The sequence below is a fragment of the Budorcas taxicolor genome, chromosome 23 (genome assembly GCF_023091745.1).
Source record: "Budorcas taxicolor isolate Tak-1 chromosome 23, Takin1.1, whole genome shotgun sequence".
NCBI lineage: Eukaryota > Metazoa > Chordata > Mammalia > Artiodactyla > Bovidae > Budorcas > Budorcas taxicolor.
Genome location: NC_068932.1, coordinates 49915598 through 50053363, shown reverse-complemented (window position 1 = coordinate 50053363; position 137766 = coordinate 49915598). Strand labels below are relative to the sequence as shown.

The following is a 137766-nucleotide window of genomic DNA, read 5'->3' as shown; positions in this document are numbered from 1 at the left end:
ACGGTACCACACTGCTCTCATCCTTTTGCACTTTTTCTTTCAACCAACGTTACTTCCTCCAAGTTTATACACACTGGGCTTGTGCGTCTTCATTTGTTTGCACTGAATCCCCTATGTAGGAATACAGCACATCGCACACTCATCCCCACCCCACCCCTCAACATAGAGTAAACAGGCTGCTCTTCCAGAGAGTGCTACTGTGGACACCCTCGTGCATGTCTGAGGCCCACCTGCCCAGGCCTCTTCTAGCAGGGGTGGCAGGGGGTGACCTGGGGAGTGGAGCCCCCGACTCCCTGCTGAGAGGCTATGAATCGCTCTTGGAGCAGCACCTGGACCACGTAAGACGACCGCCCCCGGCGCCTCACCGAGCCGATGGCCACTCTGCGGGGCCGGCAGGAGAGCTTACCGTTGCCCTGCCTTGCGGTTCCCTGACACACACATGTGTTTCCCTGACACTTGAGCTTGTCTTTGATGAGCCAATTGCGGGCCAGGTCTGTGCACTGCGCTCATCTGACCCTTCGTCCACCCTCTGTCTCTCCCGCGTCGGTCACCCTTCATTGCTTGGAGGGAGCCCATTACACACTCTGGTCAGTATCCTTTGTTGATGGTGTAATGTAACCAATGTATCTGTTTTTTCCCAGGATGTTTTTGCTTCTTACTGAAGAAATGCTTTCCTAACGCATGAAGACGTCCTCCCAGGTTTCCTTCTGAACATCTCACCGACGCGCTTCTCGCGGGGAAGCCGGCTGGGCATCCGTCCTCTGCTGCTCGGCCAGGTTGGCCTGGTCCACCCTGGCCTCTCGTGTCCGCAGACTCTCAGCTGCCTGTCCCCTGGTGCTGGCCTCTTGGTTAATCGCTGCCCTGAAGCCCTTCTCCTCCGCCTTTTTGTTCTTCAAATTTTGCCTCTCTTGGCCATTTATTTCTCTTTGTTAATTTGTCCAGAGCAATGAAAACCTGGTTGGACTTTGGCTGAAATCACACTGAACTTATGGATTGGCCGAGAGAGAATTAACACCTCTTCGACACTGAATCTTCTTCTGCGTGGACATAGTACAGTTCTCCACTTACCTACGACTTGAAGAGATGTCTTTGTCGTGTCATTGTCTCTGAAAGGTTTTGCACAACTTTTGACACACTTACTCCTCATGCCAAGCATTGGAAATGCGTGCTACCCTCACGAGAGGCATTTGCGTGTATTACGTCCCTGCCCGTGGATCACCAGTGAGAAGGGGTGAATAGGAGCACTGTGGAATCCTTTACATCCGCCTTGTGCCAGCGACTCCCTGGAATTCCTTTAGCGTCCACGGGAGGGCGGTTCTGTCTCTTCCTTTCCGATCTTCGTACTTCCAAGCAACTCCTCCTATGTTCTTGTGCTGGGGGGATCCTCCACACGCTGCCGAGGGGGAGTAACGACATTAGCATCCTTCTCTTGTGTTCTTTCTTGAAGAGAAACGCTTGGTCTGTCATCGCAAACCACATTCGCCGCAGGATTCTGGAAGGTTCCCTTTATCAGGTGAAACAGGGCATCTGTACTCCAAATTTGCTAAGTGGCCGGGTTTTTAAATTTGCAGCTGGGAGCTGCACTTTATCAAACCCTTCTACTGGGTCTGTCAGAACAATCGCACTGCTTTCTCCCTGATCTTCCAGCTTCTGCCCACCCCCTCCAGGGTCACTTGCGGGGACCCACCTTCCCATTCCTCCTGACTGGGAGCTGGGGTCACATCATTCCAAGCCTCAAACTAGGGCGAGGCATGGACTGGGCTCTGCAGGGTCTCCTGAGATGTTTCCCCGCCGGAAGGAGCAGACTCACGAGGTCCGGGTCACCTCGCGGGGCCACTGGGTCCTTCAGTCCACGCTCAGGAAGGGTCTGAGCGTCGTGCGAGCCCAGTCCATCCAGCTGCGTTTTGCCTGCTCTCTGCTTTCCCACGAAGATGCAGCTCCCTGCGCTGGGAAAACACCCTTCTCCCCACCAGCAGCAGCTGCAGTCCGGGCTCCCAGTGGGGTGGGGGGCAGAGGCGGCAGCTGAAACTTCCTCTCCCGGCTCCCAGGTTGACTGACCACTCTCCCCTCCTTCTTTCTCTCCACCCTCCCCTGTAAAATGAGCCCGGAGAATTCCGGTTGCTACCACAACACATTCAAGGGCGTGGAGGAAGGAGATTCTCCCTCACTGGCCGCCTCGCCAGCAGCTCCATTTATCTCAAGCAGCAGCCCTGCCCCAACACACAAAGCTTTGAAAATGTCCGCTTCCCCATCCTCTCCGGCTCTGGGGTGAGGTCAGATTTCTCCCGGGAGCTGAGCCCTGTGGGTGAGCCTGGCAGGAGGGGCAGGTGGGTGGGCAGAGGTGGAGCCTGGGGACCCTAGCCTGGCCCCCTGCTCTGAGCCGCAGCTCCAAGAGCCCACTGCTGGCGGCCACCACGTCCACCCTGAGGCCGCTCCTGCAGCTCTCCGAAGCCTGGCAGCTCCATCCCTGAGGTTAGACGGCCTGAGGGGCTGCTCTCCAGGCTGGGAAGGGACAGACACAGAGGCCAGCGCCTCCGGCCCCCCTTCCCAGGATGGTTTGATCATCCATGTGTTGCCATGTACAACGCCGTCTTTATTTAGAAATACGTGGATGCTGGAGTTTTCAGAGTCCCTCCTGGTGTGCACGGGGGACCATTCACACTTTCATCCTCAGTGAACCTCCCTCCCTAGAAGGAGAGAGACTCAGTCGATCTCAGCTCACACTGGAGATGGGACACCCCCTTCCCCGGGCCCAGGGTGAGCCCGCACCCAGGCTACCACCTGGCCTGCTCCTGGAAACTGATCTCTGTGTCCCCCGGTCCTGGCGGCACCAGATGCTTCCAGAAGAAAGCTCTCGGGGAGGAAGGACTCTCCTCCTGCCCACAGGGAGGGTCAGCAAGACCGAAGTGTGTTGTGTGTTCTGTGTTCTCGCCTGGGCACCGCCACTTAACACCGCATGAGACAGAAGCTAAGGCCTTTTCATTGGCGGCTGAACAAGTCCTCAGGATCAGGCAGGAGAGAGCAGTCACCCAGGGGTGTGGACCTGAGCCGTTCCCACCCCAACAGCCCGGGGGGACAAGCTCCCCGAGACCGAGGACGCCGGCCTGTGAGTACGGAGCCGCAGAGGGAGCCCCTGAGCTGGCCGGGCAGCTGGTCGTGGCGGAATCCTGGCCAGAGCTCTGCTTCTGAGTGGGCCTCCCGTCAGGACCAATCGCAACCTCCCAGCAGCCCGCGTCCCGCCCCACTGCTTCTCATGCGATCCTGTTCCCCTTCCCACACTCGCATCCACAGGGCAGCCCGCGCGGCACGTGGTGGGCACGGTCTTGGAAGCACCTCCGTAGCTCTACCTGGTGGGTCCCGCATCTCCAAGCTTCAATTCCTGGGCGCGTGTGGGGCGCTCCCCCAGGAAACAGAGGGAACTCAGCCTCGCGCCCTCCGCACGCACCACACCTGGGGCACCGGCACACCTGTGCCCCCGTGCAGGTAACACAGCCATGCGCCTCAGCTAGTTCCAGAGTCCCTGTCAACCGGGACGCCAGAAATGAGCACCTGTGGGTCCAGTGGTTAAGACTCTCGCTCCCAGTGCAGGGGCCGCAGCTTCAGTCCTGGTTGGGGAGCGAAGATCCCACAGGCCACGCAGCCAAATTAAAAAGAGAGAGAGCAGGCGGGAGGGAGGGAGGCTCGGGGGGGAGACACGTGTGCACGTGCAGCTGACTCACACCTCTCTACAGAAACCAGCGCAACATCGTAAAGCAATTACCCTCCAATTAAAAACAGAACCAGCTTGCTCTCGTAATCTTATAATTTGGAAGTAAAACATGATTCTATATAAAATAATAATAAAAAGAGAGAAAGAAGCTAATTTCTCGGCCCCATGTTCCGTTTCCACCCACAGCTGCCGAGCAGGTCCCTCACCTGGGGGGCAGCCCTGCACCTGGAGTCACTCCCGGTCTGCAGCCAGGCAGCCCATGTCCCCCGCCTGCCACTCTCATGAGGGTCTGAAGCCCACACTCCCCATCAGGCAGCCCCGAGGCCCTGCGATCCAGGGAAGAGTGGGTGCGGCTTACATGCAGGGGTTTAGCATGTAGCTGGCTGAGCCCCTACCTGGCCTGCAAGTGGCTGGAGCGTGGTCCTGCTGCTGGGGCATCCCTGGGTGCCCCCCTCCCCATGCCTGTCTGCCAAGGACACAGCCCACTGTGCCCAGCGCTAATTGGCTCATTTAATCTGAAGCCACGGCAAAGAATAGGCGCATTCACTCTGGGCCAGTGAGGTGGACGTTGTCCCAGGCTGGGACTGGACAGATGCCCCTGTCATGGGGTTAAAAACACAGGACACAGCTGCCCTTGTTCCCGCCGTGGGTGCCCAGCCCCAGGCCCCAGAGCCGGCTACGCGGGGAAGAGGGCAGGGAGGACACACGAGCACCGAGGGGAGAGCAACCCCGGCAAACGCTGCAAAGACCCCAGGACTCCGCACGCACAGGGCGGGGGAGGGGCCCCGCAGCCACGCTGGTGCCCCAGGACGGCTGTTTCCCGGGCACCCCTGAACCCCTCTGGCAGGAAAGGGGTTCCTGCTCCACAGACTACATCCCAAATCAAGAGCCCCACATCCAGACCCTGAGAAGACGGTCACGAGACCGAAACCCAGTGCCGAGAAAATACAGGAGAGACTGATGCTCGAAGCACCGCTCAGTGCAGCTCTGCTCAGCTGCCCAGGGTGCCCGATTCTGCAACCCCATGAACCGCGGCACGCCAGGCCTCCCTGTCCATCGCCAGCTCCTGGAGTTCACTCAGACCCACGTCCACTGAGTCAGTGATGCCATCAGCCATCTCATCCTCTGTCGTCCCCTTCTCCTTCCGCCTTCAACCTTTCCCAGTGTCAGAGTCTTTTCAAATGAGTCAGTTCTTCACATCAGGTGGCCAAAGTATTGGAGTCTCAGCTTCAGCATCAGTCCTTCCAGTGAACAATCAGGACTGATTTCCTTTAGGATGGACTGGTTGGATCTCCTTGCAGTCCCCTCTCCGTAGATGCCAAAGAACACCACAGAAAACTGTACCGACCATCTCAATGCTAAGATCGTGTTCATCCCACTGAACCATCTGGTCACAGCTGCAGAGAGGCCCTTGGGTATAGAAGGGCTTCTGTCCCATCCTGCCATCACCTGTCTTCTCACCCACCCCCATCTCAGTCTGGGAAAACCTTCTGTCTGCGGGCAGCTCTGCTGAAGACCCACAGTTCAGCTCAGTGGCTCAGTCGTGTCCAACTCTTTGCAACCCCATGAATCGCAACACGCCAGGCCTCCCTGTCCATTACCAACTCCTGGAGTTCACTCAAACTCATGTCCATTGAGTCGGTGATGCCATCCAGCCATCTCATCCTCTGTCGTCCCCTTCTCCTCCTGCCCCCAATCCCTCCTAGCATCAGAGTCTTTTCCAATGAATCAACTCTTCACATGAGGTGGCCAAAGTATTGGAGTTTCAGCTTCAGGATCAGTCCTTCCAATGAACACCAAGGACTGATTTCATCTAGAATGGACTGGTTGGATCTCCTTGCAGTCCAAGGAACACTCAAGAGTCTTCTTCAACACCACAGTTCAAAAGCATCCAGTTTCACGCAAAGTTTGGTGGAGGTGGTGTCCCGAAGGAGGCATGGAAACAGGTCACTGGACAGTGCTCCTGCCTGTGGACCCCCTCCAGCAGCGCCCCCTCCACACCTGCCAAGCTCAACCGGTGTCTCCTCTTGGGTGGAAGCTCCATGAAACTGTGGTGCCCTCTTGGGTGCCCCCCACTAGCTCCTGGCTGCACATGGTCTGGGGGTCCTGGCTCAAGGGCCGAGGCCCAGGGGGGACACATGTTGCGTGGAGGGCCTTCCCCCAATTCAGAGCGTTTTCACCTACAGGAACTGCCATGCAGCAGAACCCTTGGAGTCAGCTGGTTTTGACCTGGAACATCCGCTCTCGCGTCGGCGAGCGATGGGGATCAGCCCGGGGGTCCGAGAGGGGGCTCTCGTCCAGCTGTGGGCATCGGCCATGAGGTCGGTCCTCCAGGAGACATGTGGCAGAGGAAGCGGGCAGGTCAGGAGTGGCTCCTGGGGTGAAGACCCACCAGCAGACTCTCATTTCTTTTGTTTTAATACATACATAGAATTGTATTGATTTATTTAATTAGACCATGCTGGGTCTTCCTGCTGTGCGGGGCTTTTCTCTAGTTGGGGTGAGCAGGGTTCCCTCCAGTTGGGGAGAGTGGGGGTTATCCTCCAGTCGGGGTGAATGGGGTTACCCTCCAGTTGGGGTGAGCAGGGTTCCCTGCAGCCGGGGTGAGTGAGGGTTACTCTCTAGTCGGGGTGAGCGGGGGTTACTCTCCAGTTGGGGTGAGTGGGGTTCCTTCCAGTCGGGGTGAGTGAGGGTTACTCTCCAGTTGGGGTGAGCGGGGTTACTCTCTACTCAGGGTGAGCAGGGGTTACTCTCTAGCCGGGGTGCGCGGGCTCCCCTGCAGCCGGGGTGAGCGGGCTTCCCTGCAGCCGGGGTGAGCGGGCTCCCCTTGCTGCGGCGCACGGGCCTCGGGCGCTCAGGCTTCAGTGGCTGCAGCTTGTGGGCTCAGTAGTGGCCGTTCCTGGGTTTTGGAGCCAAAGCTCAACGGTCGTGGTGCACGGGCTTAGCTGCCCCATGGCACACAGGATCTTCCCGGGCCAGAGATCGAACCTGTGTCTCCTGCATTAGCAGGCAGATTCTTTACCACTCAGCCCTCTGGGGAGCCCCAGACTTTAATTTCTGACTTTATCTGCTGCTTTTAAAAAAGAGTCCCTCTGTTCCTTCAAGGTGTTTTAAAAAGGCCCTCCTCTCTCTTACCACATGGAATGAGAGGGTGGGCAGACCTGGTGGGCAGAGAACCAGGAAGCAGCTTGTTTTCCCCTGCTGACCAGGGTCCCAAGTGCAGATGGAATCTTTTTAAAAAAAGAGAGAGAGACAGTGAAGCCGGAGCAGGCATTAATTAAAACTCAGGCGGCCGGTTCGCAGGGCTGGGACCCACCAGTGGTGCACCAGCTTGCTGACGGCAGGCGCGCTGACACGTCCTTCGGTCTCCTTCCAAACCTGACTTCATCACGGCCTGCGGGCTTCTTGGCAAAGCTTTGCTTTAATCTCTTCCCAAATGTTGCCAGGAAAAAAAAAAGATGTTGTTCTCTAATTGATTCACGCCGCTTCTCAAGCCAGCTGCTCTAAGCTGTGCTTCTCAAGACGAGTCGCGCATACGTGCGAGCGGCCGTGTGACCTCCGCACAGCGTCATGGGGACGTGCTCACCGGCACACCATTCCCGCTGGAGCAAGAACGTGCGCCTACCTCCAGGGAAGAGTCTGCCCTTCCCACCCGCCACTCTGGCTCCAGGAGGAAGAACGGACAAAGTAGATGGCCACGGTTCCAAGGAGTCTGCCTCAGGTGGCCCAAAGCAGCTGACGCCCTGCAACCCAGGCGGAGGGCTTGCCTGCCGTCCTCAGTGAAGGCGGGGGTCCAGGACTCTGGAGGGCCTGGTTTGGAGCCTGAGGGAGAGGGTGCTGTCCGTGGTGCTGAGCTCTTCCACCTCTTCCCAACCTCACTCCCTGACCACGCCCAGGGGCGAGCTGACCCCACCCGAGTGGATGCTGCAGTCAGCGCCGCTGGTCCCTGACTCACACCTGGCTTTGCACGTCGGCCCCAAAGTGGCTCTGTCTGGACTCGTCCATGCCCCACCTGCCCGCCCAGTCAGCCCTCCCACCCTGTGTCCGCCAGTGCCCTAAGCTCTGGCTGGGCCTCCTGGTTGGTCTGCGCATGTTGGATGAGAGGCAACAGGAACATTAGCCCAGGAGCTGCTCGCTGAGCTTGTCCACGTGGGAAGCTCCCTGCGGGCTCTCACAGAGCCACCCCCCTTTCTGAAGCTCTTGCTGGACAGCCCCTCCCGGGCACGCCCCTCACGTCACCTGGACTCTCCCCAGAAGCCCTGCTGGTCTCTCCAAGCCATGGCTGACGCAGCGCTGGCGCTGGGGTGAGGAGCTGTTTCAGGGCGCACACACCACACCCCTTCCAAGCTCACAGGGTGCGGGCTCCTGGTCCACCCAAGGTCGTTTCAAGCGTGGCCTTGAAGCTGTGATGACGCGACCTCAAGCTTGAGCCCCATTCCACAGCCAGCTCTCTGCTCAGGGCTCCAGCCTAGACAGAAGCCATCACCTCCAAACTCTGCGACACTGCACGGGGGCAAGAGAGGCTGTCTGAACCTTTTCCAGGTAACGGTGGGCTGGTCAGGTGAGAACTCACTCACTTCCCATCTAGAGGCAACAAAGACCCTGAGAGGCCAAATTCCAGGGCCCGTCTGGACAGAGAGACAACACATTATGGAAAGACCAAGGCAGCTTTCACCTACAGCTGACAGCTTCTGGAGGAGAGGGAGAATGGGCCTGCTCCAGGCCCGGGGGGTGGGGTCTCCCTGGATACCCTCCCAGGGCTAAGAGAGGCCCAAAGGGCTAACAGTCGGGGCAACCGTCGGGGGCCACTCAAGAACCGTGCTCACCCCCACTGCCCCCCCATCCCAGTCCACGGGGCTCAGACGGTCTGCCATGGACGGAGCAGCAGCTGCAGCAGACACCTAGCCCTGAGGACCCTGGACTGCAGAGGCCTCGCACAACACGTGACCAGCGGGCAAGGGCGTCCAGGCGGGCAAGCAGTCCCTCTGAGAAGGGCTTGCTGACCTGAGGCCTCAGGGACAGTGATGAACGTGCAGCTCACGACGCCAGGGAGGCCAGGGGCAGGTGAGCAAGAGCCAAGCTTGAAGACGGGCTAAAGGCCCACAGCACCTTCAGACGCAGAATTAACAGCTCTGATTCAGAGCACCTGCTCTTTCTGCATTTTAAATAGATTTCAATTTTTGGAGCAGCTTTGGGTTCACAGCACAACTGATCAGAGCAGAGTCCCCAGACACCCCGCCCCCACTAAAGTCTCATTCTTTTTTTTTTTTTTTGGCCCCATCACGCAGGATCTCAGTTCCCTGACCAGGGACTGAACCCAGCCCATGGCAGTGAGAGCGCGGAGTCCTAACCACTGGACCGCCAGGGAATTCCACGGTTCTATTTCTGCCTTTTTTTAAAGAAATAAGTTAGAACCTTGAAAACAACTGCATGGAGTATAAAACAATGACACATGAGGTCCCAACCCTGAATAGAGCAGACAGCACTCTCGAAACACAAGTAGAAAGCTGGACTTTAGACCCGACGGGGACCTGGTGGTGCAGGAATGAATGGGCGATGGAAGACGACCCAGAAGTGGGCACAGAGACGGCAGAACGCACAGAGGCGAGAGAGGCAGAGACAGGAGGAGAAGGTCTCTCGGGAGGAAAAGGGAGGGAAAATCTCGGACGCAGAACCTGTGCAGGTGTGACTGAGAAGGCTCTGAAATTGATGAAAGACAACAGTCCAAAGAGTCAACGTACGTCGAGATCTAGACACATCACGATGAAACTTGAGGAAAAAAGAAACCAAGAGAGAATAATAAAACCTGCCAGAGGAAAACAGCTTCTGTTCAAAGGAAGGACAGTTAGACAACTGACCAACTTCTCATCAGAACAGCAGAAGCCACAGAACAATGGAAGAATGGAGTAAATGTGCTTAAAAAAAAAAGCCTGCCAAACAGGAATTCTGTCCCCAGTATAAACATACTCATCCTCATTCTTCCTTTTCTTTAAAATTGTTTTGGCTGTGCTGCCCAGCATGTGGGCGTCAGCTCCCCAACAAGGGATCAAACCCGGGCCTCGTGCACTGGAATCACAGAGTCTTAAACGCTGGACTGCCAGGCGAGCCCTTTCACACTCACTCTTGAAAGAAAAACATTTTCATACCAAAAAAAAAAAAAAAAAGAGAGAGAGAGAAATTGAGAGTGATGACAACACTGAAGAAAGGAGAGTGAAGGATTAGCCCCAGGATGCCTGGTCCCAAATGGACCTTCGAGAGGCCAGGGGAACAGAAAGGCGGCAAAGTGCTAAACCCGAGGAGCTGCAGAAGCTAGCGATGACTCCCAGGGCTGCTACAAAGCAGACAGAGAAAAGCTAAGTGCCAGCTGGTGTACGGCAACACCAGTACAATATTGTAAAGTGATCAACCTCCAATTAAAATAAATGAATTTATATATTAAAAAAGCTAAATGCCAGACAGCAAAACATCAAAGCTGCTAGAGGGAGAGACTGAGGTGAACCAAGTATTCCAGGTCCGTGTGTGATCTGGGAGGAGGGTCTGGCTCACTGCAACCTTGGTAAGGTGACGGTGCTGCCAGACCTCCCCAGTGACTCAGCGGTAAAGAACCTGCCTCCCAGTGCAGGAGACCCGGGCTTGATCCCCGGGTTGGGAAGATCCCCTGGAGAAGGAAATGGCAATGCACTGCAGTATCCTTGCCTGGAGAATGCCATGAACAGAGGAGCCTGGTGGGCTGCAGTCCACGGGGTCACAGAGAGTCAGACATGACTGAGGATGCATGCACAGGAAAATAACAGAAATCAGAATATACCAGGTTTAAAGGGAAGACAGGGGGAAAACCCGGCCAGCGCAAACGAAGGCAAGAAAGGAGCAAAAGAGCTGCAAACAGAACACATAAAATCAAAGAGATTCCAGCGCAAATGCATCAATCGGGCTGTTAAGCGGAAGTGAAGAAACACACTTCTGAGCTGAGGCAAAGTGGCATCATTTTTGAAGCTCCCCGAATCTCCTCTCAACACAAAAGGTAGCGACCAGGAAAGCAGAAAATCAAACGTCTCCCCCGAAAAGACGGCGAAGCACTGCCTCTCCTACGATCACTACTATTGCCTCAACAAGGGCTTCCCTGGTGGCTCAGAGGGTAGAGCATCTGCCTGCCATCCGGGAGACCTGGGTGCGATCCGCGGGTCGGGAAGATGCCCTGGAGAAGGACGATGGCAACCCATTCCAGCATTCTTGTCTGGAAAATTCTATGGACAGAGGAGCCTGGTGGACTATAGTCCATAGGATCGCAAAGAGTTGGGCATGACTGAGCAGCCTCTCTTCACATTGCCTGAACAAGGTGCCTGAACATGCCCTGGTGTAGGACAGCCTTCTTACCTCCCTGGGGCCACGTGGTCAGGAACGTGGGCAAAGCTGAGTGGGGGTGGGGGTCATTCCTGCCCCTGGCAGTGTCAGGAGAGGCTGCACCCCCACCAACCGCCAGCTCCCACTGCCTAGGTTCTGAGGGGTCTGCTTTGGGCAGAGGATGAGAGTGCAGGGTCCCTCGGCCACTACCCGTGAGGTGGCTGTGCCTCAGGGTGGGCACCCCCCCGAGCGAGCCTGCCGAGAGGGCCCTGCAGGGGCTGCTGGCTCCCCAACACCCAGCCCAGCGCCTCGCAGGATCACCACGACACCCCACAGGGGCCCAGACTCAGCTTCAATCCGCCGCCCTTATCTCCAAACCACCGCCAACCCCCGCTAAGAAGCAGCACAGGAACCAGTGAGGGTGGGGTGGAGACAGGACTGGGGACTCGGAGACCACCAGCGAGGGTGAACCCCGAGACGGAGAGGGCCCCCCCCGGGGCGGAGGCTTGGAGGGACAGCCAGCCTGGACCAGAGGATAAACACGCTTGCAGCTCACACGAGAAAAGCAGCAACTACGGAGGACAGCCCTGCCTCACGCAGAGCTCAGCGGTGAACGGCAGAAAAGGGAAGGCACAGGCACCCGTGTGCCCAGGCGCCCAGGCGTGCCCGACTCTGCAACCCTGTGGACGACAGCACGCCAGGCTCCTCTGTCCACGGGGTTCTCCAGGCAAGAACACTGCAGTGGGGTGCCACGCCCTCCTCCAGGGGCTCTTCCCACCCAGGGATCGAACCCGCGTCTCCCGCATCCCCTGCACCGGCAGGCAGATTCTCTTACCACTGAGCCACCTGGGAAGCCTGTACATGCACCTTATATCATAGGCCAAAAGCTAATATATAAGGAACTTCAGAAAATTTAGAGGAAAAATCCAAACAGGCCCGGGGGGCAGGGGGAGGAAAAAATAGGCAAGAGCTTTGAATAAACTGCTCACATAAAATGAAAGGCAAATAGTCTTTAAATGCATGAAAAGATGCTCAACTTCTCTCATGGTGAGAGAAATGCAAATAAAATACACTGCATCACCGTTTCTCCCCTACCTGGCAAGCCCCCAGAAGTTTGACAACACTGTCTCTTTCGAGGCTGTGAGAACCAGACTGGTCGAATGCCACACAACAGTGGGACTCCTGGGGAGGGGGTTTTGGCAACAGACAGCCACAGTCATTTCACACAGTCATTTCACTTTTGGCCTGGAAATTCCACTTCTAAGAAGCTCGTTAAGATACCCTCAAAAATGTGGGAAAGCCATGTGCGCTCAGGGATAGTCACAGAAGAACTGTTTCTAGTGGCAAAACACGGGAAACAGCCCAGGTGTTCGGGGACTGAGAGCTCAGTGACGAGGCTAAGACCCAGCCCCCTGGGGAGGGCTGCACGGTGGAGAACAAGGATCAGGCAATCTCCACACCCAGTGACGCCGAGATCTGGCACAGACTGGGCACAGCAATAGCACAGCCGGGCACAGTGGGCTACTTCTCCCCTGAAACAGGACGGGGAGGCAGCAGTACACAGGCTCGGCTGCATGATGGCCAAGTGGAAACATTAAAGACGACTCTAAAGCACTCTCTCCCCTGGCACTCTGGTGGTTAAGAACCGGCCTGCCAATGTCAGGGGCATGAGTTTGGCCCCTGGCCTGGGAGGATGATGCCATGTGCTCCGGGTCAGTTAAGCCCGCGCATCTCAGTGAGTGAGCCGGAGCCGGAGAGCCTGCGCTCCCCAAGAGAAGCGACCGCGATGAGCAGCCCCGTCTGCCGTAACTAGAGAAAGCCTGCATGCGGTGGCAAAGGCCCAGTGCAGCCAAAAAGATGTTACCAGCAGAGGAGAGAGGTGGCCGAAAAGACAAGGTGGAGTTGGTCCGCTCGGAGCAGACTTCAGCTCAGAGCTCTATGTATTTAGCACAGAACTAAAACAAAATTAAATCAGCATGAAGGCAAAGTAAAGCCAGTCCTGAAAAGTGAAGGCAAAATGAAATGAATGAGCTTGGTGAATTACAGACAAAAAGACAAGCTAAGAAATCAGCCTTTTTTAAACCAACCAGAGTGTTTTAACACATTGATATTATTTTGAAACAAGGAGAACAAAGTGAAGAAGTAATCTTACGCAAGTCATTAGGAGCCAAGAATCTCAGCCGAAGAGAAAGGAGATGGAAAAATAAAGAAAGAATTATCTGCAGTTTTAAATTTGAATTAAAAATTTCAGTATAAAACCATGATACATTTTATCTTAAAATCATTTCTAGTCTTGTCCTCTGGCGATCTGGGAAGTCGAGACCAACGCAGAAGTCACGAGCTCCCCTGCACCCAGCTGCCTGGGGTCTTAGATTTCGCTGAAAAGACCAGGCGCGCCCAGAGAGAGTGGTGATTCCAGCCTCTGCAGCACACGGGCCAGGTGAGCCCCTCAGACCAGAGCTGGAGGAGACGGTCCAGGACCACAGGGGTCTGGTCAGAAGGGTGCAGAGAGAACATGCGGGAAAAGATGCTTGGACGTGGGGGCCGGCAAGTCTCTTAGAAAAGACACAAAGAGAAATAACCACACACACACATATACAACATACAGACACGCACGAAACCTGATCAATTACACTTTATCAAATGTAAAACTTCTGCTCACCAAAGGTCCACTTAGGAAAACCGGGAATTCCCTGGGCGTCCAGGGGTTAGGACTCCGTGCCTTCTCTGCTGAGGTGTGGATTCAACGCCTGTTGGGGAACTGAGACCCCACAAGCTGCCTGGCGCAGATGAAACAAAACACGGGAAAGAAGGGGGAGGCTGTGGCACAGAGCCAATACTGAGAGCGGAAATCCAGGGAAACTTTCCAGGCACGGAAACAGACCTGGAACCTAGGCATCCAGGCACGGAAACAGACCTGGAACCTAGGCATCCAGGCACGGAAACAGACCTGGAACCTAGGCATCCAGGCACGGAAACAGACCTGGAACCTAGGCATCCAGGCACGGAAACAGACCTGGAACCTAGGCATCCAGGCACGGAAACAGACCTGGAACCTAGGCATCCACCACGGAAACAGACCTGGAACCTAGGCATCCACCACGGAAACACACCTGGAACCTAGGCATCCAGGCACGGAAACAGACCTGGAACCTAGGCATCCAGGCACGGAAACAGACCTGGAACCTAGGCATCCAGGCACGGAAACAGACCTGGAACCTAGGTATCCACCATGGAAACAGACCTGGAACCTACACATCCAGGCATGGAAACAGACCTGGAACCTAGGCATCCAGGCACGGAAACAGACCTGGAACCTACCCATCTCAAAGTGGGTGGGATGTGCCTAGAAAGATAAACTCGGACCAGTCAGCTTTGAAACATTTCCAGCAAAACTGCTACACTTCAAAGCCAGAGACAAAATCCTCAAGGCCTCCAGGCAGAGAGCAGAGTTGGATGTGACCAGTGTCACGTAAAACCAACACAGAAACAAAGAAACAGTGGAAAACAGTTTTTGAAAAGTTAAAACGGCACACACACAAAACCTCAATGAAGGAAACTGTGAACCAAGGACTTTGGAACTAGCCAAGCCAAGAACATCTTGTCGTTCCAGGAAGCAAGAGAGAAATGAGAGGAAAATAAAATGTAACTTTAAAAAAAAGAAGAAAGAAAAAGATGGGGCTGTTGGGAGCCCAGCAGCAGCCTGAGGCTGCCCATGAAGCCAGGGCTGGACTGTCTGGATCCTAACCCACAGAGCAAAGCCTTCCCTGTGTGCCCACAGATAGGGACAGACAAATGGCGGGCTACAGGTAAACGGACGAGGCGAGGACAAGGCTTCCCCCCAGGAGAATCCCACCGGCAAGGAGAAAGGGAAGCAGGGCCTGCGGGCCCGGCAGCAAACAGCGCGGCCGCAGCTCAGACACAGGACCTCAGGTGCTGCGCTGGTGAGTCAGGACCCAGGGACCAGGGTTTGCACTTCTCAGAGCATATCCCCAACGTGTGCACCGACCAAGAAAGGAAACCAGCATGGCAGCTCAACACTGCTGTCAACGAGCCGAGAGGACACAGCGACCTCCAGACGCACCCGTGAAGCCAGGCGCGCGGGCACTGGAGGGCGGGGGGTGCAGTGGGAGGTGTCTGGCTAAAAATGCCCTTCACACTCCCATCCCCAGAAGGAGCAGGAAACTCACATCGAGGGGTACAGTGGCCCAGGGGGTGAAGAGTCTGCCTGCCGCGCAGGAGACCCCGGTTCAGTCCCGGGCTGGGAAGATCCGCTGGCGAAGGCAATGGCAACCCACTCCAGTGCTCTTGCCTGGAGAGTCCCATGGACGGAGGAGCCTGGCGGGCAACAGTCCGTGAGGGCGCAGAGTCAGACAGGACCGAGGAGCTTTCACTTTACCAAGTAACTAGTCGGCACACAGTTCATGAAAGTGCCAGCTTCATAAGAGACAAGGCAAGGCTCCGGAGGGTCACAGACTGCAGGAGACCCAGGTGACAGAATGGGGTTGGGGGCGGTCCTGTGTAGACCTCAGGACAGAAAAGGGGGGTCAGTGGGGAGCTGGGGCTGCGTGAGGAGGCCTGTCTCTCAGTGAACCGCACAGGAGTGCCAGTGACTGTCCCAGTTCTGAGCACAAACTACATGAAGATGTTAACATCAGGGGAACCTGAAGAACTGGGTGCTTTTGGGGCACTTTTCGGTAAGTCCAAAATTAGTTACATGTAAAACTTCAAAAAAGTATATCTGAAACACGTACACCAAAGGAGGCTCCTCAGAGAAGGGGTGAACTCTGCTCAGCTGCGTCTCCAAACCCTTGCAAGGTAGAGTCAGGCAGAAAGTTCCTCGACCTCACCCACCCCTAATCACCTCCCAAAGACCCCATCTCCACAGCTCATCACCTTAGGGCGCAAGGCTTCAAATATGAACTTGGGATGTAATTCAGTTCACAGCAGTACTGTGAGCGTGCGGGTGTTACCTGTGCAGGTGTTAACCGGGAGCAGTATTGATTATCTTGATCATCCTTATTTCTGATTTCAGAATTTCCTTTCTAATCAGGGAGGGGGCAGCCAAGGAGGGTCAAGCGCTCACCTGGCATGCCTGTGAAGACGTGGGAGGGGCCCATTGCACATGGGGAGACTTGCACAGAGGGTCCCCGAGATCCTGCAGGAGCTGAGGGGACCCAGTGCTCATCTGAGTCTCGGAGGAGGCCAGTAAGGGAGGCCCTGGCCTGTGGGGTCTTCGCTGGACGCTGCCATAGGGGACCTGGCCAGCCTGACTGCCCAGCACCACGGAGGGAGCGGGGGCCCCGGCAGCTTGCACGGAGCACACCCATGTGATGGCCTGAAGACGCCTATTCTGGGGGCCGGTGGGCCGGGAGGCTGGACCCCGTCACTGAGGTCAGCCACAGGCAGGTCACCCTCAACAGGAAATGCTGGCTGGGCCTTAAGGACAAGCCCTCACACCTTTGCCCTGGACTATGCCTGGGACAGCATGGTACTGGGGCTAAGTCCAGCTCACAGCTGACTGAGCCTTGATAGGAAGGGTCCAGGCCCCGGGCCCCGCCACGGGGCAGGGGCAGTGTGCAGGCCAGGCAGCTCTGCTGGGAGAGGGGATCTTCAGAGCCCCGGGCTGGGCAGGGCGGAGGGGAGGGCGCAGGCCGGGGGAGGGTGGAGGCCCAGGCGGAGGTCCTGTCTCTGGACTGTGCCTGAGAGGCGCGGGGCACGCTGCTCGTCTCTGACTTGGACAAGGGCCTCCCGTGCCCTGGGCTCAGGCCCCTTGCTTCCGGAAGGTTCACTGTGAGACAGTCCTGCATGTTCCACCTCCTGAGGACGTGCCCTGAGCCTGGCTCCCTGGCCGCACCGCCCCCCCCCCCCGCCTCCCCGGGCCTCTCCTGGGCCCTGCAGTGCCCTCCTCTCAGGGTGACACCTGTGCAGAGGAAGAGAAGCCGGGCGGCGCCTGGCGTGCAGCAGGGCTGGGCAGTGGGTGGCATCTTGAGCGTGGCGTCCCTATTTCTCACTTTTTCTCTCTTGTGATGGTTTTTATGGTTGTGCCATGTTCACAGTTGCCCAGACCTTGCAAGTATCATGAATGAAAACTTAGGGTTCCGAAATCCTAGACCCGGAGACTTGCTGATGGTGGTGCCACCAACTGCCTCCTGAAGGTGCACCAACCTTCTGGTGAGGTATTCTGGAGAAAGTGAAAGTGTTAGTTGCTCAGTCACATCTGACTCTTTGCGACCCCAGGGACCATATAGCCCGCCAGGCTCCTCTGTCCATGGGATTCTCCAGGCAAGAATGCTGGAGTGGGTTGCCATGCCCTCCTCCAGGGGATCTTCTCCTTCCTAGAGATGGAATCCAGGTCTCTCACCCTGTAGGCAGATTCTCCACCGTTTTAGCCACCCTGGAAACACTCTTTAATACAAGGGAGAAACATTGCTCCTAATACAAGACGGTCTATCTGCCATAACTGAGGGGGAAATACTGCAGGTATTAATAGTTGCCAAATCGAGTCTTAATTCAGGGACACAAATCAGCTTTCAAAGATGCGCAAAGGGCTAGGAGGGTCCCAGGGCCCTGTGTTTACTCCACTCTGAGCCGAGCAGACACCCTGCCAGGCACCTTTCCCTCCCCCTCCCCAGGTGGGCGGTGGTCCTCCACCCAGGTGGGCGGTGGTCCTCCCAGCCCCTGACAGCCCTGCTCCCTGGCGGCTGGAGGTCGAGTGGCACTTCCCATTGCCGCTGTCCTGCAGCTCAGAGCCAGGACCTGCGGCGTCACCCAGGCCCCGATACCTGCAGACAACCAGCGGCAGAGAAGCTCCCACGCGCTCAGGCAGCGCAGGAAGAGGAAGATGAATCAGAACCTAAGATGCGCAGCAGGAAGGAGCTGCTGAGAAGCGGATTCGCTTCTCCCAAGACGCAAGGTCAAAGGGAGGGGCAGGTTTTTCTAGGAAAACTGGAGGCCGGCGCCTCCTCTCTGGCTCCTGACAACCAATCAAACCCTTCATTCCGTAGCTGCCGATTCTGTGAGCATCCGACAGCTGCGTCGCCACCCCCGGAAACGGGAACGCAAGAGGTTAAAAACTGGACAGCAAAAAAAAAAAAAAAAAAAAAATCGCCGGGGCCGCGCCTTCCCGAGGCGGGCGACACAGGAACGGCGGAGTCGAGGCCCCCAGCGGCCACCTGCGCTCCCACCGGGGCCCCGAGGCCGCGGCGCACTGGGGCCTGTGCACCTGCCGCTGCGCGCCGCCGGCTCCCAGGAAACAAGCACAGCCCAGAGCGCTGGCCGAGGGCCCGCGGGGTCTCCTGGAGACGCAGAAAGGACCCCTGCCCCTAGCGAGGGCGCCTCGGGGGCGCAGGACCCCGGCCCGCGGGATGTCACTCCGCCACCCTGCCAACTTCGGGCCACCCCGGAGCCCCTCCGGGTCACCCCAAGGCCACCCCCGACCAATCCTGGGCCACCTTACGGCCACCTGCAGACCACTCCCATTTCAGCCCCGGTCCACCTCCGGGCCGTCTCCCGGCTGCGGGCGGGGACGAGCGTGCGCTGCCGGCCCGCCACCCCGCAGCCACCCTGCGGCGCACAGGGCCGGGGGCGGGCGGGGCTGCTCACCGAGGCTCCCCGCAGGCGGGCGGCTCCCGGGCTCCGGGCGGCGGCGTCCGACGGCCCGGCTCAGCCATTGCAGTGGCGCTGCGGCGGGCGGGGGGCGCGCGTCACCGCGGGCGGGCGCCCCAAACCCCGGCGCTCTCCGCCCTCCCCGCCCCGGCGCGCGGGCCCGCCACACCCCCGCCGCACCTCCTCGCCTCCTTTTCTGCCCCTCTGGGTCCTTTCAGGGGCAGGTCTGCGGTCTGTTAAAATCGGGAGACCTCGTGGCCGAAAATAACCCGGCTGCGGAGGGAGGGCTCCGTGCGGCCCGCACGCCGCAGCCGGGCGCGCGGGTTCTTGGGGACGGTCGGGGGAGATCGCTCACCAGCACTTCAGTCGGAGAGCAGCCGCACGTGTGTTTAACGGTTAACGCTCGGCAGCCCGTCTCCAAATGCTGCCCGTCTCCGCTCGGAGGAAGTGGTTTTTGGAGCCTCGCGGGGAGCAAATGAGCCCTGGCTCCGGGCTCGGATCCCCAAATCCACGGTTAGGACGCGCCTCCGGGGCCCCCTGGCGCCAGGACCCCCGCCGCCGCCGCTCCATCCTCCGGGAGCCCCTCTGCAGAGCGGGAAGCGGCCTCACCCTCACTTCTTGGAGTTGCTGGAGAAAGCACAGTTACCAAACGTGGCAGGAAGGAAGAGTGAATCGTGTTTACCGAAGCCTGTGTACAGGGGAAAGCTCCCCGGTGGGACGCGTTCCTTCCCCGGATGCCAGGACGTACAACCGGCTGATGCCACCGTCCGGAGCTCAGACGGCGAATGCGGGCCCTAAAGTGTGCAGGAGACGGGGCCTCTCCCTCGGTGTCCCGGCCGTGCTTTCTGGGCACAGGACGGCCGGTGCGGTTTATCGGCTGCCAGCTGAGAACACGTCTGAGAGACAGAAGCTTGGGCCCTCAGGTCCCCCGTCTGAATGACAGACACCGGGAAGGCCGGGGCCGCATGGGCGTCAGGCCCCTTGGTTCCTTGGTGAGAAGCGATCGTGGTGGGGGTGGGGGTGGGGGGGTAGGGTTAGTGTGAACTGAAGAGGGCACTCAGGAAGCCTCCCGACAGGAGGGAAATCCAGGCCCAGATAAGCGTCCCCTCGGGGAGCTCCCTGGAGAGGAAGTGGCGACGCACTCCAGTATTCTCTCCTGGAGAATCCCATGGACAGAGCAGCCTGGTGGGCTGCAGTCTGTGGGGTCACAGAGTCGGACACGACCGAGTGACTAACACACACGCACGCAGGTCCCACGGGGTGCAGCAGGCTGGAGCCCCAGGGTGGGACCCCACACCCCCCACCGCTCCGTGTTGGTCTCACCGTCCATAGACTGTGCGCTGGGTGGCAGCAGCAGCCAGACTGGCCTTGGCGGGGAGACCCAGGCTGGTGACCCGCAGACGGTCTGCATCTGCGCCTCCACTGGCGCTTGTCACGGGCTTTTTGTGCAAAGAGTGGGCTGGCTGGACAAGGCAGCCGGCCGACACGGGCAGAAAGGGCCATCGTCTCCCCCTGACTGTCCAGCACACCCTGTGCAGCAGGACATCCAGTGAGATGCGTGTGGGATGCCTGAAGTCCATCCATTCCCAGTACTTCTTCCCCAGACCTCCTTAACCCTGACCGCCCAAGCCCTTTCCTTCAGTCCCTGACCATCAGTGTAGACAAATGTCTCAGTCAACTCTCCCCACGCCCCCAAGGAAAAGCAGGGGACATAACCAAATCTACGGCTCGAAAGTGGCCCACTGGGTAGACCTCCCGTCCCTGCCGTCACTGGGGCCAGTCGAGCCCGGCTGGGAAGCCATCAGTCCTTTTCCGGCCGGTGCCGGCTCAGCGTGATTACAGCAGACTCTGTTTTCATTGGTCAGCAGGCTGATTTAGGGAAATCCCCATGAAACCAGGGGCTCAGTCGGTAAAGAGTCTGCCTGCAATGCAGGAGAACTGGGTTCGATCCCGGGTGGGGACTAGCCCCTGAAGAAGGGAAAGGCAACCCACTCCATGGAAAATCTTGCCTGGAAAATCCCATGGACAGAAGAGCCTGGCAGGATACAGTCCACAGGGTCCCCAGAGTCGGACATGGTTTAGCGACTAAACCACCACCACCACCAGCATAAAACCAGATGCAAGTGGAGGGCGGGGAGAGGGCGCCTCCACGGGAAGCCGCCCGCTCCTGCAGCTTACCTGGGCGTTACGTGAGCTTGAGGGCAAACTCAGGTTACTCTGCTGGGGCTACCGCCCACAGACAGGGTCTTAAACAACAGGAGTGTGTTTTCTCACAGTGCTGGAGCCTGGAAGCCCAAGGTCAAGATCCCCGCAGGGCTGGTTTCTGGCGGGGCCTCTCTGGTGAGGGTTAGTGTTGGCTAGGGTCAGCGTCCAGTGATTCCCTGAAGGTCTGACTGTCTTCCCCTCCCCCGGGCTCAGTGGGGGGACGTGGCTGCAGTCTTTCCAGAAAGGCTGAGAGGAAGGTTGCTGCTGTTTTTCTAACACCCTGGGGCTAGCACAGGATCCTTCCCCAGGAATGCCCAACTTTTCCTTAATTAGGACTCCGGGTCTTCGAGCTGATTCAGGTCTGATCCTGAGCGAGGGCCGTGACTTCTACACAGTGACTTAGGGGCTGGCTGTGCTCACTAAGAATCCAGTTCGCTGCTCCAGTTAAATGGATCGAGGTGGCCCTCAGTGGGTTTCCTGTCGACTTCAGCCCTGGGAACCATGTGTCGTTCGCTGCCCCCCGAGGCTGCTGTGGGTCACGTCTCTCTAATGACCACCCAGCTCTTCTGCTGGCCGAGGGAATGCAGCCCATTCTGCACTTGGCAGGGAAGAGCTGGCAGGGGTCCCCTGCACTGCAAGGTCCAAACCGTCCCCTGGCATCAGGAAGCCCCTGCCTCGCTGACCCGCAGAGAACAGCCCCTACCTGCCCCGCTTCCCCCAGGGTCAGGCGCTTGTCTCACCAATGTCTGCACGTGGTAAGTCCATCCAACACGCCCGGCTCCTAAAGGAACTGCTCTCATCTCAAGTTCATTCCACAGTGAGTTTGGATTTTGCTTAAACCAAAGGACCAGACACTGAGTCCCTCTCAGATTGCTCCGGCTAGCCCAGGGAATTCTGCTTATTCATGAGCAAGCAAATCCACATCGAGAAATCAAGCCCAATTTAGCAAACGTGTTTTTAAAAGGGCTGGAAGCTGAAAGTCTGCTGAAAAATGGCAGTTGTAGGGTAGATAAGGAGTTTCAATGTCTCTGCTCATGGATACTTAGTCATAACAAAGGGGAAAGAGAGCGCCTGTGTACAGGAGAGAAGCAGGCAGACACCAAATCAACCCGGAAATGCAAGTTACACCTGCAGACCCAGCGCCTCAGAACAGGAGAGCCGAGGAAAGCACAGCTCGCCCCCGCCGAGCGCTCGGCAGGTTCACACCCGAATCCAACTGTGGGCGAACGTCGACAAACCCACACTGGGGACGTCTCCGCAAACTAGCTGCTAGCCTCCAACGCAAGGCCGTGAAAGCCAGAAGCCGAGGGACTATGCCAAACAAAGGGGGCGGAAGAGCAGCGGCGGCCGCTCAGGGCCCGGGCCTGTTTCCCCCAGAAGAGCATGTTTAGGAGCGTGCGGACTTGGAATAGCGAGCAGCATGACCACGTGAAACCCCTGAGCTTGATAGCTACTCTGCAGTTAGGTGAGAGCCTGTCTTTGTTTTCAGGAAATACGCATTGGGGTGGAGGGCTGATGCTCAGAAATTACTCTCAGATGGTTCAGAACTAACATGTACATGCACAGACGCATGTGAATGGAGAGATAAAGCAAAGTGGTGAAATATCGGCCTGTGGGGAATCTGAGCAGCAACTTCTTTGTGACATTAGAGCAGTTTTCAGCAAGTCTGAAAGTATGTCAAATTTAAGAGATTTTTATGAATATGTTTTATAAAAACATGGAAAGCTGATTCACTTTTCTGTACACCTGAACTAACACAGCTTTGTAAGCCAACTATACTTCAATAAATTTTAAAAACGGCATAAATGGAAGTTTTTTTAAAGTTATATTGCTCCCACCATGACCTAATACCCTTATATTACATTTCCACACATACTCCCCACAATTCTGTCACAATACATTAGCAAATTCTGCAATTTCTTTAATGTGCAAATGTGACTCTTCTCAGGCTTGACTTTGTTTTTCAACTTATCTTGCTGAAATGCAATTGGCTTACAATACTGTGTTAGCTCCTGGTGCGCAGCAAAGTGATGGAGTGATGCACATTCCGTGCACTGGTTTGAGTCTGCTGACCGCAGACTCCACACCCGTCTCTCCCCCACTCCCTCCTTCCTGGCCACAAGTCTGTTCTCGAGCTCTCTGTGAGTCTGTCGCCACTTCATACATAAGCTCACTGGTTTAGATTCCGCGTATAAGTGATATCACAGAATGTTTGTTTCCTCTGTGACTTCCTTCGCTCAGTACGATCATCTCTAGTTTCATCCACATTGTTGCAGACGGCACTATTTCTTTGTTATGATTATTTTTGGCTGAGTATTAGTCCATGAGGCCTTCCCAGGGGGCACTAGTGGTAAAGAATCCACCTGCCAACACAGGAGACGTGAGACGCGGGTTGGATCCCTGGGCTGGGAGGACGCCCTGGAGAAGGGACGGCACCCGCTGCAGTGTTCTCGCCTGGAGGACCCCACGGACGGAGGAGCCTGGAGGGGCTTAGCCTGCACACACACGCACACTGCCCCACGGTACGCGCACCACGTCTTCATCCGCTCACCCGCCGCCGGCCGCTCAGGTCGTCTCCGAGTCTTGGCTATTGAGACTGGTGCCGCTGTGGATGTGAAGACACGCGTGTTGGAATCGCAGTGTTTCTCTGTGGCTGGCCTGAGACTCCGTGGCTGCACTGGGCTTTCTCTCGTGGTGAGCGGGGGCTACTCTCTGGGTGTGGGGTTCTCCCTGCAGTGAGAAAACTGACTCAGAAAAAAATGAATTTTTTAGAACATGAATGAAAAAAGTCTTCCCCCAAATAAAACCCTGAGCGCAGATGACTTTATTGGCAGTTTCCACCCAATGTGAAAGGAACAAAAGATAAGACCTTATACGAGCTCCTTCAGAGAACGGGGGAAAGGCTAGCAATCCCCACTCCTTTCACGGGAGCAGCAAAACCTGATGAGAACAGTGGGAGAGGTGCCCTGATGGTCCAGTGATCAAGACTGGGTGTCTTCACTGCCGTAGGCCTGGGTTCAATCCCCGGTTGGGGAACAAAGACCCCACACGCTGAGACGTGCATCAGAACAAAACAAAACAAGAGCAGCCAGAGGCAGGGAAGTCACAAGTCAGTGTCCCATTAGTAACCGAGTGAGTGTGAGTGGGGGACTGGATGCAGGGAACGCAGCTGGATAAAATCCAGCGCCGATTCATAATTTTAAAAATCTAAGCAAATTTGAATTTGAAGAGAATTTTTAAAGATGGTGAGGATTATATAAAAAAAAAAAAAAAGAAAGAAAAGCCAAAGCCACCCTTGAGGACCATCACAGTGGAGTGAGCATCACAATCAAATAAAGGACGAGAAATAAGTGTGCTCACAGCCAGAGAATCTATTCTACACTCTGCCTGGGCCCCAGACGCCATGGTCCTGGGTAATGATCGTCGTGTACACGAGTTTTAAAAGAAAGAAAAGCTCTTTCTTTTCTCCAACACCTTGTGTATACTCTGGCTTCTCTTCAGATCATATGAATCCTTCGCCTTTTACAGTGTATCACACAAAATTCAAAACTAAGCCAGATCAAACGTTGCTCAGGTGTATAAGGTGATGCAAGTGCAAAGCAAGTGAGGAGGTGCTTGTTATCAGAGTCAGGACAGCGGCCGCCTTTGGGGCAGGGGCCTGCAGAGGGCTTATGGGGAGGCATGTTCCCTTCCGGACTGGGGTCCTGAGCTCATGAGTGTTTATTTTATAATTATTCTTTACATGTCACACATACGACCTATAGATTTTCCCATTTTGCATGAAATACTCTGGTTTTTTAAAATGCCAGTGGAAAACCAGGGATCTCCCACACGAGCAAATAATCACCAGAGTGGAGGGAAGCATACAAATCACCCCTCTCCCTCCCTTTTTCCGACACTGAACTGAGTCCAGAGAGAGGGGGTGCCCTGCCTCCAGCCGTACCCCTGTGCCTTCCTGAGTCCCAGCCCAGAGTCCTTTCAACGCAGGAAGTACTGATGTGTTATTATGAAGACTCCCTGGCTGAAACCCAAGAGTTCAAATGCCAGCATCTTTAGACGGACAACCACGCTGTAGCAGTGGCACCTGGGGGCAGAGGCCCCTCTGCCTCCTGGGGGTCCCGGTGGGGCTGTGGGAGGCGGGCTCTGTGCCCGAGGCTGCTGGAGCACTTCGTCCCTGCAGGGCCCCGGCTGCGGGCCCTGGGCTTCGACAGCTGGCCCAGGCAGCCACTGCTGGTGGGTGGGAAGCTTTCAGGTGTGTTCCGATGGAAAAGCTAATGTGCTGGCCACGCGCTATCCAGCAAGACAGATCGTGGCTGAATCCAAGCACCCAGGACGAGGTCTGGCCCATCCTCTTGGCTCTGCGCTCCGTCCGGCGTCTGCCCACGTGCGGGCTCTTCCAGGTGGCAGGAGGTCGGGCACTGCAGTCCCTGGAGAACCGCCACCCCGGACCACTCCCCATGGGTCTGGGGCAACATCTGTGAGCTCAGCTGAGCCACTCAGAGACCAGAGAGTATTTCCAGAAGAAACCCAGGAGGGGCAAAGACAGCGGGGACCATCCACTGGGATGAGTTGGAAGGAGCCCCGTCTGCTCCAACACCACCCTTCAGTGGCTCTGGGCGATCCATTCTTCAGTGTAACTCATTGAAGCTGACTCAGACTCGGTGAGTCAGCCCCTTGGGGGTCCTGGGGGCCGCACCGCAGAGTCACACACTTGAGACCCCCTTTCTGAGCGAAAAGCACCAGGCTGTCTGGTTGTTCTGACACTGGGCAGGTGCTCGTGGAGGATGGACAAGGTACCAGATGCCATTTCAGCCTCTGTCCTCAGGGAGCTCATGTTCCAGGGGGGGGATCAGGGAGATGTTAAGTCATCAGCTGGTAAGGCTTTGGAGAGAGGTTCACGCAGGTAAAGCGAGTGAGGAGACCCAGCGATGGTGGTGGGGGGCGGGGGTGTGTGTGTTCCTGTTTCACTAAGGAGGTCGGCTGGCCTGACGAGGCCACATCTGAGTGAGCAGGAAGAAAGAGAGAGCAGGGCTGGGCTCTGGGGAGGGAGCATCCCAACAGCGGCAGGCAGTGCGGAGGCCTGAGCGCGGCCGCCATGTGCCGTGTGCCGGGAGCCGACCCGTGTGAGCACCACTGAGGCGCTGTGGGCCCGCCAAGAGCTCGAGCTCAGACCGAACACCCTGGGGCACCCCGGACGCCCGTCAGGGCTGGGACCAGGTGGGCAGCAGCCTCACAGAGCTGCCGCTCCAGGCTTCCGCTTCCTCACCCGGACGTGGGCCTGCTGTCTGCTGCTCGCCCCTCCCGTCAGCGGCAGGGGGCTGCCTGCCCTCTGCCTTCTGCAGGCCCCAGGCCACCAGCAGCGGCACCTTCCCCCACCCAGCACCTGCGGGCCCATCATTCAGCCTTTAGCCCGCTCGGTCTGTCACCGTGACTGTCCCCCGCTGCACAGTCCGTCCGTCCATCCCGGCCTGGACAGCTAGGGCTGAGCCGTGCAGACCTCAGACTTGGCCAGGCCCGCTCCCAGCTCCTCCCAGCCCGTCTCTGACGGTCTTTCCCGCAGCAGTGAACTCCCCTTGCTGTGCAGACAGCAAGCTTGTGGTCCCGGGAAATTCCCTTCTTTTCTCGTCCCTGCGTCGAATCCATCAAGGAATCCCGTTGGCTCTGTCTTAGAACCACTGTGCCTTCAGGCCTGACAGTTTCTACCCTTCCACCCAGCCCAGGGCCAGGCTGCCATCCTGGGCTCTTGCCGCCCCCTGAGGAGTGGTCCACTCCCACCCTTGCCCCTGGAGTATGTTCATGCCACGCCTCTGCCCAGTGGCTCCCTCTGGCCTCCGAAGCCCCCCTCCCACCCATTTGGTCCTGCCTCTGCCCAGCGCGCCCAGGCAGCTCCCCCGGGGCCTCTGCACCGACTGTCCCTTTTCCCGCCAGCGGCTGACTGACTCCCTCCCTTGCTTCCTCCTGGCCTCGGGGAACCCCCAGCCATGTCCTTGCCGCGCTGTGTCCGTCTCCACTGCACAGTCCAGCCCGAGACGTGCTGCGCTCACCTGAGCGTGCGTCTTCATGTCTCTCCCCACGAGGCACAGGCTGCCTTAGTCCTGCTCACGCTGTGTTCAGACCTAGGGCAGTGCCCGCCAGGGAGCAGGACAGACCCGCGCGAGGACCAGTGCAAACAGCGGGCACGCTTTTCCGCATCCTCTCCAGCCTTCCTGGTCCTTCAGCACCCTGTGCATCTTCCACAAATGCAGATCTGAGCACACCCATGCCCTAGGGCAGGCACCATAAGCACCTCCTGGACATCTTACTATGAAAATTCCCAAACACACAGGAAGGGTGAAAGAAGGGCCCGTAAGCCTGCACACGCTCACCGTCTGGAATCGCCTCCCCAGCGCACTCCAGGGCCCCGTCCCAGAGACAGCGTCCTCCGACACTGTTCACCATAGACTAGCTCAGCCTGGAGCGTCACATGGACAATCTTTCGTGTAAGGGTTCCGAAGGGCTGCACAGATCAACAGTCTGTTCCTAACACTGTATGGGATGCTTGTGTGAATTCACCACAGTTTGTTTCTCGTCTCCTGTGGAGGGCCAGCTGGGGTCCTCCCACCTGGGGTCTGTTATGAATAAACAAACCGCTGTCAACATCCTTGCACCGGCTCCCGGTCCGGGCGCTTGCCGGATTCTGCGTCTTGGACAGCAGGGGGCGTCCGTGAGCCAATGGATGGAAAACCGATTCTCCCCTAGAGGAGGAAGCACCCTTGGTACCACCATCCCTCAAAGGGGATCGCAGGCGGAAGTCAAACCCTAAACTTGTCAGACCTAAGTCATCAGAAGCCAGTTGTCTCACGGATGTCACGGGTGCCCCACGCGTGGAGGGGTCCTCATGGTCCAGCGAGGGAGGCCGCCTGGGAGGATGGGACCAGGATGGCACGCCCCAGGACCTGGCGCGGATGTGCCCACGGGTGTCCTCTCGCCAGGCCCAGGACGTACATCCTCCCCACGTGCTCTGCGGTGGGGATCCTCGGGGAGTCCCCAGGGGGCCCCGGGGCTCCCGCGGGCGCTCCGTGACCTCTGTATTTCTGGGTGAGCGTCTGTCGCTCCTGGGGCGTGTCCTGAGCTTGAAGGCCCTGGAGAAGTTCCATCTGGACGAGAGAAGTGAGGCTTGAAGGAGTGTGACGCAGAAAGGCTGTTTTATGAGAACTATTTTTGTCTCCTTCTGGCTGTCCTGGATCTTCACGGCTGCGTTCGGGGAAACGGGCTGACTGAAACTGCCCACCCTGGACAAGCATCACAGTGACTATTTGCATGAGTGATTTTATGACAGGAGGTCCTGGTAAGGAACACGGAACTAACAAGCCACCAAAACTGAAGAGCCCGGGAAAGGTCAAAAGGAGACGCTGCGTGTCCTACCACCTCCTAGAACCCTCCTCACTGGCGTCCACCTTGGCTGAGCGACGCATGCACCACCAGGACGGGCTCTGAGTCAGAATGACCGGCCAAACACAGCCCGGAAACTGACCCCATCACCATGAGCCCAAAGACTTCGAGCCACGCGGCGGAGCAGGCCTCCTGGGCTCCCTTCACCCTGCTGCTCTCTGCCCGGCGCCCCTTCCCAATAAAGGCTCCTGCTTTGTCAGCATGCGTGTCTCCTCAAACAACTCATTTCTGAGTGTTAGACAAGGGCCCACTCTCAGGCCCTGGATGGGGTCTCCCTCCCAGCAACAGCAGGATGCGGCTTTTCTGTAGCTGTGGCGAGCAGGGGCCACTCTAGCTTCAACAGTATGTGAACTGAGAACCTCCAGGTGGACAAGCACCAGCTCTCTGCCCACCCACCTTCTGCTTGGCAGGCTCCTGAGCCACGCTCCAGACTCGGCAGATAGCATCCCCCCAGCCGACCAGGCTGGAGAAGGCAATGGCACCCCACTCCAGTACTCTTGCCTGGAGAATCCCATGGACCGAGGAGCCTGGTGGGCTACAGTCCACGGGGTCGCTAAGAGTCGGACACGACTGAGCGACTTCACTTTCACTGTTCACTTTCATGCATTGGAGAAGGAAATGGCAACCCACTCCAGCATTCTTGCCTGGAGAATACTAGGGACAGAGGAGCCTGTTGTGTGCCATCTATGGGGTTGCACAGAGTCGGACACGACTTGATGAGACTTAGCAGCAGCCGACCTGGCACCGAGTCAGCCCTGTCCTCTGCTACTGGGGTTCGACATCTGCTCTGGAACGGGGACCTCATGGCCTTCCCTGCAGCCCTGCCGGGCCCCTTGGGGTGCCCCAGAGACAGCCCCAGGCCTCCCCACTGCCAGGGGCGCAGAGTCGGCTGGGCTGAGGAGGGCTCTGGCTGAGGGCTCTGGCTGGCTGGTGCACCCAGGGGCTCCCACGGGGGGTGGGGGCTGGGCCCTGCCCGCTGCTCCAGGACCGTCCAGCTCTGGCCCCCAGTCTCATGATGTGGCTCCACTGCCCCAGGCCGTGGTCCCAGGCCTTTCACACTGGTCCCCTTGGCTGCAGCGCTGCCCACACAGGCCCTGTCTTTTTAGGGATGACAGCGTGGTAAGACCAGGCCTTGAAGCAGGAAGGCCTGCTCTCAAACTCTGGCTCGTTCATAGGCCTCTCCGAGTCTCAGTCTCCTTGTAACACTGTGTCCCCCTTGGGCAGTGGCCAGTGGAGGGCATTACCCTGCAGACCTCTGCCTTCGAGGGAAGTCTAAGCATTTTTTATGCACACGACAGCCTTACCCTGGGGCTGCTCCCAGCCCAGTCTTTCGAGCATTTGAGAGCCGTCAGTCCAGCCCCTCACAGTGCCCCCGACCTACAGCCTCTCCCCCTGGGCCCCTGGCATGCTGCGGGCGTGGGAGGGTTTGGGGTCTCAGCGCCTGTTGGAGGCCACCCGCTGGGCCTGCGGGCAGGGGGGCGGGTGTGTGTGTGCGTGCATGCTTGTGTGTGCCCCCGCCCCGAGCTCAGGAGCAGCTGCGCCAGTGCTTCAGAAAAGAGGCAGACAACCCGCCCCGCCGAGCCCCCGGGACCTCGCGCCAGGCCTGGCGGGGACGTGGCTCCGCTCCAGGCACCCTCTCCTGTTTTGGATGTTTAATGCCAGGGCAGGCGGGGCCCCTAATCAAGGCGCAGCCTCTCCTTGGAAAGGATCCCATTCCTCAACCGCCTGGACGGGAGCTGGGACACGCCAGACCCTGTGAAGGCACGCTGTTTACAGCTCCTAGAGTGTCATCATGCCGGCTGTTCCTAAAAGCAGCTTGGCACGGCACGCAGACATCACGGGGACCTCGTGGAAAAGCCCAGGCTTTCCTGGAAGAGTATGGGAAGCAGAACAGCACAATCAGAGCCCAGCTCTGAGCCCCGGGCGGCATCTCCGTGAGGACGCCTGGCAGGAATCCTAGAAGGCGAAGGATAAGCCCTCCCCGAAGGTTCTGGCCCCCACGGTCAGGGTCAAGCATGTCCACCTGGCCGCCTCCCCTCTGGCAACACCCAGGGCCCTAGGGGAACCAGTGACTTGCGTATCCTTCCCTGGGGCAGCTCGCCCTGTCCTGGTGAAGCCACACGTGAGGCTTTTTCATCATTTCCAGGTATACACAGAAAGTCCTCCACTGGCTTTGGCCAGTTCAGTTCAGTTCAGTCACGCAGTAGTGTCCGATTCTTTGCGACCCTATGGACTGCAGCACGTCAGGCCTCCCTGTCCATCACCAACTCCTGGAGCTTGGTCAGACTCATGTCCATCGAGTCAGTGATGCCATCCAACCATCTCATCCTCTGTCATCCCCTTCTCTTGCCTCAAACTTTCCCAGCATAAGAGTCTTTTCCAATGAGTCAGTTCTTCACATCAGGTGGCCGAAGTATTGGAGTTTCAGCTTCAGCATCAGTCCTTCCAATGAATATTCAGGACTGATCTCCTTCAGAATGGACTGGTTTGACCTCCTTGCAGTGCAAGGGACTCTCAAGTCTTCTCCAACACCACAGTTCAAAAGCATTAATTCTTCTGTGCTCAGCTTTCTTTACAGTCCAGCTCTCACACCTATACATGACTTCTGGAAAAACCACAGCTTTGAGTAGATGACCTTTGTCGGCAAAGTAATGTCTCTGCTTTTTAATATGCTATCTAGGTCGGCCATAGCTTTTCTTCCAAGGAGTAAGCGTCTTTTCATTTCATGGCTGCAGTCACCATCTGTAGTGATTTTGGAGACCAAGAAAAGAAGTCTGTCACTGTTTCCACTGTTTCCCCATCTATTTGCCATGAAGTGATGAGACTGGATGCCATTGTCTTAGTTTTTTGAATGGTGAATTTTAAGCCAGCTTTTTCACTCTCCTCTTTCACTTTCATCACAAGGCTCTCTAGTTCCTCTTCACTTTCTGCCGTAAGGGTGGTGTCATCTGCATATCTGAGGTTGTTGATTTTATTTAGGTTTTCTCTTTAGGTCTTTTTAAAAACAATACAGTAACCATTTCTGATTCCATGAACTTTAGACGGCACCTTCTGGTGTCCACTGCCCTAGAAGGGAAAACAGAGCCTCAACACTTCCCGTTGCCCTTCTCCCAGCCCCCTGGTCTGCCATACTTGTCAGGGTGCCTGACTGGGGAGGCCTGCCCTGCCCACCTCCTCCTCTCTCCTTCATTTAGGCCAGCTTGAGAAGGGCTTTTGTTAACATCCTGAGCTGTGTTCTCAAGCTGGGGTGCAGCTGGGTACGTGTGAACACTTATCAGGGAGGGAGAGGCAGATAGTTTGAAGGAAATCAATTTCTTTCCAAAAATTGATCTGCCTTTGAACAGTTTCTGCTGACCCCCTTTGACCATCATCTCTTCCCACTCCAATCCATTAGATGCTGTGGGGTTTTGCCCTGAGCTGTGCAAACTTTCAGGAGCTCCCGAGGGACAATTTGAAATGTGTTCCTTTTTGCTGACAATGAGAATGTTTGTAGGAGCTGATGACTCCTTCAGCAAGTCAGAGAAATTCTAATTTTTTTAGTTCCAACAGACTTGAAGAGAGCTCAATCAGCATAATTTTTTGGTGAAAGATCAGCATGTGGCCTCTGGTACATAACTCACGGGCTCGAGAGAGCTGAGTGTCAGGACTGTTAACACTCGAACAAGCCCCAGCGCTTTCTGCTCTCACTTGTTTATTCATGTGACCAAGGCTTCTCAGGAGTTACAGCTGTAAAAAGGAAAATTCTAAATTGAATGCTGCTGTATCTGTCTCATTCTCAATAATTACTTACCAAGATTTGAGATTTGTTATTATGTTGAACTGTGAAATGCTGACCATCAGAATGACAAGCTTATCAAAAAGAAATTTTTAAAGAGCCTTAGGGTCCTAAGAAATATTTTTTATTACATTTAAATGTACGTCCATGGTCATCGGACAGAAAAATGATAGGGTGATCAATGAAAGACTTTCAAAAGTAAAACGGTATTCTGTGTGTGCTCAGCTGTGTCCAACTCTTTTTGACCCCATGGACTGTAGCCCGCCAGGCTCCTCTGTTTATGAGATTTCCCAGGCAAGGATATTGGAGTGGGTTGCCATCCCTTCTCCAAAGGATGTTCCTAACCCAGGGATGGAGCCCACACTTCCTGCGCTGGCAGGTGGGCTCCTTACCACAGAGCCACAGCGGAAGCAGAAAAGATTACGTTACGATAAACTTGTGAGGAGAAGCTGAAGTCCAAGAAGAAAAATGAAAGATACAAGATTTCCTGTTAAAGAAGGATAATTATCGATGCACATTTAAACTGAGTGATGAGAAAATCGAATTGTTTTGGTAGTTAGCAGCCACTGTATACCTTTAAAAGTGTGATGACTAATTTCCCGAGTGCTCCGGTGGCGAGGACTCTGAACTGCCGGTGCAGAGGGCCCTGGTTCGAGCCCTGACGAGGCAGCCGGATCCCATGTGCCATAACTAAGAGTTCACACGCTGCAAATAGAGCTCCTTCATGCTCCAACTAAGACCAAGTGCAGCCAAATAAATGTTTTTCAGAAAGTGTTATAACTTGACCTGCCTCTTGAGAAATCTGTATGCAGGTCAGGAAGCAACAGTTAGAATTGGACATGGAACAACAGACTGGTTCCAAATAGGGAAAGGAGTACATCAAGTCTGTATATTGTCACCCTGCTTATTTAACTTATATGCAGAGTACATCATGAGAAATGCTGGCCTGGATGAAGCACAAACTGGAATCAAGATTGCTGGGAGAAGTATCAATAACCTCACATATGCAGATGACACCACCCTTATGGCAGAAAGTGAAGAACTAAAGAGCCTCTTGATGAAAGAGGAGAGTGAAAAAGTTGGCTTAAAGCTCAATATTCAGAAAACTAAAATCATGGCATCCAGTCCATCACTTCATGGGAAATAGATGGGGAAACATTAAAAACAGTGTCAGACTTTATTTTTTTGGGCTCCAAAATCACTGCAGATGGTGACTGCAGCCATGAAATTAAAAGATGCTTCTTCCTTGGAAAGAAAGTTATGACCAACCTAGACAGCATATTAAAGAGCAGAGACATTACTTTGTCAACAAAGGTCCATCTAGTCAAAGCTATGGCTTTTTCATAGTCATGTATGGATGGATGTGAGAACTGGACTATAAAGAAAGCTGAGCGCTGAAGAATTGATGCTTTTGAACTGTGGTGTTGAAGAAGACTCTTGAGAGTCCCTTGGACTGCAAGGAGATCCAACCAGTCCATCCTAAAGGAAATCAGTCCTGAATAGTCACTGGAAGGACTGATGCCGAAGCTGAAACTCCAATACTCTGGCTACCTCATGTGAAGAACTGAATCACTGGAAAAGACCCTGATGCTGGGAAAGATTGAAGTCAGGAGGAGAAGGGAACTATAGAGGATGAGAAGGTTGGATGGCATCACTGACTCAACGGACATAAGTTTGAGTAAGCTCTGGGAGTTGGTGATGGACAGGGAGGCCTGGTGTTCATGGGGTCACAAAGAGTAGGACACGACTGAGTGACTGAACTGAATTGATAAAAAGTTTGATTAAAGATACAGTATGTCAGAAATAACATACTTCACAAGCATTTACATTTATGATGCAAAACTTAGATGTCCACTTGAAGTATGAAAGGAAGAATTTTTGAAAGTTTTTCAGGGACTATAGGAGTAAAAAGTTTGATGAGCACCTGCCTCAACAGCCAGACTGCTTTTTCAGGGCAGGGCAGCGAGAGCAGGACAGGGAAACATCTTCAGTCGCTGAGCCCGCTTTTCCATTCCCCACTTCTGTTTTTCTGGAGCCACCAGCTCTGACTTGGGGCTCCTTGGGCTTCCCCAGGGCAGACTGTAGTGTGCGGTGCCCAGTCGCTCAGTCGTGCCCCACTCTGTGCGGCCCCGTGGACCGCAGCCCGCCAGGCTCCTCTGTCCATGGGATTCTCCAGGCAGGCGTACTGGAGTGGGTTGCCATGCCCTCCTCCAGGGGCTCTTCCCGACCCAGGGATGGAACCCACATCTCTTAAGCCTGGAATGGCAGGCAGGTTCTTTGCCACTCCAGAAACTACCTCACCCCTAACTTTAACCCTCGCAAAGGCAGGTTACAAGGATCCTGTCAATCTCTAGGCCTCAGGCCTCCCCCTCCCTCTCATGGCAGCCTCCCAGTGACAGAACTCAGTGGGCATTGTGGAGGGCTCCACAATGGGAGGGAAAACCAGGTGCAATAAGAAACATTTTCATCTGAACACTTCCAGGTAACTGCCTATGAAGACTTCAGAGGGCTTAGAGAATCGAGATTTCAGTGAGCTCATCAGGCTGCGACAACACACACACTCTCTATCAGAGGCTTCCCTGGTGACTCAGCCAGTGAAAAATCGACCTGGAGTGCAGGAGACCCGCGTTCGATCCCTGGGTTGCGAAGATCCCCTGGAGGAGGAAACGGTAACCCAATCCGGTATTCTTACCTGGAGAGTCCCATGGACAGCGGAGCCTGGCGGACTACAGTCCACGGGGTCAGAGTGGGACACGACTGCGGGACTAAGCACACACCAGTAAGCAACCGAACAAAATATAAGACTGGTTCCAAATAGGAAAAGGAGTGCGTCACGGATGTGTACTGTCACCCTGCTTGCTTAACTTCTATGCAGAGCACATCATGAGAAACGCTGGGCTGGAAGAAGCATAAGCTGGAATCAAGATTGCCGGGAGAAATATCAATAACCTCAGATATGCAGATGACACCACCCTTATGGCAGAAAGTGAAGAGGAACTAAAAAGCTTAAGAGGAGAGTGAAAAAGTTGGCTTAAAACTCAACATTCAGAAAACGAAGATCATGGCATCCGGTCCCATCACTTCATGGGAAATAGATGGGGAAACAGTGGAAACAGTGTCAGACTTCATTTTTTTGGGCTCCAAAATCACTGCAGATGGTGACTGCAGCCATGAAATTAAAAGACGCTTACTCTTTGGAAGAAAAGTTATGACCAACCTAGATAGCATATTCAAAAGGAGAGCCGTTACTTTGCCAACAAAGGTCCGTCTAGTCAAGGCTACCAGTGGTCATGTAAGGATGTGAGAGTTGGACTGTGAAGAAAGCTGAGCGCCGAAGAATTGATGCTTTGGAACTGTGGTGTTGGAGAAGACTCTTGAGAGTCCCTTGGACTGCAAGGAGATCCAACCAGTCCATTCTGAAGATCAGCCCTGGGATTTCTTTGGAAGGAATGATGCTAAAGCTGAAACTCCAGTACTTTGGCCACCTCATGCGAAGAGTTGAATCATTGGAAAAGACTCATGCTGGGAGGATTGGGGGCAGGAGAAGGGGACGACAAAGGATGAGATGGCTAGATGGCATCACTGACTCGATGGGTGTGAGTCTGAGTGAGCGGAGTTGGTGAAGGGAGTGAAGGGAGTTGGTGATGGACAGGGAGGCCTGGTGTGCTGCGATTCATGGGGTCACAAAGAGTCAGACACGACTGAGCGACTGAACTGAATCACATTATAAAAATATATGAACAGGGATACATCTGAAAAAAGATGAGCAAGCCCTGTAAACTGAAGAAGGCTTGAGTCAGGAAACAAGGTGTTCAGGAACTGCAAGGCCCCACATGGGCAGCATACGAGGGCAGGCAGCTCCCTGGGGCGGAGGACCAGGCGGGGAGGGGCGCTGCGGGGGAGGCCGGAGGTCCGGGGGCTTTTTAATTTGTCCTCTGGCGGGCGCTGCTCGCTGCTACCCAGACCGTCCCCTCTAGCGCAGCGCAGCGCTGGGACAGGCTTTGGTGCATGCCCGGTGAGCAGCTAGGATTGAGGCTCCAGCTGAAAGAAGGCAGGCGCTTCCCCGTCCGGACAGGGAGCCGGGAAGACCAACGGCCCTTAGGCGCGTCCTCACCCCGAAGGGAGACCCCCGACGGAAAGCGGGCGCCCCACGTCTGCACAGACTCAGGGCGGGCCCCCGGAGCCGGGGCTGGGGGCTGTGACTGGTCACGCCCGGCTTCCGGGGGCCCGCCCTGAGGGACGGGGGCCCGCCCGGCACGGGGGCCGAAGGGTGGCCGCCGCCGAGGGCCGGCCCCTCCCGGCCTCGCACTGAGGGGCGGGGGCCACAGGCACCGGCGCGGCTCTGCCGGCAGCTTTACGGCCAGCCCGCCGGCCCCTCCCCGGCAACCGAGCCTCAGGCTGCATCGCCCGGCCGAGCCGCCCCGCCAGGCCCCGTCCGCCGCCGGCCTCAGTTTCCGGGCGGCTCCCGCACGTCCCGCGCGTACCTGCCGGACTCCCGCGCCGCTCCCCGACTGCGCACGCGCGGAGCCCTCCCCCGCGCGCCGGCTGCGCACGCGCGCTCCGCTCCTCGGGCGCCCCCGCCCCGCCCCGCCCCCGCCTCGCGCACGCGCCGCACGCGCCGCACGCGCCCCGCGCCCCGCGCACGCGCAGGCCCCGCCCCGCGGCCAAGGGGCGGCGCCGCTGCTTATCTGCGGCGCGTCGGCCGCCGGCGTCAGCCAGTCGGGGCCGCGGGCCGACGCCGCTTGGTCCGCCGCCTGGGGTGCTCCGGCCCCTGCGCGCCCGCAGACCCCGACCCGCCGGCCGCGGCGCCCTCGGCCCGCCGTCATGTCGCAGAGCGAGAGCCCCGGGCTGCAGGAGGAGAGCCTGCACGGTGAGCGGGGGCCCGGGCGAGGGGGCGGCCTGCGCAGAGGCCCCCCCCCCAGGCGGCCGGAGCCCGCGGGTGCCTGCTCTTCCGAGGCGCAGCCCGGTGCTGGCTTCGGTGCCGGTACCCGCCCGGGGAGACTGGGGAGGACGCGCTCTGGGGCTCGGGGCAGGGCGGCCTGAGGGGAAGCGGCGGGGGTCGCTCCTCCACGATCGCTCGTCCGGGGTCGCGGGTTGGCCTGCCGGGGAACACGGGGCAGCTGGCCGCACTGCAGACTCCCGAGCGGACACCCGCCCCCGGAACCGGACGGGGGGCGGCCTGGACCCCCTCCCCGGCCGCGGCTGGAGGAGGGCCCGAGCGCCGACCCTTCTCTGAAGCGAGAGTTGCGCGGGACGCGGGAGCGCGTAAATAAGGTTTGGAGAGGACCGTGGACACCGTAGAGAATTTTAAAGGTTCATTAAGATTTAAAAGTCATCACACTGCCTGAATTTGAGCCACTAATTGTCTGTATTCGTTGAAACAGCATTTTACTCGCCAAGAGTTGGCAAAATTCGTCGTATATTGTGAAACCGCAATCACAGCCTAAAAATCCTATCATCTTTTCTTAAAGTTCGACATGGGTTATTTTCTTTGAAATAGTTAAAGGGACTGAATCTTTGCCTTATAAAAGATCTACAGAGCGTTTGATGAACCGCCTTCAAATCAGTCCTGTTAGCAGACGCCTCTGCCCCTACCGTGCTGCGCTCCCTTAGTGGCCACATCGGTCCGAAGAGCCCGCAGTGTCCAGAGCGGCTTCGTCGCTAGTCCTTGGTTGGCAGACCCAACTGCTGAGTCATTGGCAACGCAGAGTGCCAGCTCATGGGTTAAAAGGGTCGCTCCTCGGTTTTGTGTCTTCTATAAAAAGACGGTTACACGGTGAGTGGAAACTGTCGAGGAGCCTTTGGGCCGCGGTCTGGGGTACGTGCAGCCGGGCACTCGCGCCTCTGGCCCGTGTGGGAGGGGTCACGTGGGCCCGGCCGCCCTGGGAAACCGAATCCGGGCTGGGATTGGTGGCTGGGCCGACACTTGCCCTGGGCTCAGTTTTGATTTGGTTACCTCTTGTTTACCTCGGAAAGAACTGGACGCAGTTGGGCGCTGAGGCCGAAGACAAAGGCCAGCGCTCTCCCCTCTGCTTGTCTGCGGCCAGATGCTTTCCGTGAGCCCTGCTGCCTCTGCCCCCGGGTCCGCTCTAGTTAAAGCTGGTGACGAGCAGCAGGATGTCCTAGGTGCCTCTCCTGTCTCAGATAAACACCCCCTCACGTGCCCCGGGGAAGGTGGAGTTCTGTGATGTAATCTCGCAGCATCGTGGGCGGGTGTGGGAGACTTAACTTCCCAGAGGTGCCCCCCAGTGCTGTGCTAGCAGGTGGCCCCCGCTTACCCCGAGATGGCCCCCACCTCTCACCTGCTGGTCTGTCTGCAGCCAGTCAGAGGGTTGTGTTGCTGCAGGCCCCCACCGTGGGTGAAGGCGCGGTGCACGAAGAGGCACAGAACATGCAGGTCTCGCGTCCTGCACTTGGAGAGGGACGGGGTTTCCGGCAGCGAGACCCGGGCCCACCCCGTGCGTGTCAGATGGCCACAGTGAGGCCGTGAGGCAAGGCAGAGCACACGGCAGGCAGGTGATAGCAGTTGGGGCTCTTCGGGTGCCAGGCTCCTCCGGCTTCGGTGGCAGAAGGCGGCAGACAGGCAGAGGGAAGGGGTGCCCACCAGTTCCTGCCCGGATGCCAAGCCTCTCGTTCCTGTACCGCCTCAAGAAACTTAAAAACCGGGATTTCTGAAGTCCCACCTCTCCTAGGGAAGAAGCCTTCCCATGCGGGTGGTCCTTGCCTCCAGGCGTAGCCCCTGCGCTGCCCCAGGGCTGCCCTCTGGGTTCCACCTGTCCCAAAGACCCCAGCATCTTGTAGGTCATGCCCCTGTAGTTTTCAACCCTGGCTGCCCACCGTCACCATTGTGGCTTTTTCAAAGTAAAGGTACCAGGGTTCTGTTGTAGCATTTCAAATCAGGATTTTCTGGCTGGTGGGTGAGACTGCTGGATAACAGGGAAAGCCCCAGAGGTGGTTGTCATAGCCGGGGTTGTGACCTGCTGCCCCAGACTGCGGTGTGGGGTGCTCTGCGGGGGGTGCTGGAGAGGGATGTTGTCCTGGGGCCAGGAGCAGGGAGTCTCAGTGCAGGCAGGGACTGTGAGAAGCTCTGTGCAAAATAGGATAGAAAGTGTGGGTGCTGTGTTGAGGTTAGTTGATAGGGTAAGGCTCCACAAGTTAAGAAAGACAATTGGCATTGTCTGTTTTCAGGCTAGGGTGAACTGGAAGCTTTAGTCAACCGTCCAGCCTGCCAAGCAGTGGCTCAGGGAACTGTTTAACACTCTACATGTGATCACAGCTTGTGCCCGGTTACTGGCAGTCGAGGTCAGCTGAATTCATGGCATTTGTGGCCCCGTCAGTAAGTGGTTCTGTCTGGGTCGTTCCTGTGGCCTCTCCAGAGCTTGAAGACGGGACAGCGTTGTGGTTACAGATCTTTTTGGGGCCCACGAATTGTCTCATTCAAGATGCAGGCTTTTCTTCTTTTGGGACCAAGTATCCTGGGGGTGGCAGGAGGTTTTATGTGAGAAATGGCCTGTCGTGCAGGCTTGTAGCTCTCTTCTGCCATGGCGGGGCACTGGCCGAGGCTCCCCGCCCGTCTCATCTGCCCAGTCCCCCTGCCCCATGTCTTGTCAGTGTGAATTACAGGTCAGTGTGGCCAGTGGCCTGAGTCAGGGCGAGACTCGCCTGGATCAGCAACCACCGCCCCTTTTCCCGCGGCCCGATTATCTCACAGGCTGTTTGGGGTTCTGAGGAAGTGATCTGAGGGAGGGCTTCCCTGGTTCCTCGGCGGTAAAGAGCCCGCCTGCAGTGCAGGAGGCGTGGCGGGTGCGATCCCTGGGCTGGGACGATCCGGGGAGGAAACGGCAGCCCACCCCAGTGCTCTTGCCTGGAGAATCCCATGGACGGAGGAGCTGGCTATAGTCCACGGGGTCGCAAAGAGTGGAACCCGACCTAGTGACTAACAACGAAGCAACCTGAAACCCCTCTTTCTTGCTTAGAAAGGTGAGTGATCTTAACTGCAGGTGAAAGAAGATTAATGGCCCCTTGTCCTCGTTTTCCAGGGAGCTGCTCCCCTGTGCAGTTGCTGCAGGTTAATCATAAACTCTGGTCGGTTAGCCTCTGAGCTGTGCTGTAGACAGAGCTCTGCTGTAGACAGCCCGGGTGGAGGTCTTTCTAAAGGGTGCCCAACACTTTCAGTGAGATGGTTCCGAAAAGCATGCTTGTCTCCATGGAATCTGGAGTGGAATCTAAACCTGTGCCTGAAGCTCCCTGTGTTATTTTTTTTTTAAGAACATCCTGCCTTGTGGCCGTGCTGGGCCTTAGCTGCTGCACCCGGGTCTTCTCTAGCTGCAGCAAGCAGGGCTCCTGGCCTTGCGGTGGGCGGGCTCCTCCCTGCGGCGTCTCCCCTTGTGGAGCACGGACCCCAGGGCCTCAGGAGCCGTGGCTCCTGGGCTCCGGCGCACGGGCTGGGTAGTCGAGGCCCGTGGGCTTAGTTGCTTTGCGGGGACGTGGGATCTTCCTGGACCAGGGGCTGAACCTGTGTCCCTTGCATTGCAGAGTGGATTCTTAACCACTGGACCTCCAGCAAAGCCCTGAAACTGACAGTGTTTTGTGTCCCTTTTATTTTAATTTGGAAAATATGTTTAATCTTTGACCCTGGTTCCAGATCCACAGCTCGGCTCTAGGAACCCTTGGACTGTCTTGAGATCTTTGGAAAACACTTGAGTCTGTGCTAGTGAGGTGACTGCCTAGGCCCTCGGTAGCCTCAGGGTGGGGTGGGATGGGGATGGCCGGAAATCGGCACTTGCCCTCCCCAGGCCCCCCTGGGGAGGGCGCTGAGGTTGGGTTACAGGACGCACCGGGAGAGGGCGCAGAGCTGCCCTCGCCCACCACTGCCTGTGTGCCTGCCCCTCTGAGAAGGCCTTCGTGCAAGCGCGGTATTGTCCTGACTTCTGTGACTTGTCCCAGGGAGTTGCTGACAAGGGAGGGTTGTGGGAACCCCTGCATTCTCGTTGTCAGGCGTTTGAGGTGTCCCCTGCGGGGATAGTCTTGGGGGGCTGAGACCACCGCAGGTAGTGTCGAAACCAAATTGCTGGGCCGCCCGTTGGAGCTGCAAAACTGGTTATTGATATAGAAGCCCCCCCACCCCCCTATTTCATGTCCGAGGTGGTGTCAGATGCCATGTATAAAGGCAGCCAGGCCCGGAACCGGGCCCCCCAGAACCCAGGCGAGGGGACCTGCGCCTGGAGGAGGGCCTGGGGCTCCGGCCCCGTCGTGGGGCGAGCACGGGCTGGCAGTGTCCCCTCGCCCCGGAAAGGAGGGGGCTGTGAAGGCGTCCACACGGAGCCGCTCTCAGTGAGCTTCGGGGCTTTCCTTCTGCTGACCTGCGGAGGCTGGGGGCGGGCAGTGTCCAGGGCGCCCCAGGCTCCAGGACACACCGTGGCCTGCCTGGTGTGGCCAGGCCGGTGTGAGGAAACTGGAGAGGCTGAAGAGAAGATGGTGCGTTCGGTTGGCAACTGTGACCATCTGGTCGGCAGCTCAGTAGGAGGCTGCCTGTGCTGTGAGTGTACGTTTATTCCTGTGATCGGCCTTTCTTGATGACTGTGAGGTGTCTGCAGCCGGCAGCTGTCGGGGCAGGACTGTCAGAGGAGGGGTGAGGCGGGGGGGTCTGGGCCTGGGGCCCAGGTGTCGGGTGGTGCCCCCAGGGGGTGCAGAGCAGCCCTGGGGCGGGGCCCTGGAGGGCTGGGGTCTGCCGCCGGCCTGGGTGCTCCCGGCCTGCACCCACCTGGGGAGGCCGGACCGTGACCGCAGTGGACAGTCCTGGGCCGGGAAGAGAGCTGTGCGAGCAGCCAGCTCGGGAGAGGCTGGGGTGGGGCGGCAGTGTCGTTGGTGAGCTGGGCAGTGGAGGGCCGGGATGCGCTCACCGCGCCAGCGCGCACGTGCAGGCCCCAGAGCGAGGCGGTGCAGTGGACCTTCGCGGCCTCAGGTATGACGGAATTAAAAGCAAGAGTGTTCCATCCTCTCACCTGAAGATCTGACTGGAAGGGCAGTCTCTCCTCAGTCGCCAGCATCACACTGGGGTGGAGACGGGCGTGTGCCGGCGGGCCCCGGTGGCCCTGGGGTCCGGCTGGACTCAGTGCTGCAGGCCTTCCCATGTGGCCAAAAAAAGGAAAGCTGCGAGTCTTGAATATTGAGCTTGATGCAGAAAGACGGGCCGCTCAGCGGGAGAGAGGAGCGGGTTTCAACAGCTCACGTGGAAAAGCAGCTCTCCCCTCGGCCAGCAGGCCTGTGGGAAAATGCCCAAGCCCTGAGAAGGCAGCAGCGCTGAACAAGCCGGCCATCCTGCCCCCGCCCCCGCCCCCCTGACATGCGCCCACGGTGAGGACCAGCCCCTCACCGTGCCCACCCGCGCCCGTGTCTCAGAACTGGCCCCCAGGCGGAGGCGCAGAGGGCGGCTCTGCTGCTCAGGGCCACGGTGGTCCCACATTGGATGCACAGCAGGGCTCCCCGCCCACACCCAGCGCCCCGAGTGGTTCAGACGTGAGAGCCTGTGGCAGCCGGCCACGCAGCTGAGCGCGGAGGAGCAGGCAGCGGCGCCTTGTGGGGCCACCGGGCTGGGCCTCCAGTCCGCGCCGCAGGCAGACCTTTGTGCTTCAGGAGCTCTCCGGTGTCCACCCCGTCCGCCCGTGGACTTGCCACGCTGCTTTCCTCCTGAGTTCGTCCCCGTGTCAGCCCCCACAGCACCCGGCCGGGAGCAGCAGCGCTGCCTCCCTGCCAGGACCCACCGGGGGCAGCGCCTGGACTGGGGACTCCTCCCCTCACTGGGGCCGGGAGGGGCTCGGCCCGGTGAGTGGAGGGCCCGCCGGCTCAGCTGCCGTTGCCCTGGTGAATTTATCAAGTGCTAAGCCGTGGGAATCGGTCACTGATCTGTGGGGCCTCGGGGTCAGAATGTGAGGCTGGAATGTTGAAATTTTAAAGCTTTCCTTAGTTTCTTAAGTCCCCGAGGTGCTGGTTGAGCCCTTTTTCTGCTGAGAGCTGAGTGCGGGCTTGTCCTGGCCACAGGGCCTCTGCTGACGGAGCAGATGGTCTGGGGTGCGGCTCCCGAGGGTCCCTGTGGAGGCTCACTGTGGACAGGGCCCGAGCTGGGCCTTGGGGGCGCTGCGGCCAGATTCCGCGGGGGCCCGTGGGAGTCTCTGGCACCTCTTGAAATAGACGGGGTGAGCTCAGTATCTTAGCAGCAGACTCCGGGATGGACAGACAATTGCAACCCGGTCCTCCTCTCTTCCCCGCCAGGCTCCTGGGTAGAATTACACTTCGGCGGTAATGGGAGCGGGAGCAGTGTTCCCGACTCGGTTTCTATTTATAACGGCGACATGGAGAAGATCCTGCTGGACGCGCAGCACGAATCCGGCCGGAGCAGCTCCAAGAGCTCCCACTGTGACAGGTGGGCAAAGACACGCGCCCCGGCGCAGCTCCGGGGCCTGCCCGGCCTCAGCCAGCGCCCAGACGGTGGGCCCTTGGCTCTCGGGTCGGGGGACACCACCCGTGGGGTCCTGCCCCTGCGTCTGCCTGCTGGGCCTCGAGCTCAGCTGAGAAGGCAGGGGCCGCTGTGACTGTTGGGCCCTGGTCCCCCCGGGGCTGGCGGGAGTACTTCCTTCTCCCGGGACGCTGTCCCCTGTGTGTGTGGGGGGGGGTCTGTGTATCCTGATGGAAAGGTGAACGTGTGCTGTTTCCCCCAAGCCCGCCCCGCTCACAGACCCCGCAGGACACTAACAGAGCTTCTGAGACAGACGCGCACAGCCTCGGAGAGAAGAACAGCTCCCAGGTAGGGTGCGCACGGTCTGCCTTTGTGATCTGTCGGAACTGGGTTCTGGGGGACCTGGCCCAAGAGCCGGACTTCTGCTTCCTCAGACCCTCTCTCAGCTGTGGGGGTGGGGTGTCTCCAGCACTTCACAGAGTGGACGGGAGGCAGCCGGGCCATTTGGTTCAGGGTGTGTGCCCAGGGCCCCCTTTGCCCCACACACCCTCCGGGGGATGCGGGGCGGAAGTGGCAGGGAGCCGTGGGGGCCTGTGGGGGTCTGGAGGCCTGCCCAGGGCCCCCTCTGCCCCACACGCCCTCCAGGGGACACGGGGCGGGAGAGGTGGGGGCCTGTGGGGGTCTGGAGACCTGCCCAGGGCCCCCTCTGCCCCACACGCCCTCCAGGGGACGCGGGGCGGGAGAGGTGGGGGCCCGTGGGGGTCTGGAGGCCTGCCCAGGGCCCCCTCTGCCCCACACGCCCTCCAGGGGACGCGGGGCGGGAGAGGTGGGGGCCCGTGGGGGTCTGGAGACCTGCCCAGGGCCCCCTCTGCCCCACACGCCCTCCAGGGGACGCGGGGCGGGAGTGGCAGGAAGCCGTGGGGGCCCGTGGGGGTCTGGAGGCCTGCCCAGGGCCTCCCCACTGGGACGGCACTAGTTGCTTCCAGAAACCGTGCCTTGGGCTTCACTGACTCGTGCTTGTGTGGTTCGGGTTAGGAGCTGACCAGGCTGGTGGAGGCTGAGCCTCGTTTTCTGACTTTCCTTTAAGAATCTCTGAGTTGCTGGGGCCGTAGCCCCTGCTGGGGGGAAGTCCACGAGAGCAGGGTGGGCTGTGGCCCGAGCTGCCTTGCTGAGACCTGGGCTGGGCCAGTGGCCAGTGCGGCCTCGCCAGGCCGTCTCCCTGCCTGCTGCCTCTTGTGATGCTCGGGGGTGTCGGGATCTAGGAACCTGGGGGCCCCTGTTTTCCTGGGGGCTCAGCTGGTAACGAATCCGCCTGCAGTGTAGGAGACCCCGGTTCCACTCCTGGGTCGGGAAGATCTCCTGGAGAAGGGAAAGGCCCCGCTCCCTTCCTCACTGTGAGAGGTGTGGGGACCGAGCTTCCAGCCGATGCCACTGGGTCCCCCTGCTGCCTGCCGGGTGCCCCTCAGGCTCTCCCTCCCCAGGGGCTCAGCAGTCCTTGTGCTCGGGCTTCTCCAGGGTGCTGCCTGCCTGCTCCCAGATGTGCAGGGTCCAGCCCAGCTTTGCTGTGTCCAGGTGTTTGGTTGGTTTTGGTACCGTGTTCTAGAATATTTCCATAATTTCCCCCCCTGAATTTAAAGAGGAATTCTATGATCAGGCACAGAGGTTTTAAAGTTCTAAGAAATGCACCTTTTTAAAGCTCTTCAGTTAGCGTACTGTTAATAACGTGTATCTTTAAGGTCACTGAGACCAGGGGTGTGCGTGGGCTTCTGGTCCTCTCTCCTCCTGCCAGACGCGGACGTGCACCTGCTCACTGCAGCCATGTGCAGTCAGCTCAGGCACATCCCTGTTGTGGGCCTTTTCGGGGATTTCTGTTTTTCCTTTTACACCCAGAACCACAGCCGGCGTCTCTGTGGATGTCTGTCCCCACTGGCCGGTGCCCCCCTGGGGCAGTGCCTGCAGCTCAGGGCCGCTGGAGTCCGGCGGGCCCTCCACAGGGGGTGTGGCGGGGGCGGCGAGCTTCCTGGGGTGGAGGCAGTGGGTTCACCGACCTCGTCTCCCGCAGTCCGAGGAAGACTACATGGAGAGGAGGAAAGAGGTCGAAAGCATCCTGAAGAAAAACTCAGACTGGATTTGGGATTGGTCCAGTCGGCCAGAGAACATCCCCCCAGCCAAGTGAGTCTGCGTCCGCGGGGGCCTCTGGGGCCAGGAGCCGGCACCCGCTGACCGCCTCTCCCCGCAGGGAGCTCCTGCTCTTGAGGCACCCGAAGCGCGCACCCACGCTCAGTATGCGCAACACGAGCGTCATGAAGAAGGGCGGCATCTTCTCCGCCGAGTTCCTCAAGGTCTTCCTGCCGTCGCTGCTGCTGTCCCACTTGCTGGCCATCGGGCTGGGGTGAGTGTCGCCCGTGCCAGCCTTGGGCGCAGGCTGGGGAGGCTCGCACGTGGAGGGTGCTGGTCTCCCCGGTCCTGACATGGGTGGACGGCCTTCTCCTGGGCAGCCTACTGGGCCCCCGGCTGTCAGGATGGGCTTCTGTTGCGGGCTGGGTCCCCGGGCTCGAGAACGGGGCAGAGCAGATGCCGGGCTCGCTGGCTCGGGGAGGCGGGAGCAGGGCCCCCACCCGCCCTCCTGAGCCCCGGCCCATGGCCTGCCCCCGCTCTGGGCTCTGCCCTGCCTTCCCCTTAGCACAGTGTGTGGACTGTTTGGGCCAGTGCTTCTCAGAGTCGGGCTGTCAGTCCTGCAGGGAGCTTTGTCCAGAACCAGCATTCAGGTCCTCTAGGGCCTGGCGGGGTTAGGCTTCAGCCTTCACTTTGGGGTGGATTTCCGCAGGTGTTTCTGCCCTCTGAGACTTCACGGGGGTCAGGATCAAGCCCTCCTGTCCCGTTGCTCTGCGGAGACTCCCTACTGGCCTGCAGGCCCTTGATGTCCTCCCCCCGCCCTCCTCCCGGACAGCCCCCCGACACCCCTCCGTTCCGGGCTCCCTGGGGCGTCCCGTGCAGCAGTGGTTTCTGTGGGATGTGCCGATAAACCTGGGGCTGTCAGCTGTCCCGTGGGCGACTGTCTGATCAGGTCAGAAAGTGAGGAGAGAGGGAGCCTCTCAGCTCGGGAGGAGCTGGCCTTCGTGTGTGCCGTGTGCGCATTGCGAAGCTGTTAGTGCACAACTGGCTTTTTCTGAACTGGATGCTGGAATGCGTGCTGGTAAGAGTGACGCCCATGTGTCCGAGTGCTGGCAGCCAGGCCCCTTCTGTGAATGAGCTGGGCCGGTCAGCTGCTGTCTCAGCAGCGCGCGCCCCCGGGAGGCGCGCCGCCGTGTGACGACCGCCTCCTTTCTCTGTCAGGATCTACATCGGAAGGCGCCTGACCACGTCCACCAGCACATTCTGATGCAGGCTGTAGCCCAGTGTCCCCACGCCGCGGGGGCCCGTGCCCCGCACAGCGCACAGAAGCAGCTGTCTCGGTCCTGGGCCGCTGCCCCACGCGTCGTTTCTTCTGGCAGCGCCGCCTCCCTAACTCAGAGAGACAGTAAACCACGCTCTCCTGCAGCCAGACTTGGGGATCGAGCGACAAGCATGTCATTGATTAATACCTACTGTAATAATTTGGTAGTAACCTTCTTCAGATATTATAAATATCAAAGTATACATAATTTTAAAATCTCTAGTTATGTTGTATGTAGTATTTTAATGAATTACCTGCGACCTTGATCGCGTCAGACACTATTTTGAGGGAAGGAATGCTGCTGATACTAGAAGGACTGCCTGAGGGGTTTACCTGAATAAACACGTGGCCTTACTCCCTGCTGCAGACGTTTCGGTGGACGCGTCCGTCCGCTGCAGACAGCCCTTAGCACTGAGTGTCTGCTGGCTCTGGTGCGCGGCATGTAGAATCCAGGCCGTGACACGGGCAGCGCCGAGCGGTCCCCACCCCGGGCTGTTGGGCAGCGCTGGAAGGACCCCGAGACTGTCAGCGCCGCCCCGGACAGCAGCCACTGGACAACCACTGTCTCCTCGTGTCTCCGGATCGCGGAGTTTAGTCTGTGTTCAGTTTTTTGTGCTCTTAGTATCAGCTTCATTCTAAACTATTCTGTCTACTTTAAGAGGCTGGAAATAGAAAAAAAATAAATGTTTGCCAAATCCTTGGTTATGGTATTAACATATGGTTTAAAACTAAATGGCATACAAGCTTTTTGGTGAAGCCAGGTGTATCCCCGCCGCCTGGGGGTTAAAGGATGCCCTTTCATACACTGTATAAATAAATGCTGTTGTGTTTGCTTCACTTGTGCACACTAAATTTCAGTTGTGTTCAATAAATGTAACATTCTAATTTTTAAAAACTTGGTTTATATTTAAACAATGACCTTGGAGGTAGCCCGCAGGCCTTCCATCTGGAGGCGAGGCGTCAGCTTCTTTACACGACTAGTCTTGAAGAGGCGAAGCCTGCATCCTGCTGACGTGTCCTGGCCAGGGGCACGTCTCCCTGCGATGGGCATGGTTGAGGCTGCGCTCAGTGCCTCCCGTGAGGCCAGGGGTCCCCAGGGCCAGCTCATCTTGGAGAGCACGGGTGAGTTGGGCCGTGACAGAATGAGGCGGCTTCATGCAGCGAGGCTGCGAGGAGGTGCTCTGGGGTGAGGAGTTGTAAGCTCTTGAGGGTATCCTCCCTTTCTTCTCTGGAACACCACCAGTTTTATCCATGATTGATTCCACTGACTTCCTTTTGGTTTCATTTTTTAAAACCGTGGTTCTCTCTTGTTTTCTGGCGGGATTATTTCTCTGTTCCTGCCCTCCCAGGTTGCATATCCTTTCTCCCAGCTCTGCCCACTGACTGACGCTGTTGTGGACACAGCTGAGTTGCCAAACACGGTCACCAGGGTCCCTGAAGCTTCTCTCCCGTCACTGTGATGTTCCAGTGAGCGTCTGATCCATTTAAGGTGTGGGACTGTGTGTGTGTGAGTGTTTTCACTTTTTTGAACAAGACAGCACTGTGACAGCTCCCGTACGCCCTCCTGTTAACGCAGATCACACTGTCGTTCATTTTACTGACTGAAAAGCAGGCTCACAACACACTTAACATCCTCCAGAAGATTTTCAAGCCTGTGCTCGGCTATTTCCCGGCCAGACTCGTGCCTGGCGCGCCTGCAGACTGCGGGCCCACCCTGGTGGGAAGCGGGGCGCACCTTCAGCGACACGTGTCTGGGCCACTTGTGGTTTAGCACTTGAAAACGCGTGTGCACAAAGATGACGACTTGGGAGACGTGACAGGGTCCCCGAGCCGGTACCGTGTGGCTGCCAGCATGAAATAAAGCGGTGAGGGAGCATCCCAGTGCCCCGTTTTATAAGCAGCTGCCGGGTTTTCTGAGGCCTGGCCTTTAACCCAACCCCACCCCCGTTGGTGAGCAGGCCCACCTGGAGAACTCGGGCAGCCACAGGGCTGGGTCCATACCCCGCTGAGCTGCCCCGGGGGAAGGGCTGAGTCTGCTGAGCCCTAACTGCAGGCTAAGGGACAAAGTGTGTGCAAGTGAAATGGTTTAGTATTGTTCATGCAGAACGGGTGCGTTTGGATTGTGCTGGAGAAGACTCATGAAAGTGCCCTGGATGGTGAGGAGATCCAACCAGTCCGTCCCAAAGGAAATCAATCCTGAATATTCACTGGAAGGACTGATGCGGAAGCTCCAATACTTTGGCCACCTGATTTGAAGACTGGACTAGTTGGAAGAGGCTGAGGCTGGGAAATTCTGAAGGCAAAAGAAGAGGGTGGCAGGGGATGAGATGGTTAGATAGCATCACTGATTCCACGGAAATGAGTGTGGACAAACTCTGGGAGACAGCTAAGGAGAGTGAAGGCTGGCGTGCTGCAGGCTCATGGGGTCGCAGAGCCAGACATGACTGAGCGACTGAACGACGTGCAGAAAGGAGCCAGAGGCTGTGCATCTGCTCACTTGCGCCAAAAACTCGGGATGAATCTGCCAGAAATGAATGGGCCTGGCTGTCTGCACGGGTGGGGTGTGACCAGGAGAGGGGGTGGGACCCTCTAAATAACCTCCTCGCAGGCCCACAGGGCTGCTCCATTTAGGGCCAAAGTCGTTCAAGTCGGTGATAACAAGGGAAGCGCACTATTGAAATGGGAACGTTCCTACCGGTCCAGTGGTTGAAACCTGCCTGCCAGTGCAGGGGCCACGGGTTTGATCCCGGGTCTGGGAAGACCCCACGTGCTGTGGAGCGACTAAGGCCGTGGGCCATGACTCCTGAGCCTGTGCTCAGCACACGTAGGCAAAGCTCACACACAGCAGCTAAGGGCCAGTGCAGCCAAAATAAGGTGAACTTAAGTCCGACGAACCACAGGATTCTTACGTCATCAGGAGGGGAAGAGGCTTGTATGGAATCAAAAGTGTCAACTGGCAAAGAAGCCTGGAGAAATTGCTGGGCATCTCTTAAATCTCATACTCCTCAAGAGCACTTCTGAGGGCCGTCAGCCCCAAACAGGGACCCCTACCTGGCCATGCACACCCCAGCTCAGGGCCCTCTGAGAGGCAGAAGGATGGTTTTTTGTTCGGTGGGAAATATGTCTCGAAGGAAATATGGAAAAAACTGTCCAATTACACAGGACAAATCCAGCTAAACATTTGAAATTCATTAAACTTTTGGTGAAAATAGCGAAACAAATATACACAACCCCATCTTCCCAGAAATGCTTAAGGACTTAAGACAGTTGTTCAATATCTCAGATTTGTGAACTGCATCACAACCAACAGAGTAAAAGAATGACCTTTAAAGTAAGTGTATTAGGTTGGTGCAAAAGTAATTGTGATTTCCGACCATGAATTTTAAATCGTTATCAGTCACTCTTTGCAACCCCAGGGACTGCTGCACGCCAGGCCTCCCTGTCCATCACCAACTCCTGGAGCTTGCTTAAACTCTTGTCCATCAAGTCAGTGATGCCATCCAACCATCTCATCCTCTGTCGGCCCCTTCTCCTCCTGCCTTCAGTCTTTCCCAGCTTTTCCAGTCACTCAGTTCAGGTGGCCAAAGTATTGGAGTTTCAGCTTTAGCATCAGTCCTTCCAGTGAACACTTAGGACTGATCTCCTTGCAGTCCAAGGGACTCTCAAGAATCTTCTCCAACAGCACAGTTCAAAAGCATCAATTCTTCAGCACTCAGCCTTCTTTATGGTCCAACTCTCACATCCATACCTGACTACTGGAAAATCCATAGCCTTGACCAGATGGACCTTTGTCGGCAAAGTAGTGTCTCTGCTTTTGAATACGCTGTCTAGGCTGGTCATAGCTTTTCTTCCAAGGAGCAATAAATAGTTATAGTTAATTTCTGTAGCATAAAAATCCATGTTTTGGGATTTGATGAACGCTTGGAAAATAGCTTCTGCCTCCCGCTGGTTGTGGAAATGCCTTCTCTGCAAAAAGTCGTTGAGCTGCTTGAAGAGGTAGTCTGTTGGTGAGAGGCAGGTGAATATGGTGAGTGAGGCAAAACTTCATAGCCCAATTCGTTCAGCTTCTGAAGCGTTGGTTGTGAAACGTGGTCGGGCGTTGTTGGGGAGAACTGGGCCCTTTCTGTTGGCCGATGGTGGCTTATGCTGCAGTTGTTGGTGTATTTCCTTGGTCTGCTGAGCCTACTTCTCAGGTGGAATGGTTTCACTGGGATTCTGAAAGCTGTCGTGGCTCAGAGGGGCAGCAGACCACCAGTGACCTGACCTATTTTTGGTGCAAGTGTGACTCTGGAAAGTGCTCTGGAGCTTCTTCTCAGTCCAGCCGCTGAGCTGGTCATTGCCAGTTGTATAAAATCCGCTTTTCACCGCACGTCACAATCCAACTGAGACGTGGTTCTTAGGTTTTGCATACAGTAAGAGAAGAAAGACAAGGCTTAAAAATGACCATTTATAAAAAAATGTTTGGTCACCTCACGAGGCACCCACTTAGTGAGCCTTTTTACTTCTTCAATTTGCTTCAAATGCCAAATGACCGTAGCACAGTTGGCGCTTGAGTTCTGTGGCAGATTCTTACGTAGTTGTTGGCGGATCAGCTTGGATGATGGCCCTCAATTGCTCACTGTCAACTTCTGATGGTTGGCCACTACACTCCTCGTCTTCAAGGCTCTCGTCTCCTTTGCAAAAGAACCCCCGCTGCACTGTATGTTCACTAGCCGTTCCTGGCCCAAATGCGCTGTAGATGTTGCAAGCTGTCGCCGCTGCTTTCTGACCCATTTTGAACCTGAATAAGAAAATTGCTGGAATCTGCTTTTTGTCTAACATCATTTCCCTAGTCTCAAACAAATATGAAATACACAGCAGTCAGTCATTAGCAGAAAAACGAAGCAAGAAATGATATATAACATAACCACATCAAGGATGTAGTCCAGTATCAAACGACAAATTTCAGCAATGCTGCTGCTGCTAAGTCGCTTCAGTCGTGTCCGACTCTGTGCGACCCCATAGATGGCAGCCCACCAGGCTCCCCCATCCCTGGGATTCTCCAGGCAAGAACGCTGGAGTGGGTTGCCATTTCCTTCTCCAATGCATGAAAGTGAACAGTGAAAGTGAAGTCGCTCAGTCATGTCTGACTCTTAGCGACCCCATGGACTGCAGCCCACCGGGCTCCTCCACCCATCGGATTTTCCAGGCAAGAGTACTGGAGTGGGGTGCCATTGCCTTCTCTGTTTCAACAATGCAAAAACCGCAATTATGTTTGCACCCACCTAATACGTTTTGGTTCTCAGTTAGCAACTGAAATGTGCGCTGATGGGGCCTCCGCCAGCACAGTGAGTCCACGAGCAGTGCGTGGGCCCAGCTGCCCACCCCCCGGAGGACTGGGGCCGTGGCTCCAGTGTGGAATTCCACAGAGCAAGCTCCAGTGACTTATTGTTACCTCTGTATTTTCTGAGGGGGGCAGGGGAAATCGTGATTTCTGACACCAGAGATCCTACTGTTAAACCATCAAGGGATAGAAATTAAAACGGTTTAATTTTTGCTGCCTTTAAGTGTGAAATCCAGAGTATAATTTTAGCATTTTAAAGAAGTATGTTATACCTCCACTCCGCACCTAGTACTTTAAAAAAGGTTTAGAAAAAGCACGAAAGTCTTCAACGGCAGTGCATCTGTGGCGTGCTTTGAACCCCGAGTTGGCTTCTCAGCAGCAGTTCTGAGGCTGCTCCCTATGATCTTCTCCCTCAGCTGAGGCTCCGTCCAGTCCTTACCTGGTGGGTCAGGGGTGGCCAGTTCTACAGAAACAAGGGTTGCAGAAGTTTGGGGACGCACACGCTCAGCCTCAGGCACTACCTACGTTCCACGGTCTGTCAACGAAGTATAGAAGAGTTTCAAAGCCTTAATTCTGCATAATTTCATTACGTGCAACGAAGGCAAGTAAAAAGACGGTGCTTATTTTGGACTTAAAGACACACTTTACAGTGCGTTGCTTTTCTCAAGCGGCTGCCCCAGAAGGGGTGACGGTGGACACAGGAGTGGGGAGTGCAGCTGCCCGGGGACACAGAGCCACCGAGGCTGGTGGGTGGGTGGCGGACGCGGCCACGTGGGTGGAGGCCCGGGGGATGGCGGCGGGGAGGAGGGCTGGCAGGAGAGGCTGCACCTGACGACTCCTCTTGGGTGTGAGTGTCTGGTCTCTAGTCTGGAAGGCAGGCTCAGACCTAAATAAAGACGTCTGTGTTAGTCACGGCCTCGAGGCCTGCTTCCAGCTGGCTTCTCACCTGAGCAGCGACACCCAGGGCCCTGCTCCCCGGAGCAGAAGCTGGGGCCCCCGCTTGGAGCCCCAGGCAGTCTATGCTGAGGAAGGAGGGCATCCCTGCTTCTCAGAGGCATGGCGGCCACCGAGCTCCGACAGCAAGCAGGCGTGATTCTGCAGACGCGGGGCCCTGTGCGCCGTAGCTGACCTCGTCCTGGAAGGTGTACAGGTGGCAGCCATAGCAATGACACTCTTGGCCGGGTGCCCGCGTGTGCAGGGTCTTCCTGCTGGTCCAGGCTGCCCACGCTCACCTCACCCTTCTGCCTCCCGCCCACATATACCCTGCGAGGCTGCAGGCTGGCCCAAGGCTTGCTGTTCACCCTGCAGGCCTCCGGCGTCTTGACCCTCCGGGTGGACCGGTCGAACACCCAGGAGGAGCTGTTGTAGGGCCCGTGAGGACAGCGCTGCATGAAGGACGAGGACCTGTCAGCAACGAGGGGCCCTTCCTCCCGCCCCGCCGGCCCCGGATGAAGCGGCTCGCCGCCTCCAGACATCAGACAGGAAAGACTGTAATGGCCAGGAGAGAACCGTGCTGAGACTGTCTCACTGAACCCCATACACAGTCATATCAGTAAACACAAACACAGCAGAATCAAAGGGCAGACAGTAACGAATCTATACTTTTAATTATATCAATGTGTTTTTGAAAAAGGTAAAAACCTCGACTTTCTCCTTAGAATGTCTCCCATCTTCAGTGAATTCAGGATCTCCTCAGCTGCACAGGGGGTGCCGAATCCACTGTGGGTTTTCGGGACGCAGCTCGCGTCCCGAGCAGTAGCTAGGCTCCACTCCCAGTGTGGGGGCCACGTGAGTGCCGTGTGCACGGGGCGGGCCGGCCCCTTCCTGCACCGTGTACATGCCGCTGCGCGTGCCTCTGGAAGCAGGATTCTCAGAGCGCCACGCTCTCTCGTTTCCGGGGGCATGTGTACACTGCCCTTCCTATGCATGCCTGCCCGTCTGCACCTGTGAGCTCTGGTTTCAGGGATTTTAACCCAGGGAAATCCTGGGCCCTGGCGCCCTGGGAAGGGCAAGTCCTCCGTGGCCCTGCATGCCCTCAGCGGGTCTGCTGAGAAAGTGCTTCGTGAGGGCTCTGGACCTGGGCCCGTCGCAGGCCCCAGCTGTGTTTTCCACCTTCTGAAGCCGTGCGGACCCCGAGCTCTAAGTGTTGCTGTGACGCCAAGTGCGCCAGGAGGGCGGCCCTGCCTGGTCTGGGTCTCCCCTCAGGGCTCTGATGGTGCCCAGGCGGCTGTGCGGGGCTTAGGGCGAAGTCCCGTCTCTGCCCCGGGCACCACACTGTCCACCCGCCGCTGGCACCACGTGGGGCACGTCAGCCTGTGAAGAGCAGGCGCCCATACCTGACACGTCCGCGCCCCACGTGCCTGGAGCGGCCCGCGGGGCGTGCTCCCCACATCAACACACGTACACACACACACAGCCGTACTGGGGCTCACCAATGCTGGGGACGTGGTCCACCCCAGCCCGAGGTCTCTCACACACGCGTCTCCCTTGGGGCCTGTCTAACGCAGATGGGTGCCTTCTACAGATCCCAAGGGTCTCCGTCTCAAGAGCCAACCTCTGCGGGTCCAGTCACAGCTCCTCCCGCCAGGGCTCCTGGGTCCTGGGTCCTGCTGATGCCCCGAGGCCAGTGCCGCGCCCTCTTCACTCCCCCTCCCTTTTCATGCGCAAAGGATGGCAGCGTCGCGGCCGGCAGTCCCGGGGCCTGTGCCGCAGGGTGCCTCAGGACGTCTGGCAGCCCCTCACCACCACCGGGAGGCCCTCAGTTCGGATACATGCACAAGCCCCACATGGCACACAACCCATCCCAGGCCCACGGCAGCATCTCCTCCCATCTCACGGCAGCAGAGGCTTCAAACGTTATCAAACACAGACCTCTAGGCAGAACCAGTGCGGCTGTCACTTCTAAGGCACGTGCCCACAGACGACCAGAGGCATAGAGACGGCCGTAGCCCCGGCAGAGAGGGGTGTCCCGCCAGCCCCGCACTGCCGTCCACACACGTCGCATTCTCGGGTCTCGTCCTCCACTCGTCCCCAAGGCAAAGGCCATCCCACCCGCCCACACGACCTTCCTCACCTCCTCCTTTCACTCCTCTTGGAAATAATACAAAATAAGAAATTGTCATCCTCTAAGCATTTCAGACACAGCCAGCGTGAACCTAGCGCTGTGCTTGCTGTTCAGACATGGATGGAATCGCAGGCACGGCGAGAAATGTGCCCAGACCCCGTTTCCACTCGGGCGGCCGGGCCTGCGCCAGCCCTGGCCCTGCAGGCCCGGGTTCCCACGCCGGCTTCACCTGGTGGAGCCACTCCAGCAGCACTCAGTTATCGAAGATGCAGTCATTTTCGCAGAGTGGACACGGCTTGCTTCGCAGGTGCTCGTGGACCTTAATGGAAGCGCAGGAAGGTCGGGGCGGTGGCCCCCAAGGCCTCGCCCGGTGGGTCTCGACGGGCCGGCGCTCCGTGTCGAGGCCCCACACCTCCACTGACAGGCAGTCGTGGCTCATCCTGTACCGACCGCTGCGGCTGAATTTCACGTCGGACACGGAGGAGATGATTTCTGAGAAGGACCTACTGCTGGGCTCTTCCAAAACCGGAAAACACAGTGTCTCCACTTCTGTTTAAAAGCCAGAGAACAACCCACTTTGCAGTGCAAGCGAGGCCCCTGGGCTCACCAGGCCCTGGCCTGAAACCTGGAGAGCCACCGGGCGCCCCGCAGACGCCCCGCACAGCCTGTGGCTCCCGGGGGCCAGGGCCTGGTATGCACCGGCTGGCAGACTCCATGCCGGGCACCACGAGAGGCCAACGCGGGCCCAGGGCCCTCTGACTTCCGAGCCACGGGTGCTGCAGGGCCAGCCCTCGGCTGAGGACGGCGGGACTGCGGCCACAGCAGTCCCACCTGCCACCGCCCGTTGGGAGAGGGGTTTCCTTCAGCATTCGATGGGCAAGACTCACTGCAGCAAAACCCACCTACTGCCTTCAGAAAGATTCTGAAGACTTCCCGGGCAGACCTTTCTTTCCCCAGCACTTTTGCTTTATCAGCAATAACTCAAGTGCCTGTTTTACCCCCCACCCGCCCGTGCGCCAGACCCCAGCGTCTGTCCTGGCTCAGGGAGCTGTGAGCAAGGAGCTCTGTACTTGCTTTCATTTTCAGCTGCTGCTTTTTAAAAAAATATATGTATTACAAAGAACCTATATGCTTATTGACTCTGCATCTGAAGTTCATCCTAAGCAACCTAGCGGCAATACTGAGCGTTTACTGAGTGTTTACTCACATAAATAACTTGGCTGACAAATAAAATCATTCTTGGAATCTAAGCCTGTTTACTCAAGAGTGTTGTCTTGAAGACACAGGCCAAATGCTGGAGGCTCTTGAAGACACAGGCTCTGCTGGAGCTGACCCACTTTACAGTGGGAGACGCTCTGGACGGACTGACCGATACACTGACTTCACTGCAGGACAAAGCGTCCAGAACAGGACAATCCATGGCACTCTGGGCCGGGATGCCGTCAGCGCTCAGCGCCCAGAGGCATGCTGGCAGAGTTCCCAGGACACACACATTATCATGACACACACACTTCTTGGTTTTCTACAAAGTAGGGCCTGTTCCTTACGAGTAAAAATAACAAACCCAAAGCTCTTTTCCCCCAGAAGGACCTCAAGGCTCAGTGGGCTAAAGCCTGGACTTTCCTGAGGGGTTTCCTTCAGCATTCGATGGGCAAGACTCACTGCAGCAAAACCCACCTACTGCCTTCAGAAAGATTCTGAAGACTTCCCGGGCAGACCTTTCTCTCTTTGCTTCCAGGCCAGCAAAGCTTTGCAGGGACAGAGCCCATCCCAGGCGCAGAGACAGCCTCTGGCCTCAGCAGAGGTCCCCGTGCACAGAGGGGCTGGCTGGGGTGACCTGCAGGCCCCACCGCGGGTACCCAGGAAGCAGGGCCTCCGTGCAGGCAGGCAGGCACGCAGGCGACAGGAGGCACCGTGAGGTCTCTGGAGGTGGTGAGCGCCTGGACAAGGCGGGCTCTGAATGCGAGGTGCCTGAGCTCGCCAGCACTTACCCTTGGCATGCTGGCAGCACAGGGCGGAGGACCGCGTGTCACAGGGGCAGACGGCCCTGTGCTGCTGCTGTAGACGCTGCCCTGGAGGGGGGTCAGGCTCCATTGTGGACGAGCACGCTGCCCTGGAGGGGGTCAGGCTCCGCCGTGGACGAGCACGCTGCCCTGGAGGGGGTCAGGCTCCGCCGTGGACGAGCACGCTGCCCTGGAGGGGGGCAGGCTCCGCCGTGGATGAGCACGCTGCTCTGGAGGGGGTCAGGCTCCATTGTGGATGAGCACGCTGCCCTGGAGCGGGGCAGGCTCCGCCGTGGACGAGCACGCTGCTCTGGAGGGGGGCAGGCTCCGCCGTGGATGAGCACGCTGCTCTGGAGGGGGTCAGGCTCCATTGTGGATGAGCACGCTGCCCTGGAGCGGGGCAGGCTCCGCCGTGGACGAGCACGCTGCCCTGGAGCGGGGCAGGCTCCGCCGTGGACGTAGCAGGCAGCACTGGTAGTGATCAGGCTCCGCTGTAGATGGGCTTGTGGCACTGGAGGGGGTCGGCCTCTGCTGTGGATGAGCAGGCAACACTAGAGGGGGTCGGGCTCTGCCGCTGTGACCACCTCCGTCAGCTCCTCCATGTTGGCTGGCTTCTGTCCATGATGTCTGGAAGCGCATGGTTAAGGCAGGGCTCGCAGGCAGGAGGTTTAAGAGCTTAGGTGTTTGAAGGAGGCGATTACAGGCACTGTAATCTGCTACGTAAGAAGATGTACGTTAATGGACTAATCAGATCCAGCAACGCCTGGGAGAGCGGGCTGCCTTCACCTCATTGTGACTGCTAGCCTTCTATGAAAGACTTTCAAAGCAACATAATACACCTTAAAAGATAAGGAAGAAAAGCAGGCAAGTGCCCACTGCACCCGAGTCCCACATGAACAGCCACGAAACGGCGCAGATGCAGGGACATTGCCAGACTCCAAAGGATCCCGGCAGGGTCGAGGTATCCGGTGTCAAGAGCGTGTTCTAAGCTATCAGAGCAAGGTCACACGGCAGGCTGCCAAACAGACACTGCTTGACTGAGAACACGAGGAGGAGTGGACCTGGCTGTGGGTCCGGCCAGGCGTGCAGGAACGGACGGCGAGGAGGCTGACATACCCGGTGACCCCGCAGCAGCGTCTGCAGCCGTCAGACAGCACGCACAGGGCCCCGAAGCACTGGAGCACGACGCTGCCCAGCTCTCGGCTGCAGGCATCGCCAGGTGCCAAGCAGAGTGGGGACCAGGCCAGCCCAGAATCGGGCCGAGCGGCCAGTGGGTTCCGGAGGACTGGTCAGCACAGGCCTTGGAGGACGCCCCCCCGGCTGGGGGAGGAACCACCCCCAAAATGAGACAATGGTGACTCAGCTCAGGAGAGAGCTTGCCGAGGGGCATGGTTGGGCACTGGCTGAAAGTCAAGCGGGAGGCGAGGAGCCACAGGGCACCAGCTCGCCCCGTGAGTGGATTCAAGGCACAAGAGTGCCAACAGACCCCAGGAAGCGCATGCCAGTTCCCAGCTTTATGAGCTTGGTCACAAGACAGGCATCTGAATCCTGATGGGGGGACAGAATCTTTATGACAACCACGATAGATGTGACTGCATAAACAGACCCTTCACGCATGACAGTGCTCACAGATTACTGAGCAAAAACGATAAAGGACACAAAGCGTCACAGAAATGGACATCAGGTAACAGACGGCATCCTCACTCACCAATAATCGAAGAAGTGAGGCCAGTCTGGTTTCACAGAACCGGGAAGTGACTTTCTCAAGAGCTCTGCTGTTCTGCTGAAAACACTCACCGTCTGCGGGGAGCACCCAGTCACACAGGTGGCTGGGGAGTCCAAGTGCAGAGCCTGGACAAGATGAGCACATATGAAATTTTCTCCTTGGATGAAGAACATTTCCACGAGAAACCTGTAATTATCCAGCATCCACTTTCTGGCTCTGGAGCCCAGAGTCCGTACGGGTTCATGGGTCCCTGGCACATCAGCATTTCTCTAGACTGGGCTGTCTTGCTACTCGATACAGAGTAGAAATTTAGGAAATTAATTTTGAGAAAAAGCAAAAACGGAGAACTGGCTCTAGAAGACCGCTGCCCAACTTAAAATCCATGCCCGGCGTCAATTTAAAGACAAACCTGATGCTTACGTGACAGAGACAGACGTGCGTTCCTCTGTGTGGTGACTGGTCAGCTTCTGGACAAAGCAGCGTCACTGAGAGTGCCAGAGAAAGTCTCAGGTCTGGGGAGTCACTGCCTTTGATAAGGATGACATCGTCACCCAGTGGGACGCTGAGATTTCTGACACGGTCAGCACAGAGACCTGGACAGCCGCTCGGGGCGGGTAAAGCCACAGGAAGAAAGAGCAAACCCCAGACCTCAAAGGCCTCGGGTGTTCAGAGGCAAGCACTTCAGGCAGAGGAGGTGGACCTGGGTTTATGACATAGATTTCTGATCGGGAAGGACACCCAGGTTGGGCTTCAGGGGAATCCACTTTCTCTGGGGTTCAGCTTTGCTGAGCACAGACCGATCGGACAAAGCCTTGGGTCTGGTCTTCTGAGAGGCTGGTGTGAGCGTGTTTTCTGACCAGAAGTAGACTCTTCATCTTAGTCAGCTGCTGCAGAGACTCTCCTCTCCGGCTGCTCCATGGAAGGGTCGGAGCACCAGAGACCCAAGCCTGCGGCTGGGGCCTGCTCAAAGCGGGTGTCCTACCTCTGCATTACAGAGGAAAAGAGCATTCAAAGACATGCAGTGTAAACAGCTGTGATACACAACTTACCTACTAATGGAAGATAGACCCCGAAGTTGAAACGACTTGAAGAATGTCCCAGAAAGGGGGCCACAAAATAACGTAACTCTTGAGTGAAAGTGGCAGTCGCTCAGCCGTGTCCGGCTCTCTGCAGCCCCGTGGACTATGGAGCCCATGGGATGCTCCAGGCCAGAACACTGGAGTGGGCGGCCTTTCCCTTCTCCAGGGGATCTTCCCAACCCAGATCTCCCGCATTGCAGGCAGATTCTTTACTAGCTGAGCCACAAGTGAAGCCCAACTCTTAAAGATCTGCACAAACATATATTTGTTGATATACGATATCCTTCCTAAAAATAAGTTCTTACTTAGATGAGATGGTTGGATAGAATCACTGACTCAATAGACATGAATCTGGGCAAACTTCAGGCGATAGTGAGGACAGAGAAGCCTGGAGTGCTGCCGTTCCTGGGGTCACAAAGAATCAGACGTGACTTAGCAACTGAAGAACAGAAAGAATGTACTGAATTCTGCCAGCTGGGTTTTTTTTTTTAAATCTTCAGTAAGCCTTGGGAAAGAATAAAGCTTTTTGTTAGAAGTGTCACCTTTTAAACTAAATTATGTGAAATAACCAAATTTGCTTAAATGAAACCAAAATAGTCTTATTGGACTAAAAGGGATGAAAAATGTATGTCACTTATACCCAGGGGGTGCACAATATTATATAATGAATGGTATCCAGCTCTGCCAGTGATTCTCACACTTAATTAAAATGGTGTGAATCTTTTAAGAGAAATTCCATGACTGCCAGCAGTGAGAAAAATTATTGTCATTAAGCTATGTAAATATGTATGAGTCTAAAATTAGAAATATCCACTGTAGCTTTTAGGAGAGCTCTAAAATCAAAATAAACAAACTAAATACTAACAAAATAATACAACCAATAAAATTTAAATTTCCAACATAAATTTAATCTGATTACAGAAGCCAGGTAAAAGCAAACTATAGTTATTAAAATGTGAGGTGGCAAATGATGGTCTCAAGATTTAAAATATTTCTCCTGTATGCAAGGTGCATCAGAAAAACAATGAAATTATGACATTTCTTTATATGTGCAGATTCCCAGGTCAGTGCAAATGGCTGCAACAAAGCGAGAAACAGCCCCCACGGTTAATAAAGTTATGTCTGTTAACAAACGCACTGATGCACGCAGGCCCCGAAGGCCCCCTTCCAACAATCGCTATGAACAGGCTTATCATTTTGCTTGTTTTACACCTAGTTACAAACACTAGAGCTTCAGTAATAGATATGTGTTCATGGGCATCTATTTTGTCGTTATAGATACCTGGGGCAGAACTAAAACTCAGAAAAGCAGGGTTAACGAATACAAACTACTACACACAAAACAGGTAAGAGCAGGATTTACTGCGTAGCTCACCTATAGCCAGTGTCTCGCATCTTATAGTAATGACCTATAATGGAAAATAATCTGGGAAAAAATACACAGAACTGAATGACTTTGCTGTACATCTGAAACTAACATGGGACTGTAAATCAACTAGACTCCAAGAAACAAAACCCAAAACCCTCAAGATCAAAAACCTTACCATGTCCAGGGTGACAGGTGGCAGTCTCAACAGTACGTGTTCATAAGCAGCAGGAAGAGGAACTTTCTCCATCGTCATAACGCTAGTCTTTCCCTCCTCTTAACTGGTCTTTGTATCATCACAAACGGCGCCTCCGCAGCATGGAACATTAATGCAAGGCAGTGCAGAATAGAAGCCGGAGCCCCTCTGTGCTGCAGACCCGAGCCCTCAGCCCGGGTGCCCAGACGGCAGCCACCCAGCGCCTTCCCGACATTTGCACCCCCTCCGTTTACACAGGGTCACTGACCTGTGCACTGCCTCTCACCCAACTCACCCAGCGTTCCACAGGCTGCTTTCCGACGGGCACGGGCCCCTTAACCCACGGCATGGGCGTGACACATCGCGTTTGACCACATCATGACTGGCACACGTAAGCTCTTCCAGATATCACATTGCTGCAAAGCACGGCTCTAAATACGTCTTCATGAAATGCTGACATATTCCTGTAACGAAGCCATATGCTCCCAACACTTGCTTAAAGTTTGACAGATAACGTGAAACTGCCCTCCAGAAAAATGAGTTCAAGATACTCTTTCCAGAAAGTGAAAGTCGCTCAATCATTTCCGACTCTGCGACCCCACGGCCTACACATGGACTACACGTCCATGGGATTCTCCAGGCCAGAATACCGGAGTGGGCGGCCGTGCCCTTCTCCCGAGGACCTTCCACACACAGGGACTGAACCCAGGTCTCCCACATTGCAGGCGGATTCTTTACCTGCTGAGCCACGAGGGAAGCCCGAGAACCCTGGAGTGGGTAGCCTATCCCTTCTCCATCGGTTCTTCCTGACCCAGGAATCGAACTGAGGTCTCTTGCATTGCAGGCAGATTCTTTACTAGCTGAGCTACCAGGGAAGCCCACTCTTTCCAGAAATGTAAAGCAAAAATAAAACCTCATCACTGCTTTAATTAAAATGTTTATGCTCATTAATGCCCTTTCTTTGATGATCTGTATTAACTTTCTCACCCCTTTTTAAAAGTGAATGACATGCTTACAGATATGGTTAAAAATGAGGACTCATCATTTGTTTTTTTCACCTAAATTTTCCACATCATTCTCAGGGAACTTACTACCTCTGGGGCAGGTACCCTCATGACTCACTAAGAGGCCACCGTGTATTAAGGTACTTCCTATGAGCCGGCACTGTACTAAGCGCAGCTCAAGATGCAGAATTCACACCCCTGCATTTCAGCTGTGGCTTCGGCTTTCCTGGTGGCTCAGACGGTAAAGCGTCTGCCTGCAGTGCGGGAGACCTGGGTTTGATTCCTGGGTCGGGAAGATCCCCTGGAGAAGGAAATGGCAATCCGCTCCAGCACTCTTGCCTGGAAACTCCCATGGACGGAGGAGCCTGATAGGCTACAGTCCACGGGGTCGCAAAGAGTCAGACACGACTGAGCGGCTTCACTTTCACTTTTCCATCTCTGGAGAGCTGGGCGAGATGGGCTGGAGTCTGTTTCCAGCCTGCCTCAGTAACATCCTCACCAAGTTCCCTGAATATCCCAGGCTCTCCTGTTTCCATGGTCGCCTCTGACCTCCTGCTACTGTGAGTCCCTCTTCTGCACCATTAACTGACCCAAACAAGCATCTCAGCTTTTTCTTAATTCCCAACAGCAGCAACAAAAAAATCCACTTTTACGAGACATATATACAGTATAGTTGAAAAATTAAAAATCAAAAAATATTCAGAGATTACTATTTATAATGCATGAAAAGCTTTTAAAAAAGATTTTAAAAAAACTCAGCAGAAAAATGGACAAGAGATACAATCTGACAATTCATGGAAGGAATGGAAATAGATCTCAATTGTGTAACTGTAAGGAAATGCAAATTACAACATTAAAGTTGACATTAAAATAGCAACGATGAACAAGACGGAGGTTCTCAGCATGCGCAGTGAAGGTCTAGGTGAGCAGTGTCTCTGGAGCACAACCCGGGCCACGTGGAGGGGTAACGCCCAAGGCCTGAGTGACTGTCCTGAGTCTTCCAGCCATAGACATGCCTGCAGGGCAGATGGAGGGACTGTCTCTTTAATACAGCAACTTCTGTAACAGCAAAATCTGGAACCCAGTCACAGAGGGCTCGTTAAATAAATCAGTAATTCATCCAACTAAATACTGTGGAACCATCAGAAAAGGTCCAATTGAGCTATGCAAGAAAGCATAGCTTTTTAAAACATTTTTAACCGTGAAAATCCATGAAATCAGAAGGTGCTTGCTTCTTGGAAGGAAAGCTATGACAAACCTAGCCGTGTATTAAAAAGCAGAGACATCACTTTGCCAGCAAACATCTGTAAAGTCAAAGCTATGGCTTTTCCAGTAGTCATGTATAGATGTGAGAGTTGTACCATAAAGACGGCTGAGCACTAAAGAACTGATGCTTTTGAACTGTGGTGTTAGAGAAGAATCCCGAGAGTACCCTGGACAGTAAGAAGATCAAACCAGTCACTCCTACAGGAAATCAACCCTGAATGTTCATTGGAAGGACCGATGCTGAAGTTCCAATATTTTGGCCACCTGAAGCTAAGAGCTGACTCACCGGAAAAGACCTGGATGCTGGGAAAGACTGAGGGCAGGAGGAGAAGAGGGTGGCAGAGGAGGAGATAGCTGGATAGCATTAATGGACACGACTGAGCAAACTCCGGGAGACTGTGAAGGATGGAGGAGCCTGGTGCGCTGCAGTCCAGGGCGGGTCACAAAGAGTCGGACACGACTGAGCGGCTGAGCAGCAGCAGCAGCAGCTGGGTTCTGGCCCCAGAACAGCTGGGCTGGAACCCTGGCCTCGGCACCACCAGCCGTGTGTCCCGGGCCAGCGACCACACCTTCTGAGATCCACAGTGGGCATCTGTACACACAGCATCAGGAGCCCTCGCAGCTCCAGGGGCCGCATGCAGGGCGGGTGGGCAGAGGGCACGCAGAGCTCAGAAGCAAGCCTGGCACCGCACGCCTCACATCACACACTGGGGACGCAGACGGGCAGCAGCGGAACGCCACTGAGAGCAGGACGCACAGTGTGCAAGGGACTTGGGAACCGCAGCTCACACACACCAGCCCCTGAAGCAAAAGCGCCCAGAGGCACGTGAACAGGAAATGGTCTAAAACATGCCCGCACCCTGCTCAGGGTGGTCACCTCTGGGGAGGGATGACGGGAACGCTTGCTATCACTTTTTACCCCTGCGTCATTTGAGTTACTTTAAATAATGAATGCACTGCTTTGGTATTCTGAGACAAAACCAACAAATTCCAGGAAAGACGAGAGGCAACAGATAATCTCGAAACCTGCCCTGTTCTGTTCTTCCTATTGCTGGAGGCTAGCTTTAAAGCAGTCGTTCTCAAAGTGTGGTCTGTGGACCCCTGGGGGTTCCCAAGAACCTCTCTGAGGTCTACGAGGGCAAAACGATTTTCATAACACTGTGAACCCCACCTCTGCCGTCTCCACTGTGTTGTCAGCTGCATGAATGATGAAAAGCAGCAGTGGCTGGAGCTGGCGTCCAGCACACGTCATAGTCCTGCTGTTCACCTCACCCACGGCACCAAGAAAGGGAAGAAGCCAGTTTTACTCAGGAACATCCTTGACGACCTGTCAAGCGAGTCGATTTTCTCAATCCCAGTGCCTGAGTGTGAGGCTTCTCAGGGTCTGTGGTCCTACAGTCCCAGTGCCTGAGTGTGAGGCTTCTCAGGGTCTCTGTGGTCCTACAGTCCCAGTGCCTGAGTGTGAGGCTTCTCAGGGTCTGTGGTCCTCCGCGAGACATGCACGCAGTGTGTCTGCTGCGTCCCGGGTGCCGCGATGGCTCGAGGGGGAGTCCAGGTGCGGCTGCGGCGCTGCAGTCGCTGTTCACGGAGCGCGACTTAAACAGCAACGGAACAACGGCGCTTATTCAGACCTTGACATCTGGCGAAAATTTTCTTAAAAACGAACAAAGTGAGCTACTCTCTACACAGAAACTGGACAGGGTTTGCTGCTGATGATAAAATCCAAGTTTTTGAGAGAATCAGAACTCTTGCAAAGTGTTTCGACTACTACTACTTTGACAGCTTCCCACTTTTAAGACTTTTCTGATGAGATCAGTATTCATTTTCTCGATCTTGTACAATGAAATATATCAACATTTAGAAGATGTGAAGTACTCTTGCTTGGAGAATCCCAGGGATGGAGGAGCCTGTTGGGCTGCAGTCCATGGGGTTGCTAAGAGTCGGACACAACTGAGCGACTTCACTTTCACTTTTCACTTTCATGCATTGGAGAAGGAAATGGCAACCCACTCCAGCATTCTTGCCTGGAGAATCCCAGGGACGGGGGATCCTGGTGGGAGGTCGTCTATGGGGTCACACAGAGTTGGACACGACTGAAGCGACTTAGCAGCAGCAGAAGATGTGAGTGAATACCAACACATCCAAAGACTAACTTAAAGAAGCCATCACATGCCCACTTGTGTTGTGGTACTGGTACTAAAGGGGAGTATTAGGGACTCCCTTGCCGGTACAGTGGCTAAGACGCCCCACCTCCATTGCAGGGGACATACACTCAATCCCTGGTGGGGCAGCTAAGATCCTGTATGCCATGCAGCACGGTCCAAATACAAAACAAGTAAACAAACACAGTGGAAAACCCATAATCACACGAGAAGGCTATTAAATCATCCCTCCCTTTTCTAACAACATGTAAGGATGAGGCCAAATTTTCACGTATTTCAATAAAACAACTGTTAACAAACTGAATGCAGAAGCAGATCCGGGAATCCAGCTGCATCCTATTAAGCCCACACTTAAAACGCTTGCGCTGTGTAAGACAGAGGCACTGTTCTCTTTCGAGAAAGCTGTTTTTCACTAAAATATGTTAAGATGTAATAGCTTATCACAGTGAAATAGTAAATATTTTCAGTTGTCCTAATTTCCAGCACAGTAAATATTGATAGATATAACCCTCATGGTCTTCAAAAATTACTAAGAATATAAAACCAAGAGGTTTTTGAACCAAAAGGCTTTGAGAACCACTGGCTTAGCATAGGGCAGGCAACCACCACCTGAAATCAAAACCTGGCCCTGGCCGGTCGGTAGATACCGGTCCCGGCCCACGGCCCTGCCCTCGCTGCTCTGGGCTCAGGGCACTCATGCCCCTGGGGCCTGTGGCTGCTTTCCTGAGGCATAGCTGAACTGAGCAGATGAGACACAGACTGGACAGGCCTGCAAAGTCTGGAAGACTTACGCTTGGGCACTTTAAAAAGAACTGAAAACCTTCTGAGTTAGAGTAAGTCCGCATTCCCAGCCTTTACTGCTGCAGTAACGCAGCCCTAAGCATTTCGGCCTCCACCCTCACCCCATCACCACCCATTTTCCAAAGGCCAGAGTGACCTTCCAAAAAGCTGATGTTGCACCTCTCCTTGGCATCTGAAAGGTCCTCAGCACGGAACTCCAGGCGCCCCCTCCCCCCTCGGGCCCTCCGCTCCTGCCAAACCCTCCAGATCCTGCTGCCCAGAATGCACCCACCTCACCTTCTCTGATTTCCACTCCAAGCCCTCACCCTGGATGCTCTCCTTCTCCCGACACCCGGACTCCCTTTCACTCCCCACCTGAGTCTGTGTACCGGGCACATGGGTGCCTTCCCTCCACACACCCTGCCCTCAGTGTGGGGCAAGGGCCCATCTGCCGGCCAGTCCCTGTCTGAATGGAGGTTCCGAGGCGGACACTGGGTGTCTCCATCCCAACACAAGCAGCCCTTCAGGACTCCGCTGCGAACTGTGCAGCTGAACCAAGCTAGAAGTCAGCCCCCATAACACCCTTCATTCTCCCAGGCCGGCTTCCTGGAGTAAGTTATCAGGTAACAGAGTGAGTTATGGAGAAGGAAATGGCCACCCACTCCAGTATTCTTGCCTGGAGAATCCTATGGACAGAGGAGCCTGTGGGCTACAGTCTATGGGGTTGTTAAGAGTCGGACATGACTTAGCGTCCCCACCAGAGTGAGTTGTTCTCCTATGCAAGAGGGTCTCTTAAAAAAAAAAAAATCAACATTTTCCTCTCATCAAAAAGAACACAACAAATGTCCAGGGTGTGGAGAAAAGGGAGCCCCCGTGTCCTGTTGAGGGGGGCAGCCGCTGTGGAAAACAGCATGGAGGAGACTCAAAAAGCCACAGGCGGGCTCACCTCGCCGTCCGGCAATCCCACCACTGGGCACACACCTGAGAAGGACAAAGACACACATTAATGTGAAAAGATACATGCGCCCCAATGCTCACGGCAGCGTCACTACAACAGAGAAGAAATGGAAGCAACCCAGTGTCCATTCATAGGCGCACGGACAAAGACAACGTGGTGCATGCTTGCAGTGGCGATGACTTGGCCACGAAGAAGGCGGGTCTGCCGTCTGCAGCGACACAGATGGCCTTGGAGGGGACTGTGCTTAGTGAAAAGTCAGACGGTCACTGCATGTTATCATTTATACGTGGAATCCAAAAGCTACAACAAGCTAATGAATGTGACAAAATGAAGGAGTTAACAGAACAAAGTAGAGGTTACGGGGGGACCTGCGGGGGGAGTGAGAGGCACAAGCTATGCGGTGTAAGACAGCCTCAAGGGTGTACTGTGCAACCTGGGGAATACAGTGAACGTTTAGTAATGACTGTAAACGGAAAGTAACCTTTAAAAATTGTATTAAAAACTGTTTTTAAAGACACCAGCATCTTCATAGTAATCAGTTACTGTGAGCCAGTTTGCTGAAGCTCTCCCTGCATTCTCTGGAATCTAACAAGCCTGTAAGGGTCACAGGAAACAGCACCCCTGTTGTTACTCATGAGGAACAGACGGCAGGTAACCTGCCAGGTTAGCACAAAGCTAGTCAGAAAGCCGAAAGGGATTCGTACCAAAGTCTGTATCTTGATTAACACCAAGTAGAAGAGCAAGCCGAACCTGTAAGATAAAACTGGAGAACAAGCAGGACACAGCCAAGGCTAAACACCGTGACCTGCTAAGTGACAGGAAGGTCAGGCTCTGAGACAGAATACTGGGTGTGAAGAGTGGCTGGGCAGTGGTTCACTGAGATGAGATGGATCCAGTCTGAGATGCATTTAGATGGGTGAGCAGGTGTGGAGGGAGGACAGGAAGCTAACGCAGTGCAGAAATCTGCCACTTCAGTTTTTTTTTTTTTTTTTTTTTGGCCACCCCACTTGGCTTGCAGGATCTTAGTTTGCCGACCAGGGATTAAACCTGAGCCCCCAGCAGTGAAAGCCTGGAATGTCAACCACTAGACCACCAGGGAATTCCCGAGAAATTCCCCACTTTTTGAAAGCTTGCTGTATATTATTTTACTTTAACAAAAGGCCTGCGTCAGTAACCTGTCCTTGCTAACTGAAAGATACCCAAAGGTTTTCACTTTAGCAAAAAAAAAAAAAACCTTCAGCGACTGTTTTGCAGAAAGTGATCACACAGGCAGCGAACCCTGAGCAGCAGGGGCTCGGCAAGCTCCATCTCCAGGAACCACACTCAGCACCTCAGCGTCAGGCCGGCGGAGCTCTGGACTGTGACTGAGTGTCTGGGTTCCACCTTGGCTCCTCTGTGCTTCCATCAGCAACATGTGTCTTAAGCAACTGCCTCTTCCCTTCACACCACTTCAGCTTACAGAAGGCTCTGCAGATAGGATGGGCTCTGTAGACAGGCTCTTCCAGATAGGATGGCAGGGGAAACAGGTATTCTACACTGGGAAAGAAACAGGAGCCAAGAGCAAGTGAGGGGAAAGATCATTAAATAATAACAGAAAAAGAGGTCAGGCCCCATGGAAGGGACCTGGGTGACTGGAAGGGGAGGTCAGGAAAAAATAAGAAACTGCTACTTTCACGTTTAAAAATAGGTACAACCAAACCCAAACACCTTAAAATACATGAGAATTAATGAACAGCTGGACCTAACACTCCAACAACACCTTACAAGTTCAAAAGCACTGCACTGTTTTATCTCAACGAAAATCTTATTATGTGATTTCCAGATAAGCACGCTGAGGTCTAGAAAGGGCCTACAAACTTGATAAATAGCAGACACAAACTGAACCCAGAACTTCCCATCAAAACAACAGATTTTAAAAGTCAAGGGATACGATCTGCCCCTACCATGAACCCTGCGAACCTGCACCTGATTATGTAACTAGGATTGGCCCAGCTTCCTGACGGCACAGCCTGTACTGCAGACACTGACAACGAGCTGTGCTCAGCAGGCGCAGCGAATGCATCAATCTTAAGGAAACCATCTGTCTCTGATTTCCTAAAGGCAGAATCTCCTAAATGAAACTGCAAGAATGTTACCAGATTGTTTTCTTGTTTGATGGCCTTCCCTACAAGATGCTTTCCTGAAGGCTCTTTTTAGTGACACAGGTATAAATATTAAGTAAATGGGAATTCTAAAACGGAAGGTAGACACCAGACTGAAAACGATTCAAATAATCAGATAAGGTGTCCCACTGTGACTTAAAAAAAAAAAGATGAATGATAAAGACTGCATCTCTGTTTTTTTTTTCCCCCACAGGAAACAACTCACTACTCCAGAAATAATGACCTTGACTGAAAACTTATGCATTCACAAATATGGTATTTCACCCATCTCCTCTCATTTTAACGTCTGTGAAATCACATGTATCTAACAGTCAGTGAAACATACTGAACATCCCTGCTACTGATGCCCAAGTGCTCTTAATTTTTGTTATCCTTCCCCAATTTAAATGTTTCTTTCTTTCTTTTCTATGGAAACCCATTTAGGAAGGCTGGCCATACCAGATTACCCAGATACCCATATGATTTATACAACTTCCCAGACTCAAGCTTGAGTTTAGCAGATGAACCTTTAATTCTGTTAAGCACTACTTCCTCAGAAAAAGATTAATGCCTAATTCAAAGGAACAGATTAGATTATGGATTAAGAAACTGATTATACAAAAAAAAGTTTAAATCTGGGTAACAGTTAATAGAGTTTTGCCAAGAGAATGCACCGGTCATAGCAAACACCCTCTTCCAACAACACAAGAGAAGACTGCACATAGACATCACCAGATGGTCAACACCGAAATCAGACTGATTATACTCTTTGCAGCCAAAGATGGAGAAGCTCTATACAGTCAGCAAAAACAAGACTGGGAACTGACTGTGGCTCAGATCATGAACTTCTTATTGCCAAATTCAGACTTAAATTGAAGAAAGTGGGGGAAAACCACTAGACCATTCAGATATGACCTAAATCAAATCCCTTACAGTGGAGGTGAAAAATAGATTTAAGGGAGTAGATCTGATAGAGTGCCTGATGAACTATGGATGGACGTTCATATAGATAAGGGTTTGTGGCATTGTACAGGAGACAGGGATCAAGAACATTCCCAAGAAAAAGAAATGCAAAAAAGCAAAATGGCTGTCTGGGGAGGCCTTACAAATAACTGTGAAAAGAAGAGCATAGAAAAGCAAAGGAGAAAAGGAAAGATATTCCCATTTGAATGCAGAGTTCCAAAGAACAGCAAGGAGAGACAAGAAAGCCTTTCTCAGCAACAATGCAAAGAAATAGAGGAAAACAATAGAATAGGAAAGACTAGAGATCTCAAGAAAATTAGAGATACCAAGGGAACATTTCATGCAAAGATGGGCTCAATAAAGGACAGAAATGGTATGGACCTAACAGAAGCAGAAGATATTACGAAGAGGTGGCAAGAATACACAGAAGAACTGTACAAAAAGGATCTTCACGACCCAAATAATCATGATGGTGTGATCACTCACCTAGAGCCAGACATTCTGGAAGTCAAGTGGGCCTTAGGAAGCATCACTACAAACAAAGCTAGTGGAGGTGATGGAATTCCAGTTGAGCCGTTTCAAATCCTGAAAGATGATGCTGTGAAAGTGCTGCACTCAATATGCCAGCAAATCTGGAAAACTCAACAGTGGCCACAGGACTGGAAAAGGTCAGTTTTCATTCCAATCTCTAAGGAAGGCTATGCCAAAGAATGCTCAAACTACCACACAATTGCACTCATCTCACATGCTAGTAAAGGAATGCTCAAAATTCTCCAAGCCAGGGTTCAACAATACGTGAACTATGAACTTCCATATGTTCAAGCTGGTTTTAGGAAAGGCAGAGGAACCAGAGATCAAATTGCCAACATCGGCTGGATCATCAAAAAAGCAAGAGAGTTCCAGAAAAACATCTATTTCTGCTTTACTGACTATCCCAAAGCCTTTGACTTATAGATCATAACAAACTGGATCACAATAAACTGAAAATTCTGAAAGAGATGGGAATACCAGACCACCTGATTTGCCTCTTGAGAAATCTATATGCTGGTCTGGAAGCAACAGTTAGAACTGGACAGGGAACAACAGATTGGTTCCAAATTGGGAAAACAGTATGTCAAGGCTGTATATTGTCACCCTGCTTATTTAACTTCTATGCAGAGTACATCATGAGAAATGCTGGGCTGGATGAAGCAAAAGCTGGAATCAAGACTGCCGGGAGAAATATCAATAACCTCAGATATGCAGATGACACCATCCTTATGGCAGAAAGTGAAGAACTAAAGAGCCTCTTGATGAAACTGAAAAAGGTGGCTTAAAGCTCAACATTCAGAAAACTAAGATTATGGCAACCGGTTCCATCACTTCATGGCAAATAGATGGGGAAACAGTGGAAACAGTGACAGACTATTTTGGCGGGCTCCAAAATCACTGCAGATGTGACTGCAGCCATGAAATTAAAAGACGCTTACTCCTTGGAAGGAAAGTTATGACCAACCTAGAGAGCATATTAAAAAGCAGAGACATTACTTTGCCAATAAAGGTCTATCTAGTCAAGGCTATGGTTTTTTCAGTGGTCATGTACGGATGTGAAAGTTGGACTATACAGAAAGCTGAGCACTGAAGAATTGATGCTTTTGAACTGTGATGTTGGACAAGACTCTTGAGAGTCCCTTGGACTGCAAGGAGATCCAACCAGTCCATCCTAAAGGAGATTAGTCCTGGGTGTTGATTGGAAGGACTGATGTTGAAGCTGAAACTCCAATACTTTGGCCAACTGGTGTGAAGAACTAACTCATCTGAAAAGACCATGATGCTGGGAAAGATTGAAGGCGGGAGGATAAGGGGACGACAGAGGATAAGATGGTTGGATGGCATTACCAACTCAATGGACATGGGTTTGGGTTAATGCCGGGAGCTGGTGATGGGCAGGGAGGCCTGGCATGCTTCAGTCCATGGGGTCGCAAAGAGCTGGACATGACTGAGCGACTGAACTGAACCAGTTCATGACAAGCCCCTCCTCTCTTTCCCACTGTTCCTCCAGGAAATCAGGAAAAGCAGTGAACATACAGAAGCGCAGAGCCAGAGCTTCCCTGCAGGAGGGCGGCCGTGGTCCTGTGAGAGGCCATCTTGGCACCTGACATGTCTGTGTTGTGTTCTCCCAGGACTTTAGAATGGCCTCTCGGAAACCCTTGTTACTCATCTCACATCATTGTGATAGGCACCTCCTTTAAAGACATCTCATTTTCATTTTCTTTCAGAGGTCACTTTCTGCAATTCTTGCTGAGGAGATCTCTCCCGAGCTTTTGAAGGACAGGGCAATTGCAAAGCTGGGCAGCCACATCCCACAGCGGGGGCTTCATCAGTGCTGGCCACAGACGGCCGCTGACTCAGGCCAGCAGGCGTGGGCTCTGGAGCCAGCTGGCTAGCTGTAAACCCCGGCCTGGCCACCCTGCCGACCAAGTTCCCTGCCCCCGTGCCTTGGCTTCTGCGTCTACAGCTGGGAAGAGCAAGAGGCCCTCCCTCAAGGTGTGAAGGCTGCAGGAACGGACACAAGGCCCTTGCAGCAAGCTCTGGGCGTGAGAGACTCGACGACCCTGGGTTGGGTCTTCTACAGCAGGGGTCTCCACCCTCCGGGTCGTGGACCGGCACCTCCTGTCAGACCCGTGGTGGCATCAGGTTAGAAATGAAGCGCACAGTAAATCGAACACGCTTGGATCACCCTGACCCCACCCCCAACCCTGGTCTGCAGAAACACTGTTCTCCACAAAACCGGCCTTTGCTGCCAAAAAAGCTTGGGGACTCGGCTCTATAAGGTGGTGGGGTGGGGAAGGGGGCACCTAGCCCTCCAGCTTCAAGTCGAGCGCTCACTACTGGAGACGGACAAGCGAAGAACTGGAACACGTGCTGCTGCTGCTGCTGCTGAGTTCCTTCAGCGTGTCCGACTCGGTGTGACTCCATAGACGGCAGCCCACCAGGCTCCCCCGTCCCTGGGATTCTCCCGGCAAGAACACTGGCGTGGGTTGCCATTTCCTTCTCCAGTGCATGAAAGTGAAAAGCGAAAGTGAAGTTGCTCAGTCGGGTCTGACTCTTCGAGACCCCGTGGACTGCAGCCCACCAGGCTCTTCTGTCCATGGGATTTTCCGGGCTAGAGGACTGGAGTGGGGTGCCGTTGCCTTCTCCGGGTAACATGGGGGACACCTGCAAAAGACGTCTGTGCGGTGAGAGCGGCCCAAGGGAAGGGAGACTGCTGGGAGGCGGCGAGTAACACCACGTGGGAAGAATCTGCCCCAGTACCGAACAGCTTCCCAAGAGCAGTCGCTGTCTAGGGCCTAAGGACCTGGAGCAGGAGCTGACAGCTCTCCTCCCTTCCTTCTGGAAGCCTCCCCGGCTTCGTTACTGATGCTTGCTCAGCTGCTCCACCTTCAGGCTGGCCTACCACCAGGGCCAGCTTGCTGCAGGGGAAGGAGGCAGGGCCGGCCGCCAGCGACTGTCACTCACGCATCCCGGCACCAGCAGCAGACGCTGACTAGCTCGTCCTGAGTCCACCTCTATCCCTGCCTGAGGGGAGCACGACAGCTGGCCGGACCCACAAACAATACCCTGTTATTTAAAAAGAAAGAAAGCCACCATCAAATCTTGCACATTATAATACTTTCTTCAGGCGTCTCCAAAAATTAACAGTTTTAAAAACAGAAAGGAAATCAAAAGCTTCTCTCCACTGTACTGACCCTGCAGCCTTCAGAAGTCAGGGGAGCCCACGCCACCCCGTGCCTTCACGCTCACTCAGCACTGTCCGCGCTCAGCTTAGCCTCCCCTTCTCATCCCCAGCGCAGCGCAAAGCAGAATGACCTCCGGACTCTAAGGTTACCAGAGCACTCTTCAAAGGGGAGCTTGGAGTAGAACAAAACCTCAAGGAACAGAACACTCACAGCCACAAATCTGGACAAATAAAGTCACTGCGCCTCTAGTCCGGAAGTCCAAGGATCAGTGTACAATCAGTCCAGTTCAGTCCAGTCGCTCAGTCGTGTCGGACTCTTTGCGACCCCATGAACCGCAGCACGCCAGGCCTCCCTGTCCATCACCAACTTCTGGAGTTCACTCAGACTCGTGTCCATCGAGTCCGTGATGGCATCCAGCCATCTCATCCTTGGTCATCCCCTTCTCCTCCTGCCCCCAGTCCCTCCCAGCATCAGTCTTTTCCAATGAGTCAACTCTTCACATGAGGTGGCCAAAGTACTGGAGTTTCAGCTTTAGCATCATTCCTTCCAAAGAAACCCCAGGGCTGATCTCCTTCAGATGGACAGTGTACAATCACCTCCCTTAAACTACGAATCTGCCATTCTTCTGAGAAACATGTATGAGGGTCGAGACGCCAGTTCGAACCCCGTATGGAAGAACTGACTGGTTCAGGATGGAGGAAGGAGAAACAAGGCTGCTTACTGTCACCCTGTTCAACTTACACGCAGAGCACATCACGCAAAATGCCAGACCGCATGAGTTACAAGCTGGAATCAAGACTGCCAGGAGAAATATCAACAACCACAGATATTTGGACAATACCACTCTAATGGCAGAAAGGGAAGAGGAACTAAAGAGCTTCTTGATGAGTGTGAAGGAAGACAGTGAAAAAACCAATTTAAAACTCAATATTAAAAAAAACTAAGATCATGGCATCTGGTCCCATCACTTCGTGGCAAATAGAAGGGGAAAAGGTGGAAGCAGTGACAGACTTCCTCTTCTAAAATCACCGCAGCTGGTGACTGTGGCCATGTAGAGTAGAAAGCGACTGCTTCTTGGCAGGAAAGCTGCGGCAAATCCAGACGGTGTGTTAAAAAGCAGAGGTACCACTTTGCCAGCAAAGACCCGTCTAGTCAGCGCTACGGTCTTTCCATTAGTCATGTATGGAAAGGACAGGAGGACAATAAAGGCAAAGCACCGAAGAACTGGCGCTTTAGAATCTAGTGCTGGAGAAGTTTCTCGAGAGCAAGGAGATCAAACCAGTCAGTCTCGAAAGAAATCAACTCGAATACTCTTTGGAAGGGCTGAAGCAGAACCTTCAACACGTTGGCCACCTGATGCGAACAGCTGACTCACTGGAAAAGACCCTGATGCTGGGAAAGACGGAAGGCAGAGGAGAAGAGGGCGACAGAGGGTGAGATGGTTGGATGGCATCACCAATTCCCTGGACATGAACTTGGGCAGACTCTGGGAGACGGTGAGGGACAGAGAAGCCGAGCGTACTCTGAACAACAACAATCAACATTTCTTCACCAAGGTTGAGTCTGGGCACAACCAGCTTCAGGACCGACTTGGCTTCTTAATTCTGGTTGCTTAACAATCATGCCATTTTACTCTTTCTTCCTTTCTCATGGACTTTCAAGATAATGACACAATTTAAACAGTGTCACACCTATTTGATAAAATGACGAGTGTTATCAATGTTAACCCTGAAGGATCACTAAAACCGAAGTATTATGTGGAATAAAACAGAAAGCTTTGAATACATACAACAACCAAAAATTACCACAAAGTGATCTAAGAAAATAGATAACTCAAAATATCAAACTTTTAGATATATTCAAAATTTTAGTTAAAGTAGGGATTTAAAATTGGGAAAAAAGTCTGAGTTTAGTTCAGAGAACAAAATATTTTTGTCAAGATGTTTAAAAGTAAAAATACCATTTTCAGAGTATAACATCAACACTTAAAACAGACCGTTTTAGTTAGACTTAAATTTTAATTCACTCAGGTTATCAACTAAACCTTCTTATAAAAAGGGAAGAAACCAGAATTAAGACAGACAGTAAGCCCTGCCACCTCTCTAGCCATAAACAAACAGGTTTTGCTTTACTCCCAAAAGCAATTTTCAGTAAGCTGAAGTTACCCAAAGAGGAAAAGGAGTACGTCAAGGCTGTATATTGTCACCCTGCTTACTTAACTTCTATGCAGAGTACATCATGAGAAATTCTGGGCTGGAAGAAGCACAAGCTGAAATCAAGATTGCTGGGAGAAATATCAATAACCTCAGATATGCAGATGACACCACCCTTATGGTAAAAAGTGAAGAGGAACTAAAAAGCCTCTTGATGAAAGTGAAAGAGGAGAGCGAAAAAGTTGGCTTAAAGCTCAACATTCAGAAAACTAAGATCACGGCATCTGGTCCCATCAGTTCATGGGAAATAGATGGGGAAACAGTGGAACCAGTGTCAGACTTTATTTTTTGGGCTCCGAAATCACTGCAGATGGTGATTCCAGCCATGAAATTAAAAGACGCTTACTCCTTGGAAGAAAAGTTATGACCAACCTAGACAGCATATTCAAAAGGAGAGACATTACTTTGCCAACAAAGATCTGTCTAGTCAAGGCTATGGTTTTTCCTGTGGTCATGTATGGATGTGAAAGTTGGACTGTGAAGAAAGCTGAACACCGAAGAATTGATGCTTTTGAACTGTGGTGTTGGAGAAGACTCTTGAGAGTCCCTTGGACTGCAAGGAGATCCAACCAGTCCATTCTAAAGGAGATCAGTGCTGGGTGTTCTTTGGAAGGACTGATGCTAAAGATGAAATTCTAATACTTTGGCCACCTCATGCGAAGAGTTGACTCACTGGAAAAGACTCTGATGATGGGAGGGATTGGGGGCAGGAGGAGAAGGGGACGACAGAGGATGAGATGGTTGGATGGCATCACTGACTCGATGGACACGAGTTTGGGTCAACTCCAGAAGTTGGTGATGGACAGGGAGGCCTGGCGTGCCAAGATTCATGGGGTCGAAAAGAGTCGGACAGAACTGAGCAACTGAACTGAACTGAAGTTACTCATTTGAGACTGCAAATGAAAAATGTGTTAACTGAATACAAAGAAACAATTCTATCTCAAATGATATACATCTGCACAAATGTCCCAAGCATAGTTTTACCTGCTTAGTAATCTGGGCACTGTTTCGCTCCCAGGCCAAGGGTGTCCAGAAGTCATTCTACCAGGGAGAGGTGCAGAGTGAAGAAGGGTGCAGCCAAAGGTCATGGGAGGGGGCGAGGTGGAGGAAAGGGGGCGGACAGCTGAACAAAGGCTGTTAGTTCCTCGGGGCAAAGAAGGTATACTTCATGGGAAGACAAACACTTTTGAAAGAGAAAGAGAAGCTTAAAGGCTGGACTATAAAGAAAGCTGAGCGCTGAATTGATGCTTTTGAACTGTGGTATTGGAGAAGACTCCCTTGGACCGCAAGGAGATCCAACCAGTTCATCCTAAAGAAGATCAGTCCTGAAGCTCCAGCATCGATGCGAAGAAACGATTCATCTGAAAAGACCCTGGGAAAGATTGAAGGCGGGAGGAGAAGGGGACGACCGAGGATGAGGTGGTTGGATGGCATCACCGACTGGATGGACATGAGTTTGAGCAAGCTCCGGGAGTTGGTGATGGACAGGGAGGCCTGCGTGCTGCAGTCCATGGGGTCCCAAAACGTCGGACACGACTGAGCGACTGAACTGAACTGAAGGGTCCCTAGTTGAGTAGCGTGATCACACACAACACAGCCACTACACTACAAACCGCGCCCCCCGCGCACCAGGGGAGGGTCTGAGCCGACACACAAGGCGGCGGGAAGCGCCCTGCGCCCTACAGCTCTGCGCCGCGCCTTCGGGGAAGGCCGCCCGGCTTCAAGTGACCCGTAAGGAGCAGCAGCGCGGCCTGCAGTCGGCACTTTCCGCCGCACCACTGGAGGAGGCACGGCCAGGAAGCCGGAGCGAGCGGGCCAGCGCAGGCGGCAGCCACCCGCAGCGGGGAGAGCCGGGGTCCGCTCGGGCTCCGAGGCTGGCCTTGGGCTCCTCAGGTCACCCCGGGGCCGCCGCCCGCCACGTCCTGTCCACGGCACCGCGGCTAGTCGCTGCCGCCCGCCGGGCAGCCGCCGGCCCCGGCTCCCGCGGGAACACCGGGCGCTCGGCGCACGGTCCCCGCCCGCGCCCCTCAGGCGCTCGCGTCCCCGCGCAGCGGGGAGCCCCAGCCGCCGGGGTCGCCGCGCCGCCGCCGTCGCTCGAGCACCTCAGCCCGGCCGCCGCCGCCGCCGCGGGACTGTGTCCCTCTCCGCAATGGCGCCCAGCGCGGCGACGTCATCGCCCCGCCTCCTCAGGCCCCGGGCGGGGGCGGGTCCGCCGGGAGGCTCGCCCGCGCGGGGCGGGGCTCACCGCCGCCAGGGCCGCGGGCGCTCCGACTGCGCCTGCGCGCGCCGCGCCCCGCCCCGCGCGGGGAGGAGTCAGGGCCGCCGCGCGCGCCGCCGCCGCGGGCCTGGCGCCGCCCGGAAGGTCCGCCGCGCGGCTGCCGCTGGCCCTGCGCCCCGCCGGGCAGCCTTGGAGGCCGCGAGACGGTCCCGGGCCCGCCTGGCCCACTTGGGGCCTCCCTCACCCGAGGGCATCTTGCCGGCCCGCTGACTCTGGCCGTACGCGCCCCCGGCTCCGGCGACCGCGGTCGGTGTCCGCCTTTGACGGCAGCCTGGTCTGCCTGGGTTCCTTCAGCCTCCGCGCCCCCGTCCGTGTACGATCTTGGGGAAGTGGTGTTGCAGTGCAGTGTGGCCCAGCCTGCCTTCATTCGTGGCTGTGTTTTCTGTGGGCTGCGCAGAGATCATTCATTTGTGGGGTTTATGTGTTCGAAGTCATAACTTTCAGTGATACTGTAAAGCTGGTGGTGACCGCGTGTCCCACTAGAAGATGGCCCTCCTACATCAGGAACTGCTGCTGCTGCTAAGTCGCTTCAGTCGTGTCCGACTCTCTGCGACCCCATAGACGGCAGCCCACCAGGCTCCCCCGTCCCTGGGCCTCTCCAGGCAAGAACACTGGAGTGGGTTGTCATTTCCTTCTCTGATGCATAAAAGTGAAAAATGAAATGGCAGTCGCTTAGTCGTGTCCAACTCTTCACAACCCCATGGACGGCAGCCCACCAGGCTCCTCCATCCATGGGATTTTCCAGGCAAGAGTACTGGAGTGGGGTCCCATTGTCTTCTCCGACATCAGGAACATTTGTCCACAAATAGAGCTTTTTGATTCGCTCAGGCTGTGTGCCACACTGCTCATGGCCCAGAAGGCTGGAGGGTAAACAGCAAATGCCTGCCCTCAGGGAGCGCACGTCTTGGTTTGAGTGAGTGAAGTTCCCTCAGTCGTGTCCCACTCTTTGTGACCCCATGGACTACACAGTCCATGGAATTCTCCAGGCCAGAATACTGGAGTGAGTATCCTTTCCCTTCTCCAGGGGATCTTCCCAACCCAGGGATCAAACCCAGGTTTCCCGCATTGCGGGCAGATTCTCTACCAGCTGAGCCATCAGGGAAGCCCAAGAATACTGGAGTGGGTAGCCTATCCCTTCTCCAGCAGATCTTCCTGACCCAGGAATTGAACTGGGGTCTCCTACATTGCAGGCGGATTCTTTACCAACTGAGACACAAAGGAAGTCCAAGAATACTGGAGTGGGTAGCCTATCCCTCCTCCAGCAGATCTTCCTGACCCAGGAATTGAACTGGGGTCTCCTGCGTTGCTGGCGGATGCATCTTGGTTTAGGGATACAGAAAATAACAGAAATATAGCAAATCCTGTAGTAGATCAGATGGAGTTGGACAGAAAACTAGAGGGGGAAGGAGCGCGAGGGAGTGCCTGTTCGGATGGTGGCGGTTTTAAACAGGGTGCCTGGAGAAGAGCTCAGGAGGATGAGGGAGCAAGCCACGCCGACGTGGGAGGAGTGTGTGCGGGGAGTGGGATGGAGTCCAGGCAAGATAGGAAGCTGTGGGGCCATGAACAGAGAGGGGTCATGGGTGACTTGGCATTTAACAGGGCCACCGTGACTGCTGTGCTGAGAACACACTGTAGGGAGCCAAGGTCATCCAGGCGGAGGGATGAGGGTTCAGCCGTCATGGATGTGGTGATTGTACAGAGAGGACTTGAGTGCTGGTCAGGGGTCAGCGGCATTTTGAGGGTGGAGCGCTTGGGGCTGTGGTGAAGTAGGCGCAGTGTGAGAGAGAAGGGACTCAGGGACGCTGCACGCTTTGGTCTGAGCGCCTGGGACCAGGGAGTCTCCTGGCCCCGAGATGGTGGCAGCTGGGCCGGCGCAGGCGTGCAGGCCGGCGCAGAGACTGGTCGTGAACTTGCGGAGTGGTCGCAAAGGTTGCAGGTACAGATCTGCAGCCCTGGGGAAGGAGGGCCTGGAGGTGCAGGTTCCGGAGGCCCTGGAGGTAGAGGCGTTTCAAGCCAGAAGAGCCCGGTGAGCTCCTCACCTTGGAGGGAGGGCAGATGGAGGAGAGGACTGGGGTCAGAACCCGGGAGGAGGCTGAGGAGGAGCCCTGTGGGAGGACCAGGAGCACGGACAGGGTGGGGAGGGGCTCTGCCGGAGGGCCGTGTGGCTGTGTGCGTGCCCTCGCTGACCTGAGAGCCGGCACGCCAGGGTGGCCGGTGCAGCCTGCTGTGAGAGGGGTGAAGGGAAGTCAGGGAAGAGAGAAGGCGGTGAGGGGCAGCAGCCCTTTATGAGGCGGAGTGAGGTGGGCGGTGACCTCCTCTTTAACTGATAGATCTCGCTGGTCTTTCCCCGGGCAGCTGGAAACCCAGGCTCACTCTCAGACTCTCCTACATGCAATTGCTTTAGTGTGTGCTGAAGAGAAGTCTTCTGAAGTGACCACAAGAGAATTGGTTTTAGTTTAGACTGTATTCTTTGGTTAATTAGTTGCCACTAAATTAAAATCCTAAAACAACAAAAACAACACAAAATGAACGTCTTCCCGAAAGGGTTGAGCCCACCTCCTTTGCGTCCCATTGTGCTTCAGCTGATATTGAGATATTTTAAACCGTTCTGTTGTATAATGCCAGTGAACTTTAAATACCCAGCGAGTTACTCTGGGGGATTCTTACCAGTCCCTGGGCGTCACGAAGCAATTTTCTTGCTTTATTATTTGTAGATCTCTTGGCTAAGTTGTGAAATGCCTGGTGTGTATTAGAATCTAGCTTACTGTATTCATACTAGAGGATACCTATAATAGGGAACCTACTATGGAGACAAACAACAGGGACGAGTCAGAAATTTGCCACGGAAGGAAAGGACCGGGACCCAGAAGAGCACATGCTGTGTGATTCCAATTGCGGGATGATTTGAGTCTTCTGTGTCCGCTTCGCTAGGGCATAGGACCAGGAGTAAGTCACGTGGGAATCTAGGTGTTGCTGTGAAGGTATTTCATAGGCGTGGTTAACCCCTGGGATCAGCTGACTTTAAGGGAAGAAGGTGACCCCTGGTGATGTAGGTGGACCTCACCCCATCGGTTGAAAACTTCACGCACAAATACTGAGGTCTCTCAGGGAAGTTCTGCCTCAAGACTGCAAAACCCCCCGCTGTGCGAGTTTCCAGCCTGCAACATGGACTTCAGACGTGCCAGCTCCTGTGATCAAGTGAGCTGTTTCCTTAAGATGAGTCTCTTAATGTGTCTCATATATCCAGTTGGCTCTGTGTCTCTGGAGAACCCTGAAGTTCTGAAACAGGCTAAACCTGCAGGGAACTCTGTTCAGTGTTGTGTGGCAGCCTGGATAGGAGGGAGTTTAGGAGAGAACTGATACCTGTGTTTGTATGGCTGAGCTCCTTCACTGCTCACCTGAACCTGGCACGACATTGTTAATTGGCTACAGTTGTAGCTGTTCAGGCGCTCAGTCGTGTCCGACCCTTGTGACCCCGTGGTCTATAGCCCACCAGGCTCCTCTGTCCATGGAATTTTCCAGGCAAGAGTACCGGAGTGAGTGGGTTGCAGTTTCTTCCTCCAGTTAATTGGCTATACCCCAATACAAAATAAAAGTTGAAAAAGGCTAAACAACCCGCTAGTGGTAGGGGTGGTAGTTGCCGAGCAGGGAGGGGGGTTGACTGGGAAGGAGCAAGAGAGAACTTTCCAGGGTCATGGAGACGTTCCAGGTCTTACTGGAGAAGAGATTACACAAGTGTACGCAGCCATCGAAACTCCTCAGCACCGAGCCATGCAGCGCAGGTGGGTCCGTTTTACTTACTGGATGTGAGTTACATCTCAATAAAATAGCTTTTTAAAATTATAACATAACTTACCATGTGTGTAATTTTTCTCCAAGCCTAAAGAGGACTTTATGTCTTATGAGTTTGGAAGAAATCATGGAGAAACATGCCCTGTTAATTGTTCTTCCCGGCATGCTTATATTTTTAGAAAACAATTTCTTCGAGCTATTCAGAGTTCAGGGACTAAATGCCATTTAACAAGCTAAATGAGGGTTATTTTCCAGTTGAGACACAGTCGCCCACCTAGAGATAGACCCTCTTGGAGTAGGGCAGCCTGATTCAGAAGCTCGTTGGGGTTGGGTGTCTGGCCCCGCCCCTGGGCTGCTTGGGGCCAGGCGGGCTGTGTGAGCAGCTCCAGAGCGCCTACCCTGGGCCCTTCACACCCCTCCTGTGGCCCTGGGGTGGTGTCCGGCTCAAAGTGCAGCTTCTGGGTCATGCCTCTGACTCTTAAGACAGCTTTTTAAGAGCAGCTTTAGGTTCACAATGAAATTGAGAAGGAAGTGCCAAGGTTTCCCCTGTACCCTGGGTTCCCACACCTGTACAGCCTCCTCCTTTGTCAGCATCTCTCAGCAGGACGGTGCCTGCGAGAGCAAGGATGAACCCGTGCTGATAGATCACCTCCCAGAGTCCACAGTGCGACCGGGGCTTGCTCCTGATGGCGTCCGTTCTGTGGGTTTAGATGAACGTGCCATGACGTCTCCATCGCTGTGACGTCACACCGTGTGTTTCCACTGCCTTAAAAGTCCTCTGTGCGCCCTCCCTCCCTGCAGCAAGTGCTGATCTTGTCAGGGCCTCCAACGTATCACCTTTTCCAGAAGGTCTCAGTCAGCTGTTTTCATGTGGTAGTGTGCATTTGAGGTTCTTCCATATTTTTTCATGGCTTGACAAATAATTTTGTTTTATTGCTGAGTAATATTCCTTTGTCTGGATGGACCACAGTTTACTAATCCGTTCAGCTACGGAAGGACGTCTTAGTTGCTCCCAAATTTTGGTAATTTGAATAAAACTGATGTAAACATCCCTGGCTCTTCATAATTTGCTGCCTCCTCACTGCTGGAGCTCCACTAGCGTTCCAGGCCATTCTGTCTTCGTCTTTACTCCTGCCAATGACCGGATCCCTGGATTTTCCCCCAAATGATTAAGGAAGGAAAAGTGAAAGCGCTGTGCTACATTACATGTTAAAAAGGGACTTTGCAGATGGAACCGTTACAGACTTTAGGGGCTTCCTGGTGGCCCATTGGTTAGCACTCCGCGCTTCCACTGCCGGGGGCGTGGGTTCAGAGCCTGGAAAGGTGCTGCAAGCTGCGAGGTATGGCAACAGCAACAACGAAAAGAAAGAAAAGGCTATAGACGTGAGCACAGAGAGGTAATCCAGGAGCACCTGTGTGGAGTCTAACCACACAGCACGTAAAAAAGCAGAGAACTTTCTCCAGCTGGAGACATGCAGACGGGAAAGTCAGATTCGCGGTGTGTGAGGGCCTTGGCCTGTCCGTGCTGGAGGGACCACGTGGGAGGCACAGGAAGGAGTGCAGGCAGCCTGGAGGAGCGGGGGCCAGGCTCCCGAGGAGATCCCTGGTTCCACAACCCACCAACCTCAAAGGCCAGGAAACAGCCAACAGCTGGAAGGAGCGCCGAGGAACACGCGTCCCCAGAGCATCCAGGAGATGGCACTGCTGAGGGCCGCCTGGACGCTCCAGGCTGGGGCCAGCTGAGCCACGGTCCCGTGTCTGTGAGGGCATTCATGGAAGACACTGACGCTGAGTTGGCGGGCTGAGTAGAGGTACCTCCCGAGCAGGGGTGGGAATGTGGGTGGCAGGTGTCAGCCAGCCCCTTGGAGCCTGAACACAGCAGACGGAAGGCTGAGTATAGGAGGCTGTGCTGTCTTCGCCTGCTGGCCTTGAAGCGGGCACGTTGGTCTTGACCTGCCTCTGACTCAGACCGTGGTTCTCCTGGGGCTCAGGGCTTCAGGCAGCAGGTCTTAAGGCTTCTCAGCCCTCAGCCTCCATAATGTCTCTCTCTATACGTGTACACATACATGTGCCTGCGCATGTGCTCAGTGTGTGCAGAGTGTGTCTGACTCTGCGACCTCATGGACTTCAGCCCACCAGGCTCCTCTGTCCGTGGGATTTTCCCGGCAAGAACACTGGAGTGGGTTGCCATGCCCTCCTCCAGGGGATCTCCCCAACTCAGGGGTCAAACCTGAGTCTCCTGAATTGCAGGCAGATTCTTGACTGCTGAACCACCAGGAAAGCCATCTATATCTATATCCATATCTATGTCTATATATATATATATATATACACGTCAGTTCAGTCGCTCAGTTGTGTCCGACTCTTTGCAACCCCATGAATCGCAGCACGCCAGGCCTCCCTGTCCATCACCAGCTCCCGGAGTTCACTCAGACTCACGTCCATCGAGTCCGTGATGCCATCCAGCCATCTCATCCTCTGTTGTCCCCTTCTCCTCCTGCCCTCAGTCCCTCCCAGCATCAGTGTCTTTTCCAATGAGTCAACTCTTGGCATGAGGTGGCCAAAGTACTGGAGTTTCAGCTTTAGCATCATTCCTTCCAAAGAAATCCCAGGGTTGATCTCCTTCAGAATGGACTGGTTGGATCTCCTTGCAGTCCAAGGGACTCTCAGGAGTCTTCTCCAACACCACAGTTCAAAAGTATCAATTCTTTGGCGCTCAGCCTTCTTCACAGTCCAACTCTCACATCCATACATGACCACAGGAAAAACCATAGCCTTGACTAGACGGACCTTAGTTGGCAAAGTAATGTCTCTCCTTTTGAATATGCTATCTAGGTTGGTCATAACTTTTCTTCCAAGGAGTAAGTGTCTTTTAATTTCATGGCTGCAGTCACCATCTGGAGTGATTTCGGAGCCCAAAAAATTAAAGTCTGACACTGGTTCCACTGTTTCCCCATCTATTTCCCATGAAGTGATGGGACCGGATGCCATGATCTTCGTTTTCTGAATGTTGAGCTTTAAGCCAACTTTTTCACTCTCCTCTTTCACTTTCATCAAGAGGCTTTTTAGTTCCTCTTCACTTTCTGCCATAAGGGTGGTGTCATCTGCATATCTGAGGTTATTGAGATTTCTCCCGGCAATCTTGATTCCAGCTTGTGTTTCTTCCAGTCCAGCATTTCTCGTGATGTACTCTGCATAGAAGTTAAAGAAGCAGGGTGACAATATACAGCCTTGATGTACTCCTTTCCCTATTTGGAACCAGTCTGTTGTTCTATGTCCAGTTCTAACTGTTGCTTCCTGACCTGCATACAGATTTCTCAAGAGGCAGGTTAGGTGGTCTGGTATTCCCATCTCTTTCAGAATTTTCCACAGTTTATTGTGATCCACACAGTCAAAGGCTTTGGCATAGTCAATAAAGCAGAAATAGATGTTTTTCTGTAACTCTCTTGCTTTTTCCATGATCTGGCGGATGTTGGTAATTTGATTTCTGGTTCCTCTGCCTTTTCTAAAACCAGCTTGAACATCAGGGAGTTCACGGTTCACGTATTGCTGAAGCCTGGCTTGGAGAATTTTGAGCATTACTTTACTAGCATGTGAGATGAGTGCAATTGTGCGGTAGTTTGAGCATTCTTTGGCATTGCCTTTCTTTGGGATTGGAATGAAAACTGACCTTTTCCAGTCCTGTGGCCACTGCTGAGTTTTCCAAATTTGCTGACATATTGAGTGCAGCACTTTCACAGCATCATGTTTCAGGATTTGAAACAGCTCAACTGGAATTCCATCACCTCCACTAGCTTTGTTTGTAGTGATGCTTTCTAAGGCCCACTTGACTTCACATTCCAAGATGTCTGGCTCTAGATGAGTGATCACATCATCATGATTATCTGGGTCGTGAAGATCTTTTTTGTACAGTTCTTTTGTGTATTCTTGCCACCTCTTCTTAATATCTTCTGCTTCTGTTAAGTCCCGACCATTTCTGTCCTTTATCAAGCCCATCTTTGCATGAAATGTTCCCTTGGTATCTCTAATTTTCTTGAAGAGATCTCTAGTCTTTCCCATTCTGTTCTTTTCCTCTATTTCTTTGCATTGATCACCGAAGAAGGCTTTCTTATCTCTTCTTGCTATTCTTTGGGACTCTGCATTCAGATGCTTATGTCTTTCCTTTTCTCCTTTGCTTTTCTATGCTCTTCTTTTCACAGCTATTTGTAAGGCCTCCCCAGACAGCCATTTTGCTTTTTCGCATTTCTTTTCCATGGGGATGGTCTTGATCCCTGTCTCCTGTACCATGTCATGAACCTCATTCCATAGTCCATCAGGCACTCTATCTATCAGATCTAGGCCCTTAAATCTATTTCTCACTTCCACTGTATAATCATAAGGGATTTGATTTAGGTCATACCTGAATGGTCTAGCGATTTTCCCTATTTTCCTCAATTTGAGTCTGAATTTGGCAATAAGGAGTTCATGATCTGAGCCACAGTCAGCTCTTGGCCTTGTTTTTGTTGACTGTATAGAGCTTCTCCATCTTTGGCTGCAAAGAATATAATCAATCTGATTTCGGTGTTGACCATCTGGTGATGTCCATGTGTAGAGTCTTCTCTTGTGTTGTTGGAAGAGGGTGTTTGCTATGACCAGTGCATTTTCTTGGCAAAACTCTATTAGTCTTTGCCCTGCTTCATTCCATATTCCAAGGCCAAATTTGCCTGTTCCTCCAGGTGTTTCTTGACTTCCTACTTTAGCATTCCAGTCCCCTATAATGAAAAGGACATCTTTTTTGGGTGTTAGTTGTAAAAGGTCTTGTAGGTCTTCATAAAACCGTTCAACTTCAGTTTCTTCAGCGTTACTGGTTGGGGCATAGACTTGGATAACTGTGATATTGAATGGTTTGCCTTGGAGACGAACAGAGATCATTCTGTCGTTTTTGAGATTGCATCCAAGTACTGCATTTAGGACTCTTTTGTTGACCATGATGGCTACTCCATTTCTTCTGAGGGATTCCTGCCCACAGTAGTAGATATAATGGTCATCTGAGTTAAATTCACCCATTCCAGTCCATTTTAGCTCGCTGATTCCTAGAATGTCGACGTTCACCCTTGCCATCTCTTGTTTGACCACGTCCAGTTTGCCTTGATTCATGGACCTGACATTCCAGGTTCCTATGCAATATTGCTCTTTACAGCATCGGATCTTGCTTCTATCACCAGTCACATCCACAGCTGGGTATTGTTTTTGCTTTGGCTCCATCCCTTCATTCTTTCTGGAGTTATTTCTCCACTGATCTCCAGTAGCATATTGGGCACCTAATGGCCTGGGGAGTTTCTCTTTTGGTATCCTATCATTTTGCCTGTTCATACTGTTCATGGGGTTCTCAAGGCAAGAATACTGAAGTGGCTTGCCATTCCCTTCTCCAGTGGACCACGCTCTGTCAGACCTCTCCACCATGACCTGCCCGTCTTGGGTTGCCCTGCAGGCATGGCTTGGTTTCATTGAGTTAGACAAGGCTGTGGTCCTAGTGTGATTAGATTGACTAGATTTCTGTGAGTATGGTTTCAGTGTGTCTGCCCTCTGATGCCCTCTTGCAACACCTACCAACTTACTTGGGTTTCTCTTACCTTGGGCGTGGGGTATCTCTTCACGGCTGCTCCAGCAAAGCACAGCCGCTGCTCCTTACCTTGGACGAGGGGTATCTCCTTACTGCCGCCGTTCCTGACCTTCAACGTGGGAATACTCCTCTAGGCCCTCCTGTGCAACCCTCCTCGGGTTGCTCCTCCCAGCCGCCGGCCCTGGCCTCGGGCGTGGGTGGCTCCTCCCAGCTGCCGCCCCTGGCCTCGGGCTCGCGGTGGCTCCTCAGGGTCACCGCTCCTGGCCTCGGGCGCAAGGTGGCTTCTCCTGGCCACCCCGACCTCGGATGTGGGGTGTCTCCTCCCAGCCACCACTGGCCTGGGACGCTGGGTAGCTCCTCCCGGCCACCGCCCCTGACCTTGGATGTGGCCCGCCGGCGCCGCCGCTTGCGCTTAGTGCCATATATATATATGTATATGTATGTATATATGTATATATATGTACACACACACACACGGCTATCTATCTGGTTCGGTTCAGTTCAGTTCATTTCAGTTGCTCAGTTGTGTCCAACTCTGCAACCCCATGAACTCCAGCACGCCAGGCCTCCCTGTCCATCACTAGCTCCCAGAGTTAACCCAGCTCATGTCCACTGAGTCGGTGATGCCATCCAACCTTCTCATCCTCTGTTGTTCCCTTTTCCTCCTGCCTTCAATCTTTCCCAGCATCAGCGTCTTTTCAAATGAGTCAGTTCTTTGCATCAGGTGGCCAAAGTATTGGAGTTTCAGCTTCAACATCAGTCCTTCTGATGAACACCCAGGACTGATCTCCTTTAGGATGGACTGGTTGGATCTCCTTGCAGTCCAAGGGACTCTCAAGAGTCTTCTTATCTATCTATGTATCTGACAGCCTCGCTATCTGACAAGCCTCACCGATTATGGGACCTGCTGTCCTACTTTTCCTGGGAGGCAGGACTCTCAGTGCTAGAACCAGGACAGCCCCAGGCAAGCAGGGTCATCGTCACCTAACTTAGGAAGATAGTCAGAGGGAAGGTTGCCAAATGGCTGAACCTGGAGGAGCAGGTCTGGGACGTGGCTGAAAAATTCTGTGAGGACGAAGCCCAGAGGAGGCAACCGCGGGACTTCCTTGGCGGCTGTATGGAATGACCACAGCCCCATGGCCCTTGTGCTCACGGCCTGAGGCTGGTGTGAGCAGGGCCGTGTTGCCTGCAGAGGCTCCAGGGGAGGGCCCTTCCTGCCTCCCTGGCTCTGGTGGCCACGGTGTCCCTGGGTTGTGGGGTGTCCTCCCAGCCTCTGCCTCCATCAGGTGCCTCTCCTCCCTCCCCCCAAGCGTTCTGTCTGATGTCCCTCTGTCTCTCTTTGGTAAGGACACTTGTCACTGGATTTAGGGCCACTCAGAAGCCAGGATGACCTCATCTTAGATCTGCAATGTAATCTCTTCTGCAAAGACCCTTTTCCCAAACAAGGTCACACTTGCAGTTCCGGGTCTGGGGCGTGGACTCCTCCTCCGGCCTCCCCGCCCGGCCCCCTCCAGCAGTGCCCTCGGGGATGTGTCTGTGTTTAGCAGGTGATGTGTTTCGTGGTTCAGACTGATGGGAGACAGAGTCATAACTGACCCCGATTCTGGGGCGTGTAGGTGTGTCCCAGACATGAGTGAGTCCCGGGTCAGCACAGCTGCTTCCTGTAGCATTAGGACAGGCCAAGTGTCCCAGCACCTCAGCAACACTGCAGGCAGGTCCCAGAAATGTAACATTTGGGGAGCCATGCATGTCACTGGCGGGTCAGAGGTCACCAAGCCCTTCCTCGGAGCCAGGGGCTCACACCCGTCCCCCCTCCTCACCCACAGCGTCCTGCTCACAGCGGAACCAACTGCTCTCTTCTCTTCCTCTAGTTCCCCAACTTTTTCAGGACGCCCAGCACACAAGCTCACAGGAGGAAACACTCGATGGTAGCTTAATCTGCCTGGGGGCCCCCAGCCCTTCGGGTTCCCCTGAGGGGACGAGCTCAGGCCAAGGGCGGAGCCAGAGCCCAGTGCCCGCACGTGGGGGGCAGCCGGGCCAGCGCCGCCTACGCAGAGGGACCCGGCGCGGCCAGACCCCCAGACCCGGAGGCGGCCGGGGATTTCCCACCGTGGTCTTGTCCAGAAATACTCAGGGGCTTCTCTGCCCTTTGTGGTTTTTGGAGCAATAGACCAAGGTCATGGGTGTGAGGTGATTGGACCCTCCATCTCCGAGTGTCCCTGAGCAGAGGGGTCTGGGAGAAACGTCATAGGTTTTCCTCGGGGAAAAAAATCTCTCTGCAAATTAGACACCCACCTGCACCTGTGTTTCTCAGTGTTCTGGAACACTGTCAGTCATGTGGTGTTATCTCTGAATCAGATATTTAAAATTGAGAAAACACTTGCTCATTTTAAGTGTTTTTTCTTTTAAAGAAATAATTCACAATGGGGATAACTTCCTTTCAAAAGTAAAAACATGAACATCATGATATTCTGCAACGTGGTTTTGTTCTCTAGATTCTAAAAATTAAGGGCGATCTAAGGCGGCATGGAGCCCTCCTGTCGGCAGAAGGATCAGACCCCAAAGCACGCAGCTGAGGCTGTCTGGTGATTTTCCTTTGCTGGGAGCCGTTTTGAATTTTAAATTATGTGCAGTAAATGTCAAATCTCCCTCCATTTATCTCAGTAACTTAGGAATTCTGTATATTGAGAAAGATCTTTGTTCTTCAAAGGCTCCTTGACAATCCGAGTCTCCTGGTTTCCTGTGGGAGCCAGACTGCCTGATCGATGGGGTGGCTGGAGCCTGCAGGAGGCCCCAGAGGAGGGCCGCCTGCCCTGGCATGCCAAACCCTGCACCCAGACCCTGCGCCCAGACCCTGCACCCAGACCTCGCACCCCAGACCCCACACCCACACCCACACCCCCCGCCCAGACCCCGCACCCCAGACCCCATGCCCAGACCCTGCACCCAGACCCCGCGCCCAGACCCTGCACCCAGACCCCGCGCCCAGACCCCACACCCACACCCAGACCCACATCCACACCCACACCCACACCCAGACCCACATCCACACCCACACCCACACCCAGACCCCACACCCACACCCACACCCAGACCCCACACCCACACCCAGACCCCACGCCCAGACCCCACACCCCGCGCCCAGACCCCACACCCACACCCACACCCAGACCCCACGCCCAGACCCCACACCCACACCCAGACCCCACTCCCAGACCCCACACCCACACCCAGACCCCACACCCACACCCACACCCAGACCCCACGCCCAGACCCCGCGCCCAGACCCCACACCCACACCCAGACCCACACCCAGACCCCACACCCAGACCCACATCCACACCCACACCCACACCCAGACCCCACACCCACACCCACACCCAGACCCCACACCCACACCCAGACCCACACCCAGACCCCACACCCAGACCCACATCCACACCCACACCCACACCCAGACCCCACACCCACACCCACACCCAGACCCCACACCCACACCCAGACCCCACGCCCAGACCCCACACCCCACGCCCAGACCCCACACCCACACCCACACCCAGACCCCACGTCCAGACCCCACACCCACACCCAGACCCCACACCCACACCCACACCCAGACCCCACGCCCAGACCCCGCGCCCAGACCCCACACCCACACCCACACCCAGACCCCGCGCCCAGACCCCACACCCACACCCAGACCCCGCGCCCAGACCCCACGCCCAGACCCCACGCCCAGACCCACACCCACACCCAGACCCCGTGCCCAGACCCCACACCCACACCCAGACCCTGCGCCCAGACCCCACACCCACACCCACACCCAGACCCCGTGCCCAGACCCCACACCCACACCCAGACCCCATACCCAGACCCCACACCCACACCCACACCCAGACCCCGCACCCAGACCCACACCTGCGCCCAGACCCCACACCCAGACCCACATCCACACCCACACCCACACCCACACTCACACTCAGACCCCGTGCCCAGACCCCACGCCCGCGCCCAGACCCCGTGCTTCTTCCTCTGCCTCCTGGTCAGCTCCCATCTGCCTCCAGGACCCCCTCTCCCTGGCCGCTTTCTTTCTGCTGTGGTGACGGTGAGCTTCCGACGCTGGCCTCCCGCGCGGGGTGCGCGGTGCAGACCACCGATTACACGGTGGGGGTCACTCGCGGGCACACAGTTGGGCCCGACACCCAGGAGTTCAGGCTGCGTTCCAGCACCAACTGGAAATGCGCAGTGCGAGGGCGTCGCTCCCAGGACCCGCCCTGGACGGTGCCCGTTCCCTGGAGTCCAGTCTGAGCTCTGAGAACAAGGCCCCGTACGCGGTGGGGATTTGGGGCATGGACCCCCATACACAGCAACTCCGGGAATGACAGATGGGGTGAACGCGCGCCCCAGGCGGCCCCGGCATGGGGAGCCTGGTGACCGGGTACTCAGCCCCGGGGTGGGGGCTGGTGTCCACCCGTCCCTCCCCGGGGACACGGGGCCAAGGCGCTCGGACTCTGGGTCACGAGTTCCCAAAGCCTGCCCTGCAACTCGGCTGCAGGCGCTCGGTCGCCAGTGCGAGTCTGTCTCCGCCTCCTGGCAGACAGGCGCAGTCACCCCACGCGGCCACGGAGGGCACAGGAAAGACGGATGAAAGCTCTGGAAACTGTCGCTGTGTCTGCTTGTGGGTGGTTTTTGTTACTGAGCTTTAGAGAGCGGGCGGCCACGCTCCCGCCCCGATCCCTTTCTGCAGAGTGGGGTCAGCTGGAGGGGGCGGCGAGGGTCCCGGCCGCTCGCGGGTGCCTGTCCCGGATGCACCCGGGCCTTTCCTCGGCTGCCCTCTGCTGGCCACGCGGGGAAGCGCGAGGCCGCTGCGGGAGCAAGCCCGGGGCTGCTCTGGGAGCTGGGCACTGTGGCCCCAGAAGCATCGTGGAAACGGGGGACCCTAGGGGCGGGGCTCGGCTTGGGGGGCGGGTGAGCACTGTGGTCGAGCAGCAGCGGGTTCAGAGACCTCTGCGTCCGCGTCCGCAATGGAGGGAGAGGCCGTGGGGCCGCCTGCTGAGGGTGGACTTGCCCAGCGGTGGTGAGGACCAGGCCTGCCTGGGGCGGACGGTTCACCCGACCAGCCCAGAACCACCGCAGAAAAGCAGGGGCAGAGCCCTCCCCGCTCAGGGGTCTCCGAGCTCAGGGCTGCGGCTAGCCCTGTGGGAGGCCGCACTGGTCTTTAGATCACCGGTTGCAAGACAGCCTCTGCTTGGAGAGCCGTGGCTACCCCACGGCCAGTGTCTTGCAGAGTGTTTGTGAGTCTGAGGTTTTGATGAATGTGAGCCATCCTAGGAGGAAACACATCCTTTCAGTTACTTTTATTTAAATTAAAAAAATCAAGTCCGCACCCCAGGAAGAGGCGTGAGTTGCCCTGCTCTGTAGGAGGCTCATGGCTCCGGCTGAGAGGCCGAGTGGAGCCAGGCGCCCATCCTTTCTGTGCTCCCTGAGCTGCCCCAGGGCTGCGGCCGAATGCAGCCTGGATCGTCTTCCCAAGGCTCGTCGGGAGGGTTCGAGACCTGCCCGGCTCCGGGGGTTGGTGGTGGGGGTGGTAAGGGGTGGGGTAGGAGTGCGCAGGCTGGGGGTGTGCGGGGGTGCTGGCTGCCCGTCTTCCGGGACGCCACCCCCACCCCACACCGGTTGTCCCTGCCGGGGGTGGAGCTGAAGCCCGGCGGTCGCCTCGGCCCCTCCTCATGGGACGAAGTGGATGAGCCATGGGGCTGCGCAGGCAGGGGCCAAGATGAGGAGCAAATCTTCACTGAAGACGTTGAGCGCAAGCCTGAGGGTCAAGCTGCGTCTTCGTGGGCGCGGTCGTCGAAGGAGAATCTGACCGTCCGTCTCTGTGCTGGGCCTGCGTCGCTCGGCGGGCTTGCTCGGGCCGTGGGGGGTGGGCCTGCTCTCCGGTCTTGGGCCATGGGCTCTCCTGGCGGGGGTCTCTCTTGCTGGGGAGCACAGACAGGCTCCAGGGCGCCGGGCTCAGTGGCTGCGGTTCCCAGGCTCCAGGGTGAGGGCTCAGTAGCTGCTGCACACACAGGCTTAGGTGCTGTGTGGCATGTGGGACCCTCCTGGACCTGGGATTGGGACGCCCTCTGACTGTGGTCTTGACACAGACACACACAGACACGCACAGACTTGTGCACACACCCTACACAGACACACACCCCAGACGCTTCCTGGCCCTGGCCACAGACACGGCCTGGAGCCCCTGTGTCTGCTCTTGGTCTCCAGCATCAGCTTCCGCTAAGCAGGGCACTGCTCCCTGAATCTGGGCAGGGGAAGCACAAGGTGAGCCTGTGAGACCAGGAAGAGGGAGGTCAGGGTCTCTGAGACCCCGGGAGGTGGCTCTCCTGCCAACAGTGGATGCCGGCGCCTCCTGCCATCTCCCTGTGGGCCTTTGCCACCCCTACAAGAGTGTCGGTCCCAGAGGGAGGCGGGCCAGAGGGACTTGGGGCGGGGGTGTCCTGGGGACCCATCCAGGCCCACCTTCCGCTGCCTCCTGAGACCCCAGGAGCTCGCTCTGGGCGAGGGTGTCCTGAGTCCTGGCAAAATGCAGGCCCCTGGTTGTACCTAGAAGGTGTTCACAGATGCACAAGCTTACGAAGGTATTACAGTGCCCAGCATATAGTGTGTAATTTTAAAGTCTACTTTAGAAAGGAAATGTTTCTTTTAGAAAAAGAAAAGAGTGGTTTGATTAAATCCACTGTGCTTATCCCGTGGCCTGCAACTTCTCCAGATTAAAGGAAAGACTCAGGTGGCTGAGGGCACTGGAGAGACGGAGGAGGTGGGCGGCGGGGCTGTGGGCTCATGGGCGGGAGCTGGTGGGTCTGATTGGGGTGAGGAAGGGTCCCGGAGCAGAGGGGGAATAGAAGGGGCGTCTACAGAGCAGATGGGAGAAAAATGGATAAACTAGACTTCATTGGAATAAAAGAAGACTTCTGCTCTGTGAAAACCGCTATTAAGAGAATAAAAAGATCAGTCACCGACTGCGAGAATGTATTTGCAGAAAGAACATTTGATGAAGGACTTGTATCCAAAATGTACAGAGGAGTCCAGAGAAATGAGACGGGGGCGAGCGAGTGCCCCGAGGCTGTGTGACAAAGCGCCGCAGCCCTGCTGGCTGGAAAAAGAGGAATTTGTTCGCTCGCAGCCCGGGAGGCCCAGCTCCAGAATCAGGACGCTGGGACCAAAGCGAGACGCCGGCAGGGCCCTGCTCCGTCCGGAGCGCGGAGGGGAGACCCTGCGCCCTCCGCAGCTTCCGGGGCCGCTGGCGCCCGGCTGCGGTCTCTGCCTTCGCCCCACGCGGCCTCCGCTCTGTGCGGTGGCCTCTCTCCGCTTCCCTCGTGATGGCGGTAGGGCTGGCCAGCCCCACCCTCCTATCGAGCCGGGCTCCTCCTCCGCCCCAGGGGCCCAGGGGGCCCAGCAGGGGCGGGTCCCTCCCGGCTTGGCTCTGGGACCTCCTTCTAAAGCAAGGGATGCAGGGACTGGGTCCCACTGTCGCACATCAGCTCGGCCCCTGCTCTGCTCTGAGACCCGCTCTACAGCTGGAGAACACGGGTGGGGAGGGGTCTCCGCTTCAAGGCGCTCCTAGCCCCGCAGGGCGTGGACATACAGGTCCAGTCCAGGGCCTGTCCAGGAAGGCAGGCTGCCGGGAGGAAGCCGCCAGACCTCCTTAGCAGAAATGGAGCCTCGTGCCAGCGCCTGTGAGGTCAGCTCAGTGGCCTGGGGGGGCCTGCCCCGACTTGGGTCAAGGGTAAGCAGGACAGTCAGGCCACGTAGTGAGGAGGCCACAGGTCAGCCACAGAAGTGACGGGAGTAGCCTTGCTCGGATCTAGAATGTACGTGTGACGCCAAGGTACATTCAATAAGAAACCCGACTGGAACACAGTCTGGCTCATCACAGACTCACACAAATGCCGGGGGCCACGTGCATCTAATGTGTTTCCGAAGAAAATTTTTTTCTTTTTGTTGTTGTTGTTCTTGGCTGTGTTGTGTGGTTTGTGAAGCTCCCCTGGAGAAGGAACTGGCAACCCACTCCAGTATTCTTGCCTGGAGAGTTCCATGGACAGAGGAGCCTGATGGGGTACAGTGCGTGAGGCTGCAAAGAGTTGGACACGACTGAAGGGACTTAGCAGGCAGCAGGCACTGTGCCTTGTGGGGGCTTAGTTCCCTGACCAGGGAGCTCCCTTCCGCGTCCACCCTCCAGGCTCTGTGGCCAGAGCTCTGGGAGGGCCCCGTGGGGACAGCCATCCAGAGACACGCTCTCGGGGGATGCCCCCTCGGCCAGGGTGGGGCAGGGTCTGGGCTCCCTGGGCAGAAGGAAGGCAGGGAGCAGCTGGGGGGCTGTCTGCTGACCGCCTGGCTCCCCTGGACACTTCTGACCGGATGTGCATGCTGGGTGGGGTGTGAGGGCGTCCTGGGCACCCAAAGAAAATTAGGAGGAAGATGCTGGGAATTCCCTGGGGCGCTCCCACTGCCTGGCCTGGGTTCAGCCTGGGTTGGAGAACCGAATCCCACTGCAAACGGCTGATGGGAGCGGACCGCCACGGGGTGGCGCCCTTGCACCTCATTTAAAGGGTGGGGAGCCCGCCGCCTCTGTTCAGGGTCCTGAATTTTTGCTGGCCTTTTGCAAAGGTGTATCCTGATAGGGTGAAATACTGGAATTGCAAAATAGTGAATAAAACTTGCCTGTTTTCTGCGTGCGGCAGGCAGCCCCAGGCCACACCCGAGACTGCTGGTGTGGTGAGCTTCTCTGCCTCTGAGTTTGGAGAAAGTTCAAGCAGCCTCGGGTTAGGTGTCATCCCACCTGGCATGGGTGGCAGGCCCCGTGGCTTCTCCCTGGATGACGCTGGGGGAGCAGTTCAGCGTCTGATGGCCTCGCCTCCTGCAGGAGAGGGGATGTGGCCTGGTGCCTGGCAGGCCTCCCCAGCCCCTCTCCTTCCTGCCCACTAGCCAGGAGGGAGTCCCTGGGTTCAGTGGCTCAGGCCTTTGGTGGTGGTATTTGGACATGTGGCCATCTGAATGTGTTGAAACCTTTCGTCTGGAAGTCGGTTTCGATTTCAGTCTTAGGGCTTATTTTGCCTCTTAACAGTGCTCGTGCATGTGAGCTCCATCGTGTCCGACCCTTTGCGGCCCCGTGGACTGTAGCCCGCCAGGATCCCCTGGCAAGGGCTTCTCTAGGCGAGAGCACTGGAGTGGGTTGGCCTGCCCTCCCCCGCGGCAGCGCTCACACTTCGTAGCCAGGGGAGACAGAGCTTTCTTCCTGGGAATGATCAGAGCTGTGGGATGTGCCCGGCAAGTGGTGCCCTGGAGACCCAAGGGCCCTGCAGAGCCCCCTGCACAGACCTCTCGGGGACACTGCTGACTCAAGGGCAGCAGGGCAGCTCTGTAAAAAGTCTGCTTTCTGACGAGCCCATGGGCTCATAAACAGGAAGGAGAGGCACAGGCGTGTGAGTCTCTGAACCCCGGACGCTGGGTCCTGCCAAGTGCACCCTGTTACCTTTTCCTCTCCTGTGACCCCGTCTTTCTCTCCCACCTCGGGTCCAGAGCAAGGCCCATCTGCTCACCTCCCCTGCCCCTGACACAGGGCTCTGCAGGTAACGCCACCCCCATGTTTATCACCATAGGTCAAATCTGCTTGCTTTGGACAGCATTAAAGGGTTCATCAGCTCTGACTTTTCAGATGTTTATTAAATTAGAGGCAGTTCAGGTTTTTCCCTTAAATGGACAAAGAGCCAGTGTTGATTTATTTACTGTGCTTAACATAATTGCAAGGTGAGGTCTTAAATACAGCTTATTACCACTTACAGTAGGATGCAGAAAAAGTCATTTTGTCACCCGAGAGGATCCCCAGTAGGGGTGGCAGTGCCATTCTCTGGAACCAGGCTCCTCAAGTTGCCCTCTGTTTTCCTGGGGCACCAACATGGCTGTAGTCTCATTTGTTGCTTACACACTGGGGAATATTCCAGAAACAGCCACTGAGCATGTGGGCAAGAGGGGGAGCCCTCTGGAGTTTCCCCTCTTGCTTCTGGAGTTGCTCGGTGCTTGGGGGCTGCTGAGGAGATGTGGTATAATTGAGCCTTGAGGTGACCTCCAGACCCAGACTGGGAGGATGTGGCCGGAAGGTGGGAATGAGAGTTTCACCCGTAGGAGAGCTCAGCAAAGAGTGCCTCACGCCTCAGTGGACTGCTCGAGACCTGCGCTTCCACCCCTCCTGCTGCTCCTGTTTATTGCTCAGTTGTGTCCGACTCTTGGTGACCCCATGGACTATAGCCTGCCAGACTCCCCCACCCATGGAACTTCCCAGACGAGGATGCTGGAGTGGGTTGCCCCTTCCTCCTCTGGGGATCTTCCCAACCCAGGGATCGAACTCAGGTCTCCTGCCTGGTTCTTTTCTACTGAGCCACCCGGCAAGTCCACTGCGTTGCCACTAGCCACACGGTGCTATGGAAACATGGCTAGTGTGGCTGGAGAACTGAGTTTTAAATTTTATTTAAGCTTAATTCATTTAAATGTAACTGAAATAGCTTATGTGACTAATGGTTACCATGTTGGGTGATAAGCTCTAGTAGGAGGCCTAGAGCTCATCCCTGTCTTCATCACTGACTCAATGGACATGAATTTGAGCAAACTCCAGGAGATGGTGAAGGACAGGGGAGCCTGGCGTGCTGCAGTCCATGGGGTCACGAAGAGTTGAACAGAACTAAGTGGCTGGATGAAAACAACAAAGGAGCCTCTGGGGCAGCTGGTCTTCATTTCCACCTCCAGTGAAGGTCCAGCCACTGCTGTGCATGCTGGGAGAATCCCAGAACCAGGAGAGTATTAGCCACCCTGTGCATGCTGGGAGAATCCCAGAATCAGGAGAGTATTAGCCACCCTGTGCATGCTGAGAGAATCCCAGGATCGGGGGGTGGGTATTAGCCCCCTGTGCATGCTGGGAGAATCCCAGGATCTGGGGCAGGTATTAGCCACCCTGTGCATGCTGGGAGAATTCTAGGATCGGGGAAGTCCAGGCCATCCCTGTGCATGCTGGGAGAATCCCAGGATCGGGGGGCGGGTATTAGCCCCCTGTGCATGCTGGGAGAATCTCAGGATCGGGGGGCGGGTATTAGCCACCCTGTGCATGCTGGGAGAATCCCAGGATCAGGGGAGTCCAGGCCATCCCTGTGCATGGTGGGAGAATTCCAGGATCAGGAGAGTATTGGCCCCCTGTGCATGCTGGGAGAATCCCAGGATTGAGGGGCAGGTATCAGCCACCCTGTGCATGCTGGGAGAATCCTAGGATCAGGGGAGTCCAGGCCATCCCTGTGCATGCTGGGAGAATCCCAGGATCGGGGGTAGGGTATTAGCCACCCTGTGCATGCTGGGAGAATTCCAGGATCGGGGGTAGGGTATTAGCCACCCTGTGCATGCTGGGAGAATCCCAGGATTGGGGGGCGGGCATTAGCCACCCTGTGCATGCTGGGAGAATCCTAGGATCAGGGGAGTCCAGGCCATCCCTGTGCATGCTGGGAGAATCCCAGGATCGGGGGTAGGGTATTAGCCACCCTGTGCATGCTGGGAGAATCCCAGGATCGGGGGGCGGGTATTAGCCATGCTGTGCATGCTGGGAGAATCGACTGTCTTGAAGGGCTTTTGAGGATGCGGGGCACCATATGAGCGCCGCCTCCTCTTGGCAAGTCCATCCTTCTCCTGTTGGCCGCTCCTCCTGACCACACTCGTGAATGTAGGTTTAGCATAGAATTCACAATGGTTCCAATCAGGGAGCCACTGGTGACTTATTTCCCACTTGTCCTCAGCTTCGCAAGAAACCTCGAGTCTTTTCTTCCCAAAGCCCCAGGGTAGCAACAGCATTGCTCTGTGTGGAGGATGGGGAAGCCAACCCACCTACCAGGCCTTAGGGTCCAAAGTCCTGCTTGGAAGGCTTTCCGCTCTTCTTCTATTTTCATGCTTCTTGTGTTAAAGATCCTTAAATAGTCCAAATGAGGTTCCTGCTTAGGTCTTCAGGCTGGGTACAGAGCCTTTTCAACACCTCAGACAGAGGCTTTTTCAGACCACACAGCACCCTGCTGTCCCCTTATGTGAAAGGGCAGCCTTGGGTCTCCAAGTCTGCTCTGTGGGCTGAAAGGACAGAACCGGAGAAGTCACAGCAGGAACTCTGAGTCTGCTTTGCCACGATCTCAGCATGTGGTGGGTAATAAATATGGGACAGTTTCAGCAGAATCGAGGTAAAGCTTCAGTTTATTAGTGTTAGAACATTAGTGACGCTCCCTCTTTCCAGAGGTTGGCTTGAAGGGTGCCTTCTCAGGACCTGGGGGCTCTGGGCAGATGGTGCAGACCCGCCTGCAGCCTCCCCCTCTTCCCAGGGCCGCGGCGCCGGTCACAGCCTCTGGCAGGACTGTTTGTCTTGTCAGACTAGTTGGGCTGTTGTCCCGATGCGGAAAGGCTCCTTGATCTCCCCAGTCGACAGAAATTGACCAGAGGCCAGACAGAGGTTCAGGCAACGCTTTACTGGAGGCCCTGCAGCGTTGAGGGGTGGGGGTCACGGTAGGTCCCCTTGCTTCTCACTCCCCTGGGGTGGGGAGTGGGCTCCTTCCGTGGGATGGGGTAGGGGTGTCCAGGGGTCGTGCAGGCTCAGGTGGCTTGCCTGCCCTTCAGTAGAGTTGTGAGCAGGGGGCGTGCTGAGTCCCCTCCGTTCGCTCCCAGGCTCTTCAGAAGTGGCAGTTGAGTTTTTGCCCCTTTAATTTCTTTTGTCCAGAATTTGTCCCAACTGCTCATGCAAGAAGTTACGTTTTTTGCCCTTTATAGTTTCGTTGTATTCGTTGCTCAAGGAGACATTTTTCCAGGTACAAGGACTGCAGTTCAGGGTCCCAGGTCCCAGCTTGCCTCATTCTGCCCAGGCTGGTCTAGGGGTTGTCAAGAGAAGGGCCTTGAACTTTTTAAAAAGTGCATTTTGTTTTTCCTTTTTTAAAAGTGTGGTGAATACCTGTAATATAAAGCGTATCTCGAGCGCCCAGTTCAGTGGCATTAAAGTTTATGCGTAGTGTTCTGTAACCATCTCGAGTTCCGTCTCAGGAAGCATCTCGTTGTCCCAAACAGAGGCTCTGCCCCGTCACGCGCTGCCTTCCTCCCTCCCCCCGGCGCTGGTACCTTCTGCTCTACTCCTGGTCTCTAGAGTCAGGCTCGTCCACGCACCTGGTGAGGTGGGATCACACAGGGTCCCTGGCGGAGCGCGTGTAGCCTGAGGTCCTTGGGGTTCACCCGGGCTGCGGCTCGTGTCAGAACCTCCTTCCCTCGGAGGCTGGACGGCGTGCTGTGATGTGGATGGACCGCTCGTCCCCTGACGGGCGCTGGGATTCTTTCCGCCTTTCCCTGGGTGTGAATCAGGCTGCTGTGAACCCGTCTACAGATACCTGTTTGAGTCCTTGCTTTCAATGCTTTTAGGGCTATACTCAGAAGTGGAGTTGCTAGTTCATATGGTAATTCCATTTTTGATTTTTTTGGAATAATTGCCTTATTGTTTTCTCCAGAGGCTGCACCATTTTACATTCTTGCCGATAATGCAGTTTGCAGTTTCACCACACTTGCCTAAACTTGCTGTTTTCTGTTTTGCTTTTCCCCCCCCTCTCTGATGATAGCCGTTCTAATGAGTATCTCATTGTACTTTGATTTGCATTTCCCTAATAATAAGTAATGCTGAGCATCCTTTCATGTACTTATTTGCTATTGGTCTTTTTTTTTTTTTTTGAGAAATGTCTACTTGAGACTCTTGCATACTTTTAAATTGGTTTGTGTTCAGTTCAGTTCAGTTCAGTCGCTCAGTCGTGTCCGATTCTTTGTGACCCCATGGACTGCAGCACACCAGGCTTCCCCATCCTTCACTATCACCTGGAGCTTGCTCAAACTCATGTCCATCGACTCGGTGATGCCATCCATCCCACCATCTCATCCTCTGTTGTCCCCTTCTCCTCCTGCCCTCAATCTTTCCCAGCATCAGGGTCTTTTCCAGTGAGTCAGCTTTTGACATCAGGCGACCAAAGTACTTGAGCTTCGGCTTCAGCATCAGTCCTCCCAATGAGTATTCAGGACTGATTTCCTTTAGGATGGACTGGTTGGATCTCCTTGCAGTCCAAGGGACTCTCAAGAGTCTTCTCTTGATTTGTGTGTGTTTTGTTTTTTTTGTTGACTCACCTTAAACTTTAAACCCATTGGAAACCTACACCGTAGTGCTTGCACCAGTAAGGAATCAGGGACGTATTTCTAATCTGATAAACAATGGATGTAAAGGCCAGAGCTGCTGCAGGACAGACACTCTGAGCATGTGCAGCGTGCATGGGTGATCACCTGCCGCCCAGCAGAGTGGCCTCGGCTCAGTTCAGAAGAAGAACCCGGAAGGGCCTCCTCTGTGCTGTCAGAGAGAATACCTCCCTGCAGTGTCCCAAGCTTCAGGGTAAGAATTTGGCTGATGGAGTGGGAGTCATTAGTGCTCTTTTCCTGCGGGGAACATCAAACCCCAACCTAATTATTTGTAAAAGTGAATTTCTCCCCCTGAAAGTTGCAAGCTTTTCATAATTGGTGTGAGAGGCACGGTCTGTGCACAGAAACGGGGTGATGGCAAGGCGCCTGCTAACTGGCCAGCAGCCGCGGCAAAGCTGGCTGCATCCGAAGAGCGGGTGCCACGGGCTGCCGCGTGAGAAGGGGAAACACTGAGGTGAGTGATCTTGGGTCATTATTTAATCAGGGGGGAGGCCGGGGAGCTAATGAGGGCTCCAGAAATAGGATTTGATGAGGGGAGAAAAAGCAGGAATTCATGCAAAGGTCAGCAGAACTGTGTAAAGACACTTGGAATTCTTAATGAGCACTCGTGTCCCGACCTGCTCTTCACAGAAAGACTCTGCGATCATGGAATATGGCTGGTTAGTCTGATGAGGAGCAGTGATACTAACTGTCCTGATGTGCGTTTAGCTCTTGGTGATTGACAAAGCCCATGCAGGGCTCTCTGACCCCCGGGGATGGCTGTCGTGGCCAGCCTGGCCCCGTAGGGTCTGCCCAGGATGGGCCGGGGGTCGGGCCACCACCTCCTCTCATCACTCACTCCCCAGAGCAGGGGGCCTTGCCCTGACCTGGTGTGACAGGCAGGTGCGGAGACGTGCTTTAGCTGCAGGGAGCCAGCCCTGGCTTCCTCTCAGGCCTCTCCGTGCTCTGCCCCTTGGGGACCTGTGGGTGACGGTGGGTCAGCCGGCAGCGTCCCCGTGTCCCTTTCAGGTGTGGGCAGGATCCGGCGCCGGGTGGGCGGGATGGCGGGCTCAGTCCCCTTGGGTCGGGGGCAGCTCTCCTGCAGAGCCCTCAGCCTCCACGGACCTGCCAGCAGGTGGGCCTCATGCTCCCTCCAAGGCCCACCCCAAGGGCCGGCCAGCAGGGTTGCTCATAAAGAAGGCCCACACTCCCTGCTTGCTGGCAGAGGCCAGCCTGGAAGGTCCCGGAGCAGCTGGTGGGCACCCAGGAGCTCAGGCAGGCGGCAGTGACACCGGAAGAGCATCCTTGCTCCGGGTGCTTGCGTCCTAGGGCCTTCTGCCAGGTTCCCGCCTGCTTCCGGCCTAGAGCAATCCCCCAGGGGTCAGGGTATCTGGTATTTGGCACCCGGAGGAGGCCTTTGCCACGAAGTGGCCTCCATCTCTTCAAGCCCCCTCTTCTGTTCCTCATTTCATTTCATGACAGGGCCTTAACCTCCAGGTAGGATGAAGTGTCTGCGACTGTCTCATTTCTTTATGACTAGTTTCTGCTTCTTGCTCTTCATTGAAAATACGTGGATATCGCAATAAGGGAAACTATGTCTACCAACAGATAACTAAAATAATCCCGTTAGCACAATTACGTTTTCCCTTGTCTCATCAAAAGAGGCTTCTCTACTGGTGCATCTAAAGGATGAGACAGTAAGCGTGATGGCGGCTGATTTACTGAGGGGTGTTCTGTGTAAGCACCGAGGAACTGGTGCTTTTGAACTGTGGTGTTGGAGAAGGCTCCTGAGAGTCTCTTGGGCTGCAAGGAGATCTAACCAGTCCATCCTAGAAGCAAAGATCTGACTCACTGGAAAAGCCCCTGATGCTGAGAAAGACTGAAGGCGGGAGGAGAAGGGACGACAGAGGAGGAGATGGCTGGATGGCATCACCGACTCGATGGACATGAGTTTGGGTCAACTCTGGGAGTTGGTGATGGACAGGGAGGCCTGGCGGGCTTCGGTCCACGGGGTCGCAGGGAGCGGGACACCACTGAGGACAGAGCTGAGCTGCTCTGTGTGAGACAATAGGTTCAGTGCTCAGCATGGATGCTTGTTAATCCTCCTCGTTCTCCTAATACAGATAAATCCTGTATTTTACCCATGAGGAAACCAAAGCTGTCTACTTCCAGAAAAAGTTCACCATGCCAGAGAGAAATCCAGTTCCCATTAGAAGTCAGTCTGTGTGTAGGCTTTTTATTTTATTTTTTTTGCATGTAGGCACCATTGTTCCATTCTTGAAAAGACTATATTTTCTCCTTTGAATTGCCTTTTCACTTTTGTTAAAAAATCAACTAACCATGTTTATTCAGTCCATTGGTCTATGTGTCTGTTCTTTTGCCAAAACCATGCTGTGTTGATTACTGTGATTTTACAGTAGTTCCTGAAATTGGGTAGAGTGAGACTTTCACACTTGTCCTCCTTCTTCAGAGTGGCCAGTTTTGGGCCTTTGGCCTCTCCATGAAAACTTTATAACCAGTTTGTCACTATCTACCACGTGACTTTGGAGTCGCACTGAACGTCTTGATCAAGTTGGGAAGACTCGACACCTTAAATATGACCAAGTCTTCTGACTGTGAGCACAGACAGCCCTCTGCTCGTTCACATCTTTGATTTCTCTCGTCAGTGTCTGCAGTTTTCAGCAGACAGGTCCTGTGGTTCTTTCTTATTCAAACATGCACCTCAGTATTTCAGTTTCTTGGAGCTGTTTTTAAAATTTCAGTTTCTAACTGTTCATTGCTGGTAGGTAGGGAAGAAATGCCCTCTGCCATTCTCTTGGTGTGAGAAGCGTGCATGATGCCGCCGTCGGGTGAGACAGCCCCCAGGACAGCTGTTGCAGGTGACTGCAGGTGCTGCTGGGGTCAGCTGCGTCCTCGCTGCCTTCGGCCTGCTGGGCCTGTCAGGCACGGAGGCGAGGTGATGGAGGCTCCACTCTCGCACGGAGCCCTCGCTCCTCGCCTTGGCTCTGCCAGTGCTGGTCTCGTGCTCTGACGCTTGGTTCTCAGGTTTGCCGTGTGCCCTGGAGAGCCGACTCTGTCCTTGCCCCTGACCATCCTCCCTGTTCTGAAACTTGCGGCCCCGCGGCCTGTAGCCCAGCAGGCTCCTCTGTCCATGGGATCCTCCAGGCAGGGATGTTGGAGTGGGCTGCCATGCCCTTCTCCAGGGAATCTTCCCGAGCCAGGGAGCAAACCCGGGCCTCCTGCCTTGCCTGCAGATTCTTCATCGTCTGAGCCACCAGAGAATGAAGTCTGAATAAGCAGAGCCACCCAGCTTTCTCCTGACTAGTGATCCATGGCACATCTTTCTGCACCTCTGCACTTTTGACCTATCCTTGTCTTTCTGTTTAAAGTGGGCTTACTGTAGTCAACAGCTCATCAGGCCTCGTTTTATAAAAAGCCACTCTGACCGTCTCTGCTTTTAATTGATGGGTTTAGACCATTCACATTCAAAATGGTTTGATATTATTGAACTAATACTAATACCTACCATTTTTAACTCGTTTCTTTTTTTGCCTTTATTCTTTTTTTTTTTCCTCCCACTTGGCTCAGGTGGTAAAGAGTTTGCCTGCAATATGGAAGACCTGGGTTTGATCCCTGGGTTGGGAAGATCCCCTGGAGAAGAAAATGGGAACCCAGTCTGGTATTCTTGCCTGGAGAATCCCATGGACAGAGGAGCCTGGTGGGTTACAGTCCATGAGGTTGCAAAGAGTCGGACACGGCTGAGCGACTTCACACTTTTCCTACCGGCTCTGTTTTTTACTGAGCATTTTGTACGATTCTGTTTAATCTCCTCTCTTACGGTGTCAATCTTCCTTCTTTTAAGAAATTTCTTAGTGGTTGCCCCAGGGTTCTTAATATACATTTTTAACAAATCGGAGTTTGCCTTCAAATAGCACCTTACCTCCTTACCTGTATGTAGTCCAGCACCTCACAGCAGAGTATCCCCAGCTCCCTGTCCCCAGCCTCTGACCACGCCTGTCTTCCTTTCATCTCTCCATGCACAATAGTCACCCCGCGTACTCTTGCTACTGATATTTTGAGCTGGCAGTTATTTTTTTTAGCATCTGCTTTTATTGTTTAGGAGCAGTTTATTTATCTGGGTGACAGGTGTGTGAATTTTCTTTATAAGTATCGATTAAACTGTACATATAAACGTATGCATTTTGTCTGTATGTAAATTGCACAAGAAAAAAGGTGAAAATAGTGACGAGATAAGACATATGAAAATGCTTTAAAAGGAAAACTGCTGCACACCTGTTAGACCATGATAATCTCCTTTACGGCTTCCAGACTGGCTGTCTTACGGGGGACGGTGTCTCCTCTTGAGGATGCAATGCTGTCTTCAGTCATCTCTTCCTGCTCTCCCCTGTCCACACGCATCTCCATCCACGGGGAGTGGGCTTTACCCCTGGTGGGCACAGGCTCTGCATGTCTCCCCTTCGTTCCAGTGACGCCGGCGTCTCACGTCCATCCGCTGTTCCCACCCCAGTCCACCTTCCCGTCGGGATGTGGACCAGCCCACTCAGCTGGGCCCTTGCTCCTCCCGTGGATTCCTGGGTTCAGGCCTGTGGTTGGGATTCCCTGGGGATGCTGGAAGTTTCCATAGTTGAAAAGGTCGATTCCCATCTCACGATTTTTTTAAAAAAACCTTCTCAGCTATCTCCAGACATCTTTCTTCTGTGTGATTTTACACACCGTTTGGCTTCTTTAAGCAAAGAAAACGGGCATGATCGCTTTAGGATTCTGACTCAAGTGGCATGGCAGTTACCCACTCGTGTGGAAGATTTTTAACAAGACGGACTCATCTGCACGTCGGGCGCTCCCCTCCACGTGGCCGCACCGCCTGCGGCCGGCCTCATCCCTGTTCCTGGGAGCTGCGCGAGCTCCACACGCCCTCTCGGGCTTTGCAGAGAGATGCTGGCTCTCCCGGGCCTTCCCATGAGGGGTGCGGTCACCCACAGGCCCCGTGACGGTACCGTCATGAGTCAGCTTGGCTGTGCAGTGGTACCTGGGTGTTTGGGCGGATGTTATTCTAGGCGCTGCGTGAAGGTGTGCCTTGGATGAGATGAAGATTTGGTCAGTAGATTTAGGTAGATTGTGCTGTGTGTGTGTGTGTGTGTGTGTGTGTGTGTGTGTGTCGGGGGTCCGGCTCCCCCAATCAGAGGAAGGCTTTAGGTAGAGGACTGACGTCTCCAAAGGAGGAACTCCTGCCCACAGACGCCTTCCCGCGCGGGCTCCAGGCTGCCAGTCTGCTCGGCAGATTGGGGGCCTGCCAGCCTCCGTGTGAGCTGAGCCCTTAAACTGTGTCTCCTTTTCCCTCCCTCCCTCCCCGCTCCTTCCGCCTGCCTGCTCGTCTACTTCCCTGTCATCCGTCTCTGTGTACACACATCTCTGTCCTGCTGGCCCTGCTTCTCTGGAGAGTCCTGACTGGCGGCCCCCGTCCTAAAGCTGGAAGCTGCCGATGGTTCAGCGTTCGCAGGCCTGGAGTCCCACCCTCAGGTCCTTGGGCTGCAGTCTGGACTTCCTCGCTCATCTCGCCTCTGTCCCCGCCACCCAGGGCGGGGCCCTGCAAACCCACTGAGATGCTCCTGTGTTTCTGGAGCCTGTCACCCCTCCCAGGACCACTGTTCATTGCACAAAGCTGACACATTTAAGAAACATTTTTTGAAAAATTCGCCCCCTGCGGCTGTTGGCCATCGTTCCTTGGACTTGAATGTCCATGACGCCAGCCCCTGCCTGTGGAGTGTCCCCCGCCCCCTGCAGCCCCGCCTGTGGCCGTGTGAGGCCAGCTCAGGCCTGGGGGCAGTGGGAGAGGGCTGGGCTCAGCATCTAGTCAGACCGTGTACCCGGCTCGGAACACGGAGACGGGCTTTGTAGCTGACTTGTCTCTCTCCGCCCTCTGCTTGTTTCTCCTCTGGAAACGCCGCGTCCTTTGGGCGGATCGAGCTGGGCGCGCTGGCGCTTGTCCCTGTTTGCAGGTGGCGGCCAGGGCGGCCCCAGTTCCTCGCTGGTGGTGGACTGTGGTGCCTGTGCTTGGGGTGCCCCAGGGGCCCACGGCACCCACAGCCCTCCCCGCCTGCTGCCCGCGAGCCCCGTGTGTCCTTCTTGGGGCCAGGGCGGGTCTTCTCCCTGGGTTCCCACCTGGCTGCCTCCCTCCTAGGCGCGCTCCAAATGGTTCTCCACGATCGACCTGGGACGGGCATCTGGTTCACCCACCTGCACCAGCTCCCAGGACAGACCTGCCGCTGCCTCCTTAGTGCCCCCTTTCCCGGCCGCACCCCCGCTAGAGGGGCTGCTACCAGCTGCGCTGGGGCCACACCCTGCCCGCAAATGCACCTGCCGTGGGCTTGGCCTCTGTTCTCTCCCCATCTCAGACCCGCCTGGAGAGCAGCCCAGCAAGGCTGGCAGGGTGCGGGCTCCAGAGACCTCTGTGCCCGGGTCCGCCAAACCTGTGAGTATATCAGGGAAGGAGGCTGATGAGCAGCTGGCCTTTCCTGGACCATCCAGGCAGGCCCAGCCTCATCCCGGGGGCTGGCAGAGCCTGAGGCCAAAGCTGGCTGGGCATCGCAGGCTTTGAGGATGGAGGGGTGGGCATGACCCAGGGAAGGGGGTGCCTCTCAAGCCGGAAGAGGGAGGGAGCCAGTTCTCTCTGGAGCCTCCAGTAGGGGCCAGGCCTGCGGAGACCTGGATTCCAGCCCAAATAGACCAGGTCAGACTCTGGCCTCCAGAGTGCTGAGATAACAAGCGTGTGCAGTTGTGAGCTGCCGAGTGTGAGCTGATTTGATACAGCTCCCCAGGCACGTCAGACAGGCCCAGGGTCTTGCCTGTGCCTCGAGGACCCCTGCTGGGCCTGGGGCTGTCTTCCAGTTTTCCCCCAGCGTCCAGCCAGCCGCCCGTCCCTCCGGGCCCTGAGGCCCTGATTCTGAGCTCACAGCCCTTCTCCTCTGGCTGGACCTGCCCTGGGCTCTGCGGTCTCTGGGTTCTGATCCAGTTCTGTTTCACTGCCTCCCACCCGACCACCTCTGCTCGGCATCTGCCTGACCCCAACCAGCTCTGCTCGGCGTCTGCCCAGCGCTGACTGGCTTTGCTCTGGGAACTGAACCTTTACCTCTGGCCTCCGCTGCTTGGAGCTGGTTCTTCCGGGGCACCACCTTCCTGTTCTGGCTCTCAGCCTGGGCTGGGATGGGCACTTAGGGGGTCTGTGGCTGACCAATATGCAACGCCCTCCCCGCACCCCGGTCCTAGGTGTCTCAACACACCTGGGTCACTTCTCTGCTCAAAACCCACCTAAGGCCCCCATCTCACACTTGGCCTGAAACCTGAGCTCCCCGTGGCCACCAGGCCTTGCCCCCGCCTCTCCCTGCCTCCCTCCGGTCTCCCTCCTCACCCTCCCGACTCCCCTCTCCCTCACCTTCCTGACTGCCTAGCGGCTCCTGGAGCCCCAGGGCCTTGCACCTGCTTTCCTCTCTGCCTGGAACGTTCTCCAGGTTTCTGGGTGGCCTCTCCCTCATCTCGTTAGAGTTTTGCCCAGATCTCAGTTTCCCAGAGAGACTGTCCCGTTCACCTTGGTAAAGTTGCAACCAGCCTCCTGTTCCATCCCCCACCCTGTCCGTTTCCCCTGATTCATCATCACTTCGAACACCGTCTGTATCTTTCTTATTCACCTTGGTTCCTCCCTTGCTCTCCCTTGGGGGAAGGATGTGGAGTCTGCACCCCTAGGCCGTGATCCCTGTCTGCAGGCATTTCAGATCCATGCCTTTGCTTTCTCCTCACAGCCACCTTTATAAACCCGGGGCATGCTGGGGTGGGGGAGGCTTGCCCCCGGGCGCTCTGGAGGAGCCCTCACTCGGCAGATGGGCCCTGGAGCACCCCCATGGCCTCCACCACCCGCTTTCCCTTTCCGCCCTCCACTGGTCTTCCTGTGTGGAGGGCGTCTTGTGGGAGACCCTCTCTCTCCTGACCCTGCGGCAACTCTGAGGCTGGGAAGGGCCTTTCAGGTGGCAGGGAGGCAGAGGCCGCCCGCCCCTCCTTTGGGTCAGGTGGCTGAGGGGGCCTTATGTGACCCCCTCCTGGGGCCGGCTGGCTTGCCCCTCCCCTGTAGCCGCAGCGGGGCCCCCTGACTGGGCACTCACACAAGACACATCCTGGAGCCACCCTCCACCCGCCATGCCTCCCGCGAGCCTTTTCCCAGGAGGCAGGATGCAGGGAGCCCCCAGCTTAGGGTCTTGGTTCAGCCAGGCTGCTGAGCGTGGCCCTCGATGGGGGGTTATGGAGGCCCAGACTTCACAGACACCTCCCGCAGAGCCGCTTCAATCAGGCGACAGGCCACGGGGTCACAAGAACTGGACTCCGTTTGGCGACTAAACCGCCACCCCCAGGGGAGGGGGCGCTGGGGGCTTTGCGTCACGTCCTTGTGTTAACCTGCTCACGGATTCGTTCACTCACTCGCTCGTTCTACACCCACGGCCGCCTCACCGGGAACCTCTTGGCTCCTGCCTTCGGGGAGGCCACTGCAGGGGGACAGCCTGGAGGTGGTGTGACGCTGGGCTCCCCCTCCCGTCTGGGGGTGGGTGCTCAGGAGGTGGACCTGGGGAGTGGTGCTGGGGAGGTTATTTTTTGGGGGGAGGTTGTTTTTGAAATGACTGAACCTTATCACTGTCTTTTGGTGACTCTTGAGCAAGAATGGAAACCCATTTTGATGGATTCGGAGAGAAGCCAGCTCAGAGAGTGACTGCTCTCTGCCCTTATTGGCCTGTGTCCAGACTCGAGCCACCTTCCCCATGAAAGGCAGGCCTCCTTCCGTGCTGGGGACGCTGTCCCTCTTCGTGGTCCCCCGAACCTGGCAAGTGAGTCCCTGGGGTGGTGATTCTGGTGGCTGGCGGGATGCCTGGCCCTGGGCTTCGAGGCCCCGCCCCGCCACCGCCCCCTGCAGCTTCCCAGCAGCACAGACCCAACAGTGGTGTCTTCCTTGCCCATGTCAGGACAGAGCTGGGGCGTGGCCCCTGGACGCGAGGATCACAGGGGTCCTGCGTGTGTGTGACAGTGACAACCTCCTTCAGGGACTCGCTCGGCCTCTCGAAACTTGTCCCCCTGCCCCCTCCCTCCCCTGGAATGGGGCTCCCCTGACCTTGTAGCTGAGGGCCTGGTCCAGGCTGTGAGCTTCCTGGGGCCACACGTCTTAAAGACATTTACTTGCCAATCCCACAGTTACCCGTCCACACAGACGAGTTACTGCAGGAGCTGGGAGGCCGAGGAGGGGAGGACGGTTTCTCTTCTCCCTCCCAAGTAGTCAGCTTAGCTAATTGTCACATGTAATTTTAATATATTTTCATTAAATTATAGATACAACTTTGAATCCTGCCTTCCCCCATATTTTAAAAGTCTTTTTGATCATCATTTTTAACAACAGCCTACTGTTCCGCCCCCACCCAACGGGAGGGCACTTGAGCGGGCCCCCTGGTGCTCCCTGGACCCTCACTTGTCAATATAGGGATATTTTAATGCAAATACCTTGTGAATATTTAGTATCAGTTCTTTAGATTTCATTCTCAGAAGTGCAAGAAATAGGTCAATGGATGTTGTTATCAGTTTTTAAATCTTGGTTGAATTTGAAACTCCTCTCTCCTATAGTGCCGGGGCTTTGCTAAAGGCTCAGTGGTAAGGAATCCGCCTGCAGCGCAGGAGACAAGGGCTGGATCCCTGGGTCGGGAAGACTCTCTGGAGGAGGAAATGGCAACCCACTCCAGTGTTCTTGCCTGGAGAATCCCATGGACGGAGGAGCCTGGAGGGCTACAGTCCACGGGGTCGCAAGAACTGGACACCGTTTAGCGACTACCCCCCGCCCCAGGGGAGGAGCGCGGGGGGCTTTGCGGCACATCCTTGCGTTAACCTGCTCAGGCGTTCACTCGCTCGCTCGTTCTACACCCACGGCCGCCTCACCGGGACGCGCCTTTGGCTCCTGCCTCCGGGGAGGCCATTGCAGGGGGACAGCCTGGAGGTGCGAAGCTGGGGGGCTCGGCGCCCTGGGCAGATGGACCTGCCTCCGGGGCGGCGGACGTGGGGCCCTGGGGGTCCTGCCTTTCCTGGGCTGTGGGGACGGCCTGCCGTTCGCCCCGCGGGCAGCAGAGGGCAGTGTCCCGACGCAAACGGCGGGAGCGCCTGCGGCCAGGCGGGGGCGGGGCCTCGCTGTTGGCTGCGCAGGCTCGGGGCTCTCCGAGCGCTGTCCCCTGAACACCCCTTAATGAAACCAAAGCTTGATGGGAAGTGGAAAAAGTGCTTCCTACCTGACATGGGGGTAGGTCTCCAACCCCACCTTCAGACCTTACGGAATGAAGCCGTCCCGCTTGGAATGTTCTCGGTCAGTTGCTGAAGTCGTGTCTGACTCCTGGCGGCCACGTGGACTGCAGCACGCCAGGCTCCTCTGTCCTCCACTGTCTCATTCATGTCCATCGAGTCGACGACGCTATGAGGACCCCTGAAAGCAGGCATTATGCGATGGGGTGAGTGCCGATCACCCAGGGACATGGATCCAGGCCTGGATGACACGTGCACTTTGCAAAATAAATCTCTAGAACCTGAATCGTCTCCCTCTCCATATCCCAAGTCTTAGCATTTATAGAAAGTATTTTATGGGCTTCCCTCGTGGCTCAGACAGTAAAGAGTTTGCCTGCAATGCGGGAGACTCGGGTTTGATGTCTGGGTTGGGACCATGCCCTGGAGAAGGGAATGGCAACCCACTCCAGTATTCCTGCCTGGAGAATCCCCTGGACAGAGGAGCCTGGCGGGCTACAGTCCATGGGGTCACGGAGTCAGACACGACTGAGCAGCTAACACTTTCACTGGGGCTTGCACGTGGATAATCCATAATAAACTGCTGAGAAAAGCGCCGCTGGGAGGGCCTTGTGTCTCCGGGTCTGACGTGAACACCGTCCCTGCGCCTGCCTCCCCCTGGGCTCGGTTTCCCCCTTCCCTCCCTCTTCCCAGTCCTGCTCGGCCCTCTTCCCGTGGTCTTTGTCTCGGATTTTCCCTCCCATTTCTCTCTCCCCTCCCTCTGTCCCGCGTTTTCAATCTCTGCCTTCGTTACACCATGGAACAGATTTCTTTGCTCTAGGAAGTGGTGATCAAATGAAATTCCCGCCCCTCACTTTTGTGATTTAAACTTTGAAAGCACTTACGTGTCTTATTTTTCAGCCTCCAACTCAGGACTTTTTAAAAAAGCACCAAGTCACTGTCGGCATGTGTGTGTGTCAGTCACGGCGGGCTTTCCCCAGAGAGAGTTTCCTGTGATGAAATAAGGAGGTTTCCCGTCTCTGCTCTGGAAGCATCTGTGCTGGAAAGTACCGTAAAGGGTCTGTGCACACCTTTCCCTTCCAGGGACGCACCCTGACCATCAAGGCACCAATACAGTTAGCAGTAGACGTCAAGACAAGGCTACTTTTCAGTGCATTCCCATATCTGCCCCTCATTGTCAGTGGCTTAAAGAAATTTCATGATTTTACTGATTTGCTTTCTGATTTTCTGAATATGTTTGCCCTATAGAAACGATTTTATGAATTCGGCTTTAATTGCATCTTCCTAGCATTACGGCTAGCACTCCCACAAGCTAAGCCATCCGGGAAATTTGTGTGGCTTTCCACTTCTTCTCTATTTGATAATGGCTCATTTGTTCCCCCTCCCAGTTTATTTCCTTCATTGCTTCCTTTGTCCCAACAAGCTCCTAAAATTAACTTTAAATACCTGTAGGAATAACAGAGGGCTTCCCAGACAGCTCACCAGGTAAAGAATCCGCCTGCAATGCGGAAGACACAGCTTGCCTCCCTGGGTTGGGAAGATCCCCTGGAGGAGGAAATGGCAACCTACTTCGCAGTTCTTGCCTGGAAAGTTCCATGGACAAAGGAGTCGGGTGGGCTATAGTCCATGGGGTCACAAAGAGTCAGATACAGCTGAGTGGCTGAGCACGCACACAGGAATGACAGAGAACTCCCCAGTTGAAAGCACAGGAGTGCATGTCTTTATGACCTTGGGTTTGGTGAAAACTTTTGTGTGACATCAAAATCACAGACCAAAAAAGAGAAAACAACCCAGGAAGCTGAACTTCATTGAAATTAAAAACTCCTGTATGAAAGATGCTGTTCAGAAAAGGAAAAGGCAAGCTACAAGCTGGAAGTCTTTGCAAATCGTAGTCTGGAAAAGCCTCGCACGTTCAGAATATGTGGCTAAATCTCAAAATTCAGTAATAAGTTGGCAAAGGATCTAAAAACGGGCAGAAGACTTGAACAGATGCTTCCCTAAGGAATATACATGGATGGCAAATAAATACATGAAAAGACACGCAACTTCACTAGTGAATCAGGGAGACGCCAATTAAACCCATGGGAGAGGCTGAAACCACTGGAAAGGCTAAACACCAAAACAAGCAAAAAGGACTGCCAACACCCGGTGCTGGTGAGGGTGTGGAGAAGCAGGAGTCCTGGTTCACTGCAGGTGGGAGTCACAGCTGCACAGTCGCCTTGGAATACAGCGTGGTGGCTTCTTACGGGATGCTTAATATGGGTTTATATTGAGACATTCGACTCCTCGAGAAACGCCCATGAGAAATAAAAAGCTACCTTCCCTTAAGGTCCCTAAATGTCCACGAGCATTTAGAGTGGCTTAATTCCTCACTGCCCCAAACGAGGAACAACCCAAATGCCCTTCAGCTGGCAAGTGGATGAGCAGAGAGTGACCGGTTTGTGCGAAGGGCGCACAGCAGAAAAGGGGGGCCGACCAAAGCCGCACAGCACCGTGGGCGGACCCCGAGCGGGTCACACGACGTGAAAGAAGCCAGACTGAGGACGCGGTGAGTCCGTCTGCATGACACTCAGCAAAAGGTAACTCAAGAGGAGCAGAAGGCAGAGAAGTGGCCCTGTGGGGGTTGAGGGTGGGAGAGGGTTGATTAAACAGCCAGCAGAAGGGGATTTGAGGGCGAGGAAAGTGCCCCGTATTTTTGTCCAGGCTAAGTCTTTAATATCACTTATCGATTCTTTCACATACAGTATTATTGAGAAGATTGGTTTGGCTGGGTGTAAGAGATACCTTAGTCACCACGGCAGACAGAAAAATCTCCATCTCTTTTATGTTGTGGTCGAAAGACAAGGGGCCCCAGGCTACGACGATGTCTCTGCTCCCAGCGGCCCTCCAAGGACACAGGTTCCTTCCCCCTCGTTCTGCCTCCCTCCCATGAACTGCCTTCATTCGGCCTGCAGGTGACCTGCTGCTGGGTCTACGGTCCACGCAGCAGGATGCAGAAGTGGGCGCCGTCTGGAAGCTGCACGCGTCGTCTCTGCAGCCCGCTGGCTGTGACGTTCCCAGCCACACCCAGCTGCAGTGCCTCAGGTTTTGATGGTGGCGGTTCCGCAGGACAGCAGACACCCCGTCCCTGCCGCCCGCTTCTCCCAGAGGGGACCCTCTGGGTGTTTCACAGGCGCAATATCGTTTCTCATCAACATCAGGAGTGATTACGGCTTTAGAGCGTTCCCTGCAGTAACCCGTATTCTCTGTTTCCACACCATACTTCTACTTAACAGGTGTTTCCTTATGTATCTTCCAGCCTGTGGCAGCCGAAGAGTGAGGCAAGTGAAAGGGATGGGGGCCCCTGAGGAGGCCTTGCTGAGGGGTGGGCCCCTGGATGGAGGAGGTGATGGGCTGGTCCCTGATGGAAGGGGCCCCCGCCCCGCCCAAACCAGGGCCTGGGGGCCCTTTCTAACGGGGAGGGCTGGTGCATCTCCTTGGCCTTGGGCGGTGTTCTGGGAGCCGTGCCTGTTCACGGTGAGAACCTCGCTGGACCCCTCATGTCAGGTCAGGCCATCACTTGCCCCCAGCCGTGTTCGGGGAGGCCAGGCCATCCATGGCCTGTTTACCCCAGAAAGACAGCCCGTCCTCTGCTGCGTGGGCCAGGCAGGGGTCTGTGGCTGGGCAGAATGTCCACTTTCAGGGGAAAGGGAAAGTTGCTCAGTCACATCCGACTCTCTGTGACCCCATGGACCACACAGTCCATGGAATTCTCCAGGCTGGAATACTGGTAGCCATTCCCTGCTCCAGGGGACCTTCCGACCTAGGGACTGAACCCAGGCCTCCCTCATTGCAGTCTGAGCCACTGGGGTGGGGGGTGGCTGGGCTCCAGGTCCTACATGGGTGGATCTGCTCAGTGCGGCCTCTGACGGCCCCCAGCCTCAAGCGGAGAGTGAGCTTGCACTTGGCCCCCGGCTCTGCCTGGCCGCCCGCCCGCCGCGCTCCCCGGACTCCTCTGCCCTCTGTCTTTGGTGCTCCTGTGCCTGTGGGTTTACGTTTACAGCGACTTTCTCCTGTCCTTTCGGTGGGTGGGCTCCTTGGACGGAGAGGCCGTGGCGCCTTTGTCTGAAGAGAAACCCCCTCAGGGCTTCAGGATAAAATCTCAGAAGAGGGGCTGTTTTGGTGAAAAGCAAGAGCAGTTCCCAGGTTTTCCCGATAGCACCGCTGGTCCCCCATTCTCCTCCGGGTCTGTGTGTTTCGGGTGAGGTTCCGATTCTGTGTGAGCTTCCCTTGTGGCTCAGACGGTAAAGAATCCGCCTGCAATGCAGGAGAGCTGGGTTTGATCCCTGGGTCAAGAAGATCCCCTGGAGAAGCAAATATGGCAACCCACTCTAGTATTCTTTTTTATTTTATTTAATTTATTTATTGAACATGCAACATGCGGGATCTCAGTTCCCCAGCCAGGGGTTGAACCCATGTTCCCTCCACTGGGAGCTCAGAGCCCTAACCACTGGACCACCAGGGCTGTCCCCACTCCAGTGCTCTTGCCTGGGAAATCCCATGGATAGAGGAGCCTGGCGGGCTACCGTCCATGGGGTGGCAAAGTGTCGGGCATGACTGAGTGACTTCGCTTTCACTTCCCTGTTTTATGCAGCTGCTCGGGGACGGGCTGTGTGCTCCAGCCGAGGTACGGTCGTGGCATCTGTGGCAGAAAGGTCCCAGCAGGACACGTGGGGTTCCCGGTGGGACCCTGAGGAGGAGGGCGGAGCCTGTGCTGCTCGAGGGGCAGGGGGCGTGTGTGAGCCTTCAGGCCTCTGCCCGGGGATGGCGGGAACGGGAACCTCCCTTAGGAGGCGGTCTTGGCCCTGAGCAGACCAGGCCGGAGCTGGGCCTCTGGTCCTCCTGAGAGGGGCCGGGCGAGTGCTGGTGGCTCTTGGGCCTGGGACCATGCCTCTGCCATGCGGGCCTGCAGGTCTGCAAACACCAGCCCTCCCTCATTGGAGCGCTGTGTCGTGGGCAGGGGTTTCCCGTGCCAAGGCATATCCATGGGATGAAAGAAGTGGTTTCTCCTGCAGCACAGGCCTTGTGAGCAGGGCGCGGCCAGCGGGACACCCGTCCTGAGGGCTGTTTGCTTGTGTGCCGTGGGGTTAGACGGTGTTAATGCCCGTGAGGAAAGCAGCCGTTCCTTCACAGAGACCACACGGCTAGCGTCAGGCAGTTTGCTTTCCTCTGTGGTCTGGCCTCTCTGAACCGTCTCAGACCCACGGGGCTCTCAGGTCACTAACCGGGAGCGGCTTCGAGCTGCTCAGAGGGTCTGACCCCCTCCCTGGGGCACGGAGCACTGGGGGCAGCGGTGGGGCCGTGGGGGCGCTGGCGGGCTACCCCAGGGGTCGTCAGGGGGTGGCTCCCAAGCAAGAGAAGGGGAGAGGGAGGCCTGCCTCCCTGGATAGGTGACCCCTGGGTGGCACGCGGGGGCCGAGGCTCCACCAGACGGAGCGAGTGTCCGATGAGGCCGAGACTCGGGAGCAGAACTCCCAGATGCTTTTCATTCCTGTTTGCTGTGTTACAGCGTGGGGTTGGCCGAGCTCTCACTCCTGGGGAAGCCGCCCTTCCGGCAGCTTCTCCTGGGCACAGCGGCCGTGATGGGCATCAAGGGCACCAGGCGGGGCCGTGACCTCTGACTTCGGTTTCATTGTAGAAGTCCAGCTGGTCAGATTGCCTCATGTCGTGGCCTTGGTTTAAGTGAGACAGAAAGCACTGGTCGCTCGGAGTAACCCTGGGGGTCGAAGCAAGACCGAGGGCTCGAGCTGGTAGAGCAGAAATGGAAGCACCGCTGGGGGCTCTCGGGGGCGTGTGGGGAGGGGAGGCCCGGGCCGGCTGTCTGGAACCCACCAGCTCAGGGCCTGAGTCCGGGGTCCTCCCCAGCAGGAGCTGTCCTGAGTGGGCCTCATGGCTGCCGCTGAGTCAGCAGGGTCCTCGTGCTCCTGGGGAGGCCCCTGCCCCCTCCGAATCCTGCTTGGCCCCAGTGTGGACGGTCGTCACCAGCACCGATGCTGGACATCAGCTACCCTGCCCCTATCAGAGGGCGAGAGGGCCGCCAGAGCCACCGGCTGCCCCCTGGGACTTTGGAGAATATGCATTTGGGAAGCGAGTGCCTTCCACCCCTTTGTTCTCGGGGAGGAAGAGACATGGGCCTCTGCGGTCTCAAGGGGCAGGTAGGAGTGGAGCGGCCCTGGGTCAGTGCTGAGTCCCTGATTTTACAGGTGTTTCAGGGGTGAGAGACGGGCCGGGTGCAGGCGGGCAGGCGTGGGGGCTCCCTTCCTGGCCCTGGGGTGGGATCTGTGTGTACTTGACGGAATCACTGTGGTCTGGCAGGTTGTGGGTGTGGGGAGGGGGAACCCCCAGCTCCGCCCGCCCCTCCTGTTCCCCATCTCCATGCAGAGGGCTGGCATGCCTCGCGGGGAGTGGTCAGTGTTGCAGTGGGCGGGCAGCCTGCTGCCCGGCCCAGCTCACCCCGCCTGGGCTGGTGGGCCTGGACGTGTCCAGCGGCCCTGTGGCCAAGCGTCTTCCAACTGCTGAGTTACAGCTGGGCTGACGTCCTCCTCCGGCACCCAAAGAGGGGACGCCTCCACGGGCAGCTTTGGCATCAAGTGTGGGCATTGCTTATCTAGCACCCCTATTTCACCTCACAGAGGGTTCATTACAGTGGGCATAAAGTGAGCTGTTAAGTGCAGAAGAGCCACCTGTTGGCTCTGATGATCTGAAATCAAACCAAAGACCACTCCGGTATTTCTCTGCTTCAGGGGAACCCGTGTCCTGGAGGGAATAAACGAGGCACACAGATTCTCCTGCCTTCACGTTGTTCATTTCAATTTGGAATTGCCTTAAAAAAAGAATAAATTTTATTTTTTAAGAATTACTGTTTCTTTATGGCTGTGCTGGGTCTTCATGCTCTGCCCGGGCTTTCTCTAGTTGAGGAGAAGCACGCAGGCCTAGGGGCTGCGGCTCCCGGCTCTGGTGCACGGGCCCAGGGGCGCGGCTCCCGGGCTTAGTTGCTCCAACGGGGGATCTTCTCAGACGAGGAGTGGAACCTGTGTCTCCTGCACTGGCCGGCGGATTCTTATCCACTGCAATGCCTGGGAAGACCCTGGAATTGCTCCTTTTTTTAGAGCTTTTTGTCTGATGGAGCAGTCCAGCTGATGAACGTTGCTGCGGTGGCTGTGGGTGGACAGTGAGGGAGCTCACCACACATGTGCGCGTGTCCACCCTCCCCTACACTCCCCTCTGGTCCAGGCTGCCACGTGACATGAGCAGGCTTCCCTGTGCTGCACAGTAGGACTGCATGGGCCACCGTATAAAATACTGGAATCAGTCTGTTTCCAGGACACAACATTCAGAAAACTAAGATCGTGACTTCTGGTCCCATCACTTCATGGGAAATAGATGGGGAAATAGTGGAAACAGTGTCAGACTTTATGTTTTTGGGCTTCCAAATCACTGCAGATGGTGATTGCAACCATGAAATGAAAAGACCCTTACTCCTTGGAAGGAAAGTTATGACCAACCTATATAGCATATTCAAAAGCAGAGACATTACTTTGCCAACAAAGGTCCGTCTAGTCAAGGCTATGGTTTTTCCAGTGGTCATGTATGGATGTGAGAGTTGGACTATAAAGAAAGCTGAGCACCAAAGAATTGATGCTTTTGAACTGTGTTGTTGGAGAAGACTCTTGAGAGTCCCTTGAACTGCAAGGAGGTCCAACCAGTCCATTCTAAAGGATATCAGTCCTGGGTGTTCTTTGGAAGGACTGATGCTAAAGCTGAAACTCCAGTACTTTGGCCACCTGATGTGAAGAATTGACTCATTGGAAAAGACTTTGATGCTGGGAGGGATTGGGGGCAGGAGGAGAAGGGGACGACCGAGGATGAGATGGCTGGATGGAATCACCGACTCGATGGACAAGAGTTTGGGTGAACTCCGGGAGTTGGTGATGGATAGGGAGGCCTGGCGTGCTGCAATTCATGGGGTCGCAAAGAGTCGGACATGACTGAGCGACTGAACTGAACTGAACCCAATATTTACAGAGCTCACAGAAGCTCTGTGTGTAGTTGGCATCAAGTATGGGCATCAAGTGATGCCCACAAAACAAAATGCAACGTCCTCCAAGAGGATCAGGTGACCAATCAGCCAGTGCAGTTCAGTTGCTCAGTCGTGTCCGACTCTTTGTGGCCCCACGGACTGCAGCATGCCAAGCTTCCCTGTCCATCACCATCTCCCGGAGTTGTTCAAATTCATGTCCATTGAGTCAGTGATGCCATCCAACAATCTCACCCTCTGTCGTCCCCTTCTCCTCCCGCCTTCAATCTTTCCCAGCATCAGGGCCTTTTCAAATGAGTCAGCTCTTCATATCAGGCGGCAATGCCAAATCTTTGAGAACCAGACAGCATGTTTCTTAATCTTAGAATGAGACTGAATTAGAACGACTTGTTTTAGGGGGCTGGTAGGTGGTGGGGCCCCCGGGGGTTGGGTGTGGGAAGGAGGGAGCAGGCGTGTTGCATGGTAGGAAGGTCCCTGAGTGCGGACTCCCTGCAGGGAGGCGTCTGCTGCAGCCTCCTCAGTCAGGGGACGGTGCGGGGCTCAGAGGAGCCCGTCTGCGGCCTTAGGGCTTGGCCATCTTGGCTTATCTACCTGGGGTGGGCATGGGAGGGGCTGGGCCACGGCCAGGCTGGGAGGTGCAGGCCGGACACAGCGCATCCCTCTCCCCGCACTTTTGCCTGGCCCTTCTGCACTTCAGATGCCCCCAGGACTGTGCAAGTTTAAAAGAATTTAAGCAACAACTGCGGGCCTCTCCATTTTCCATTCAGGCGCCTAATGAGCCTCTTTTCTAGCCCTGTTATTAGTGCTGTGAGCTGGCTTCTCCCGGTGTTCTGCACCAGGTAGCTGCCTCCAACCCCGCCCAGAGGCCTCTGTCGTGACACGTGGACTCTGCCGCTGGCGCTTAGCTGCTTCTCCGGGGATTGTGGAGGATTAAGTATTGCTGTCAATAACCAGAAACTGCTCTTCAATATGAAGTCATAGACAGTTGGGGGCGAGAGCCAGAAGGCTCGTGACCTGTTCTTGGCCCCTGTGCCGTCTCCTTGTTGACTGTCATTTCGTGCAGGTGAGCAGATTTAAAAGTCACGCAACTTCGGGGATGGTGCGTGTCCAGTCTGACTTGGGGTGGGTCTGGAGGAGGCATGATGCTGGGATGGCACCCCACTCCCCTGGTGCGGGGAACTGACCAGGCCGGGCCTTTCCACTCTCTCAAGGGCCAGGGTTCCTGGGGGAACCCGCCACCCTGGTGGAACACCCACACCCCGCTGGGGCCCTGCCCTGCGGGGCAGCCTGGGCCCCTAAGCCCCAGCCTCGCCCCCCTAAGCCCCAGCCTCCTCCCTGGCTCCCCCCTTTCGGTGCAACACGCGCTGGCCGAGGTGGTCTGCCCCCCACTTCCCCTCCCTCAGCAGGCCTGCCGCAGCCTGTCCCCTGTCCCTCTGCCCACCCCCGTGAAGGGTGGGTCCCTGCCGTCACCTTCCAGGCCTCTCATACGAGCCCCCCTCCCAGTACCCCAGCCAAGCGTCTGCTCCAGAGTCTCTGTCACTCAACCAGCAGGGGTGGGGTTCTGCCCTGGGGCATGATGGCTGGCTCTGGGCCCTGCCCTGGAAGACACCAAGCTGCCATTGTGGGCAGGGATGGGTGCATGGTGGCCCAAGGGGCTTGTCCAGCAGGGACCGAGATCCTGGGTGCTGCCACGGTGATGCTGCCGCTGGGAGGCCCCCGGGGCTGGCTTCTCGTGTGCAGTGGGCTGAGGCGGTGATCGGCTGGCAGCTGGGCTAAGCCTTGTAAGTCCGTTCAGACTTTGGAATCGCAGGAGCAATATAGCCCCTAATGTTCGTGTAGAGTTTAAAACCTTACCTCTCACCCCTCTTCCCGCTTGGAGACTGTCGCATCCATAGCCAGCGAATGAGAATTGAGAGAGGGGGCTGCAAAGGGGTGAGCTGGGGGTCCCTCCCACCTCTCTGCCCTGCGGTCGCCACGATCACAGCGTCTGTGCGTGGGCTTCCGCGGCCACACGTGCTCCCATGACGGCTTATCCTGCATCAACTGTTACCATCGAACGTCCCCATGTCCTGAGACCCAGGGATGTCACTGGGTGTCCATCTCCTGCAAGGAAGACTCGTGAACCCCGCAGGGCTCCCGTTCCAGGATGCTGTTTGACACTGGCTCATGGGGTCAAAGCCTTGGGAACCCTCGAGAGCCGGCAGAGGGGGCGGGCACCGAGGACGAGGCAAGGAAGGCTGGAAGCGCAGCAGGGCCCAGCAGGGCGTCCGGAGCTCCCCAGGAGAAGAGGTAGAATCAGAAGAACGTGTGTGCCCCAGTCTTACTTTTGGAGTGCAGGCAAGGCAAACCCCTCCAGATGTATGTTTGCCTAAATAGCGGTATCTTTACGTGCATGTGATTGAAGAGAAACGCACAGACACGCTCATGTGATATTTTCCACCTGGTTACCCCGGGGGGAGAGCTGGGGGTGGGTGGAGGAGCGGTCAGCAGGTGGGGAGAGAGACAGACAGGGAAGTAGAGAAAAGTGGCTTGGTTTTGAAGCTGAGTTTGTAGGGCGCCCGACTGCAAGCACGTGCGATTGTGTTAAAGTGCACACCTGTGGATCCCCGTGTAAAGACGTTTAAAAGCCCGTGGCGCCGGCAGATTTTCTGTCTGAGTTGATGAAGGGGGTTGGGACGGGTCCTTCCCTTCTGGGTCTCAGCATGGCCTCTCTGGGCTGTTGGCAGTAGCCAGGGAGCTCCGGCAGGCCGTGGTCTTGGGCTTCGTGGGCACGGATGCTCGGAGGTCAGGGGGCAGGAGGAGATAGGTCTTGCCGGAGAGGTGCGAGTCTCGGCAGCACGCTGGTGGCAGAGTCAGCGTCCTCTCTGCAGCCACGCGGGCTCCCCCGGGCGCTGCCTTCAGGAGAGCAACCAGGAAGAGAGACACTTGGAGGCAGTTGGCTCCTGTTCCCGATGCTTAAATGAAAACTTATGAAATAATAAGCTACACAACATAAAACAAAACGTCCCCATTCACTAGTAATTAAATGCTTAAACATGTAAATTATCCGCATCTTATGTTTATCAAATTGCTGGTAGCCTCCAGGCTATAAAAACATGCATTCCTCGAGTTCCCCAGATGTTTCATAGCTTCGCTATGTTAAATCTCAAGTTGTCAATTAAACCTCTCTTAGGACGGAATGGCCCTGCCAACTCCAGCACGCCACACACCCGTGATATCAGGACTCCCATTATTAAGGAAGTAAATCTCCTTCTTCCAGAATAAAGACGTAAGCACTGTGTTTTTGCTAGGAAAAATGATGTGCGAAGTTGGCCTCCAGAGATTGTCTGTCAAACACCCTGGAAGAATCGTATCTGGGGGTGTTTATTGCAACGAACATTCTCTAAACTGAACGCCAGCTGCAGCTCCACTCTGCACTCTCCCTCCTTCCCTGCACTGAATGCGGTGTCGGGTTCGGAGGCAGACTGGGCTCGTCCACACAGAGCTGCCCGAGGCACCCAAAGGTCAGGAGGGCGAAACAGCTCAGGAACCCAAGAAAACCCACAAAGAGGCTTTGCTGTCACCCAGCAGCCCGTGATTAATCAGGGCCCAGAGCAGCATCAACTGAGGTGGCTAACCAGGGCCACCCACCTGCTGGGCTGGGCAGAGGACGGCAAACCCTTGAGCCTGGTGAGTGATGCCAACACGCCTCACCTGTTGCAGGGCAGAGGTGAGCCTGGGACAAGCAAAGTACTTTCTCGTTAGCATGAGAAAACAGAAGGTGTTTCGTGGGATCACGCCCCCGGGACGGTCTCTCTTGCCCAAAGCTTTTCATCTCTTGGGCACAAATGTCAAGTCAAGCTGTGGCTGAAGCAGACGGCATCTCGGTCACTCCTGCTGTGTAACGAGTCGCCCCAGGAGTTAGCAGCCATTTCGTTGGGCTTCCAGATTCAGAGGTGGGGGCTTTGGCCAGGGAACGGGGGGTGGTTCCTCTCTGGCCCACAGCGTCTGTACCCCAGCTGGGAAGACCGGAGGGCAGGGGTTGCGGCACGGCTGGGTGCGGGGATCATTCAGAGGCTTGGGCACTCCCGTGTCTGGATGACCCGAAGCCTGGGACCGCCGGTGGGGTCCCCTGGGTGGCCTGGCTCCTCACAGCCTGAGGTCAGGCACGGACACAGTGCAGGCAGAGATGGCCGTGTCTCCTGTGACCAGCCTCTGCCTCTCGTGACCTCATGTGCTTTCATGTGGCCCACCCCATGCGGGGACCACCCAGGGAGGGGTCCTGGTACATGGGACCCTAGCCCGTAGATGCTACCACCCTCGGGGGCCTGCCTCAAGCCCCCGAGGCTTGAGAGGCTTAAATGTTTTCTCCTCTGAGCCTGGGGTGTCTTTACTGGGGCGGTGCAGCATCGGGTGGTTCCCAGAAGTGGACCCCAGTGTCAGACGCCAGGAATCGGGGTGGGCAGGCTGAGACGTCGTGCGGCCACGAGCATGTGGTCAGTGTGTTCAGTGGACACAGGAAATAGGGCAGACCGGGTCCCCGATCACAAGCGGGGCTCCTCCCACCCAGGCTCACCCAGGCGAGCGCAGTCTGGAGCGTGCCTGGAGACAACGTGGACAGAGCTAAGGACGAGTCTCGTGACGGCGCTGACCCTGCAGGTGCTGCCGGGCCATCAAACAAACGTAGGGGGAGTGTGTCCCGGCTGGATGTCAGCTCACCAACAGCCAGGAAGGGGGGCTCATGAAGGCCGTGGTGGGGGTGGCGGGGCTGAGCACGAGCTGGCCCTAAGTGAGGACTCTGCCCTCCCCACCCGCAGCCACCCCCGTCCAGCCCCCCTGGGCAGCCCATCAGCACTTTGCCGGGGCCAGGACTGTGACTGGAGGTGTGGCCTGGCACCAAAGGATGCTTCTGCCCTTGAGGACTGGCCTCGGGGTCGGCCAGGCTGAGGAGCGCCACCAAGGGACTCTGTGCTGACCACCTGCGGGAGACCTGCCTGATCCTCTGAGAAGGTCAAGCCCGTTGGCCTGCCAGGGACGGCCTCACACACCTGTGGGCACCCAGACTCTGTGTGTGTGTTCACAAGCCCCAGGAGCACTGGAAACACTTGCTGATGCCTGGCGGCCTGGCAGGCCTGCAGCTTGCTGGCTGGGTTGCTGGAGAAGGCTGGCCAGGGCCTCGTGTCCTGCTGCCTGCTGGCTTCATGGGGGTCCAGGAGCTTGAGCCACAGCCACATGTGATTTAGGTCAGCATGCCCGCTGCAGGCCGTCCTGTGCCATCAGCGGGCGGGAAGTGGGGGCCTGCGCTGGGGCGGCAGGGGCACCTGGACGGAGGGGGGCCTTCGTCAGCAGTCGCCCAGGGTGCCCTTGAGCCCTGCAGCTTGCTCCGGGCAGGGAGCAGGCGTGTGACATCTGCAGAGCTGGGAGTTGGGACAGCCGGCATCCTTCGACAAAGGAGCTGTGTTTTACAAACTTGGCCTTCTCGCTGCTGCCCGTTACCAAAGCTCGTAAATCCTGCTCATCAGGGAAAAGGCCAAGGAGGAAAATGCCATCTCGGTCATTTGTCTGTCTGCACGTGTGCCATGTACTTGACTCACTGTAAATCTCCCTCTTAACGACTGCTGCCTGGGACTTCCTGCCTGCGCCAGCCTGTGGGGACCGGCTTGACGGCCCCGGGGGACCAGGGGCTGCCCCGGGACAGGCACCGGGGCCTTGGGAGAGCAGTTTCCAGCAAAAGAGCAAGAAAAACCACCACGTTCCATGTGCTCATTTGCCATCCATATTGCTCTTTAAGCAAAGTATATGTTCAAATCTTTCCATTAAAAAAAAAACTGAGTTGTTAGATTTCTTATGATTTAGACAATTATTTCTATATTCTGAATATAAGTCCTTTATCAAATATATGATTTTAAATATCTCCTGTTGCTCTGTGACGTGTCCTTTTGTTCCCTTAACAATGTCTTTCAGAGAGTGCCTGCACAGACGCTCGGTCGCTTGGTCACGTCCGACTCTTTGCAACCTCATGGACTGTAGCCCACCAGGCTCGACTATCCATGACATTTTCTAGGCAGGAACACTGGAGTGGGGTTGCCATTTCCTCCTTCAGGGAATCTTCCCAACCCAGGGATCGAACCCGGGAGTCCTGCACCTCCTGAATTGGCAGGCAGACTCTTTACCACTGATCCACCTGGGTAGAAATTCTTAGTTTTGATGAAGTCTAATTCACCAAGTTTTTCTTATACATCAAGCTTTAGGTGTCCTGTTCAAGGACTTTTTGCTTAATCCAAAGAGTTAGACTTTTCCCCCTGTTTCTTTTAAGTGTGCTGTAGCTTCTCACATGCCATTTAAGCTGCAGGACTGATGTGAGTTGAGTTTTGCGCAGTGTGTGTGGCGTAGGCTGAGGCCCACTTGTTTCTGCATTGTTGGTGTTGGTCGCTCAGTCGTGTCTGACTCACGGCCACCCTGTGGCTGCAGCACGCCACGCCTCCCTGTCCTTCACCCTCTTCCAGAGCTCGCTCAGACTCGTGTCCATCGAGTCGGTGATGCCATCCAGCCATCTCTTCCTCTGCCGTCCCCTTCTCCTCCCACCTTCAGTCTTTCCCAGCATCAGGGTCTTTCCCAATGAGTCAGCTCTTTGCATCAGGCGGCCAAAGGATTGGAGCTTCAGCTTCAGCATCAGTCCTTCCAATGAATATTCAGGACTGATTTCCTTTAGGATGGACTGGTTGGATGTCCTTGCAGTCCAAGGGACTCTGAAGAGTCTTCTCCAGCACCACAACTCAAAAGCATCAATTCTTCGGTGCTCAGCCTTCTTTATGGTCCAACTCTTGAATCCATACATGACTACTGGGAAAAACATAGCTTTGACTAGATGGACTTTTGTTAGCAAAGTGATGTCTCTGCTTTTTAATACACTGTCTAGGTTTGTCACAGCTTTTCTTCCAAGGAGTAAGCTTTTTTTTTTTTTTTTTTTTGCATTAAGATATCCAGTTGGTTTAGAAACGTTTCTTGAGAAGATAATCTTTCCTCCATTGAGATGTCTTTGCACGTTTGTCGAAGATCAACTGGCCATATTGTTGTGAGTCAATTTCTGGTCTCTCTTTTCGTTCCATTGACATATGTGTGTAACCTCTCACCAGTATTACACTTTCTTAATCATTGCAGTTTAGGGTAAGTAAAATCCAGCAATATGAGTCTGCCAATTTTATTCTTTTTCAAAAATACTTTATCTATTATGCTTCCTTTGCCTTTCCGTATAAACTTTAGAAAAAGCATCTGCATGTATTTTAAAAAATCCTGCTGTGAATTTGCTTGGGATTGTGTTAAATTTACAAATGAGTTTGGGGGAGAATTAACATCTTATCTCAGTCGAGTGTTCCAATCCATGAATGTGGTATGCCTTTCCATTTATTTAGGACTTCTTATATCTTTCACTTTTGTTACACTAATGCCTACATGTTTTATGTTTTAGAGCTATAGTAAATGATATTATTAAATATTTTTTCCTTTTCTAAATATTCATTGCTACTATATAGAAAAAATAGTTGAAATTTATATGTTGACCTTTATTCTGTGAGAAGTTTCATAACTCATGTATTGGTTCCAGAACTTTTGTAGATTCCTTGGGGTTTTCTGCATAGACAGTGATGTCATCTGTGCATAGGGACAACGTTTTCCTTCATTCATATTCTGTGCCTTTTTACTTCACTTTGTTTCCTTCCTGCACTGACTGTGACTCAGCAGGATGTGGAACAGGGACGGTGAGAGAAGGGGAGACACTCTTGCCTCGTCCCCAGTATTGTCAGGAAGTCAGTCAGCCTTTCCTCATTTAGTGAGATGCTATTCATACTGAATGTGATGCTTTTAGGAAAAAGTTTTGTTTTTGTTTTTTGTCAATGCTCTTGATCAGGATAAGGAGGGTTTTTTCCTCTTGAGAAGGAAAGATTGTCAAATTTGGCTGAATGTCTTTCTTGCTTCAGCCTGCACGATCATGGGTTTTTGTCTCAGTCTATTAATCTGGTGGATTCCGTTGACTAGTTTACAAAAGTGCATCAACCTTGCATTCTCAGAACAGACCCTGGTTGACTGTGATGTGTTATTCATTTAAGGGATTGCTGAATCCCAACGGCCTGGAGTCTAACCCAGAACAGGAGGAAATAAACCAGGAGATTGGCTGCTGTGTTAGCTGCCTTTGACTTTCGATTTCTGGCTCCAATCTTCTGCTGTTACTTGATTTTCAGTGTCCCCGGATGGTTGCCTATGTTTTCTGCCTGGTGTTTTTACTTGTAGTCAGTGAGCGAGATGGGTGTAGTGTGTTAACTTCATCTTAATTGGAATTAGAAGTTTCTCATTTTTCATCAGTTCTTAAAATTGCCTCATTTACCAATTTTGTTTTAACTCAAATACACTGACCAAATTAAAAAAAAAAAAAATTGCTTTTGACCAAACACTGTGGACAAAGTGTGAACATCTCTACTCAATGTCATCGCCTGGGCCCCCTTGCCTCCAGCTTTCCCTGAACTAGCAGTCAGAAGCAGGGGTGCCTTCCTGGGGCACCCTCACCCAGCCCCGCTTGGGGTCAGAGGGCCCTGGACGAGGCTGTGCTCCGCACTGGGGATGCTATGGGCGGCTGAGACAGGCTTTGAGGCTCAGCCCATGTTTGTAGCCTGACTTCTTGCTGTCGTCATGGTTTCTGGCACGCCTGGCCCCCTGACCCTGTTCCTGTTGGCATCCTTCTTCTAACACTGTTGAGCGGCTCAGAGTGCCGTGCTAACAGCCTCTTCTGCTCGATGGATGAGCTCCAGAGACATGGGTGCCTGGCCTTGTTAACAACAGAGGAGGCTCCCCGGGCTTCTAACAGGAGTGGAATCAACCCCTGCGGCTTCAATTACCAAGTGTCATTGTAAATTCTCTCTCAGCGGTGCTGTCTGCCTGCAAAGGCCGATCCTCTCACTAGGGAGATCTGAGTCCCCAGGAGAGCTGCCTGGGAGCCCTGCAGGCAGAACTGGGGAGGAGGACTCCCCCAGGGACTGGCCAGTGCCGGTGGGGCCCAGGGCTCGGGCCTGGATGGTGAACCTTGAGCGGCAGTGAGGCCGGGCGTGCCGTGAGGGACCGTCGCCAGGCCGGCTGTCCCCCTGTCCTCTCCCCCTCTCAGAGTCCCAGGACCAGGCTTGAGGCCAGCTGTGAGGCATAGGGAGCCTTAAGTGACTCTGGGTCACATACTGCAGCTGCGTGTCCTGGGGCGGTCTCGGGAGTGGCCAGCCGTCACTCGGCTCCCTGGACACTGATGGGTGTCTGCACCGGCTATCTCCCAAAGCTGCCCTTCTGTTACTGTGTGTCCTGACAGAAGCACCATCTAGGGCCTGAGAAGATGGTCTGGCTGTTGTTGTAGCCACGTGTTCCGGGAAACAAACTCACTCAGAAGGACGATGCAGATAGTGGAGTGCAGTTTCTACTCCGGCCACCAGCGGGCCCAGGGCAGAGTCTCCTCTTAGCCACGAATCCCGACCAGTTTTTGTGAAAACCTTACATACCCTAAGCGAACCTGCCCAAATCCACCTCCCCAAATTCCCTGAAACTAGTCTGAACAAAGGAAAAGAAAGATACGATCAAAGTTAACTGAGATCATAAGCCTTAAGCCTAGGTAGTTAACAGTGGACAATTATCAATAGGCCTGTGGTCACACCCCAATAAACAGAATGTATGATTCTATTCGGTTACACAGATAATTAGGGTATTCTTTTAGGCTACCGAGAGTCTAGGTATGAGCCCTGGGGCTCTTCCATGGTGGGGGGTGGGGAGGGGGGGCGCGGTGTGGGGGAATCTGGTTTTCCAGTTGGTATGTCGTTTCCATAGGTACTGGGCATAGAGCTTCAAGTCCACAGTCCGGCCCAGGGTTTCCAGATGGCGCCTGTTCTGTTTCCTCCTCCACTGTGTTGGAGCCAGCGTCACTGTGGGGAGTGTTGCGTGTGGGTTCCTGCTTCCTGCCCCCCGCCCGCCCCCCAGACAGGCAGGTGGACGTGAGGCCAGAGGGCTGGCATTCGCAACGTCCGGAGACGCTGTGCACTCCCCGGGGTGGCCCTCAGACTCACACTCAGCCCCCTCCCTATTATCTTGCCAGGGGCCTCCCCGTCTCCACGCCCTGCACCCCCAAGCCCTCCGGGTGGTCTCTGAGACAGAAGGCCACCCTCACCCCTCACTCTAAGCCCCTGGGTGCTCAGCTTCCTGACTCGGGGAGGGACCCCTGGCTGTCCTGAGCAGCTGCTCCGTGGGGGCCCCTGGGAGGCCCGAGGTGCAGGCACAGCTGGAGGTAGGCATCCCTGAAAGGCGGGTCGGGGCAGCCCTCTGCAGCCTCTGTGTTAAAGTGTGAGTCCCAGAAGCTCTCAGGCCTGGGCCTTGGGCAGAGCCTGCAAGGGCCACGATGGACCCTCTGCTGAGCTGTTGGCCTGGGCAGCCTGGCTGGAGTCCCCTTAGGAGCTGCCGACTCCTGAAGGACAGGGTCCTGGCCACTGTCCCCAGGAAGGGGCTTCCTCCCTGTGGTGGGGGCGGGCATCAGTGCCTGCACACGGCCCTGGGCTTCCCCCAGGAGCCTGAGTCTGGGTGTGAGCACTCAGGGCCCTCAGGACCCGGCCAGAGCCCGAGTGGGTGGGGCGAGCTGCCCCTCCCCCGCTGCCCCTCCCCTGCTGTCCCCCCTCCCCCACTGCCCCCTCCTCCACTGTCCCCTCCCCCACTGCCCCCTCTCCCACTGCCCCTCCCTCGCTGTTCCCCCTCCTCCCGCTGTTCCCCTCCCCCCAATGCCCCTCCTGCCGACTGTCCCCCTCCCCTACTGCTCCCTCCCCCACTGCCCCTCCCCCACTCTCTCCTCCCTCTCTGTCCTCCTCCCTCATTGTCCCCGCTCTCCCCTGCCTCCTTCCCCACCCCTGCCAGAGGGGAAACAGGCGAGTGTAAACTGAGGCCCACACTCTCTTGCGCCCTGGGTGTGGGTGTGTGCTAAGTCACTTCAGTCGTGTCTGACTCACTGGGCCCCTACGGGCTGTAGCCCGCTTCACTCCTCTGTCCATGGGACTCTCCAGGCAACAGTACTGGGGTGGGTTGCCATGCGCTGCTCCAGGGGATCTTCCGACCCTGTGGCTGAACCTGCATCTCTCGTGTCTCCGGCACTGGCGGGCGGGTTCTTTACCACTAGTGCCACCTGGGTATTGACTGCAAATTTAGCCCCCACAGAGGGGGGCAGGCCCAGGGCAAGGACCCCCATGTGGGTCGGTGGTCGATCTCCAGGCAGTTCCACAGCCCTCTGTCCCCTCACCCAGGGGCCACCCCTTGACCTTCGGCCGTGACTGTCCCTGCAGCAGTCTGTCTGTCTGTCAACCCCGGGGCCACAGGGTTTTATGTTCAGGAAGTAATTGCTGTGTGTGGCTTCTGTTAAGCCCACGTTTTGACTGATGGCCACGTCAGCCAGGAAGGGCTGGTCAACACCTGGACCTTGGGAGGAAGAATAAAGACAGTGTGTCTGTATTTTCTCACTATGGATTAGTACTTCTGAAAGCAGAGAGAAGTCATTATTTCTTGAACCCACTTAATAATATGTTCTCCGTAATACCCACTATTATGTGGATTTCTTTGGCTAATGTTGGAATCGATTTCCTGTAATAGTCACTGGCCAGCTTTGCCACTTTAGTTTCTGTCTGACAGCACGTGTAAGGAGCTCCCTCGGTCTGTCCACAGTCGGATAATCTCTATGCAATAGCATACAGTTCACCAGCTGCCCCCAGAGCTGTGCTTGCTTGCAGAGGCGGGCTCCATGTGGCTCCCGGGATAGATGTGCTGAAGAGGTGGCGTGGGGCTGGCGGGGCTCTCAGAGCCCCGATTTTCCCAGTGAGGCCGAGGCCTGGGTCGACCCCAAAGGGCAGGCATGTTTCTTTTCATTGTACTGCTGCTGTTGAAGCCACTTCAGAGCTCAAGCTTCCTGACCTCATTCAGGCTACGGGCTCAGCACTGCTGAAGGGCAGGCTCAGGTTTTGTGTGTGTGTGGACACGACTGAGTGACTGAATTGAATTGAACTGAACTGTGGGGGCATCGGAGGCCACGCGCGGTGGCCCTGGGGCTGGGAGAGCTGGCTCCCAGGCCTGGGAGGCCTAGATGGTGTGTGAGGCATCCCGGGCTGTGGGCCCGGCTCCCGGCTCTGCAGGGAGAGAGGGTGCCAAGCCTCACTCTGAAGGGGATGTACCTAAAGGGCTTTTCCTGGTAGTGCCCAGCCAGCCGATGCTGTATATTTGTACCACACAATCTACTGAGTTGAAAACACTGTTCAGACACAACTCCTGCTGTCAAGGAACTTTTAGTCTGGAGGAGAGGGACATGACCTCCAGAAGGGGGACAGGCCACTGTGGTGTAAGCTCACACTGGAGGAGAGATGCTGAGATGATGAGAAGGGCCGTAGGTTCCTAAGGAAATCTCATGAGGAAGCTCAACCAAGGGGGCTGGTCTGAGAGGGCCATGGGGGTTGCATAGGAGTCCGGTAGAGAGACCATAGGGAAGGCTGAGCACTGAAGAGTTGATGCTTCCGAACTGTGGTGCCGGAGAAGACTCTTGAGAGGCCCTTGGACTGCAAGGAGATCCAACCAGCCATCCTAAAGGAAATCAGTCCTGGATACTCATTGGAAGGACTGATGCTGAAGCTGAAACTCCAATACTTTGGCCACATGATGTGAAGAACTGACTCATTTGAAAAGACCCTGATGCTGGGAAGGACTGGAGGCGGGAGGAGAAGGGGACGACAGAGGACGAGATGGCTGGATGGCATCGCCATCTCAATGGACATGAGTTTGAGCAAACTGTGGGAGACGGTGAAGGACAGGGGAGCCTGGACTGCTGCACAGTCTATGTGACCGGAGAGAGTCAGACATGGCTGAGCAACTGAACAAGGACAGACACGGGGCAGGAGAGAAGGAGCTTGAATAGGCGGGGGTGTGTTTCCAGGGCGGAGCGGCCCCGGAAGCTCGCGGCCCCGGAAGCTCTCGGCTCCGCGGTCTGTCCCCAGCGGCTGTGGCAGCGCTCCCCCGCCAGCCCCTCCGGCTTTGCAGTTAGTGTGTGTCTTCTGTCCGGTTGTTGCCTGACCTTCCCCAGACACGGTCTGTGTCCCAGCACTGGCTGCCGTCCCGCTCACCCCACCTCACGACGGGGGATGGCCTTGTCCTCGCATGCTCTGGGACTGTCCCATCATTGAAATATGCTGGTGACTGGAGCGGCCTAAGTGCTTCGTTTTCCCTCGTGCTTGGTTCATAATATTATGCTTGTGGTTGTCTTTTTAAACCAGCTTTGCTTCCTCACAGGCTTGGTTAGAGTGATCACAGTTGTTGGCCTGAAATCTGTTTCTGTCAAAAAATGTAGATTATTGGGAGTTCCCTGGTGGTCCAGTGATTAGGACTAGGTGCTTTCACTGTCAGGGCTGGGGTTCAGTCCCCGGTCAGGGAACTGAGGCCCCACAAGCCATGAGGTCTGACTCTCCCCCCTCCAAAATCATTGTCCTCAAACATGTAGATTATTAAATCTATAGCAGTGAAGCTGACTTGGGCCTCCAGGAGGTTAGCAATGATGACCTGCTCTGCTCTCGACGGCTGACGGCACAGCGGGCCTGCACAACCTCGCCAATCCTCCAGCCCTCCCGGGGCAACGCGTCTCGTCTCTGGCACCAAGGGGTAAAGGTCATCGTGGAGCACGTGGCTGAGTCTGTGTCTGAACCCGGGCGGCCTGACCTGGGATGAGCTCACGGCAAAGCTTGTGACGGCCCCGCAGTTGGGCCTGGGTCCCGGGTGTGAGTGAGGACGGGCCAGGCTTAGTCCCCCCGAGCCCACTCCCTGGCAGCCTGAAGGGGACCTTGGAAATGATTCAGTGTGAGCCAGGGTAGGGGTCACCGCAGGTTCCTGGGTGCCCTGTCCCTGTCCCTGGCGGTGTAATGCCTGCAGGCAGGGCTGTAGGAGGGTTCCCAGCCCTCCCCGCTTGTCCTGGAAGTCCCTGGTGGCGGCGCCAAGTACTGCCCCCAGGAGCCCTGGGTCTCGGGCTGTCGGGGCTACAGTTCTTGTTGGAGCGACTTTCTGGTTTCCTTCCTAGCTGTTAAGAGGTGAGTGTGCGTTTCGTAACCGAGAGAGTCCACACGCCAAGGGAGCGGGCCCCGGCCCCGCTGCGGGTCCCTCCCCATCCCAGACAGACACAGGCTCGGGTGCAGGACAAGGGATGGGCCCCTCACTGGTGCTGGGCGAGTGCAGCAAACACACGCGGATGAGCGCAGTGAGCTGGGGCTTAGCCAGCTTAGCCGGAAAGAGCACATGGGGTGCCCCCACCGGGAATCCGGAGACACAGCAGGGACCCCGCGACTCCCGGGTGGCTGGGAGTGTCCACCTTCACGAGACTTGGGAAGACCGAGGACCTGACCCTGGGTGGCCACGAGTTACGAACGGCAGCCGGCGGGGGGACCCGCAGGCAGCCCTGGGCTCACACTCCCCAGGACAGAGGTTCTCAGGGAGACTCAGCTTCTGCACAGACTCCTCTCTTGGGCCGGCTTTGCGTGTGTTTGCTGAAGAAGGGGTTTCTTGGGTGTGTGTTTGAGAAAGGCCCTTCCCTGAGAACCTGGCAGAAACGTCCCTTGGAAAGCGGGGACCCTCAGCCAGCAGGGCATCACTGGCCTGGCTCGGGGGCACCAGGGGCCCGGGCCCCTCCTCCTGGGGGTGACACTGAGTGGACGCTGTCCTCGGAGCCTGGCTCTTTCCAGGGAGCCGCTGGGGGGATGGGGAGCAGACAGTGGTTGGGGGTTGCCTCCGGACCTCAGGTGCGGGCTGAGCTCTGGGCACACAGTTTTCTCTGGATGTGGGTCTTAACTCCTGCTGCTAGGGTGCTGGGAGGGTGACCTGGGGGGACGTGCTGTCCGGGGCACGTTGGTGCACAAGGCCCCCGGCCCCAGGCGAGAGCTGGGGCCACCTCGTGGGGAGGTGGCGCTTCTCTTGTATGATCCTTTGAATTGAACGCCTGCTGGGAGGCTGGCCTGACTCCTGGTGATTTTGTTCGGCTGAAGCTATTAGAATGCCAAAGATACATGGCTGGATAAATATAATTTCAAAGGACAACATCAAATAAATCATCACTGTTGTCAAGCTACGTTTAAATACACTCTGTTTACAAAATCAATTGTGCTGTACACAAAGCAAATAATGTCCTCAGTGGGCAAAGTGAGAAGTAATCGCCCAATCAATTATTAATAAATACTTTCTAAGGAAAGCATCTCTAAACATGGCTGTCCAGGTACTAACAGTGAGATCTCAGGCTCAGAAAGCACTGCTATCACATAAATATTCGGGGGCTTGGGCACTGTATTTGCCTCTGCTTCGTGAGCTGGCAGGAAGCCTTTCAGAACTGCTCTATGCACCCAAGGCCCCCCCAGGGACGGAGCCTCGGCTCTGAGTCCTCACCCCTCCCCGCCACCACGGAGCACGGGATGCATCTGGAGCTCGTCTGAGATGCACTGTACCCCACATGCCATGAAAACTTCCGGGCACAGAGAAGGTGGGGTTTCTAGGTTCCTGCTGATCCAGCGCCAGACATGTCCACACACTGGGCCACTCGATCCTAACAGTCCCTGTAAGTGCAAAGGTATTAAACAGAGAAAGGAGCATTTCTATAAATCTTGCTGAATAACTGGATATCCAGATGCAAAAGAGGACCTTCCCCCATGGCTCAGACGGTAAAGAATCCGCCTGCAATGCAGGAGATGCAGGTTCTAGCCCTGGGTCAGGAAGATCCCCTGGAGAAGGGAATGGCAACCCACTCCAGTATTCTTGCCTGGAGAATCCCATAGACAGAGGAGCCTGGTGGGCTACAAGTCCATGGGGTCGCAAAAAGAGTCAGTCACGACTGAGCACGCAGATGCAAAAATAAAAAAGCAGGGCACTGCACATGCCTCTCACACACGACACCAGCAGAGGGTGCACGGCCCACCAAGGCCGCCCCTCTGCTGGCCCCACTCTTCCCCCGTAGAAGGACCCAGCCCTGCCCCTGGGGGAGTGAGGAGCAAGGGGACATGTTGTTGCTCTTCCTGAAGTGCTGAAGCAGGGGCCTGAGAAAGCCTTGCCTAAATTCCTTGTCCAGCTTCTATCAGTATTTTTCCTTTAAATTTATTTTTAATTGAAAGATAATTGTTTTACAATATCGTGTTGGCCTCTGCCGTACCTCAACATGAATTGGCCGCAGGTGTACGTATGTCCCCTCCCTCTTGACAGTCACTTTCTATTGGTGGGGACGGCCGAAGACCCTGGTCGGTATCAGGGGGCATGACAGCATGACAGGCCACCCTGCTCCCGTGCAGGGACCATCTCCAGTCATCGTGACAGCCTGCTGCGGGTGACCAGGACGCGGGAGCTGTACCTGGGCCGCTGGCCGCATCCTTCCTTCCCGGGCAGACTGGGGCTGGGGCCTGAGCGCCTGCTCCCATGCAGGGACCATCTCCAGTCATCGTGACGGCCTCCCTGCTG

At 55.4% G+C, this 137766-nt stretch overlaps 3 protein-coding genes across 6 annotated transcripts; 2 read left to right on the top strand and 1 right to left on the bottom strand.

Moving 5' to 3' along the window:
* Positions 1–35990: 35990 nt before the first annotated feature.
* On the top strand, positions 35991–47797 carry BNIP3 (BCL2 interacting protein 3). Of its 4 annotated transcripts, none has more exons than XM_052661074.1 (6): positions 35991–36084; positions 43341–43491; positions 43788–43872; positions 45587–45696; positions 45764–45916; positions 46352–46823. In XM_052661074.1, the coding sequence occupies exons 1-6, from the start codon at positions 36078–36080 to the stop codon at positions 46443–46445; spliced, it is 600 nt and encodes a 199-aa protein (XP_052517034.1). In that variant the 5' UTR covers positions 35991–36077; the 3' UTR covers positions 46446–46823. The 4 variants fall into 4 exon arrangements, with proteins under 4 accessions (XP_052517034.1, XP_052517035.1, XP_052517033.1 ...); XM_052661075.1 differs by lacking the exons at positions 35991–36084; positions 46352–46823 and adding exons at positions 36803–36939; positions 46861–47797; XM_052661073.1 differs by lacking the exon at positions 35991–36084 and adding an exon at positions 36803–36939 and having other exon boundaries at positions 46352–46819.
* Positions 47798–53331: 5534 nt separating this feature from the next.
* PPP2R2D (protein phosphatase 2 regulatory subunit Bdelta) lies at positions 53332–62333 on the bottom strand. The gene is given in 12 exon segments (XM_052660838.1): positions 53332–53432; positions 53435–53470; positions 53473–53652; positions 53655–53668; positions 55577–55603; positions 55605–55666; positions 55715–55896; positions 57339–58066; positions 59059–60060; positions 61531–61581; positions 61700–61885; positions 62013–62333. Coding segments are annotated over 8 exon segments (705 nt in total). The 5' UTR covers positions 57442–58066; positions 59059–60060; positions 61531–61581; positions 61700–61885; positions 62013–62333.
* A 1267-nt stretch (positions 62334–63600) lies between these two features.
* On the top strand, positions 63601–118852 carry LOC128067780 (nascent polypeptide-associated complex subunit alpha, muscle-specific form-like). Its single transcript, XM_052660837.1, has 7 exons — positions 63601–63643; positions 78556–79514; positions 109063–109353; positions 111665–111748; positions 112800–113070; positions 116147–116276; positions 118741–118852. The coding sequence occupies exons 1-7, from the start codon at positions 63601–63603 to the stop codon at positions 118850–118852; spliced, it is 1890 nt and encodes a 629-aa protein (XP_052516797.1).
* The last annotated feature ends 18914 nt before the right edge of the window (positions 118853–137766 follow it).

What these genes read in the sequence shown, in the direction of transcription:
- BNIP3 (XM_052661073.1), top strand. Translation starts at nt 36,894, where the DNA reads ATGTCGCAGAGCGAGAGCCCCGGGCTGCAGGAGGAGAGCCTGCACG. An exon ending in GCAGGAGGAGAGCCTGCACG is followed by an intron (nt 36,940 to 43,340) that starts GTGAGCGGGGGC and finishes CTTCCCCGCCAG; the next exon opens with GCTCCTGGGTAGAATTACAC. An exon ending in AAGAGCTCCCACTGTGACAG is followed by an intron (nt 43,492 to 43,787) that starts GTGGGCAAAGAC and finishes GTTTCCCCCAAG; the next exon opens with CCCGCCCCGCTCACAGACCC.
- LOC128067780 (XM_052660837.1), top strand. Translation starts at nt 63,601, where the DNA reads ATGAACAAGACGGAGGTTCTCAGCATGCGCAGTGAAGGTCTAG. An exon ending in GCCTCCGCGCCCCCGTCCGT is followed by an intron (nt 79,515 to 109,062) that starts GTACGATCTTGG and finishes CCTCCCTCCTAG; the next exon opens with GCGCGCTCCAAATGGTTCTC. An exon ending in ACCCAGCTGCAGTGCCTCAG is followed by an intron (nt 116,277 to 118,740) that starts GTTTTGATGGTG and finishes GCTGTGTTACAG; the next exon opens with CGTGGGGTTGGCCGAGCTCT.